The sequence below is a fragment of the Notothenia rossii genome, assembly GCF_949606895.1.
Source record: "Notothenia rossii genome assembly, chromosome: 11".
NCBI lineage: Eukaryota > Metazoa > Chordata > Actinopteri > Perciformes > Nototheniidae > Notothenia > Notothenia rossii.
Window position 1 is genome coordinate 48200969 of NC_136910.1, and position 144179 is coordinate 48345147.

Genomic DNA, 144179 nt, shown 5'->3' on the forward strand with positions numbered 1-144179 from the left:
ACACCACTGGAGTGTGGCAAGAGGATGGGAAGGCAAACTGCTGCTGTTGGCAGAAATGGCGATTGAGTGACTTTTTCAACTTAATTTTTTACTTCAAAACCGAATGGGTCTGCAATATTATGGTAGGGGTTCATCCGCAGCCCTTGGGTAGAATAAACCTCCACACAGAGATATGCACACATGTGTACCTCATTGCTGTGCATGCCTTGGGTGTCAATTTGTGCTGTTAATTGTAATTTCCACTGGGGATAGGGGGACATTTACAAATTCACAATCCTGTTTTTGTCCCCCAATCCAGAGTGTTACGGTTTCGGATTTGCTCTCCTAAATCTGTCTAATTATATCTTCTCACTGTTCAGCTGCTGAAATTCAGATGAGAGAAAAGAAGGTGATACGAATCAAAGAGTCTCCTTAGATCATTATGGCTCGCAGCAATACATTTAGTGATGTAAGGACTTCATTTGCCCCGGGTTTTACCTTCAAGACTAATTAGAGGTTCAGCCTGCAGCTTGAGAAGGCTCTAGACCGAGCAGAGAAATCCTGCAGACTTCTATGCATGTTTTATTTAGATCATTTGAGGTCTCTACCAGCACAAACTAAATATGATTCTAAGTAACATGTATTAGTAACACAGCATTTCTAACTTTATGTGGTCTTAATAACAATGTTTTGAATGCAAATTTGCATTTTTATGCTGATGATACAGTTATTTATTGTTCTGCGTCCACCCCGAAGCAGGCTCTTTGTCAGCTCCAGAATGCTTTTAACATTGTACAATCCAACATGTGTGATTTGAAACTTGTTTTAAATGCTGCCAAGACAAACCTAATGATGTTCTCGAAAGCAAAAGCCAAGGTCTTGAACCTTCCTCCTATCACCACCTTGCAGGGGACGGAGGTTGAATCTGTGTTGCAGTATAAGTATCTTGGAATTATAATTGACAATTCGCTCTCTTTTAAACCACACATTGTGGAACTCTTGAAAAAATTAAGAATAAAATTAGGTTTTTTCTTTAGAAACAAGTCTTGTTTTTCCTATGAGGCCAAAAAGAGACTAGTGTCTGCAACCTTTCTGTCTGTGCTGGATTATGGAGATGTGGTTTATATGAATGCATCTTCTCAGTGCCTTCACTCGCTGGACACCGTCTACCACGGTGCACTGAGATTCATCACAAACCTCAGATCCTTGACGCACCACTGCAATCTATACACTCGTGTTGGATGGTCTTCCCTGACCACGCGTAGACTGAAACATTGGCACATCCTTATATATAAGGCTATTCTTGGTGCTCTTCCCCCTTATCTAAGTATGTACATAAATAAAAAATGCACTGGATCCTATCGGCTTCGCTCAGATAACTTTTTCCTTTTAACTGTACCAAAGGTCCGTACTGAACTTGGGAAAAGGGCGTTCAGTTACACTGCCCCTCAAGCTTGGAACCTGCTTCAAACTGAGCTGAAACTCAGAGAGCTGGTCTCATTAGAAACACTCAAAGCAACTTTAACTGACCTCGAAGCAGGCCGCTGTGTCTGTAAATGCTTTGGCTAAACTTGGTGTATGACTGTGTTGTGATTGTGTTTTTTTTATTTTTTTTATTGTTTGTAACTGTAAAACTGTCTGAAACTGTGCTGTTTCTTGGGCCAGGACTCTCTTGAAAAATAGATTTTTAATCTCAATGAGACCTATCCTGGTTAAATAAAGGTTAAATAAAATAAAAAATAAATGGTTAATTGGTCAATCATAATTTTTGCCATTAAAATGTTTCCTGTGACTTCGTGATGCAAGTTTTTTTATTTTATGTATTTGTTATTTTATGTATTTGTTATTTTATGTATTTGTATTATTACTGTTTTTTCTGGGACCATGATCTAATGGGGTATTTGTCCTTCCTTTAACAGACAAATTGTCCTGTACTTTATATAATGTGCTGAAAGTGCCATGTCTGCAAAAAAAGTTAATAAAAAGATTTAAAAAAAAAATTTCATTAATTTTTCTCGATTCATCAATTTATAAAACTCACTCACTCAAAAAGTAGGGCTTTTTACGTAAAAACGACAGTGCTCCACTCGACAGGCCTGGCATCCTGTCAACGTTGATTTGTGAATAAGTAGTATCTGAGCTCCTGAATATTTTTGGATTAGGTGACATTACATGGTTACAATGTATAATCCTCTGCCAGCAGCAGACTCAGAGTGAGGGTGTGATTGACACGATGCGGTTTTCATTGCTGATGAGCAGCAGTGACCATTACAAGAGAAAACACGCTTAAGAACATCAGAGTTGAGAGCGGCTCCCAGTTGGTGTCGGCAAGCTGTCGTTGTTACCTTCATCTGTCTCCAAGGCCGAATCCTTTCAATGGCACTCAGGCCACTCTCAAACCCACACAGCAGCAACACTGTGCTAACAAAAATAAGATAATGCATCCCGATACGAATTTATGTCACAATTGAAAGTCATTCAGATTTTATTTTATACAAAAATATTTTACATTAGAAAACACAGCTTAAAATATACACAGTCCACTTGGTTATGCATCAACTGCAGAACCTTTCAACTCAAATATATCCGTCTCTAGGTAATATATATCTTTACAGCAAGAATAAAACACGTTTTTATTCTTCAGAAGGAGCTAGGGGTGATAAAGTAATGTCCATCAGTCCAACAAAACCTCTATAAACTCTACGACCTGATCGACGCAATGTCAAATAAACAGGAATATTATTCATCTAAATTTAATATAAAAGATACAACCAAACTAAGAGCGAGGAATGCTTCAGAATCTGAGTTGGAAATGATGAATACGTACATGAGCAGAAGTTCCTCTGTCCATCCATCTTTACCGCTGTCGCAGTATTGGTGTTCACACTGAATGTTAGGCGGTTGAAAAGTGTTAGTGGTGCACACGGCAAAGTAAACAAAAATTACTTTTATAATTGCAAATATCCCTGCGACCATCCTTGTAAGGACTTACTATGTGTTTATCTTTTTCAGTGTTTTAAACAACCCATACAAATTCCTATGACCTCCACCTTATTCGGGTAGAGGCAGAATCTTGAACCATCTACTGGTTAATTTGAACTAATTGTAATCAAATGTTGCGACTTGTACGTACTTTACGTAATAAAGCCTGCCTACAGCTCAGGATGAACCCGTCTGTACGTGAGGCCTTGCAGAGGTTAACCTGCTGGACATGAACACAAATGATTACTCTTGGAATACGATTCTATAACCTTTCCCTTGAAGAGATGAGGCATTTCAGTCAATGAATGGGTTGATGTCCATGAGGTTGAATACTTGCATCATGTAAAATAAATAACAGCAAAATAAGCTAAAGGATACCGAATGAAACTGGGAAAGGAAATATTCCAGTTTTTGCTTGCACTGAGTGTCCATTCATCCTCCAACTATCAGCTCAGGAACCTCGTCCCATGTTTTGGCATCATAGCAGTTCAGAGCGGAGGGCCAGCGAGAGCGTCCAGAGGGGGGGCAGCAGCCACAGGGGGGAGGGGGAGGGGCGGGCGCCTAAAGGGGAGGCGGAGTCCGAGGTGCAGGAACACACCTCGAACCCGTTCTCCGCGTGGTCCGGCTGATGCTGCACGTTGAGTCTCGTCTCCGTGTCCGGAGAGTCTGCCTGCATCTCGGTGCACAGCAGCCAGTCTTTGGCGATGGAGCGGGGGTATCCTGCCTCCGCCTCCATGTCGCTGCTCGGCACTCGCCAGTACTCCTTCCCCTTGAAGAAATAGGACGAGCCTTCGGAGAGAAAGGCAGAGTGTTGGCCTTTAGAAGTACAGCGAATTACAACAAAGAAAGACAGAATGAAGTACAGTTATTTTTACCTTTGCCCTTGAGACTGAAAGAAAGGCAACAATGAGGCCATTTGAGTATTAGAAGGAAAAAAACAAATATATTAACAAGATAATTGAGAAAAACAAATGTATAAAAAATACAATGGATGTTCTCTAGCTGCTTCCTATATCCTATTTGTGCAAGTGTTGGCATTAGAGCAGCTTGCTTTAATATCCACATAAGGAACAGGATTGTTTTTGCAATATACACAACAAGCAAAGAACACAGAATAAAGGGCCTTAATTTCATGAATCACTGACCCTGAGTGTTTATGCATACCACTTTCACATACCGCATGGTACACCTGTTTTAGAGGGAGTGTGAATCATTTCCACCAGGCTGGGATTACAAAAGATACATTTGTGTGTATGGCTCGACATCCATCATGGATAACCGTTTCCATCAACAAGACATCAGTGCAATCCCAGTAGAGGGTTTACCCACAAATAACATTGACACATCAGCTCCAAACTAGCATGAATGATTTCCAGAGCAAATGAAGTGTGAATGTGCCATCTTTATCAAATCAAGTTGAAATCAAGCTGTCAGATGAATCATGCATATACTCGGCTGTTGTAAGCAAGAAATGGCTGCAACCATGCATCAGTGTGTCCCTTTCACACAAACACAACACGATTAATTCATTCCTGTTGAGTGCAATGATGCCTCCCACAAGAGTCCATGAGAGATGGTTCATGTGTAATAAAGGGGGTGTGGCCTAAGTACTGGGGGCAGGACTGATCTACAGTGAAATAGGAGCCTTTTGTTGATAGGCACCAGTCACTTCAACACCACCTTAAAACTAGTAGCTAATATAACTGCAGAGTGAGCCCCCACATTCAAAGAGACTAGATAACATTCCCTGAATTAGGAAAGGTGTATTTTGTTTTACAGTTTAGAGCAGGGGTGTCCATATGTAATGAGAAGTTTCAGAACTGACTCGGCCTTAACTGGTAATATTTGTGTTGCTTTTACATTACTATTTTATTTAGTTTGATTCATATTGTGCCACCATAGAACAGAGCAGCCCATTGCACTGTGCCAGCTGATCATTACTGACACCACCAACCGTGCCTGTCCCTTCACTTCAGGGTGCTTAAGTTAATTAGAGTTTCCTAATTACCAAATGGACAATGGTAACCGCTGTGCGCTTCGTATGAAAATGCCACTTTGTAAGAACAAAATCACCCAAATGTCATTTGCCATTATGAAAACGGGTTCATAAAACTATTTGCGATACTTATTTTGTATTTGGTTTCCTAAACCATCACAAAGGTGTTTGTTAACTGGGTGATGTAGGCTGTATCCTGAGACAGACAAGAGGGGAGAACTAAACCGTATTTTGGCTCATTTTTCTCAACAGGTGATTGAAATGGATAAGTGGCGCAACATTAACAAGTGAAGGAGCCGAGTTGAGAATGATCCCTCTGTGTTAATGGCCTTGGAGCTCACCATTAACTGTGATAAATATTTATGTGTATGAATGCTTGTCTCAATTAACGTAATAATATTCAGTGGTATTGGATGAAGTAAGTCAAAGACGTAGGAGAACGTAGGAGTAAAGGGCAGAGGATGATTAAAGCAATTAGTCATCATCATCATCTGGTGCTGTCAAGTCCTGCACTCCAGTGGAATATTTTTCAAATAATATTTGGGAGCATTGAGTTCTTGCCTGCATTACACTTTGAACTCCATATTGTGAACATTTGCGCTACATTCGTCTATCCACAGTTTGGCCTTGATAATAAATGCCAAACAAATGGCAGACTCATCTGTGATCTTTCAAAAAGCTACTTAACGTTTTTATTGTACTCACTGTTGGGGAAATATTTTCCAAGGCCCATAACTTTGACCCAGTTTATCAGTTCAAACGGTCCTGACTGAGCACATGCACCTCTAACCTTGGCTGCTGTGCTCTCAGTGTTCTGTCTCCCTGTTCCTGCCTGTTGGCGTCAGCTGATAGAGGTGTTATGATTCTATCTTGTTATGCAGCATGTTGATTATTCTCTCTGAACTAGCTAAACACACGGGTCTGGGGTAGAGTTCTTCAGAATTGACGTGGCAACTCTACCGTGAGGTCAGAACCTCTGGCTCTTGTGACTTGTGAATTCTCTGGCCGAAGCTCCAAAATAAACCATCAGTGTTTAACATCAAAGCTCGCCCCGTGTCTCCTTCCTGGGTCGGTGACTCCCACTGCATTGCTACACAGAAGTTTCTCCCACACTCACTTTTGAAGGAACAATGGCCTTTATTTATCAGAACCCGTTTAATAAGGATAAGTATGTTTCAAATAAAAACACAAATTCTGTTAAATTAATGATGTCCTTTGTGATGTTGACAATGGGTAAGAGCTATAGTTCAAATAGATATAATGTGAAAGGTACGGTAGAAAAGGATTTGTGCTGGTCTTGGCATTTCACTGTAAAGAGCCTCTACACATTTTAAAGGGTGAAGGACTGTAGTAGTTCATTATCAGTGCATAATTGTGAGAACATATATCCAAGCCGGGCTGCAGCTGGCTTTAATAAATATCAAGTCTGCTCTTCAGTTTACTGCACGTATCTTATCTATAAACTTCTGAGGGGATCTTTCTCTCAGTATTACCCTAACCAAGTCCTGAAATGTCCTGACCGAAGCCCTTTTCAATGTTGATGTATTATCCCTACTTGTTCTCCATGTCCAGAGCTGAACTTTGTCCTCACAAAGATGGCAGTACAAGAGAACACACATCCACAAAGCCACTCTCCTTATCCATCTACTGCTTTTATTGGAGGCCCAAGCGCACAAGGCTCAATGCCACTTTGCTAAAATGCTTCTTTCTATTCCTCAAAGACTGAAAGTCATAGAGCTGTCCAAAGTGGTGAATACATTTCATATCTCAGTCGGTACTTGCTAATAAGCCGTGACTCAGAGTGAAGATACAGTTTTTATTCAGATTCTAAAGAGGAATCAGTGGCTGAATTAATTAAGCTGATGATGAAACTTATCTTCCTTTTAATACAGGCCTCATCATTGTCCAAGAAAATCTATTTATTGTGTAATACGTTTTCGAGACTTGGATAATGGTGATTAGATTTTTTCTTTATGCTTGGTCGAGACAGACTGATCTATAAACTCATTACTGAATTCACCTGAATTGAATTTCTTGTTTTCTGTTTATCTTTTGTTGTGTGCCATATTGTTAAAGAACTTTAGGCCGCACTCTTTGTATGGAGTTTGTTTACAAATAAAGCTTAACTATAACTGAAATATTAAGAAGAAGGCTCAGACTGGTGTCACTGTTTTATTTTTTCAACAAATCAAATGAATATTTCATCGCAGCAAACTCATCCTGACATTCATACTTAAGATGTAACTATTTCAAAATGGGTCACAAAAATATTGTCAGCTCTATAAAGACTCAATGTTTCTTAAAACTGCTGGGTGCCATTTGTTTAACTGTTGTTACTCAACGGGAGTCCATTATGTATTTATTAGGGACTCTCTGCCGAACATGCAACTTAGTATTTTCTGTAACAAAACAGCATTTGATCAATTTGATATAACTTGTCAGTATCACTATGATTTAATCTAATACTAGTCTATTACAATCCACATTTTCTGTCTGTTTACCATCTTTGTTTACAGTATACTATTTTATTACTGTGTCCCATTGTTCCTCTTTCTTATTTGCAGTATTTCCTGGGGCTCCAAATATTTGCCTATTATCTTAAACCCTTCATTTCACAATCACTGCAGGATACACTTCCTGACTTTATGGCATAGGTTGTAACTTTGCCTCTGCTAATGTGACACCATTTCAGTAATGGATGTTGACTGGTTTATGTGAACTCCCTCTTAAAAGACAATTTCCATGCCTGATACATTTGCTGTTTCTTTATATTTTTCTTAAAAGTCAAAACTATTCCTGGGTGCCATACTAATTCCAGCCGTTATGATTATTATCATCGTAACAGCTTCATTCATGCTACGTTTTTACCCGCAAAGCAACAATTCGATCTTGTTTTACTGCTTTTCTGTCTCTTTTTATCTTTACTCTGAGTCATTCATCTTACTAATGTCCCGTATTTTTCTTTTCTTTTCTTTATTAACTCTCTTCAACCTCAGGCGTCACCATATCTCCTGTCTGGATTGTCTTTTTCTCGTCTGTCCATCGAGATCTTTCCGTTCTATTCTCATAAATACGTGTCATCCTCTTCTCTTCTTGCTGTCATCTCACTTTCTTCTCACCCCCTGTCTGTCTCTATCCCTTTTTTCTCTCTCCATTCATCCTGAGCTGGTGAAACAGACAGAGAACACACTTTGATGTGGCTCCAGTTCCCATGCCCCATGGTCTGGCTATGTGCGTTTGTGCTTGAAGGTTTCCAAGTTTTCCCTTCCAGGCTCTGTGGTGATACTGGTCAGGGGTGAAGGGGAGTTGGGATTGGCCTCCTGTCTCATTCACACAGACACACGCCCAAATGTACACACGTCAAAGAGCTTAGGGCAAGACGGGAGACAAAACGCAGACCACTAAACAACTGATAAGTAAAGAGCTTCCTCCTATTTGCATGCTGCATGGGGGATTAGAAACATCCAGGCATCACATTTCAGGACTCTGTGGCAGTTCTAGGGTATTTTTAAAGATCTAAAAATGACCAAGCATCACTCAGACCTTACACACACAGGGAAAAAAGTTGCTCAAAGTTTCTCAGACGTATAGTGTTACTCTGTTTTACACCTCTCATTAACATGCACATGTGATCAGATGACATTGAAGCTTTGATGGTAGCAGGCGTTGTGTGACCTTGACACTCAGCTGCTACAGTGGAGCGGCTCACTGTGTGCTCACTGGGCCAGCTCCAAGGTTTCAACGTGGTTGACTTTGTGAATGTAAATCAGACTGTTGCCAAAAGAGACCACGAGTTTACTATGTCAAAATAACACATACAATATTTTGACATGCAAAACCAACAATGAGATGCAAATTTGCCCCTAATCTGTATACTGCAGCTTTGCCAACAGGAAATGTGCATGGATACAACCAGGAAGAGTGCCAACATTTTTAAAAACAAAATGTCATGACAGAGTGCACTGTTTGAATGATAAAACATCCTCAACTTGATAGGAATGTTTTCCAGGTGAAATGTTGTTTTCTATAAACTACAGAAGAGTAATACACGGATTAAAACGAACCACATGTAAGACGTTGTTGTGCGATTATTCTGTATTCAAATGAGAACTAACTGTTAAAAGCTGTATTCCACTCACCCATCAATCTGTACTTTATGTTAATAAAGGACAATCAAACTACTAATCAACCAAGATTTGTAGAGTGCTTGAGCTTCATGCTTATGTCAGCATGCTCAAGATCATAATGCTAGCATGCTAATGTTTAGCAGATCTTATGTTAGCGTGTTAGCATAATCATTTTTGATAGTAGGCTATAGGAAAAATGCTTGTGGGGGGGCATGCATGTATGTATCATGACAAGCAATATATCAGTCTTAGGACATTCAACTTAAAGTTATAAAGTAACGTAAAATACTGCAAAGTTGTAAAGAGCTTGTCTTGCTAACTAGCTAAATTGACGAGCTAGCGTTCAAGGAAAGGGAGGAAGGAGCGTGCCACAATAACGACAGTCCCTTCCGGTCACAGAGTCCGTTGGGACTTCACAATACAAGTTTGAACTTTATGACATTTCAAGACAAATCTAAAGAGTTAGATTAATTGTGGGGACCATGAATGTCTGTACAACATTTTATGGTAATCCGTCAAATAGTTATTCAGAATTTAAGTCTGGATGAAAGTGATGGACTGACTCAGCAAACAACATCCTTGGAGTCACGCTGTCGGCTAACATGAAATATAACAGACTAATTCAAGCTAGGCACAGTGTTTTACTGCTGGCAGGTAGTTGGCTCAGGATTTTAACCTGATAGTAAAACTTCCTCCAAGACTCCAAGCTACAGGTTTTCTAACTTGCATAACTGATCCTTTTTTATTTCTCTTATAATTCATTCCATTTCCCCTGAGAAGGATATTGCACAGTCTTGCCTTTGGCACCAGCAGACACCAGAGCCACCAGTGGTCTGATTCTCTGGTGAAGTGTTACAACTCCATTTTTCTCAGATATATAATAAGTCATTGCTGGAAGATAGAGACATAGGGGGATTCCTTCTTTCATACCTTGTATAAATATGTAATCCATCACTATGTCTTTATATTCAATTTTTAATGAATACAGAAGAGGTCAAAATATGTCACTGCCCTCATTCTAAACATCCTTTTCACTCTGGGTGATGGATTGGGTGAAAGTTAAGGGTATGAATTCCATTCATTATTTAATGGAATAGTAAATAAAATCAGGTACAGGCTTTCTGGCTATCACCAAACAGTTTTTTGGCTGTCAGCGTCTTGGATTTTTGGAACCAGAAGTGAAAGCGAAAGTGGAGTTATTTATAATTGGATGAGGAACAAAACCCTTTTAGTCAAGCAACATGCTACAATTAATTTGAATAAACTGAAAACACTAACTGCAAGGGTTAATGGTATAAGACACAGACAACAACCTAAATCACGTTGTATTTAAGGAGATTAGAAACTACTGATTGGACCATTAACACATTCAGTAAATGTTTAGTGAGGTAATAATATCAAGAACGTCGCAGGGGGATTTTCTCATAGACCTCTATACAACCCAACTTCCTTTTGCAACCAGTACTGGACATTTGAAAGAATACATGTTAGTCAATTGCACATTGCTTTCACTTTCAAGACCCGGAGGTCGCTGCTTGGTGTCAATATGCAGCTATAAAAAATAATGTTCTTTTGGCTACTCACCATCAGACCATCTTATGGCATCGTCCAGTTGTGGCGGCAGCCCCTTCCAGAGCGAGCTGTCTTTAGGGTATCCCAGGTCCATTCGTCTCAGGTGGTCATCGTAGCGCCAGTACAGGTTGTCCTTGAAGAAGTAGGTTTTCTCGTTGTGTAGCCAAACAAAGGCTGCATCTATTACTTCCAAGGGTAGGCCAAAGTCACTGATTGGACGAGGGTAGCCCTCCTCTACGTTATTATCCTTAAATACCCAGTACTTTAGACCTGAAGAGGGTGGACACAGAAAATATACCTCATCGATTTATAGTTTTATAAATCACACGCAACCGGCAGTGTATGCACTTGCTTTGATATATATGAATAGATTAGAGAACATAAATGTACATATAGGACACTTGTGAAATATTGAAAAGATGAATAACTATGGCAGCCAGTGGAAAAATCTGCCAGGAACGCTCTTAAATAAATGTATATCAAATGTGGTTCTGCAACCATGTGTTTTAAAACAAAAGTTATAGCTCTTTATAGCACAATTTCCTTCAAAGAGCCCTTAAAGTCCTTATCTTGCGTAATTTACTGTAGCTGAAAGATCATAGAACTGTTTCAAAATGCATTAACTTGTTGGGTCTTATTCCAGTAACACGTGATATAGATCGAATATCGTTTCCTATTTGCTGTAAATCACTTGTTAATATCGGGAAAATGGGTCAAATTCAGAGGTATCCAGAAAAGTCTGGATTCAAACTTGCCGCTGCTTGGTGCTGTGTCGTGACGTCACGTGTGGTTCCGCGAATCCTGGTGAGTTCAGCCCGTCCCAGCATCACACAGTGTAGCATTGCTGGTATAGCCGCATGTCAACTTTGTGTATCAGTGTTTATCTCCGAGTTTGTCTTGTTTTTTCCGGATCATGGTGAAGAGGTGTGTCGTTGGCGGGTGTAGCAACACCAATCGGGATGGTTTTACCGTTCATTTGTTCCCGAAAGAGAAGGTTTTACGGGAGAAATGGGAGCGATTTGTGCGATCCGGACGGCAGCAGGGAGCCAGACAGCGGCAGCCGGGAACCACACGTGACGTCACGAAATGGCCTGCTTCCAGAAGCAAAGTTTTTTTATTGGACCTAATATTTTTCCTTTTTTTACATATTATTCAGTATGAAATAAAGAAACATACATTGACTATCTGTTGCATACACCCCCCAGAAATCAACTGCCAAAAAAAGTTTTTAATGTAAGATAAGGACTTTAAGAAAGGTGTGGACGGTCTTATTTCATCTAGCCTCTTTAAAGCGTGGATGAAACACATTTTAAAGCGTCTGCAAGTCACCAGAAGTTTAAAAAAAAAAAAATTCTTTAACTCTTTTATCTAACTTGTGACAGAAAAGCAGGAGGAATAAAAAGAAAAGCCTTGTTGCAGATGATAACTTATTGAACCGGCCTAAATTCCGGTACATTTTAAGACTCATTCCGAAATCTGAAACACGTTGGAATGTAGTGTTGTTTTTAAGTACTATACCTTTAAAAAATACAATTTTATGATCCCCAGGCCTCTCATACACAGCATCCACACCGTCCAGATTGGAGGGGAGGCCCCTCCAGAAACGATGGATCTGAGCGGGGCGCAGGGACACCAGGTGCTTCTCTCTTGTTAGTCGCCAGAAGTACTTCCCTGTAAAGGAGCAGAACAGAACAGACGTGAGGATCAGCACATTTCAGGATGCTGGTACCAAATAACAAGGCTCTCACAGCCATTATATATATATTTTTTTATAAACTTCCCACGGGTTAACTTGCAACAATGCAAATGTAAATGGATGTAATAAAGATTAGCATGGTTCATGTTGTCATTGGCATGTTTTTGTAGAAGTACTATGCACTGTGGAAGTACATTTTCAAGGTTGACTATTTTACTGAATGAAGGGGTTAATTTAAATTAATACATTAATTACTGTTAACTGCAGATGTTATTAATTAATTATCAATCTTAATTAAACAAAGGGCATTAGTTGATTCCTTTCCTCTGCAGCTTGTCCACGTCATCATCCCCTTTATGAGATTGTTTGCAAAACTTGTGACCTTTTAGAACAGCTCACCAAAAAGAAAGCCTTATATTCCATCAAAATCCTCAGACAATAAGCTAAATAAAACAGCTGCGTTATGTCTCTCAAGGATTTGTCCAAGCGAAACAGATGTGGCAGGCCGATACAATCCCAATGTGAAAGGCTGTCAAGAAGTACCGAAAAAAAATCTACATCTTGATTAAATGAAGTGTAACAAAAAAAGTTTAAATCCTCTCTTAACTTGTAATCTAATCTCTAGTGACACAAGATGTAAAAGGGGTTCAAAGGATGTCAGCTAAAGTTCAGCATACTTTGCTAACACTTCTGCCGCTGAAGGTATGCAAGTCTGTTTCGTGTTCCTGTTGTCAGTAGGAGTCTTGGGGTCATTCCTCCAGAGGGCAAGCATGAAAGCCTGATGTAACTTTTGGACTGCGTTCTCTCAGCAGGGCTCAAGCGGCTCAGTCGGGTGTCTGCATCTCCCCCGCTCTCCTCTTCATCCTCTCTACATTTTAAATATGCTTTTAATTCCACTCATTTAGCGAATATCTTCTCTGTTATCTGTTTCCCAGGCAGCTCTGCATTGTGTCTGTCTTTCTCCCTTTGTGACTCCGTACCTTTGAAAAAGAAGGCCTCTCCTCGTATCTGGGCCACTGCATCAAAGTGGCTGGTGCATCTGTCTGGGGCATCACGAGCCAGCCTGAGAGAGATGGGGAAAGTAGGAGGAGAGAAGATTGTGAAAAGAGGAAAACCAGGAAAACTACTTTCTAAAAAAACTGGACACTTCCTATTTTCGAACAGTGAATACAATATTGTTTATGTGCTTTGAGACCTTATTGCCAATCATCTAAAATAATTGATTAAGAACATATAAAAGTGTATTTGCCAAAAACTATATTAACTTTTTCTTTGAATTCAATATGTATTGAACATTTTCAAGACCTTTTAATGCATATAATTTGGTTCAGGCTTTTATTTTGGGTGCATGAATCAAACCTGGCTGAATGACAGTCCCTCTGTGCATTTGCCCCCGGGGTTTAAGTGATTTAAAAGCATTGACGTGGCCAGCCTGCCAATGATGGAGCCATTAGCACCGCAGGGCTGAGAGTGGGAGCCCGCCCAGGCCTTATATTACCAACAAAGCTCTCCATTCAAAGCTCTATTAACACTACACCACTGCCTAGTGGTCAGCCTTGGTGCCCTTGTCAGGCCCAATCCAGCTTTTTCACGCATCATGACCTGATGGATTCAGGAGGAAATGATTAATGACGGCAGTTAAAAATCTAGTTTGATGTCCCCACCACTGCCTTTTTAGCTTAGCCCTCTTTCTCAGCTGTCTTATTATTACTGTAGTGGGTGTGCATGCATGTCTGTTATCTGAGAATAATTAGTATTTCATCCTCCTTCATTATTAAGACATTTTGTCTTTGGTCGAACGTCTTGGGGGCTGTTTTAAGGTGAGTGCTTGGTGGTTTGTGCATATGTGAGCGCGTGTTTGTACATTCAAAATACATGAATGGACAAAATGAAGCCTAATTATCCTTGATAATCTGAAAAACTACGGGCTGATAGCTGCCCGACTAGCTTTGGGGAATTACTTAATTAGACGGGCAGGCTCCCAAGCTCACTCTCAGCCTCTCTGCTAATTTGATTTGTTGGCACCTCATGACTTCATATGAAGCACCAGAAAAACTCTTTCCACTATAAATGTTCAGGATTCCTACATGCATTTGTTACATTGAATTTCTGAGGAAGTGAGAACAAAAGGAAGAAAATTAAAAAACAAATCACAATATAATTATGCTGATGTACAGGGAACCATCGGAGAAATGGAAATCTCTTTATAATGAGGTCCAAAACGCTGCAAAACAAAGTGAGTTCCACTATAAATATAGTGTTCTTATGGAAGTAGCTCAACTTAAATAAAGCCACTTTTTTATGGCTGTGTTCAAATGCATAGTTGAAGGATTGCTTGTAAGGAAAATAGTGAAAAATGTGATTTTTGTAGACGCTGATAAGAAGCCATAAGACAAATAAGCAGCACATGTCTCAAAGAAGCTGGTAACTTAAGTGTTGTTTTTGAAGCAAAAATGGTATTGTGCCATCCTAATGTTATTGATACTCCTATCTGCTGCACCTCTCAGGCCTAACAGCACAGTTGCCATGTTAAATGGGATTTACAGAATGAGTAAAGGTCAGAAAAATCAGCTTTCACACAAAACTGCCATTTTGGTGCAAGAGTAGGATCCTAGCTATATATTGAAGGGTATATAAAAGTAGTCAGTTTAGGTTTTTAAGTGTCTTAGTAACACTTAAGTGCTGTCTTAAGGGTTCTTAAGCTGGAAACATGTTTGAGAGTTAATTGAGTGTTCTTAAGACAGCACTTAGTTTTTGTTGCATGTAAAAGATTCCAAGTATCTTTACATGTTCTACTTACAGTAGAGTAGATCTGTTTTCAGGAAGGTCCAGCAGTACCGGGGGTTCAGCCGTCTGGGAGGGGTTGCCTGGTCGGTTTGTGTGGGACACCGAGTCTCTGACACCTAGTAAGACGTCAAATGTCATTAAATATGAACACCTCATCTTCATGTCTTTCATCCTCTTTCCCAAATTGATATTTTGTGTTTCTTTTCTGTAGGGAATGGTGTGATAAGGTCTTATGCCCACAGTGAGGTCCAATTAACTCCATACATGTTTCCAATAAATCAATAACCTTCCTCTACAGAGCTCATAAGTTGCTGCTTCCTGTGTGGGGAGGCGTTTGTATCTGCAGTGTGCTGAAAAATACCTAATTACAGAAAAGGCTCTTGAGTTATGGTTAAAGAAAGAGAATAAGATTCTGTGTGTATGTCTTTGCAACTTTTTTGTTTCACAGCACTATGAGACCCTCAGGAGAGGCTGACATATCTTCAAGATTCAAAGGTTTATTGTCATAGCATATACACAACTACGGTGTGAAATTCTCTTATGAATCAATTACCGGTAAGCCAAAATGTTAAGTGGCATAAATGACATGCTCAAAAGCTAAAAAAGACATGTACTGTACAGCCAATGATGACATTTCTTACTTTTTAGGTACTTTAGAAATACTTGGAAAGTGTGACCGTAGAATAAATTGAACAATGACTCACCACAGAAGTGATACATGCTGTTACTTCCAATTATAAAATGGTTTTCATAGTTACATGACCACTTTTTCTACAAACATCTTCTCCAGTAGCAACCAATTACTGATTGTTGATGTGTGTGTACTTCTTTTTAAACACATTCCTTCGTACCGTAGAGCTGCCAGACGCGGACCTTGTCTTCATACGGAAGGTCGTATTTCAGAGGGTCTCCTACAGGACCCTGGTAGTACGGTCTCATGATGGACTCTATGGCTGAGGTGTGGACCAGGCCGATGGCATGACCAAACTCATGGACTGCAACCGCAAACAGATCCATCCCATGAGTGTCTGACGGAGAGGGAGAGAAACATGAGTTTACATCATGTGGTTAAATATGATTAGGATACAGAAATCTATATAAAAAGGTGAAAGAACGACAATTAAAAAAGTTATACTAAAAAAGTTTTGTTTAGAAAACACATGGAACTGTGGCAACTTCCCAATTTCTGTCATAGTAAAATTACAGAATACTCGTTGGTAAATGCTCAATATAGACTTTTTCTTTTTACAATCGAGCTTAGTGTTGACGCTGTTGCAGTTGTGACAGTAGTTACTATGGTGACAACTGCGGTCCTCCCATAAAATAACTGATGTGATGTGATAATCATAATCTTATGCCCTACAGTTTTGTGCATAGTTACTAGTTGTAGAGTAATTTAATCTGGTATATTTTCTTTATATGAGACTTATGATATTTTTCAAATAGCCAGATGTGTTGAATGCATTGCTTGGTATGTGTGTGTATGAGCAGGACATGAAACATTTTTAGTACATTGTTTAGGAAAGACTCAATGGTCACATTCACCAATGTAACCAATATGCGTCCTAAATTGACCCCAGTCAAACACGTTTTCAGGTATTTCATCCTCTTTCAGTTCATCTGCTCATGGTGCAAATAAGAGGCATGACAGACAGCTCAGGAGGCTTTGAGTGCTGCAAGGCATGTGGTGTAGTGAGATAACTACGATGAAGCTGCCACGTCACCTCGGCTGGCAATCAAAACCTGAGTGTGGAGAGACACCTGAACACCATAAAAGCATCCGTTCCTCTGTGTTCAGCAAGAAAAGGAATAGAGAAAGCTTCCCAAACTCTTTGTCTGACTCTGCCAAGCAAGACAAAACCTGGGGCTCAGAGATTTAGATTTGCAGAAATATGGAGAGCTAGCGTGTCGGGCCGAGCCAGCTTAGGGTTCCTTGGTGGCTCGGCTGAAGTCTGCATTCGGTTAACCTAAGGTTGGCCTCGACGTGGGACGCGCACTCATGCTTATGGTACCCAGCTGGGGTTTCCAGGAGGCAAATGCCAACTCTAATCTACATGAGCACATGGGGCAGAGTGGAAAGGTGGACAAAAGGAAGGAGAGAGAGAGAACAGGAGCTCAGAACAGAGTTTGTACCATGTAATCATATTCACGGTCCATGGGAGGCTGACAGAATGATCGTAAGGCCTGTGGACAAAGTAGGAGCGCAGATAATTGGGAGGATGAACTAGATTCATTTAGGAAGGCAGAGAGATAGAGATACAGGAAGGACTTTTGTGTATCTCCACACAATATTACATCTTACCAATGAGCCATTAAGCATTTTATCCAGCCAAACGATTACATTGCATGAGGATTAAGATACTTCATTTACTAGATCTCAAAAATGTTCATGCGTTCCATTCCTCCCATCCTCAAAAACCAGGATCACAGGATAGGAGGGTTTTGATCTTAGGTACCTTTGAGAAGAATAATGCCTGGCTAATTCAAAAACATCACAGAACTCTTAGTGGATGCCCTGGAGTTTGCCTACAGGGCAGGCCTGTTTGCTGAAGATTCAGTCAACATGAGTCTGGACCATCTTTAACAGCCTGGGAAGCCATATAGGGAAAATGTTTGAAGACCTACAATCTTTAGAACAGACCTCCTGGTCTCTCGGATTGCATCAGCTATTTTATTTAAATTGTTATTATAAATTCTTACACATTTATTTAATCATGTTGCACCATTTAACTTATAAAATGCTGCCACTGGGAGCAAACAACGGAAAGATATGAAATATTCCCCTGCAAACATCGGGCTTTTATTGTGAAAGGTAAGAATGGAAATAGCGAATGTGGTATGCGCTTCAAAATCCATCACAAGAGAAAACAATATATACAAGTGACAAAGCTTTGTAAATCAAAGTAATTCTGTACTTTATTTATATATCTCAAACAATGTCAAGTTTTATAGTGGTATTCAATAGGATTTAGATTGAGTGCAAGCTTGAACTATGGTAACCGATCTATGTCACCTATCAGCAAGCTAACATCAGTAGCAAAAGACAGCTAGCAATAACAAGGTGTTAGAAATAGTCTCTACATAAAAACCTTACCTAGTGATAAGACACATAATTCTAAGGGCTCCAAGTTCATAGAAAGTACAACTTGTTTTTAAGGGTCACTATAACTCAATCACCAAGAATACTCATCAGATTAATGCAACAGGTCAGGGCGTACAGCTGGTCCATTACACTGGTGTTGCCCATAGCCAACAGCCAGTCGACCATTTCGAAAAAAGTATTGCTCTCATGGGTTGAGATCAAACAACACAAATAATTGAGTAACCAGAGATCATTGCCAACAACTTCCTCATTCTCCAAAATATCTGCCACTCCAGGCCAAAGAAGCTTGGATCCAGCATCATTAATGACCCCCTCCACGCACATCATCCTCCACGCACATCATCCAAACTCTTCCTCGCAGGGAGCAACTTGGAGCCAAAACAGCCAGGCACACAAAACAGTTTCTACTGCTCCTCATCAATACATCTGCTCTCCTCCGAAACTGGTAAACACGATGGACAACAGCACTGCAAAATGTCTAAATATTTTGCTACTAATGGAAGGGTCAGTAACTACCTCCTACTTTAAGACAGGATGGGCAACAAACGGACCTGAACCGTTATACTAATACTCCCACATGTTGGAAGACATTCACTGCAACAAGAAACATAATGGACCAAATCAGAAACAAAAGGGGTAGACTTTGCATTTTGCAGTCAAATAAATGTTTGAAGAACACTAAAGCAATAGAACTGTAGTTCACTTTGACTCAGGGGTTTTTAATACAGCCAGTCTTCCTCTCCCACTTCCCCAGAGGAGAAGATAAGGGCAGGATGTGTTTGGAAACTCGAGGGAACTTTAAAGACACCGGCTTTGTGAAAAAAAAATGTGGATTGGAATAATATTTTGTTCTGCAACCTCGCGCATAATGATGCCGAGACCATCCAGGTTCCAAATACAGGAGAGTTAAAGGTGAAACTATTATGATTCATTTCAGAAATTTGTGTTTGTTTTTTTTAAAGTTACATTTCTAGTTTGAATGTACTTCGCCACATAGTTCTATCTCCTTCCCTATTCATAAAGCAAAGGCACTTTTCATAAACCACTATACAAGAAAGTTGATGAGAAATGATAACGCAAACAGATAAATGGGCCCAGAAAAACCTTGGGGCACATACTATAGATCAGGGGTGGGGAACCTTTTTTCCTCTCAAGGGCCATTTCAATGTTTACAACATCCTTCGAGGGCCGTACAAATGATTGAACTCAACGTCTGCTTAAAAAACTCAAATCACAGCCCATTCATTTCGCCTTTCTTTCATGCTGTGCAAAGAAAAAGCAACCTCTTAATCCAGATATTTGACCATGACCCGCGCATTCATGCACCGTGGCATGACCACCAAAACAGAAAGATATGGACACAAGATGTGTGCAAATGTATTTAGTTTCATATCCATGTGGACATGATTTAAGTGTGGGGGGGGGGGGGGGGGCGGATCTAACCTCATCTCGGGGGGTTTGGGGGCATGCACCACCAGGAAGATTTTTTTTAAATGTTGAAGTTAAAAGCATCAATCTGGTGCACTTTGAGAGCAACATGAAGAGATCTATGGATACATCTCTCAACACCCATATGAAACAGAACTGTAAGCAGATTTTTTTCTTTATGGATATTTTACAAATCACTCCCCTTTTAAACTGTATTCTTGTTTATTAATAACAACTTTTTTTTTACTGTCATATTAGTATTGTAGCTATACCCGTTTACTTTATTCTCTTATTTTTCTATAACTATAATGATCATATAAAGATTTGCCTTTACCTCACTGGTTGGAGAAAAAGCTTCTTATATTCGTTAGCATAGCCAGCTAACCAGATGCTAATAACAACAAAGTTATTGACTGTATGATCAGTATGACAGATGAACAGATCGCCACTGGGCTTTCAACTAAAGACACAGCCACGCAAAAACTGCGGCATGTGTACAGCTCCTTATGGGTATTGCAATTTGTGAAGTCCCGGCCCGGAGCCGCGTTCTGGTGCTCTCCGTTAGAACTACACTCCTGTCAGACGAGACATATACCACGTGATGACACGTTAGGCTCGTGTTGTGTTCAAGGACCCTGACCTTGGCCAGGAAAAACAAGCTTGTTTAATTATTTTGCGGTCTAGATTTCTTGAATTTTTTTTTTTTTGCGTGTGTTTATAAATTACCTCGAGGGCCGTACCAAATGGTCTCGCGGGCCATAGACGGCCCGGAGGCCGGAGGTTCCCCACCCCTGCTATAGATCATTAGTTTATGTTGTTGATGACTCACTCTTCTTTAGCTCTTTAAAATAACATTGACAATGAGCTAAGTATGAATCACCTTGGTTTATAAAGACCCTCCGATGCACCAGGTACAGATGATTTGTCGTTATGAAATGAATGCAGCGCAGAAAAGCTCTCCATTTATTTCTGATGCGGTATGCAACTACAGTGGCCTCCAGTACTTGGTTAAACTTTGTAAAGGAAAATAAGTATTTAGCTCAAAGGTTAGCCTCTACATTTGAGTAGTGCAAATACTGCAATGCTAGGGCCTATTATTATAGCAGGTTGCTAGTGTTTATTTATCTTAAAATGGTGGCCTATTATGCAAAATCCACTTTTTCATGTATTTTCTACATAAACATGTGTCCCCTCTGTGTAAAGGGATTCTGAAAGTTTCAGGAACAAAGATTCTCTCACTTTTTGTCCTGATCCATTTCTATAAAAACCTGTCTGAAAATGAGCTTATCAGATTTTGCCCACTTTATGATGTCAGAACGATTTTTTTGGCTTGTGTAACCATTAGCCAATCACCAAGGTAACCCCCTCCCCACACACACACCTTATTACCTGAATCTCCTCCTAGAGCACCATTGTGTTATTTTGAACCAAATACCTCTCAGCGGGGCGTGGGGAGGGGCTCCTTATTTTCATCTAAAGTAACAGGTAACAGACAGAGAATCAGCACTTTGGAAACAGGGCTGAAACAGAGGGGATTAAGGGGTGCTACAATGATCTGTTTGGTATTTGGAGCAAAACACTTAATTGACCTGTTTTGTATATATCTGAGACCTATAATACTGTATATTGATGAAAAACAGTATAATAGGGGACCTTTAATTGTAAAAAGGCATATTGGTTTTTCAAATGAGTGTCATTCAAAAAACATTTTGTTTCACAGTTGATTTTAATTCCAGGTTCAGGAACACAAAAAGTACAAGAAGTGTTCAAGTGTTAATAATAACATCAGTGCATTATAAACTCAGACAATTTATCAGTTCCTCACGTAAAAGTAGTAGCAAGTGTCAGCAAGTGTTTCAGCAAACATTTTCTATGCTTAGTACAGGCCCAAGAGTATAATCCCTTTCTGACATCTCCGTCCTGTGTTCACATGTTTATCCGCTAGAGTTTCATGTACACAGCCTAGTTTTATATTAACTAGCCTTGGAGATACTATAAATCCGTCCCCTGGCAATGTTCTTAAAGTTTGAATGATAGACCACAAGCGACCTAATGGTTGTGTTGTAAATGATCTATGATCGGAAGTTATTCTGAAACCCAAATACTCTGGAAAATGGCCCATAGACAAAAGCCTTTTTGGCTATTTGGCCAATGGTCTTTTGTTCCAAAAAGCAAACAACCAATGTTCTGAAAGCATGTTGATCCAAAATAAACAATCTCCCCCACAACATACAGAATCACATGGCTTATTATGCAGAATAACTTCATTTTACCTTAGAGTAAGCCAACCAGAGATAGAGTAGTGCGGGTCATGCCTTCGTCATGGTAGAACAAATAAATAGGAAGGTTGTTTCTGCATTATAATTAGCTATCAGCCCATGTTGGTTGCAGTCTATTTTTCAAAGCATTGGGTATAACAGAATGAAAGATATGGGCTTGGTTCAATTGGACACATATTGAACTATTGGGCTTTGGAATAATGGGCTGGCGGAACAATGGCATGGCACCGGCCTTGTTGCCTCATATTTCCTATAAAGTCAGTAGACCATAAGACAGACATTTTAACCATGATATATATGTACCCTTTATGCAGTAGATGACATAACTAGATTCCTCATTTTTCTGTGTTAGTTTCTTAACTTTGGAGGAAAGGCAAACCAAAAAAGACTAAGTCTTGGTTTGCGTATTGTCTCCGGAGTCCTATCTGATTGGTATCTCTGTTTCTTCTTTGCAGCATTGTTTGCTGTTTTTTTTTTCTGTTTTTTCTATTCTGTATAGTCCTTGAATAATTTGTTATTGTCTGCTCGCATCAGTCTGGAAATGTGGTGGTGTTTGGTCCGGGGCAATTGCAAGATATTACGTAATATAAAGACCGTGTTTGAAGACAAAACTGAAAAACTTTAAAATTACACTTTCAGGGTTCTATAAGTAACATGAAACAACATGATGTAGCCTAGACAGTCTAAACTCTATCAGTGACCTTTCAATATCCAGAGTTTTTTCTAGGATGAATTTGCACTTTGTGATTTATCTATTAAGATTTTTTTATGAGAGATAAAATAGCACAATAAGACCTTCCAATCTGCATACTAGTGCTTCTTTTCATTAGTTCTTATTACATCTTGATGGGCAACCCATCCTCACAGAGACATAAACAGAAACACAGGGCGCATGCACACCACAGAAGCACATAAACAGAAACATTTGTAATCTTCTGAGAAATTCACCTGCTTAATGAAGCTTTTGTTTTAGTCAGGGTAATCAGTTTGCAGAGGCAGATTGTTGGCAGAGTGCTAATTAATAGAAGCATCTTCTGCCTGTCAAAGCATAAACAGCACTTCCTCTATTTATTTGATCTCATGGAGGCTCCGCCCTCTCACGACTCCCAATGGACACACGAACCATCAATCACACAGCGGGAGTGAACTGGTCTGCTTAATGTGGTGCTTAATATTCCTCTATTCAGCATGATAATCGTACACATTAAGAGATGGCCTTGGCGGACCCAGACTTAGGGTCCTGCTGAGAACACTGTACCAGGAGTTGGGGGAAGGGAATTAGCAAAGGCAATTACTCAGCTACGGATTTGTCTGATAAGGTTCATTTTCTAAATATGATTACCTAGCACCCCAATCTGCTGAAGCACCAACATTCACTTCTTACCCTCTGGGCTGACCTAACACGTTTACATCTCCTCGAGGGATTAGATAGCTTTTGAAAAAAGTTGCTAAGAACAACAATTTGTGAATCCGATAGCTTTGTGGGAACAGAGCGGAGCCGTGCAGGATTTAACGTCTGCTGCACTTAGAGGCAGAACGACACGTATAAGCAGCGATTCTGACATCAGCTATGCCTAAGGGACAACTGGATGATGCTGAGGGAGGATGTTTGTGAGATAGCAGCAAGGTGAGGCTGGCAGAGTGTGACTTGAAGAAATTAAGAGTTGTTTAATTAACTTTTTCACTACGCCTCAGTGCACCAGTCTGGCAGCTTCAGAGAGGAGGAGAAGGCAAACTGAGCGACTTAAGAAAGCTTTATAATCCAGAGGTGAGCAAAAACACAGAAGAGATAATTATTTTTGGTCTGCGTCTATTTTCTGGGAGCTAATTAAAGCCATTTAAGTTTTCTAGTCCTTCATAACATTTTACAGTTCAAAATAGCTGTCAGTGCTTGCGTCACGGATGAAAAAGTCTGATGCGCTGGATGCGAATTTCACCCTTGAAGGGATTCATCACAGAGGAAGAAAGGAAATAAGAACGTCTAACCAGGTATGATGATTCACAAAAATCAACCAATATTTTCCGAGAACACTTTATATACAAACCCAATGGGGACCATCATCCGTAAGTCTCACTGAATTATTTATGAAACAAAAAACATCATTTACATAAGCACTCAAATCTCAAACAAGTAAAAAGGGCAATAGCTCGGTTGTCTACCATTTTCAAGTTAAAACTATTTTACTTGTTTTTCCTCCAGTACGAATGCATTTATTTTACAGCTTTTTCCATACGTTTGAGGTTTTTATAACCTGTGAACAACTCAGTTTTGGTTAGGACTATGATGAATGCAGACTGTTATTGCACAGTGAGAAATGCCAGTCATATGGACAAGGTTTTGACAGCTTCCTCCATCACCGTCTTGCTCCCATTAACCCTTTGTACATCCGAGCAGCTGCACCCCTCACTCAGGCTACACTAGAGCATCCTTTGCTCGTCCTGCCACTGCTGCGGCCCGGCGGGACGTCTAATTGGAGCAGATTGAGCTGCTGTCCTGTAACATATGGCTCACAGCCCTGACAGCGCAAAACAAAGGAGGGAGACCCACGCAGGTCATGGCCCCATCACAGACTCACCAGCTGGGTTAAACAGCCACACAGGGACGCAGACACACACAGCTTCTAAACTCCATCCTTTAGCTGGAGGTTTAATGTAAAACATGAGGTCACCATGGGGCTCTGAACCTTTCTGCGGACTGGACAAGAGTTAAACAAAAGGGAACCACGTTAACCTGTCATTTATGAAACACAATGAACCAGTTTCAGACTCAAGATTTGTTTTATTTGAGATCTAATTTTCACAAAAATATGTTGTTTTCTGCTGATTGCTAACACTTTCACTAATGTAAGAAATTCAAAGGTAAGACATGAACATCTGGTGGCTTGGTCGATATGACCCAAATTAAATCAAAAAAAAAAATTCAGTTGGAAATTGAGAGATGAGATATCAAACCAAGACAAACAAAACAACACTTCTTAGTAAGAATCCAATTCTAAATCAAATCCAGATATGTGAAACCAGACAGGGAACTTTTGGTCTTTCAAAATACCAAAAGTTGCAAGATAGTTAAATGGTGGTTATGCTTACTGTCTATGACAAGCTAAAAGTCTGTGCACTAAAACTCAAGACGTGAAATAAATAACAACTTCGGATATTATGAGAACGATGTGGGCAAAATGCAACTGACCATGCGATGAATCCCGTTGGTGGTGAGAGTCTTTTTGGTGTGTAAATGTTTAAAAAGTAACTTAAAACTAGCTAACAAATATTCCTGCTTGAATGCTTTGTGTTCCACAAATGTCAACTTTTTTTTAGTATGATGCATTATCAAATAAATCCCTGGGGGCGTGAACTGTAGCTGAGCTCTGTTTCTCACAGTGGAAAAACACTGAATATCACACAGTGTCTACTCTCATTGCATCTGTGTGGTGAAATCACTCATAATGTAAATGCAGTTGCTTCATAAAAAACTGCTAACTTATAGATTTCTCTCTATTTTGCTTCCAGCTTGGGAGGAGGTGTTCGTGTCAGGTTTTTGTCATAAATTCATCTTTCATCCAGAGATTTGTCTACCTGGGAGTGTGAGGTGAGAAAAAAGTGTAGTTAGAAATAGGTATAAGCTGTCAAGTCCCGCGATTCAGTTTCTTCTGAAGGGAAAACGGCTTGAAAATAGAGCAGGAGGAATGGCGAACTCCACTTATCACAAACCTTTGGCAGGCCCCTCATGTCTTGGCTGCAGGAACTTTTCAGCAGATGTCGGCTGCCTATATTCAGCATGGCTTTAACAATGACTCTGCCCCTGCTTTGGTGCAATTTGCAATTAAATCAAGAGAAAATACAGTCATCCGTTACCCAACACAGCAAGTATAATTACAAAAATCAATGCTCATTCATTGAGTTGACCCCAAATGTAGTGGCCCGATTCCCTTGATTAAATTTCAAAACAGACGCAGTGAGAACATTTCCTTTGGCTTTCCATGTTTAGAAAAATGTGTGACTTTTTGAAGCAGACAATAACGAGGATGCACTTCACAGTGACTGGTCTTGGTTGTGAGAGTAAAACGTTTTTTTTACAAAAGTTCTCTTTTACATTTGTTCACACTGAATCAGACTGAAATGGACCTCTTCCAAGTATTAGGTGACACTAAAACACATTTGAATGGTTTTCTAAAAATACAACCACAACATAATATTCTAACAAGCCTTTTGCTCATCCGTTTTTATTATCAGCCTGTTATATTAACTGACTCAGGATGACAGGACATTTGTCACGCAAACTTTAGCTTTATGACCCAGCCTATAACTCGGCTTGGTATCAGATTGCTCCACAATGCTGCATTTATGGGTTGTGATAGTGTTGAGATCACAAACCGCTGACCTTCCTATTGTAAAGCGTTCATCTAAGTCCCGCACCACCATCTTCATTACTGTTTCGCGGTGTGCCTTAAAAGCCTATGTTTTAATGTACTTAAAAATAAAATAGTCAATACGTCAAACTTGTTAGACCTTGAATAATTATAAGGGTAAGAGGACCGTGAGTTGAGATTGTTTTGTTCCTGCTTCACTTGAGATGTTTTCGCCGAATGTTTCCCCATGTCTGACGGCCATCTACCTTTCAAAAAGCAGGGGTGAATGGAGGTACTGAGCAGAGGAAAGAGGAAGGGCATTTTATGTTCACTCATCCAGATGAAAGGAAGACTAAAGAAAGCAAGTCAAAAGGAGAGTTAATGATTTATGCTGTCATTCGTGTGACCGCACCGAGACAGCCTTTGCCTGACGATGCATTCTGTGCGACTTGATCACTCCATCCGCTCATTTCGCCCGGATGAGCGGACTTATAATGCTTCCTTGCCCTTTGCTGTTTGCCACCTACCTCCCTACTCCAAAGGAGAGATGGGAGTGTGACGCTGAGTGACAATACCGCCAAGGTTTAGAGAACGCAATGAGTCGGGCACATTTTTGAATAATGGTCCCGCTGTGCCACCGATAACTTCATTTGCTCCAGAGTGAACGCAGACGCAGAAAAAAAAGCATTGGAATTCACAATGATTCATAATATAACAAGGACACAGCAACGAGGAGTGAGGAGGAGGCGAGTGAATAATGATGTCAGCAGAGAGGACAGTTATTGTGAGGGAACGTACCAGAGTGAATGTGTGAAGGTTACCCTCTAAAGCCAAAACAACAGATCCCCTTGTTGTGTTTCTCAGGGCTGTCAAAGAATAACAAATATTTCTAATATAACCTCGTCTATTTTTGATTGGCAGAGCTGATTGAATTCCATTTAGAGCCGCTGTCATCCTGTCCTCATTTTAAACTTGCAGATCTCCCTCAGCGGGTAATCAAGCTCTTTCAAAACTGTTTGATGAAAGTAATTTGGCCAGATCATTCAGGATAACGCTGCATAAAGCAATCTATTAGCTCTCATAGCTCCAAGCAAGAAACAAACTGAACGATGTTCCCACTGGAAAGGGCAAAACACAGCCTGATAAAAGTACCACAGATTGCAATTCAAGTTCATAAGCCATTCTGGTATAGACTATAGCAACATTTCATTCAAATCTAAATATTAAAAAGCCCTACAGACAATTTGGATGATTATGACCCAAAGTTCTGCATTGAAACCAATACAAAACATATATATAACATCTCAGCAATCGGGCTAAAACGTACTAATTCATGAATCTGCCATCCATATTTGTCGATGTTTCTTTTTAGAGCAAATTATAAAAACTTTGTAAAAAAGAAATGTCAGGCCAAAAGTCCAAAACCAAAAGATATTTACAAATCATTTTATTAATTTATATACTTTAACAGCAAGACGACTGCAGCACATCCTCACATTTGAAAAGCAGGAACCAGGCAATGTTGGGCATTTTAAATCCAAGCACGAAAGTGATTTATAAATTATCATGCTGAGGATTAATTTTGTACCATATCAGCATTCCTCAAACTTTTGAAAAACAATGTCTCAGTCACTCAGGGTAGTGCGCATATCTTGCTGCCAACACACTTTGTTATTCCGTAGACATTTTGGGATGTCAGCATGTACCGCAATTAGTTGAATCACGAAGGTGTAGCAAGCAATTAAGGGCTGCACTTCACTCACACCTAGAGCAGTGGATCCTAAGCTGTAGTGGCCAAGGGGCATGTGTGAAAAGCTCAAGAAATGTACTCCTTCCTCAACTCAAAATGTTGTGGTTGGGAAGGAAAATAAACAGAAATAAAGATGTTGGGATGCTGCCAGTTGTAACACTTCAACATTGAGAAGATATATTAAAGGGGTCCTTTTCTGCAGATTTTCAGATTCATTTTTGTATTTTCTGCCTCTACTGGGAAATGTTTCCATGCGTTATACATTTGTACAAACATAGACACTGCCTGCAAAGTTCCTCACCTGGAGATCTGAAGGTCCAGGCCTCGTCATCGTCAAAGTGTGTATCCCCAGCTGTGAACCTCTCCCCGGGGAAGAACGCGTGTGCCACGGTGCCCCCTGGCCCGTCAAAGGGGTATCCATCGTTGTGGTCGGCCTTAGTGAAGTCTATCTGAATGTCCGCATCGCTGCCGGCCACCTCGTGGAAGTTTAGCGGCGCGATATCACTCCAGACCTTCAGGGCGTAATACATCAGGGCTCGAACCGTGTCCCTGCCCAGCAAGGCAGAGTCCTTAGGGAAGGTCCTGACTCTGAGAGGAGAAGGGGACACAGGGAATATGTCACATAAGAGAAGAAGAAGCAAGAAGGGGTGAGGAGGAGGACAGGAAGGACATGGGGGGTATTGGTGGCTGAGGAAGGAAGAGGATGGGAGACTTAACAGAAGAGCAAAGTAAAAGTGGAGACAAGAGAGCAAAGTGAGGGTAATAAAAAATGTTGATTGGCAGGAAACATGAGGAGAAGGAAATGAAAATGAAAGGAGGAAAGGGTAAGAGAGGTAATACCTGTGGGAGAAGACTAGAGAAGTGCCAAATGTAAGGGTGACACATCAGAGATGAACATGAAGATGTGGAAGGGACACGAAAGTGTGGGAGGGAGAGGGAGATGAGCACAGGAAACAGAAACGAGGAAAAAGGAAGCAGCTAAAGGAGAGAGGCGCGATGGAGATAGCTCCGAATTGTAGAAAAGCACAAAAGCATAAAGGTCAACTACGCAATGTTTGCCACTGGGAGAGACCTCAAAGAAAGTAAAAAAATCAGTTAGCATATCTTATGTGGTTCCATTGGTTTTTGTATTTCATGGTTAGGTGCTCCGCTGCTCACACATACTGATAATAAAGTTGAGAATACAACATTGGAATAGAGTATGGCATCAGATGTTCCTTTCCCTTCCTTATTTAATTGTCTTGCTTCCTTTCATCACACTCAACATCTCTTTTAGCTGTGTCTTTCCATCAGCGACAGAATTAACAGAAAACCACTCAGAAACCTTCTAAGTTTGCCCTACACTCCTCCATTCCCTTTCTCTTCTCTCCATCCTTTGCCTCTTCTTTCTCCTCTGCTTCTACACGGCGCATTCACCTTCGCTCTCCCCACAAAAGCACTTTGTCTAAATACAAGAGGTGATTTGGCCGTTGCAGGCTGCTCTAGGACATTTAATCAAGGCTCCTGGCATTGAGAGTGCCGCCACTTCTTCACGTCTACAACCCTGCTGGAAATTGGCTCAAAATGAACAAAGTGGTGTATGGAGCTTTAGGTTTAATTTAAGCAGCGTCAACATGTAAACATTTTCATTCCTGATTGCTGCAATACATAAAAAAGGTACAGGAAATCGCCCAGTTACAAATGACTTCCTTGAACTGAATTCCTGTTTAGTGTTCTTACATACTGAAGGTGTTCAAGGTTATTCTGGCAGAACATCATGCTCTGGGTTTTATTCACCTCCTTGACCTGTTTTTAAATAAGGCGCATCTTGCATCAAATGAGGCAAGACACCAAAAACGAGCACAAACACAAATATCGATTCTCATATTGATTGTCATGGACAGACCTGAAGAATAGTTTAATACTACAAGTTGATATGTCCGACACATATTGACTGAATTCCATAAGCATAAACAGAAGTTATTTGTCTCAGAGTCTGAAAGGACAACATACTGGAGGACTGAAATAAAATGGCATCAAATTGGTGCTAGAGAGCCCCACAGGAACACCAATTCTTGCATGTAGCTCCACCAACACCTAAATGGCCATCTGTCAACACAGATGTGGTTTTTCCATTTTTGCATTCCATTTGCATGGAAGAGGCAATCACATTGCAAATTCAGGTGAAATGGTAAATGGAGAGATGTTCAGAAAGCAACAAGGACTAGGAACTCTGCCGGGAGATTTGAAGGGGAGTGCACTCCAGCTGAGCTGTGACTTCTCCAGTGTCTGTGGATAAACCGGCTTATGAATTAATTGTCTGTTACTCGTGGGATACTGCACTGGTTTTCTGTTTGGTTAGTGGTTTAATCCATTCTTACAAAAAAAGAAGATCCAGCACACATTTGTCAGCTTGATTTAAAAAAAGGTAGAAACCATTTTAATAACCTTTAGTCTGATATCAGAATATTAACACCCTTTATGATTTCATATCTAAACTCTCGACAGAACGGTCTCACTTGGTCCAAATGCGGTTTCCAAATAGAGGAGGCAGATAGCCAGTGCTGAAATAAAATGTGGCTAAAGTTAAATGAATCTGGTTCATTGAGAACAATGACAAAAAGGAGTGCTCTGATGCATGCAAGGCTATTAAGATTCATTGAATATAAATCTGCTGGATCCATGATGGAAAAAGGTTTGGGAGAATGAGTCTTAAAGTTATAATCCTTAAGATTTTCATTAAGTTGAGGGATTCGCAGGCAATATGTCTTAAATATAAATGAACAAGGAAGAGAAGCCAAAGAACAGGCTGCAATCCACAAGCACCTGAGCAAGGCAACCAGCACCCTTCACTGGGCATTGCTGTATGCAGCATTAAATGAGGTCAGAGGTAGATTATGACCCCCCCCCCCCCGGCCTGAAACTGCTCGACTGGAGTCCTTCGTTTACTTCCGTAACATACGGACATCAGTATGTTACACTTGCGCTTCTATTGGCTAGGGGTCCAACACATTTTACATGACTGGTTAGCTTAGAGATGTCCAACCCATTAGCCTATCACAACAGAACCAACCAGCTCACCAATCAGAGCAGACTGGTTTTAAACAGAGGGTGAAAGGAGATGTTGCAGGTCAGGGACAAATAATGACCTTTTTGGACATTAAAGCATGTAAAGATGTTACAGTAGAGACACAAAATACAAATATGAACCTTAACATTTGCACAATAGGGCCCCTTTAAACTCACAAGTATTATAGTCCTATATTAAAGAATCCTAGCTTACAGTACCTCTCTCTTTTGCAGTCTATATGCACACATCCTGTTACGTTTCATTAGTTGAGACAGGCAGCACCAGCAATTGTCAAACACTACTCCAATCTCGATAAACATTTGGGTCACAAATAGTTTCAGAGACCGAAGTTCTTTCACTGCAAACAATGTTGTTTCATAAAAAGCTCTGTCATTCCCGTTCCTTCCTTTAGCTGGCAACTTGAAAGCTGAGCTCCTGTCAAACAAACCATTGGTTTGACACTTGTTTCAATTCCGACACAAACCCTTCATGATTAGGGCCTTTTTCTCCTGAGGACTGGTGACTCAATTGTCTGATGGGAGCTTCTCTCCCACATCATTTGCTGCTTCTTTACCAGCCGAGGATCTCTGCTCATGTTGCAGGTACACCCGCAATTCATAATGATGCTTTCGGATGTTCATTTATCTTCCTTGGTTCTTTATCTTTCATGATTAATGCGGTCCTTTCTTTCTCTCTGGTTTTAAGACCATTTACACCGTTAGAAAAAAAATCGAAAAAGATTTATAAAATGTAACCGTCATTTTAAAAAGGGATACTTTGCTTCTATTCGTTAGCATTATGTCTGCAAGGCATTTCAAGAGATTCCCCAGTGTGATCAAGACTTCGTTTGTTAATGACCAAACCTAAACCACTACAGGGGTTTAAAAGAAAAAAGCTTTCCACAGTTCACTAATAAGCTGTATTCTAAGAAAGACTGAGTGGCAATGTGTGTCAGTTGTAGCTACATTTGCGTGTTGTTTTATGTTTGTGTTTGTAACATTGCAAGTCTCCCTTTTAATGATTTCACCAGGTGACACACGGTTATGTTTCCAAAGAACACACTGTCCAAACTGCAGAGAAACAAAAGGACATGAGGAACAGGATGATGTAGGTGGGAAGAAGATAATGAGGAAGCAAAAGGAGGGAGAGGGAGAAAAGGAGGGAGTGAAAAAAAGAAAATCTCCTACGGCAGAAATATTCCTGACAACTCCCCATGGTTTCCTCTTCTACAGTTCTAACTTTAGTGAGAATCTGAATTTGTTCTCCGTGAGAATGACACGTTTTTTTTTAAGATTCAGCGTTTCTCCAGACTTCTACACTCAGAGGGATCAGTGATCACACAGACACATTTCCATCTCTGACAGAGTATGTGATGTCTCCCTTTTCCTTACCAGCGAAAATGTGCCTCATTACAAAAAGCTCTTTATAAATGGCTGGTGTTACAGACTTGTGAGGCAGGAAAGGGGGGTGAGGATGAGACAGAGTGGGTGAAGGCGATGACACCTGGGCGTAAATGCGGGAGGGCATTCAAATTCTGAGTAACACAAAAATAGAGATGGTAATTGTATCAACATTCAATATTAAATACACATCATTATATTTGGGTCACCATGCACTCCTTGGTAAATGGTTGAAATGATTAATTAGTAATGCTGTATTAATGTACTGTATTATCACCCACTATACCAACATGTACATTGCTTAAATACACCTGACAAGAACAGATCATGTATTTTCGTTGTTAACAAAATAAATCTTGTATCAGAATCCTTTAATGCCTTGGCTTTGATGTCTGTAACACCGGTCCAATTTGAGTGTTTTTTTTATCAGAGCATTACAATACACATTGTAAAGCAGTAAGCAAACAATAAATTAAATACATTTCCAAAACATTATGGAGGAGGACACGGTATTTGCTTTCTAGCTCTGAGTGCTAAGTAAGCCTGTATAAAGAGGCAACCCTAGGGCATCAAACAACTGGAAAACAATCGATGCTTCTTTCAAATGACTTATAATGGCTAGAGCAGTGGTTCTCAACTGGTCAGTCCTCGGGACCCACTTTTTCCTTTGCTGAAATTTTGAACCACTCAAATCTATTCAACAAAAATCTGTGCTGTAATATATTCGCTTTTCAGCATACAATATGAATTAAAGTTAAGTATAGTGCATATCCCTTATATCCCTTCACAGAACTAAAAGCACAGCATGCTTTTAAAAAAGGTTTAATGAGATGATGGAATCAAAGCTGAACTGTATAATATAAAAAGGCACACTGAAAACCTAACCCCAGAAGGGGGTCTGGGGGGATTCTCCCTGAGGAGATTTTTTAGAAATACTAACGTATAAACTACACATTATTCTGGAAATAAATAAATCTATTGCTACCCGACATATTAATAATATTTTATGCCATTGTTTGTTTTTCACTTTGTTCTGACAGCTGAACTTGCTGCTCCACACGGAGAGAAGAGTAAAGAGGAGAGAGTCTGTGTGAATTACTTTAAATTGTGGGTAAGGGTAGATAGCCCCCATTGTTCTGTGACCTGTCAATCATCAAACCGGGGGTCGTATTTCATTAGGTGTGTTAATTTGTATCTGAAGTTGTACCCATGGATGTATAAAGAATAGTTCTACCGCAAAGTTATTCTCCGTGGGGACTTCCGGCAACAATCTTGATTCTGATTGGCCAGAAGACTTGAAAAAACATCAGCAAAGATGTTTTATTGAGAAGATGATCACTACGTCACAGAAGTTTTCAAAGCCGTTTATGGTCTCCGGTACTTCCAGTCCAACGCCTACTGCATGCACAGCGTTAGAAAATCGGGCCTTCAAAATAAAAGTTTGAATAATTTTTTTTTTACATTTTCTTTTCTTCACTCACACATCTGCGACCCACTCTAAACGGGTCCGCGACCCACCAGTTGAGAACCACTGGGCTAGACCATAAGTGGACACTTGTTATAACTGTAAATCTATAAAAGATGAAGGAGGTCAAAACTGGGATGAGGTTATGTAAAAACAAATTGTGGTTAAGGCATTGGTAGGGTTTGCAAAGATCTTGGTCAAGATGTTAAGCAAAGAACAATCATCAACTGCCAATGTTCATATAATAATATAAGCACCATCCAATCCTACAAGCCCTTTCTTCCTTCCTCATTTAATATAAGCCACATTAGTTTTTCCTGTTGAGTCTTATGGTCAACTGTGTGAAATGGTCCAATATGGATGTCAATGTAAGGATGAAGGGCTGTAAAATTACATTGCATTAATACCTCAAACTTACAATGATCAAGGCTCGCGACGCCTTGCTTACTCTATAGTTGAACATGTTCATCACCTTGTTGGTATTTAACATGTGTTTTCAATGTGTCACAATTCCAAGGTATCTGCCATATTCACTCTAGTCCAACGTTTTTTTTTTAAAGATGGCAACAAAAGGTGCTGATTAAATGCAATTTAACTCAAAGTCATGTTTAGGTCACGGTTTCACTCGCATGACAGAACACATTTTCAGAGCATGGTATGTTGGGAGGAGCAAAAAACAGGCCTGCAACCAATCCTACCTCCTCTGCCACAGATTAGAGAAAAAGAGATTTAAAAAAGACTTTGAAATGAGTTGGACGGACATAAGGCTGATTAAGGTGAACTCATTCCTTCAACCTGTTTAATTCCATGGCACGCTTTTTCTACCGTCATTTGACAAATGAGTAAGGCTTCAAGTAGGTAAATGCTGCTTGACACACACACACACACACACACACACACACACACACACACACACACACACACACACACACACACACACACACACACACACACACACACACACACACACACACACACACACACACACACACACACACACACACACACACACACACACACACACACACACACACACACACACACACACACACACACACACACACACACACACACACACACACACACACACACCTGTTTGACTTGCAATTTCCAAGTACTTCTTATAGGGCTTCAGCACGCAGAGGGATGATTCAGACGAAGAGAGGCAGAGGGGAAAGAAGAGCGGGATTGATGGAGGGAGAGAAACAAGATGAAAAAAGCTCTAAGAGTCTTTTGCAGTCCCCCGCCTGCAGCCTCTCAGCAGGCTATTACTTCCCGTGGCTCTGTAGCTCCACGGAGACATGAGCTGACATCAAAAGTGAAGCTAAAACTCTCACACACACACACTAGCTCAGAAATAGTATTCACCTCCTTTGCTCCGTTACCCTCCGTAGACATAAGCTGATTACCCTGAAAATTGAAAGCTCATATACAGACGGTGATTCATATGTGGCTCATATGCGTTAGGAGATGCACACATGAAGCGCCAGGAACACTCAAAAAATGTTTGCTGACAACTAACGATGTGTATTACCGAAAACTTCTCCAACACAAACACACACTTTATGTATTCCAAGCTGTAGATGAAAGACATTAAATTAAAATGATCTGCACGAGTCTGCCCTCTCTCCACAAATCTTTCTCTGCCCTATCTTAGTCTATCCTGACGATCAAAGTCACCAACTCTGAGACGCCCGATGTGAATTGTGGAGCAAAACATAATGGGCCCCTAATAAGATAACACTCAATAACAGTTATGGGTTATTCTTAAGGTTCTACGAAGCAATTTCACAGGTTGGTGGACTCCAATGGCAGCAGAGAGATTTAATGCAGAGGACTTCAATACCTTAGAATTAAAGTGGACCTATCATGCTATATTTGAATAATAGTGTAGGACCATACCTATATCAGGCATATTTATACTTTTTATTTTTCAAAATACCAAACAGATCATGCATTTTAGCCATTCCTCATTTCGCTCAATTTAACACTGTCTTTGCATGGGCTGATTCTGTGAGAACAGCACCATCTACAGGCCTGGCATATGTACTACAGCGTCTCCAGCGCTTTCCAACGGCAATGTCCGTGGCTGTCTCCTCCTGATTGGTGGAGTTGGCCCAATAGCCGTAGCGCCACTTCTGTGACGTCACAGAAGTGTTCAAATCTGGATCAGTCTGTATCAGATCCGTTGCAGCCCCTTTTTAAGAGATTTGGGTATGGAGGAAAATAGAGAGGGTTGTGTTTTCTGACACTTCGTGAGTTCCCTGGAACACCGGGGGGACATATTCACCTATAAAAGACGTACAAAAATGAATTTGCATGATAGGTCACCTTTAAGTAGTGCCATGTCAATTAACTATTTTGGTGGCAGGACGGCTTTGTGATACAATGAGATTTGTGATTGGCCAATCATAGAGGCACCTGTCAAAAATGAGGGAAACTTTACTCAAGAGAATCTTTTACTAAAGATAGCTATTTCCAGCAGTTATGCGATAGCCTCTGTTTGTTCAAACTTCAACATAACATTGTTGTGTAAAAAATAACATCATTTTATTTCCTGTGTGATTCCTGCACAAATTTATGTCTTTCATTATTGAGATCCCACTGTTATGCTATCTATCCGTCACAGATTTCTGAACCAAAATCTGCATAAATGCATCTGTGTGAGAAAAGTGGATTGACAAGAAGTCGTCAATATGATGACTTTAGTCTGAGATGATTCCAAGTGTACAGAAAATAAGCACAGTATGCGGTAGGGTTATTATCATCATCATCATCATCATCGAAAAATCCACTGAATAGCCAAAATACCACATTGTTTAATTCCATTAATTCAGCATGACATGTATATTAATACACAGTAGTCACACATCACAATTTCAATATAATATCGAAAGATATTGCCGAGCACTATGTTGAAAATAGTAAACATTAGCATGTATTGAGAACATGGCACACTGACGTTAGCGTTTAGCCCAAAGCAGCACTGTGCCACTGAGACTCTTGCAGTCAGTCCAGTAACTCAAGCACATAAAGTTTCTTGTTCCATCTTAGGCAAATAGTCCCAGTGGGTCCTTAGCTAGATATGATAAATGTAATTGATTTTGTAACTTCCCATATGGAAAAGATTTGCCTTCATTTTCGTCCTGTAAAAGTTCTCAAGATCTCCCCATGCGGACCACAATGCCAGATTATATGGAAATGCAATTATTCAACGGTATGATAAAAGTTAGAGTTATAATGAATGCATTGGTCACAGTACACTCAGCAGGAGCTTTTAAGTATTTCACAGGTGGCGAAGGAGCAATACAATGGAAAATAATTTGATACTGAGTGGTATGCCCGCCGCTCGGCTATTAGTGCTTTATATTATGACTTACTATAGTCCCAGAGCTATAGGACTATATACTAGTGCCTCTCTATAGAACTGTGGCGTTTCTTACCACTCACTAACAACTATGAGCTATGGTTTTAATTAGCATTTTTGATGGATCCCTGCTTCTGCTACACTTAACATTCTCATTACTGATCGCCTTTTGACTTTGAATATGGCTGTGTTGTTTTTTAAATAACCCTTACTGAGGGTTCGCTGCTTGGCACCACGCAGGTCTCACAAACAATGTATTTTAGCTCCAGGGTATGTTAATACACCCAACAAACTGTATAAAGCATGATGCTGCATTCTATGATGGATTTTCATGGTAATTAACTGTGTGTTCAAGTTCCTACTTCGCTTGTACTTGTACACACCTCGTTGACTTCATTATAAATATAGCAAGTTTAAACAGACAGATGAGAGGTAGTGATTTTTCAATTCAGCATTTAGTCAGTGAGACCCACCCACTGTGTCAGACTAAACAGATGCAGAAAGAAAAGATGCTATCTTCCTCTTCATGTTTGTATCTCGTGTTTCTTTCGCCCTTGTTATCCCCATCCCCATCTTTGTCTCTCCTCCACTCTGCTCGCTACACCTATCCGTTTGAGTTATCAGTTGGGCTGCTAATGACTGCCAGGCTGTCTGCTGTGATAATGGGCTAACAATATGAGATAATGAGCTAACAGTGGGCTGTTACACAACTGGGCCGTAACATACTTGGCTGAGTGCAGCGTGCTGTATTGCCTTTTGTGTAAGGGAAAGGGAAAAAAAGGTAAGCAGGAGTTAAATTGGGGATGAAGAGCTCAGAGCTACTGTAGCACATTGACATCATCACAAAAATAATTTACTTATATTTCTTTAGCGGAAGAAAAAACATTACTTGGATCAGAGTCCTTCAAATAAATGGCTGCTAAGCCAATTGTTTTTTTCCACAGGTATAAAATAACTGACACTCAAGCTGAGGTGAGAATGAAAGATCAAGTTTTTCCTTTGATGTAACTTTGTTTAATATTCAAATAAATCAATCTATACTTAATGATGTAAACCATTGCTTAAATCAGGGACTCCCATAACTGTCACACTTAGTTTCACCATCTAAAAGTCTCTGTTCCTGTGAATACCAAATTCAAATCCATAGCACACTTGAATAAAACTATGGAGCAGTGAAGGACTGCACGCTGACTGCTGCACACGTTGGCACTCTGCGTCTTCTTGCAGAGTTGTATTTTCATTCCCGCTGCACACACCTCTCTTTTAACAAACAGCATTTCATTAAGATACGTGTGGCTTGCTGTGCGCAGACTGAAAACAAACATGCATTACTATGGGAGAAGAGAAAGCTGACTGAACTACACTCATTTTAAATGTTAACTTATTTAACAATCAATGTGACAAACGATTAGGATGTAATCATGACTCTTATTATTGTCATTTTCAAATACATTCAATAATCATACTCTCACTTATGAACAAACTCTTTTAAACCTCCTATATCAAACCAAACTCATTTAGAATTGGGGAGGTGTAGCGCTGCACGAAGAGTGCTGTCAAAACCAAAATAGATATAGAGTAATATTTTGTATTTTGTGCCAACTTCCAGCCTTTGTGAAAAAGAAACATTGAGACATTGGGGACTACAGCAATTGTGTTTTGAGTTTGATTTATACGTTTTTGTTATGTGTCTTATAATGATGTTGTTATCTGAATATTGTGTTATCCGTCTCAGTAGCAGGAAAGATTAAATACTTTTATTTTAAATGAACAGCCTACATTTGAATAATGCAGCGTCCATAAACCATTTAATTTATTGCTGGGCAGTGAATTGATAAAAATGTAAATACTGATGCAATGTGTACTCTTTGTTGCAGGCAGTGGTATAAATACTTGTACTTTTCTTTAATCCAACTGATGAGGTGGATCAGGACTGTTATATTTAAATGGCTGTCAAATTGCATCTGACTCATTAGCTGTAACACACATTATCTCTATTCTCTCAGCCCTGTTTCCGTATAATCTAATAAAGCAAAGATACCATGAAGTATTAGATGATGAAAATAAGGTTTCAAACCAAGCAGTGGGAGAGTTGTTGTGCACAAGTGCTCGAACATTCAGCTGAAGAATTACAGAAGCAGATAGCACGACCAGAGAGAGGCGGTCGATATATGCAGAATATCAATGCCTTGTTGTGGCGCTTTACAGGAAATCTCTCTGGATCTGAAGCCAGCACAGAATCCACAGCTGTTCTACAAATCTGACTGCTGTGAATACAAAAGGTACTCCGCTGGACTGCAGACAGACCGGTCTTATTTCAGAGTGCGGTGAGCTGACGGGAGCACGGTGGATGATTGGCAGCAGTACAAGGAAGAGAAAACAAGTTTTAGCCCACCAGGAGGCGAACAATGTATGCAGGCCTGTGTGTATGTGCATATATATTGTATGCATGTGTGCGTTGGCTCTCCTGATTTTCAAAATGATGTGCATATTTATATTTTGCAAACACACACACACACACACTAACTTGTGGCAGCTCATTTTGAATCTGTGTGATGGCTGGTGTGAATCAGCACAAACCAGCCATGTTTCACTACCTCACTCTCTGCGGTCTATCACTTCGCAATGATTCTGCAGGTTGCCAAAAATCCTTATAACTCCATCGCAGAAATTACAAAACATCCCTCTCTCTTTCTCCTCTGTTTGCTATGCATATGACTATTTATTTCATTACCTGTGGAAGTTGAGCTAAACAGACATGGCCTTTTCAAACTGAGTTTTCTCATCTGTAGGAATCTCAAAGCATACACTGCAGCGTTATCCACTTCTCTGCTGTTGACTGTCATTTTCAGCTTGTGAGAATGCCCGAGCGGCCATGGAGGCAAAATAGGAGAAGCAGGCAGGTTAGTGTTATTTATTTTTCCATCCACTGTGACAACATGGTGGCCCTCCACCACCCACACAGTATACCACACAGTTCTGACCAACAGAAAACAGCACCTAAATACACCCAGGACTAATCAAACACACAAGACACAGGTGAGGGGGGAGGAGCAAACACAGGGCACCAGGTGAACACAATCGGGTAATCAGCAGGAGGGAACACAGAGACCGGAAGCAACAGACAAGACGGGGGTGAACACTTATACAATTAATGCAATTTAATCATTTAATAAATACTACATCGATAAATATTATAAACTATGTACACATGTGCAATGCCAAACTGTACTGTGCAATCACGCTAATAAAGTGCAAACTGTTCACTACTAAAGTGCTGAGTGACATTATCTCCGTGCACAGGGAAGTTGTTGTCAATATACCCTACAGTACAATGATTATATAAACATGTTAACGAGAGCTCTAGTAACGGCGTCTCGTCGTTACTAGAGCTCATTTCAAATATTCTTCTCTTTGGCATTTGTTGGATAAATGCAACACTTCTTGCAGAGCTTTTTGGCAGGTGATGACGTGAAAAGTAGAAGACAATTTAGCTGCAATTTACAAAGGGTGGAAGGTTCTGCACATCAACAGAACAACAGAGAAATGGGATTACATTACAGGAGTGCATTTTTGTAATGACTCTGGAAACATATAGATACACATATATATATATATATATATATATATATATATATATATATATATATATATATATATATATATATATATATATATATATATATATATATACATACATACACGTAGAATGTATCTAATAAAAGTATATAGAAATCTGAACAATCTGTATCTTGTTGCAATAATGAGGCAATTTTCAAAAACTTGAAACAACATTGTATTTTTCTAGTTTAATTAGGCATCTGAGTCTTTGTTCAGCATCTGAGAGGACGGACGTGTGTGTCGTTTATTAAAAAGGACCCTCTAATCAGCTTTCCACTTTTACAAAATGCCTTTCCTTTGAGCCAGAATTGATCTGGAGAGCACAAGATTTCCAGTTTGAGGAAGAGTCCTCTAATCTAATCTATCAAAGGATGCACAGATCGGGGCGGGGAGTGATGGAATTTATTGCTGACTACACTGATGTGGAGTACTACACTGGATCTGGATAGAACTGCATTAGGCTCAGGTAAACAGATCTGATGCAAAAAAATACATTTTGGTTAACAGACAAAGCGCAAAAATAATACATTTTGATTCCCCAAATAATATGACCATGATCCTTTTTCAGTGGCGTATGTTAACCTAGATAGTACTGATAAATAGTGTAACCTACTGAAACATTTTTCAGCTAGTTTTTTTATCCATCTGCAAAGTACAGCGATATGATGTTTATTAGACGACGGTTTTCTAAATGTCAAATGTGCTAGCTATCAATGATACAATTGTGCAGTTTCATAAAAAAGTTCATATCTACAGATTGAGACCATTTGCAATAAAAGCATACAACATTTTCCCCATTATTCCCTTCCCTGTTAGCTTTGGATAAGTAAATCTGATGACACGTCAAACTGTCAAAATGTAATAGAATAAAATGACGTCTTTAAATATGTTGTATTTACATGACTCAAATTGAAATGTGCTTTTTATTCACGCAAATTTTGGATGGAAAGTTTTATAAAACATATTTTACAATTGGCATCTAAGAGTACAAATGGAGGTTATCATATCGTCCACACGGTTCTGTCGCGTGCTTCAACGGAGACGCTTCCCATTTACTTTGAATGGGGTGACGTCACGATTTGCCTCCGTTGCTCGCGCTGAAAGTTGAGAATAACTTTTTAACCGTCGACGGAAGCGCCAGCCAATCAAATCATACGCCAGTACAAGCACTAGCCAATCAAACCGCGTGCTTGTGTGTCCGGGGCGGGAGATTAATGTGATTGGTTGTTGGTCATGCGCCAGACATGCCCACCGGCAAGCTTCAAAGCGACGGAACCGCGTGGACGATACGTTAGAGTAATGGTTGTTACGATTTAAAGTCTCAACGTTCACCCCTGTATTGGCCTTTACTGTACATTTCATTGATCCTACCTCCAGGATAGATGCCTCTTATCCCATTTTTTCTGAGTTGCCAGGCTTCGTTTCCTGCGGCCCACTGTCAACTCGGTGTCAGAAACATCTGGCAGCGAACATCTGGGTGTTGTCATTAGGCCCATCGTGGCTTGGTCTAAAGAGGAGAGGAAGTTATGGTTGGTAGTTTTCTGATTGGGTTACAGTCTTTCATTCACTCATCTATGAACATTTTCTTCGTCCAACCATATTAGCATGTGATTGCCCCATAAAAACACGTCCACATACCTAAGACTCCGGTCTCCTTCAGCCCTCCGTACTTCTGCATGGCTTTGATGGCATTGGTTAGGGCCTCCTTGGTCTGAAGCTGACCGGTCACTGGGTCAGGGGGCGGGAGGTAGCCAAACTTACTCAGCCAGTCCTGGAAGGGGAAGAGCAGACACAGAGTTCAAGAGTAATCCCAGGCATGTCAAGGACTCCAAGTATCCCAAGCTGCTGAGAAGGTCTGACACCTGTTCATTTTTACTGTCTGCGGATACTGTTCATTTTTTACTGTCTGCGGATACTGTTCATTTTTACTGTCTGCGGATGTGTCCTATGTACATCAAAGTTGTGTGTGAGCTCGAACAAAGAAGCAATTGTACATTCGGATGATAGAAATTATTATCATTTGTAAGCCAATGTCATTCTGTATCTATAAAGATAATGACAGTACCTTAGGTTTTTGTGTGCGAGTGTGTACAGAAAGACAGGAAAGAGAGCAACAGGAACATTCATGTACTACTTTGTGATTAAATGTTATGCATTTTAGACCACCAAGCAACAAGGAGGTCCCTACCTCTATTTGTTTCTTTTTATACCTAGTGCTTGTTCTCAAAATGCTTAAGAGCTGCACATGGTGAGGGGACATTTGAGTCTCTAATTGCAAAGCGCAGAGTGTTGCTGATGGAGCGTAACAGTTTCACCAACAACACAGACAATCAAGATCAAGACACAGACATCTAGTTACAATTAATTTGATCTGAATTTCATTAAGGGGAAGAAAAGTTTGTTCTGTTACGATCCATTAGCCTCAACCATCTCTCAAACTGTCATTGAGTATACTACACCTGAGAGTCGACTTATATCCGGTACTTTTCCCTGGCGTTATAATGATTTTGCTATTTGGAATACTCAGAGATAAACTTTTGCACAAATTGCATTTAAGTTTTATGCTGACAAATCAAAAATGCTGCTATAAGTTCTGTGAGAAAAAGTTAAAAAAATGGCATTATGGTGTGAGCTCATGTTATCTCCCTTTATGGTATTAGAATATTTGCTTGAGGTTAAGCATAATGGTTTTTTTAAATGCTAGGTTATATAGGTTATTAGGTGAAGTTCATCAATACATATGCTTTATTAACAGCTTGGTTGTTTAAGATAGGAAAAAAAGACAGCATTGAAATGGAAAAAGTGGTATCAAGACTTCTGTAAATGTTGTACAAATTCACAAGAAATATGGTCAAACAAAATGAAAAGCCCTTTATAAAAAGGTTTATATGCAATTTATTTTCCATTTGAGACCACAAAGGTTGCTGCCAGTCAAAGAGTCCAGCTGACATTGACTGGTTTTGCTTCATGCAAGTTGTGACTGATGGTTGAAGTGATGCTCTTTTCTCTGTTGCCTTTCCCCCCACTAAGATCTTTCCTTCGTCTGGTTTCTCTCTTCCTCTCATCTGTCTCGAACAGCTAAAGCCTCCTCTTCACTCCCCAAGATCTGGCAGCCAATAAGGTGGTGACACAGAGCGATAGCAAGGCGTCCCTTCTGTATTGACAACGGTGGAAAAATCCCATTAAGTGAATGCTTTAGGTCCAGTGAAGGCTGATATTTGCCTCCTCATCCTTTAATTTGCCATCCCTGCACAGGGAATTTAATTTGACCCAGCGTATCATCGGGCAGGATGAGAAAATGGGAGATGTCAAAGACTTGTAAAGAAAGCCAGGAAGTCAAATTGACTATGAATCTGAAAGAACATTAATAATGTGGTTTACAAAAGTAAGTCAAGATTTCAGAATACATTCTATTATGTATTCCACCTTTCAAGCATGATCTTAGCTAATTTTAGTTTAGTAATCAAGTTATGTTGACTGATTTAGGTTAGCGTAGCAAGCATGTGGGGTAAAGAATGCTTACCTTTTAACAAAAGACAATTCTGGAAATGTCAGTATGCATTCCTTGGTCATTGAAATTGTTAATTAAATAATAACTAAATGACTTTAAATGAATTGATACGGTTAAGGCAAGTTCAATTGCCAAGATGTGTTGCATTAGCTCCTGTCCAAACTGCAAACAGGAAGTGGGACCTTCCAATGGGCCTTTTAGTAGAGGGAATTTGGACTATACCATGTGCAATCAATTAAGGGGGTTTCATTGTCTCAAGGTCTTTTTGAAGTTTGCAATTAACTTGGATTGTTAATATTCTTATGTGAGGACAATTATAATAATGGTGATAAATTGTTTTTTAATGTTTACACAGAATTGTTGGATTATGCAGTAGTAGCAGTAGCAGTAGCACTTTCTGAGAAGAAGTTCCAAAAGAGTAGTTCATAGTTGGTGGTACATTTTTTTTAAAGTATGATGATCTGTATGTAGTACAAAGCTAATTTAGTAACTTCAAACTACCAAACGTACTAATTACCATCACTTTGAGTTCTGTCAGGCATTGCACATTAACTTAAGCCATGAACAAAACCTTCTTTGGGGAGGAGGTTGTAGTAACCAACATTAAAAACAAATGAGACACATTTAATAATAATAATAATTAATAATAATAATAATAATATACATTAAACGTTCTATCAACAAAACTAATTTAACAAAACGCATGTGTACTGGTGCGAATGTACATGCATCCAAAGAGACAAGAGGTTCATTTGTTTCTTTTATGTCAAACTTTTTTGTGGAGCCAGCAACTAATTTAAACCCTGACATTGTAGCTCAAAAGCTGTAAAAGCTGCCAACAAATTCAGCGACATGCTGAACACTGCTAAATAATATACAGGGGTGTCACTGTGTTCAGGTGTTCTTTAAAAATACTAAACACAAGTCATCGGAGTTCAAACAGAAACAAAAGAATATCAAAGCTTCCTGGATAAGGAGAGCAATAAACCTACGCACACTTGCAGTAAAAAGTAACAATAAACCCTGACAGATAATAGAAAGGGACAGTTCAAAGATACAACCACAATTGGAAGAATGCAAATGGTTTACATTCATCTCAAATGTATTAAATCACAAACTATTGCTGCTGTTTCTCTTGGGGTCTTCACACTTAATATAAAAGAGAAAGTACATTCGGAGAGAAACACAGAATCTACAACAAATGTATCTCTCCAAGGTTCGCATTAACATTAAGGGGTCCGACAGACAACTGACACTTTGATCGCTAATTTAGATGCACACACACTCAGTCTGAATGCACAAAAACATGATGTGTGACACTGAACTGCATCCAAAATGAGGGGTCTTTTTCCAAGCCTCTGATGCTTCCATATTAACTTGTTTGACTCAACAATTGCAGCAGTGTTTTTGATAGCTGTTTTGTGTTCTGAGGGTGGACTCCTTACTATTTTGTTCCAGAGTTGCGAAGCAGAACTAACAGAACATCTTAAATGTAAGGTTTCGTTACTGCTTCAAGCGACAACACCCCCCCCCCCCCTTCTACCGCTATGTTCTTCTTAAATGTGTCTCTCTTTATGATAAATTATTCAGGATCTGTGAGTATGTGAAAGAGAGATAGATGGAAGCAGACTTATAAAAGTTTCCCGTCAAAAAAAATAATCATTTGACTTTATAAGTTCATTTGAAGAAAACTACCGGAAAGAACATTTCTCTTTGAGTTTGACGCCTTTATTGTGTTGAGTCACACTTTAAATGTAGCTCGTCTGATATGTCTCACTGGTTGGAAGGTTTCACTGGTTTTAGAAAAATACATAACAATTGCGAAGACACTGAGTCGGGGCAAAAAACCTTAGGCTAATGCATATTAAATTGAACGTGTTTTTTTCAGTTTACACTTGAAATTAGTAACTTATTTAGTGATGGAATATCTAAGGACATGATGAGCAACAATATATCTTCCTTATATACACTTTGCTATGCAAGTCTAGGGGCTCCTTTCAGTACTGGGATTTCCCTAAAAACAGCAATGCAATCACAAACCTGGCCTTAAATGTAGAAACCTTAAAGAACAACATCTTCTCCCCTCTCTTTTGGGGTTTTCTTTCTGCAGTAAAAAGTCGGAGCACTGGCCCAGCTGCAGTCCAGCAGCCCTGGAGGTATTCATTGACTTCAGCACTGCAAAGTCTTGCTGACGTGGGGTCTTGACCCCTTGTCCCAACTCAGGCCCAGGGGATCCCAACCACTTAGCCTACAATCTGATCAAATGACCTGCGCAGTCCTGGAGTATTAACATTCAGTTTTGATTGATGTGGTCAAGCAAGACAAAAATACAAAAACAATGAAGAATATTTTTGAGTGAAAGCCGTGAACTATCTTTTCAAAGCATGACTGTGTCCAAAGGTTACGCAGATGGCCTCACTCTTTAACATTTTAAGTTTGATCCGTACAAAACAGAAGAGGAAATGTTGACATTTTGCTGATGGGTACACACTGGACTATTTATTGGTCCACACCAGTACATTTCTTAACCCCCAATGTTTTATGGGCAACTTGTCCGGCCATTTTCTTCCTTTGAGATATACTGTTGATAAAGTTAGGGATAACAGCATTTTCAACAGTAGCACAATTCACATATTTGCCACTTAAAGGAATACCTACAAATGATCTTTTTGGAACCTGAATAACATTTTGTTTTCCTCTTACATCTCAACATTAAACAAAGGATCCAAAAACGGAATTCACTTTGAATAAAAGGCGAAAAAAACGATTTATTTTAAAACTCAAGGTTATACAGGGTAACGTGAGCATACCATTTTATGCCAAAATGTTTTCAACTGTACTTATCAATAGTATCTGATCAAAACAACTCTAATGATAAGGCAGATTAGCATGGTGTTTGAGTGTTTAAATATTAATACAAAAGTTTGTTGTTAAGTGTCATTAATAATAAAATCACTTCGATATACTTGAACTACGAAGTCTCCCACAAAGCCAAGCCGTCAGAAGCTCTTCAGATGAATCCCTCATTGACTCCTTTGCAGTGATGTTTGTGAGAAATGTCATTAGTGGTGCAGAGTCCCCCCAGTGCTCTGCAAAAGCCACATAGCCGTGTTTTCGTTCCTCTTTTGGCAGTGTAATTTGAATACTGGCAGCTGTGCAGCATTTAATCAATCGGAGCCACACTTTTCATCACTGTCAATAAGCTGACATTTATCATTCGCTGTATACTTGCTTGGAGACAGGGCTGCGCTGATGCACTTCACCGTGGTAAAATTAGACAGCCTCCTAAATCAAACTCGCCTGTTGATGTACCACTGCGCACAACAACAGTCAATTCTCCTCAGCATGTTAGCCCGGCAGATTCTGCTTTCTGTCTCTTGGCAGTCTTTCCTTTCACATCTGTTGATCAATGCGCTCTTGTACATGGCATATTGCTTTAATTTGTGTAGATAAGTGGAAAGTATGAAATCAGATGATGAAATTGATGAATAATTTACATATTTAATGTGACAATGCATTTCATTTCCATGTCTTAATACTTTATTTTAAAATGTAGTAGTGAACCATTTGATATTAAAAGTTACTTTACACCTAATTCCATATTATTCCATAGGATATGTTTATAAAATCCATCCCATAAGTCAGGATTCATTCATCACAATAAAAACATGCATACAAAGTTGTTTTAGATTTTAGATCTTTTATATTGCGCACAGCAACTCTTTACCAATGGTTTGAGACCCAATTATCCGGACATATTTTATGGGGATAAATTCTGTACTTCAGGACAGATCTACGAAATCACATAACCAGTGTTGCATATGTAGATGTGAAGCATGGAGATGGATGATCACATACTGTATATTTACTCCCTCAGTACACAGAGGGCTTCCTTCTTCTACGGATATGCACACACACTCTCTCTCTCTCTCATGTCCTAACGCATGAGCCCATGCTAACACATCACACAAACATACATTAAAATGCCTTATTTATATCCTCATAAATCAATAATTCAAGAAAGACATAGCACATGCTTAACACATTTGGCCCTCCACTTTCCACAAATGCGTACTTAATTGAGGTGTTGACGAATATTATAGGGTTTGACTTACTCCCAGTCTGTTCTGCAGAGCATCTACAAGTGAAAAACTATTTATCTCTGTAATCCTGAACCCTGGTTCCTGTAATCATTTAATAAAGTAAGGAAAGAGTAGGAGGAAGCAATGCATTCATAACAATATTGAAAGTTAAAGAATACAGCTCCAATAGACCTGAAAGAGCATTAAAAGTATTGGAATTCATAGTGCATTTTGGTAAAGTATACATAAAGTATGTCTGTATAGCCCTCATTAGCAGCGCTGTCCGACATAGAAATTACTCCAGACTTTCCCCAATTAAATATTTTAAATGACTTTTTTCTCCATAGCAGGTTGAAGCTAAAACAAAGTGAGTCAGCTGCTCATTGCCATTCTGAAACAAAGCCGATGCTGCGAGCCAAGAATGAAAAATATTTGAGTTAGAGAAGCCACGCTTCATGTGTGTGAGACATTGATTAATGTGGGCGCAGATTTGAAGTGTTGCTGAATTGCAGATGCATCAGTGTAGCGTTTGAGACGGGAGAGTTGTAGGTGAGGAAGGATGAGACAGTGTGTGGTGATTTAATACATTTTGCTTGAAGGTGTTTGGATAATGCAAATGCATTTTAAGTCAGTTGTAAAGAATAGAGGACTGAAGGTTCTGAAAACACTTTCTACAGCATACACTGTAGGAAGTGAGAATTACATTCTTTTGAAAGTCCAACTGAAATCAGATTTATTCATCCCTTTTTGCAGTCAAGTGTCAAGAACGTTTGCTTTTCAAGCTTTTATTTAAAGTTATTTGAATTAAAAAGGGATAATTTAAGTTATTAAAGGAAAAGGACCAAAGATTAGCTTTGGTATAAAACTATGGCAGTAGAAAAAGAGAAAAGTAAACAAAGGTGCGCTCCTTGTCAACACGTATTAGCCAGACAATGTGATGCTAGCAGTTGTATTGAGAAGTATGGGCCACAAGTATTACTTTTAAATATGTTTTAATACTGTTTAATGAAGTTGAGCAGCTTTAAATACTGCTGAATGAAGTTGAGAAGCTAATTAGCCATTTAGCCTGCACACAGACGTTAGCAGTGGATTTTTCCCCAGTAAGTAGATGTACATTGATTCATTCAGTAAGCTATGGTGGCATGAAATTGTTCCATTATTTTAGAACCCCAACAGTCTGAAGAATGTTCCTTTGGACCAAAAGCTAATTTGTCCAACAGCCCCTTACCGAAAAACAAACGCCAAAGCTTTCTCTTACGAGACGTGTGCAGGATGTTGTTTAAACCATGTGGCTTGCATAGAGCAGCAGGCAGCTAAATAACACTCTTAGCTAGACAAAGTGCCTACGTAGTTCCCACAGATCTTGAAAATAAAGTAGGGGATGCCATCATGAAAACAAAATATACATTTTTCCTTTTTAGAATCTGATTTTTTCTTACGGAGAACACAGTCCTTGATTTATATAACGGATACGCATGCTAGCGAAGAAACAACAAAATCCATTTAGTTTTCGTTTCACTTATAATAGCCAAGTAACCAAGCCTCCTCTTCAAACCATAGCCGTTTCTGTATTGCTTGTGTTTTATTGAGCAGAGATTGTTTATGAAAAAGAAGTTGTAAATAGCACTGATGCTAGTAAAACACAAGCAGTATTTTAAAAAATGAGCTTGATTTATTTTGAGGTAGATAAACACTCAAGTTAATAGTTTGTCCTCCGTTTTATTTTTACCCACTTTATTGGACCACCTCTATAGGCATTTCACACTTGCACCATATCCTGCATATTTTCCCTCATCTCAGCCAACTGTTGAGTTGAAGAATGTGCTTCCTGTTTCAGTTCAAGCCCCTGTTAGCAGCCGCAGACTTGCAGGTCATAGGTCACTGTTGTTAAAATCTGACCGGCAAATTGAAAAAAAACTGCATGTTGTTTATAAAAATGTATTTATCATAATTTGAACACTTCGGTGTACTATACCATTGCACAGTTTGTACAACATCACACTACCAAACTAACTTCTCATACTTCGCTCTTTATTCAATTATGTCAGACCTGTGACCTCACATCTTTTTCTGGTCATTAAATGTAATTCTGTCATCTGGCACGGATACAAAAATGTATTCCTGTCACCATGGTGTCACCAAAGCAATTTCTTTCATAAGCAGAATCCCTTTTTCTCCAGCATGTGACCTCCTGTCCCACAATACCTCCCTGTTTAGCCCTAAGGAACAGCTGCTAAACCCCTTCATCTTCAGCCTCTGACAGGAAATGACTGACTGGGAGACATTTAACCTCATGACCTCACTGACCCTCAAAAGGTCATAAAGTAGCACAGTCCATTATAGTGTTTACATTGTTCCTTACTAAGTTTGAGCATGAGGTCAGAACTGTGCCCGACCTCCTGGACTTTTCAAAGGTTACGAAGCTGGATTAGAGTCGAAGGAGAAAGTTTAAGTGGTGGATTAATTGGAAAAGGGAGTGCTGTGTGGCATAAAACGTTTTGAGATACCACAATATGAATCCATTAATTAATGCTAGTTAAAGATGAAGCTCTCCTTTGCCTCTCGGGTGCCCTATCCCGACAACAGAATGTGAAGACTTTTGTTATTGCTACTGGAAGAAAGAGCTGGGTGTTCAGGGCAGAACATTTACATGTCATGCACATAATGCAAAATATATAGACTTACCAATACAGGCATAAGCTTAACAGTTGCGATTTTGACAATTAAATACATACATTACTGTTCAAAAGTCTGGAGTTACCCATTATATTGATTTTTTTTCTACTTTCCTCAATAACATCTAATTGACCTTAAAAAACAGTAAAGTTCCGACACTAAATGTATTGTTTACAACCGAAAAAGCTTTGGCCCCGAAACAAGAAGCATTAAATGATTCAATCTGGGGGTCAATGGCCCAACAGTGTTGCATAACCTGATAATACTGTTGGAGCCTTTTCCCCCGAAATACCCTTTGATTTTGGATTTGTTTTACACTCCATTAAAGTGAAATCAGTATTGAAACACAACAAAGTCCTCGATATTTTAGTTCTCCTATGGAGGATATTCCCTGATGCAATTCTAGTGGTGCTTACCTATAGCCTGACCTTCTCTTTTCCTTTCCACTTCTTAAAAAAGGCATTATTTTTGCACTCTGCACTTAAACAGCAACCTATTCCAATTGACTCTGCACACATTTGTTTGCCAAGTTTCCAAATCATTTTACCAAGCACTGTGATTTCTTATATTTTTATTTAACCGTTTTTCCAAAAAGGTATTTTTTCTGCCCTTTCCATTTTTTGTTTGGTTGAACTTCTGCAGAGTTTTTGCTAACTTTTAATACAAAATAAAATCTCTTTGTAAAGAGGACATTCTGGGACCTTAAGTATGAAAGACCATTGAAATAAGTACTCCTCTAAGCTTTCTGACCATCAGGCCTTTGTGGATGGTGATTTTCTTTTGAACAGCAGTAGGGATGTCCCGATCACCTTTTTTTGCTCCCGATCCGATTCCGATCATTTGATTTTCACAATTTGCCGATACCGATTTTTCCCGATCCGATCTTTATGCAATGCATTAAGAGAAAAAAAAGCATTCAAGTTGTCCCTTAAGGTTATTTTTTTATTTAAATTGGATATTCTATCCAACATGGATATAGCTTCTTTCTTTCAGAGCAGCATTGGATCAGTTCAGTTGTGCAGCATTGGATCAAAACAAAATAAAGCTTTCAGTACTCGTTAGCTTACTGCTACAATTAGACACTGCGCCCTGCCCACTCTGTTGCCAGATTTGAGAGAAATAAGCAACCAGGTCTATGAAAACAAGCCCCAAAGAAGAAACACATACATGATGTTCTGTAATTTGAAACCAAAACTAAGGCCTCAGGATGACTTTAAGACTTGAACACGGTCATTTTTGTTTTGTAACATTGAATACAACATTTTTAAAAAAGGATTTAAAAAAAAAAAAAAAAATCCCGATCCCCGATTTTATTTCTCCCGATTCCGATCTTTTGAAAATCACGTGATCGGCTCCGATCCCCGATCACGTGATCGGATCGGGACATCTCTAAACAGCAGTGTATATTTTATATTTCAGTTGAAATCCTTAAAGTGGTGACTGCATATGACAACCATCATATTTGGGATTTGTGCAGGATCCGCAGTACCTGTCCAAGCATGGCAAAATGAGCATTTTAAATTAAGAGTTTTTCATTATGTGTGTTTTTTACACCCTAATGTTGCTAGGCTTGCATGTTGACTTCAATTCGGTTTATTGTGAGTGTTTTTTTTTTTAGAGTTAGTCAGCCACAAAAGTGTTACCACAATATATTTAGCTGCCACAGAGGAAATACATTTCTGAGTGCAAAACTGTCAAAAGCATATCCTGATATCTTTACTGCAGAAATGGACTTGGAACCAAACCATCAGTCAAGCAGTAGGGAACGTTTGTAGTCGTGAAATATAATAATGAGGACTGTAAAAACAGTTGGACAAGTTCTATCAGCAAGTGTGGTTTACAGGTTTCTGTTCTTGTACATGTGAAGCAACTGGAATCACATATGATTTGCCAAATTTCTTTCAATGTTCAGAAATTGAGATACAAAGATTGAAGTTTTAGAAGAACAAAAAACTATGTTGGGTTACTCAAATTGAATTGATCAAATTCTGATCCATGTCCATGAATCGTATCCATTCATGTCAAATAGCGATATCCAGGCTACCAAGACAGGAAATGCAATCGAACCTGAATTCGATTTTGGCCACTTTATGATGTCATAAGGATTTTTTGGCTTATGTAACCATTAGCCAATAACCAACCACCGTATCACCTGAATCTCCTCCTAGAGCACCATCGTGTTCTTTTTAACCAAATCTCTCTCAGAGGAGCGTGCGGAGGGGCTCCTTATTTTCATCTAAAGTAAAAGACAGAGAATCAGCACTTTTGAAACAGGGCTGAAACAGAGGGGATTGTGGGATGCTACAATGCATGATCTGTTTGGTATTTGGAGCCAAACACTTCAGAGACATGGTTTGTATTTATCTGAGAACTATAACATATTGATGAAAAACAGTATAATAGGGGACCTTTATATTCAGTGGTGTTCAAATTCAAATTTTAAGTTAGCATTGGCTGTTCAAATGTAAATACGCGTCTCTTATTTGCTTCCCTACTGGCAGTTGGATGTTTCTTTAGGTGCAGAGAAGTACCAAAAAAAATAGGCTTTGACAAGACAGAGAGTATCTTCTGAATGACATAAGCAAATAAACACATATCACACAAATGTACATTTCTCACAATCAAGAAATCTTCTGCTTCTTATGTTGCTCTCCGCCAAAGACATTTCTCTCTGTAAACCGTATTCTCGCAACATCCTTGGGCGCAAAGATGCTAACATTATTCAAAGCGGTTGTAGCAGCTTCCCATTTCATATCAGCAGCTTATTCAGAGAGAGATGGTTTACTTAAAGTATTACACTGGGATGATGCGGGATGCAAGGAATGAAACCTTAGCTTAAGTATGTTTGACTGAGAAGCTCCTGGAACCAAATGGCACATCCTGAGCGTAAACACGATTCACTGAAGAAACGGAGGACGTGGTCTCATTTGTGCAAACAGATAAGATCAAAGAGGGAGAGTATAGGGGGATGAAAAGAGAGGGAAATTGAGGATGACATGCTGCCTGAATTACACTTTTAATCGAACAGAAAATTGAGGCTGGATTGTGAGTCGGTGGAAGAGGGAGAATTAATCCATGCCTGGAAATCATTCCTCTACTCTGATGCATTCCCCACGGTACACCTTACCCAAAACTGCTTCAAATTGAACATGACCTCTCTCTCCTTCTTTAAACATTTTCATGCTAATTGTGTACTCGGGGTTTAATCTTGCAATCTTTATCCATCTGTCTGAAACCCTCCAAGTGGGTGATAAATAAAGCTGTGCCACAATGTAAAAACATTTGACTTGACAAATGATTTAGGGACATCCTATGTTGAATTCAGATAGGTATCACAACGAGTGTTAATGAGTTTAAATAATTTAATTCAGTCAGTGTAAGTAAATGCCAAAGCTGGATTGTTTTATTTAGAGGGAGAAAACAGAATCAGGACAGGACTGAACTACAGTTATATAAATGTTTTGTTTTGCTTTTCAAGAGAACCTCAAGTTCCAAAGCTGCACTCAGGCAGCACCTCTGAAAATGAATCTGAGGAGGTTGTGAGTAAAAAAATCAGACCAATTGTGTGCTGATTGTTGAGATGACCATGACGGACAACTTGAAAAAAGGGCAAACAAACACGCTGTCCTGTAGATGTTAAAGGTTATTTGTTGCTGACTCAAAATAAATGAAACATCCACAGAGAAGTGGGACCTCGCATTATATTTCAACTATTGAATCCATCATTGCACCACACAGTCCCTAAAGTGGGAGGCCCCATAAATTATGCCATTTACATGCACAGATTAGAAGAAATACAATCCCACAAATAATAAAAAAAGAGTGCTCACTTCCCATTAACACATTCCCCCAAAAGTTCCATCACGAGACAGCGTATGCTCGATAATCCTCTGTCATTGTGCATTAGCTGTTGTAATTTCAATGATCAGAAATTGTAGTTTGAGTTATCTGATTTGTTTTCCACGGATACACCTTTTCCATTTTTTTTTTTTAAGAAGACCAATGTTGACACGTTTTTAAAATAGCAGGCCGAATAGAATGCCGAAAAATGTGTTACGTAACAGATGTTTGAAATGTTCCTGCCTGTTTCTTTAAAAGTCGATCACAGTCTACTGCCACAGCCTGTAAACCAGTGGTAATCAACGAGATATTTCGACTTGTATTTGTGCTTCTATTGTTGATTTTGCAAACATTTTTTTTTTTTTTACCGAAAGGATATTTTGATCAGTCCTCTTAGCAAGTGCACGTATTTAACTGTAGGGAACAGTGAACATTGATCATCAGTGAAACATTTGGAGTTTCAGCAGGAAGCACAACTTGATGTATGGGAGAGTACAAATCTGAATCCGGTTTAAACCACTCACTGCATTTAACAATGTGGGCATTATTCAGTGAAAATAAAAAACAAGGAAACAATGAGCCTCATTTTACTGAACAGACATCCACGCCATCGCTTTCTCTTTATCCCTCAAATGATCCGGCCCAGTTGATATTTTTAGCAGCGTTTGTGCATACGTTATATAATGTTTCCGGTGGATCCACAATGGACTTGGCACATTGTCGGCCTCTGCCTAACAGATATGTGACAAAGCTTCCGTGACAAATAGGCATCAGGAAGAATAAAGTATACACGTATATAAGCCCTTATATTGTTTACCAGTGGACATCAAAGAACAAATAAATATGCATCGCAGCAGGAAAAGAAATGATGCTTTCCCGTGACCAGATTGTTTAGTGAGGTTTAAGGAGTAAAGAAAAGTAGTGATGTCAGTCAGAGTTTTGAGCCTTTTTCTTAAATATCAACAATGAATCTCAATATATTCACACATGACATTTGTTTTATCATCTTAAAAATATAACTTTTACCTTCCCACCTCAAATTCAATGCGGGTTCGGTCGTTCAGGAAAAAAAAAAACCTGGGGACATTGTTGGGTTTGGTTTTGTTGTTTAGCACACTTGAGTTCCAGGTAATGAGTTGTAATTCGACTGCTTTCCTCAGATTGTTTTCAGTAAACATAGAAGACAGACAGTTGAGAAAAGGCACCACAAACGATTAAAGTAATCCATTACATGCTAGCCCACTATGTTGCAAGCAGATGGCAGGCACACACTCCGTGCACCCCGCCGAAAAACGCTCAATCATTTCAGGAAGAATTTCTTCTCTGCCGCAGACACAATGAGTTTATAACGGGACACAAGTCTGACTTGTTGAAAGGATACAGTACATTGTGATGGACTCCGTTCCCATCTAGCTAGGAGGTGTGAATGTCATTTCCAAAACACCTGGGAGGAAAATGTGTCGTCATTTGCATGTTTGTGTGTGTGCGAGTGTGACAGCAGGGATTACGATGCGACTGTAAGTGAATCATCTAATCCCAGGTTTAGAAACAGTTGGTTGTGCGGCGTGCTGAGACTCAACTACTGTCTGTCCCTGGAGGCAGCAAGGAGGAAGACGGGGAGAAGGAAATGCTAGGAAAGAGGTAGAGAGGCAAAGAAAAGATGAGAATACAAAGATAATTTGATTCAAAGAGAAAGACAAAAGAAGAGAGGGAGAGCGAAATAAGGAAAAACAATAAAAGGTAATTGTGGAAACTCATAAAGGTGGAAAGACAAAAAAGAAGTTAAGGAGGATGCAGAAAGAGAAGAGGGAAGAGAAATCAAGTTATTGGGAGAAATCAGGTGGAAGCAGGACATTGCACAACGCATTGACATGCAGCGCAATAAGCCAGGGCCGCGTTAATCAAGCATTTGTAAGCAGTTTTATGAGTAAACTGTGCGTGCTCACATTGCCACACCAAAACTCATTTATCAGTTTCTTCTTATGTCTGACAGAGAGAGTGTGTGTGTGTGTGTGTGTGTGTGTGTGTGTGTGTGTGTGTGTGTGTGTGTGTGTGTGTGTGTGTGTGTGTGTGTGTGTGTGTGTGTGTGTGTGTGTGTGTGTGTGTGTGTGTGTGTGTGTGTGTGTGTGTTTAGAGGCACTCCTGACAACAGAAAGCTCTGCCTGAAGAAAACACCTCAGAAATACACGCACCAAACACACATTAATCTTACACAGAATTAGCATACTTGTTAGATTGATTGCCAAGTACTAAAAGAGCCCACCCATATATTGTTTGCAATGATGCAGACAATGACGGGCCCTTCTGTTTCTGATGATAGGACAGAAGGGATCTTTATCCAAGGACTTCTTCTTTTTTTTCGGGGACTGCAGGAACCTCTGCTGTGACTGTTAATCACTGCCTTGTTTGCCATTGGCGACATTTGCTTTGTCTGTGCCAGCAGCAACTAACCTCCATTTTTGAGAGGCCAGCAAGATACACCAGTGGCATCCCTTTGACCGTTCCAGTCCTATAAACTCTGGATGTTTAATTAGTGTGGCAAATCTAGCTAGATTGCACAGAAGGCACAAATACAATCCAGCAAACACTGTAATCATCGCACATGTATCCATTGCATACAACAAATCCTGATTTGATTATCAAACTTTGTATGTCAAGTCATAAATCATCATAAAACAGAAGTATGGATGGATAGATGGGGGGGTATTTCTGGTTCTAAGTGAAGGAAAGACTTTGAAAAAATGTCACCAGAGATTCAAAGATAAACAAACTTATGGAGCCAATTAGGACATCCCCCTGTAACTGGAGCTTAATTCAAGAGGCACACGTTTTAGTGTCTCCAGTGAGGGGAAAAAAGCCCCAAACCTTCTTTGAAGTTCTTCTCTCTATGGGCGGGTCATGTGGCATGGCAGCCAGCCAAAGCCCACAGACACAAGGAATGAATAACGCTCGCCCTGTGCCCCCTGACAGAGGGAGAAGACTGTCAAGGGAATAAATACTTAAACCTACAGACACAACTGACAAATTATGACTCTCCTAAAGTCAAACTTCTATTTGTTCTTTAACTTGAACTCTGCACATCTCAGAGCTCCACAGTTCTAAAATTGGAAAACAAATTTGATGTGAACAAACGTGTGTATCATTGTTTTAGAAGGAGTAATATTGCTACGGTCACATTTTAGGCAGGGTATGAAGAGGCTTCTTATTTAGCAGTTGGACTAAGTTGAGTTTTGAATGCATCACCTCTGGGTAATCTTAAACTACATCACAGCGAAAAGGTCACTCACCAGTATATAATAGATTTTCTGTCAAAAGTTCAGTTAATCAATATCACATGAAGACGTTTTTAATCTCTGTGACTTAAATGGATATAGGAAAAACATCAATCAAAAAAAACAATTGACGTCATAAGAAAAATGGTACTATATTATTCCACTAATGAGTATACAGACTAACTGATACAAATACTAATCCGTAGCTTTGAAACAACACTTATGAGGTTTTTACAATGCTATGCGTCTTTGTAATTGCATTCAAGTTCAACGTCTTAGGAGGGAATTTATGAGCGTGTATTTTTGGATTGTCCTTAGGTTCAGTTCATAAGGCCCACACGAATGCCACGAAATAGCTGCCATGCGTTACTACAACGCCCCTTATAAAGAAGATATGTCTCTCTAGTGTTGGGCGAGGAATGCCGGCAACTGGCATGTCAACAGTAAGTATGCACATGCAGAAATACACACACATACATGTCATGTGTGTCTCCATATGTGTTCAACTCTGTATATTTCAAAACCAAAAAGAGCCTGGCACTACTCAGAAAATATAACCCTGGTCTGCAATTTCCACAAAGAACTTGAAACTCAGCAGACTGTTAGTGGCTAATGATAGGAAGTTAAGTATCAACACTGGACTAACACACAGTGGGCTTAATTTCCAGTTATAGTTGGATGGAGATGTATCTTATCTCTCTCTCCCCTCCAGTCTAATTCTCTTCATTTCACTTGGACTTTCTGAGAAATGGGATTATGACAGTCTTGACTCTAAATATAAGCGATAGCCCCCTTCCCTTTATTAGCCCCTTCCCTTTATTCCCCCCCCCCCCCCCATCTGCTCGGCCATGACTTGTTCAGATATGACAAATGAGACCAACTATGAGATCACCAATGTGGCGGCGGCACTCACGCAAGCAGGCATACATACATTTATAAAAAGGGACACATGAGAAGAAAGTGATATGCACACACGCAAACAAAACCACACTTATTATTCTGCCAATTCCTGCAAGCAATTTCAGAGTAGCTTTGTTGTTGATTTCAGGTTTCCTTGATGTACTATTAAAGAAGCCCATTGGCAGGGATATAGATTATTTTGGGCTTTAGCATGGAAGCCAGCGCAACACCAGAAACCACTGTAATTACAAGATCCGCTCGGCACTTTGAATAGCAATGGCAACCGAAACCTTGATCTGGTCGAAGACAAGAAGGAGAGGCGGGGTGACCCGGGTTAAAATAGAACTGTCCACATGGAGTTGATTTGAGGTTTTCTATATGGGGAGCCCGGGAGTGGGTCTGCTCAAGTAATGAAGTCAGTTCAAACCATTGGAAAAAGACTATCGCGTGCAGCTCTGTTGTGGGAGAGAGCACCCACTTGCCCACATAAAAAGTCTATCACTACCGTAAAGAACTGTCAGACATTTGAGATATATATAATATATATAATAATCTGGTATGATTCAACTTTGAGTTTGTGAGTCATTTAAATCATTCTGCTTTTAAACAAACAAGCCAACAGAGAGATGAATACCTTGTTTCTTTGTAAATCACGTACAATACCCTTGCAGTGCTTGAACAAATGTCTCCAAAATGAATCTAAAAACATGAAGCTAAAGTGTTGCATCCACCTCACATCGGTCCCTCACTGCCATGGCCTCTGAGGACATCATAAACTCTTGACATCTCCTCAGAAACGTGCAACTCCCTGGAGAACTGTAACACTTAGCAAAGCTGTGATGACAGATTGGATTGGAGTGGATTGAAGGACTGGTTTGCTTCCCAGTACTCCCTGTTCCTGAGAAGCTGTGAATGTGCTACATATTACACGCTGAACTGTCTCCTGTGTCAATCATTGCGGCATGACATATTCCATCTCCCACTTGACGATCCATGGGAAAAAAGGGTCATTGCCCTGGATATAATCATGATATGGCGCTACAGGAAGAAAGGTCACACAGCTTGGTGGAAGTGGGACATCGGTGCTAAAAGTGTCCTAATGATCTGGGATGACACGGCAAGGAAGACAAATACAAGGGAAGTAGCATACTGTGTGACTTATTAAGAGTTTTTCCCTTTTACTTGTTCCATTATTTGCTCGTACTCATCCTCATGCGTTAGTTATCGACAGCAGCTACCTACTTACAAAGTGAACTCTCCTTACATATTCAAGAAAAAGTGACCCCAATGATGATATATATTATCTTCCTTTTTATAATTTAATGGGTTTCCTTTTGAGACCCTGCCTCGTTCATAACTTATTTAAGCAAGGAAATTCCTCCATTGCACTCTCCCTTGACTGGCACAGCGTCCCATTTTCTTTTTGACCCCCCCCTCCACCTCTGGGCCTCTGGGTGTAATCAGAAGAACCCATGATGTTCCAATAGGAAAAAGCCTTCTATCTGGATTGGAAGAAGAAAAGCTGAAGGAAGGAGACTGAAGGGACAGAATATGATACTGGTGAAATGCACACAGAGAGAGCTAATGAGGGGCGGTGGTACTGGTGCCGGGCAGGCTCGTTGCATGAGAACTCAGTGTTATGAGGTCTAGCGGGTAGGGAGACCAAGTGGGACTGTTGGTGGGAGGAGGCGGAGGAGGGTGGCGTCTACCAGGCTTTTTTTTCCTTCTCTCTCTCTCTCTCTCTCTTCTATTCCCTGGACGCAAGAGCAGATGGTATTCCCATTGAAGGAATCATAAAGCAGAATGGGATTCAGAGGCAGACTGGCAGGGTGTGGTGGTCCCATCAGGCACACAACTCATTTTCTGTTTATTTCCTACAATTCATTTGGTGTACACCTATCCAGCAATGTATTGATTCAATGATCAACGAGCCAATATAATCGATTCGAGGTGAAAACATTGATACAAATCGCCTGTTTGTCGAGTTTTTGATCAATGGTCAGAGGGATTATAGATGGAACTAGCAGTGACATTACAGCTGTGTGTAACAGTGAGGCGTGCCCACAGTTGAGTTTATTTTTTGATGAATAAATGCTATAACTCGACTAAGATAGATATGTCTGGTCTGCTGCTGATTAAAGTGAAATGTGTTTGCATAGAAAAACAGTCGGTTTATTTAAAAGAGTGGTTCATTTAAATGTCCGGAAAAGCCCAGTTATAAATTGTCTTAGACGGGCATATGAGATCATCTAATATTGATGGTAAAATAATCAATATGTTCATTGTGATATGGTGTTGTGGTGAAACTTGTGATTTACAACCCTACAATACTGTTCCTTACTGAAAAAGATTAAATCCTGGCCAGACAGACATGCTTATGTGACATGTGCCACCGCTCACGAAGTTGCTGCCGGAGCCATAAGAAACTCCACCGGCGGTCATACGATGGCTCAAGATGCCCTCACGAATGTCCCGATGTTGTTACGATCAGAGCTGAATTTGAACTTTTCCTTTATCGTGTGTCCATCGGGTTGTTTTATTGCACAACAAAATCATGTAAACATATTATGTAAATAACCCAATTTGTGTTCTGTGAAAGTGAAAAGAATATAATATATTATTTTGAAGGCGAGTTGACAGGAGGTTGTTGTTGCTATGGAAACAACATTACGGAGAAAACGTAATATCTTCTACAGTACATATAAAGACGGATAAAGTAAAGAACAAAGTCTGAAAATATCAGTACAGTATCATAGTACTTTAACATAATCGTTTTTGTTACTTTCGTTGCAGTTGTATGTCTTAAATGTAATGTAAATGTTGCCTTCGTGTGTGGTTCGGGGCCATCTTCGTGCGAAATTCACAATTCCATATTCGTGTGTCCACCGGGTGTCAATTTCGGGACAGTGTGACAGGGGCTTTAAGGTCGGTCTCTACAGGATTAATAGTATACAAAAAAGGCACTTTTATCAGCAGCTGATCTGGTCACCTCACTCTTATGACAGCTGCTAAAGTAAGGAAAGCAATGCTTCCGTATATCCCCATAAGGAGCTCTGTCGTGCTAGTTTACTGCAAAAATACAGCCATCAGGAGTAAATGGATATGATGAGCAAAACATGCAGATTTCATTATGGCTTTTATGTAGCAGTTTCCCAAAATGCTGAAATAGCAAATTAGTTGTCTGCAGTTATATATCGGGTTAGATAAGAGCAAATCTAGAAGCTGGATGCCTCAGAGCTGTGCTTAAGTTTGTGGTTCAGCTAATTACGGTCGCAGTGTATAGTATTTACAAGTAGAGAGGGATTCTTTTGGCACTCGAGCACGACTAAAAGCCAAGTGATGCTGCACAGTGGCTCTGAAGTGAAATGGGGCTGGGGAGCAGCAGAGCTGGAGATCAGGACACGGCTCTGTGGGTAGATGGTTGTTCTTGCGGGACCGGGTCCCAGATGTATAGCACTTATTAACACAACTGGGCCGAGATAGGAGAACCCACTTAAAACCTCAACAACCAATTATCCAACCGCTCCCAACAGCTGAGAGCAATCGCATCAATGCAGGGGAAGTCTTATTTAAATTTCATTCAGACGGTCGCAGGGGGGGACTGTGTCTTTGTACGAGTGCTCATCCGTACATCTGTCAGTCCAGCTCCCTAGGTAACCCTGATATCCCTCCACACCAAACCAACAACCTAAGAAAAAACTGTGTCTGCCTTTGTTAACAAGACCAGTTATTACACTCAGGTGTACAATGCCATTCACTGTCATTGTGGCTTTTGATGAAAACCCACGAGTCAAAGGAAGTAAAACCTAGCTAGGGTTTTGGGAAACTGTGAGTGGCACTTTCCTGTTATTTTCTTAGAATGAATGGACGGTAAACCCAATCAATCATGAAAATAATTCACAGATTAATAAGAAAAGGCAAGGAGCATTTGTCGCAACCCTACTTCTATTTTGAATGCTCAGACATTAAATGGTACTTAAAATCTAAAGTACAGAGGTGACAAATGCAGACCTATACTTGGATGAAGTAATTATGTAAAATATTTGTTTGTGCTGCCAATATTATTTAAAATATAGATTCCGCACCCTACTTAACATTTGTTTTGATTTGTAGGTTCTTTAAAAAAGATGTGGGCAGCTGCTCTTAGCACACAGCTCATACAAACAGTCATGCACCACAATTTGAAGAAGGGCATAATTAAACACAAAGCTTATCAGCAGAGCCAATACCTCAAGAACAATAAACACAGATAGACTTCTCAATAGTTGCTGATGAACCAAAAGAGGAACAACACTCCAGTGAGCTTTGCACACTGGATGTGTGGTGAGAAAAGGGACTCCATGATGATCATATTGCTCTGTTTCTTGCTGGATGTGTTAGAAGCCAAATGTTTGCTCAGTGCTCACACACTCAAACATAGCATGGATAATATAGCATCAAGGAAGCTTTAAGGATAGCCTGCCCAACATAACTACAAGGAATCATGTAATGATAAGGCCCTGTGTGGTTGTCCTCAACCATGTTGTTGATATAAGGGAAGATTCATGTCTGCAGCTAAGAGTATTTAAGAATAAGAACATGAAGTTGACTTCTTGTAGCACACATGCAAAAAGGTAGTTAGTGGATGTGGTACATCAATAGACAAACTTCATGCCTAAGTAAAGGGTTCATCCTCAAGCTTCTGTTAAAAAGAAAGAGCAAAGATGCAGTGCACCTGACACAAGACAGAAGTTGGCAGCAGCAGATATGAATAAAACGATGCAAATGAGAAATATAGATATTAGAGCCATTTAAACAAAGCATTAATTGCGCCGCTTTCAAAGATTTAATCATTTGCAGAAACTTGTTTCATCTACAGCTCAATACACTCCAACCACAAAGCTGAAGTTTATGTTGGGTCTAACCTATCGATCGAAATATGATATAATAGCTTTAATTTGCTCAGCTCATTGGAAGGCTTACAGTGGGTCTAATTAATAATCATAAAACATCCTTTCAAAAATAAATTAGAAGAGTATTCATAAAAGAGATGTATTGGTTTGTACCTTAGTTTCACAGCTATCATTAAATACAACTTTTTGATATGCAGCTCATAAGATGTTAACTGTCAATCAAGTGGCTGTTTTGTTGAATTGGTTTAGGAGGATCTTTTGCATCATCACATCTGATTTAAGTGTATATTTTAAACCCTGTAATTGTTTAAAATTGGCACAAGGTGACATATTGGATCAGTCTTTGAGAGGTGTCACTGGGAAGAGGAAATATCCAATAAGGTCTTATGGCTTGGTGTGTCACTCACTGTGTTGGAAGTGAGCCCCGTCTGCCATTCATCAGTGCAGGATACTATGTCAGCATGCAGTGGAGGAGGTCGATATTCCACCAAGACAAATTACATTTACATGTATTTATTGCAGGCCATTACAGGGATCTGTTTTGCAGAACAGGCTCCTATTTCATTTTCCATCACATCCAGCCTGCATCAAGCTTGCCCCCGTGCTGAGGACTGCTGCGAGGTGTTAACATTCAGATCAAGTATGGAGAGTGTTCTGTCTATAAAAGTAGGGTAAAACTGCCCATTCAAAGAGAGGACTTTGGTTAAAAAACACAACATTAAACGGCATGTTTCTAGTAGTGATATTAAGCAAAAAAACTTCCAGTCTCACCGTGTCCAAAAGTCGTAATAACTAGCAAAACTTCATAGAAAATGTAGAGAACTTACCACCCCGGTGTCCAGCTGCTCGTTAGTCAGAGAAGGAGCCGCTCCAGTAAGAGGTAAAAACCACAAAATAGGCACCAACAGAAGCATCTCCGGAGAAATATTCCTCATCCACTTGTGAAGCACCAGAGAAACCATGCTGCCCTATGAGTATGACAGGCTGCTCCTGCAGGGCTCAGACACCGACCCCGACAGCTGCATCCACCGGATAAATCTCACGCCAATACTCCTGTAAAAATGTGCTCGATTAAGGTCTACCTCACTGTTGAGCGCAAACACATGAAACACATTAAAACACCGCTGGCTGTAAGGCTAAGTTTTTTCTCCACAAAACGGCACTTGTAACTACCACCTACGTGTTCATTATCAGATCGAAAATGTGTATTCTTGTCTTATATCAAGTCCATCTGAGGTGATATCCCTGCAGCAAGTGGCGCGAGCTCCCTTTTCTGCTCGCGGAGGCTCCAGCTCTGGTAATGAAAGCAGCTGCGTGCGGTTTTGTCCCGAGCAGACGCACACGCACTGAGAGTGAATGAGTATTTGGCCCGGAGGATTCAGGGAGAAGGAGGGAGGGAGGGGAGTTCAGCGCCTTCTTAGCACACTTCAAACTGAATTCATGACGCGCCTCCTACGTAATTTGAGAGACTCAAGGGTCCAGACTAAAAGTCGTAAAACTAGGCTATTTGTCCGTGTTGCTCATCATCGTTGCATGACAAAATATGTCAGCGTTGAGTGGGTTTGACATAGCCCTACCTTGGAGGGAATCCAAGTGTTGGACGAGCAGCTTCATGTTTTATGTTATCTTATGCCAGCAATGCATAACAGGAATTACAGAAGCAGATACAGATAATAAACATTTTATTATCTTTTTTATGCTCATGGTCCACGTTATGTTATACATTGTGGTGACCACGTATTTAACCACTGGTTCATAATTCAAACTGCTATCTCGACTGTTTGCTCATCATCATCACATCTTCAAGTGTTATAGGCGCTTTCACACCAAGTAGCCTCCTTTGCCGTACTTAGTTCCCAGTACTTAGTTCATCAGAACTCTTTAGTTCCCGGAGCAGATCGCGTTCACACCGGAATAAATCCCTGAGGCCGGGAGGATTAGGCCAGAGCCCAAGGCTGCGGTCGAATAGTCCAAAAATCAGCTCCTAACGTCTATCCCTATCGTCCATCCCTTGACCTCTGTGTGAAACGCAACGGGGTTAAGGAATAGTGGATAGGATCATTCAAAAGGATTTAGGAGAGGAGACTGCGGTATTTTAGAGCAGTGATTCTCAACTGGTGGGTGGCGACCCAAAAGTCGTTCGCGGACCCGTTTCGAGTGGGTCACAGATGTGTGAGTGAAGAAAAACAAAAGTTGAAAAAACAAAATATATCTTTATTTTCTTTGGAAAAAAGTCAAATTTTTATTTTGAAAACCCGATTTTCTAACGCTGTGCATGCAGTAGGCGTTGGACTGGAAGTACCGGAGACCATAAACGGTTTTGAAGACTTCTGTCACGTAGTGATCATCTTCTCAATAAAAACTTTGCTGATGTTTTTTCGAGTCTTCTGGCCAATCAGAATCAAGATTGTTGCCGGAAGTCCCCACGGAGAATAACTTTGCGGTAGAACTATTCTTTATACATCCATGGGTACAACTTCAGATACAAATTAACACCTAATGAAATATGACCCCCGGTTTGATGATTGACAGGTCACAGAACAATGGGGGCTACCCTACCCACAATTTAAAGTAATTCACACAGACAAGTTCAGCTGACAGAACAAAGTGAAAAAGAAACAATGGCATAAAATATTATTAATATGTCGGGTAGTAATAGAGTTGCGTAGTTTATATGTTAGTATTTCTAAAAATCTCCTGGGGGAGAATCCCCAGACCCCCCTTCTGCGGTTGAGTTTTCAGCATTTGTGCCTTTTTATATTATACAGTTCAGCTTTGATTCCATCATCTCATTAAACCTTTTAAAAGCATACTTTAGTTCTGTGAAGGGATATAAGGGATATGCACTGTACTTCACTTTAATTAATATTGTATGCTGAAAAGCGTATTCAATCTTTATTTCAGACTCAAGGTCCATATCACATACAAAAAGACAAGACACACATCAATAAATAAGATAAAAAAGCTAAACACAAAACAGATAAAAACAAACAGATAAAAACGTAAAATCAGTCCAATCACAGCTAGCCACACATGCTCACTGTCTGTATAGGCTATTGCGCCAATGTCTCCAAATCATGGAAGAGAACCGAGTAGAACTCTTCACAGGGTTAATTAAAATCGAGATAACATGATTGTCCGAGTCTTCTCGGCGACACATGAGTTTGTACGTTAACTTTCTTAAAAGGGCTTGACAAGTAGGTACCCCCAAGTTAACAAACAGCTGGCTGGCACTGTGCCATCTTGGTACCCTCAGCAGCAACCGTAGCATCATTGTATGCACCTTTTAGTTTTTGTATGCTTCTAGCCTTGTAGTTACTCCACAGGTGAGCTTTAAAAAGTGATACTTTGACATCTACAGAGCACTTGTGAAATTTCTGCATTAATATGTTTGCCTGGGCATACAGTTGCAGCGTTGTCTATGGATGTCTTTGCCATCTGTGAGATTATCAGAAATATAATGACCAAGGTACTTAATCTCAATGCACACAAGAAGAATGTTGCTACTGAGAATAAAATTAGGAAATACAGCCTTTTTATCCTCTTCACTTCGCACAATCATGATGCTACTCTTCTTGGCGTTATACTTAATATTAAAATCAACGGGAACAAGTCCTCAGAAGCTGTTGTAAGCTGTATATCAGCACTATCTTTTGTTGAATAGATTTGAGTTGTTCAAATTTCGGGTCGCAATTTATTGACAAAGGAAAAATTGGGTCCCGAGGCCTGACCAGTTGAGAGCCACTGCTTTAGAGAATCCGAATGCACTTTCACTATCCAACATGTTTATGATGCGCCAGCGGACGTCATAAATGTGCGTCTGCTGCTGTGGGGAAACAGAAACTACAGTTTTCTATACAGCAGACAACAACATGTATAATAAGAACGAGGGACTACTGTAAACTCATCTAGAAACTCTGCACCGTGCTCTGATGCTGTTGTTTTATGCTTTATGAACGTGGACAACCGAGAAACATATTCTTCGTGACAAAAGTTGGAATTGAAATTAAAAAGGAAAGTGGAACTTATGCTCGCCACCCTCTCCCTCCGGTCCACATGAATACAAATGATCCCAATACTGTACGTATGATTGTATGAACTGAAAGATCTTAAAATCAATACAAATGTATTGATTATAAACGTTAATCCTTAACATCTATCACTGTGTATATCACCATTCAAAACTATTTAAAAAGTTGAACAAACCCCACACAGCTCAGTAAAGACTGTGAAAAGTTGACTTTATTTGATCATTTCAGTAAAAACTAACGTTCATATTTCTCTTTTTGATTATGATACTGATGAACGTTCAAAACAAAGCACTTTGGCAAGTTACCACATACGTTTTAAAAAGCTTAAATAAGCACCGTAACTTTCATGATATAATTTCTCGGTCATAATCGGTTGTTTCCGTGAACGACCGAATGTTGTGTGACGGCAAATGCTGCGGCTGCAAGGCATTGTGGGGCAACATTTTCTCCTCTTCTTTCGTAAAGGAAGGTCCAGTTGTTCCTAAGCCAAAGGAGGTTATAAAGGAAGTTTGAAACCTCCTTTCCTATCATCTAGAGAATTCGAACTGCACTTATCCTGGCTGCCACTGAGGTACTTCCGGGTCATTTCACTCCGTTAGGAAGGTTCCTAAACTAAATGGACTATTCGACTGTAACCCCGAATTAGGCAAATGAAGCCACTGATGCCACTTCTTCTTCTTCTTCTGCTTTGGGTTTACTGGCAGGCTGCAAACAACTTCACGGCGATTGCAACCCAAAGTCCCCGGCCGGACGTCCCCGGAGTTGGGGACTGGCTTCAGTAGAATTGCAATTCGCCCCGCCAATCAGAAATGGGAACCTTTTTCTCCCAGGAAAGTACCTTCTCTCTAGCAGGGACTGAAAAGGGGGGAACAAGTTCTAATTAACTAAGTTCTCTTTTTTATGTAAAATCCCAGGAACTATCGGAACTAAAGAGAGGGGTCTGCCTGCAGGCCTCCACTCTCAGGACAGTTCAGGTGTAGGCTCCACTGTCAGGAGGACACCTCCACTCTCAAGTGACGATTCTGACGAACACGTTTTTTCTCCCGCCCCCCGAAGGACTCGTCTGATGGAAGTTTCAATTCCGTGATGAGTCCGCTCACCATGCACTTTGGGTCGGCCTTGGTCAAGCACTTTTGACTCCCCCAGCCTGGTTCTCGTAAAAGTTGACTTAGCCATTTTTCGCCCAAATGACACCATGGAGGAATGTAACGGGAGTTGACAGGGGACTCTCGCCTCACGAGTGCCTATTTTCGAAAAAAAATGTCACTTGTCCCCTATTTTCCCCGGTTTTATACATTTGTCTTTTTTTGGCTATTTCACCCGGTTCCTTCTACCGGGGCGGGGACACTGCCCGGTCTTGGGTGTCCCCCCACGACCTGTGTCCAGCCGCCCCCCCCCCAACCCATCCATATATTAACGGATTTTGACCATTTTTTTTGCATTCTTCAACTCTCCTCTCACTGATCGAATGGCAAACACGACCCACCATCGGAGGGCCTCCACCGGCCCGGCCTAGTGCCGGTGCTCTGGCAGTCGGTTCCTCCGAACTGCGGGTTCGACTCTGATGGCCGGGAGGGTGTGCTGCATTGGGGTGGGGGACTTCCCCCACTCTGCGCGTCTCTTCCTTCCCGGGCCGGCCGATATGAAGCGTGACCAACACGCACCGTCTGGCTCAGAGGTCCCACCACGGGTCCCGTAGCAGGGTGGACGTTCCCGGCTGGAACCTCCCCACCTCCGCGGCGGTGTACCCGGCAAACACGGTTGTTTCTCGAACCCTCCACTGTTGTCTAGCGGGTGTAACTAAAATACAAGATGTTGTTATTTATATAGCCTACTATATATAGATATAATAAGTGACAGTGCGTTTTTATTTTGTATTATTTTGCATTTCCTGTTCGGAAAGTGGTGCTGTACTGAGAGTAAACAATACAAGTTGTCCCTATTTTTATATGTTGTGATGATTGACATTATTCACCCATGGATCTACGGATTGGGGTATTGTTCCGCATGGACATTTTAGTGAACCGGACTTCCTGTTTCTGCCGGTCTTCGCTTCCCGGGCATGAAGTTGTTTACATGTGTTAACTTTTCAGATGCTAAATAAAAGTTTAGCTTGTACCTTTGATACCCCGCCTCCGACTCCCGTCTCTCGGCACTACTGTATATAATAAGTGTCAGTACGATTTTATTTTGTATTAGCGTGCATTCCCTGTTTGGAAAGTGGTGCTGTACTGAGAGTAAACAATACAATGTGTCCCTATTTTTATATATATATATATATATACATACATACGTATGTATATAATAAGTGTCAGTACGATTTTATTTTAATTTGCATACATTTCCTGTTCGGAAAGTGGCGCTGTACTGATAGTGGCGATTTTATTTTGTAATTCTTAGCGTGCACTTCCTGTCCTGAGAGTGGAGGTGTCCTGAGACTGGCGCCTGCAAGCAGGCTCCCATGGAACTAAAAAGGAAAAATACTCTGGTTGTGTTGCCAGTAAAATGTGAGACAACAACACATTGCCAGTTAACAGGGTTGTAGAGTAAGTGCATTTACTCAAGTACTGTACTTAAGCACAATTTTGAGATACTTGTAGTTTACTTGAGTATTTCCATTTTATGTTACGTTTTACTACACTACAACAGAGTATTCCTACACTCTGGTAGGTAAAACAACTACTAATACTTTTTCTTTATTACAAGATCTGAGTACTTCTCACCTCTGCCGGTATTGCCATTATAATGCCATTAGTTTAGCAAATATTACATGTTTTATTATCACAAGGTTACACGGTGAGGTGAAGGAAGTTGTTGTTAAAGGACCTTGACCTTTCAACATATAAAATTACAAAAAAAACAGATACAAAGTAAAGTACAAAAGTTAATTTATTGTATTTTGAGTCCTGGAAATGTTGTCAGCTTTGGTTGCATTATTCAATTTCAGAAAGTATCCAAACTACAATTGAAATAACCTTCATATTGGTCCAAGCTCAGGTTTTTGAGAGGAAAGATAAAAAGGTTTGAAAGAATGAAATGGCAAGTAATAAAGCACGTCAGAGTAATGTTGAGTCTTGAAACTATAAAGCCAGTCAACCAGCTGTGTTTTGCTTGCTCCTCTCCTTCACTGCTTCGCTAGATAGAAATCTATTTGGGACATGACATAACGCCAATTAAATACATTTTTCCAGGAAGCAGCTATGGATAATGCTACCAGAACTACAGATGATAATTAAGAGAAAAACAATAAAGAATTTAATTAAAAATGTACACAGTGTGCGTTCAAAGAGTTAAATTAGACCCAATTAAATGTACATATCAGCAGAAGCTCACTGAAGTAGAGAAACTGCTTGTGTCTCTGAACTGCAAAGATGTTTTATTTTGTGGCCTCATTACACTTCTATTTTCACCATATTTGAGAAAACATCAGAGGAAAGCACAAAACAATTTGCTGAGCTGCAGAGATAATTATTACATGAAACAGTTTCTTTCTTCGTCCAAGAAAAGACTCATGCACTTAATTATTTATTTTGTGTAGCGCCATAGTCAAATCCGCCAGGTAATAAAGGAACATACTGTAATGACTAACAATCACTAAGAGCTATGCCCCAATAGCATAGCATTTAAAACTGGTCTTTGATGCACCAGTAAATTCAGGAGTGAAATATGAGCTTAGTTGGTTTTCTTAAATTCACTAGGTTCTTGTTTTTGGTAAAACAAAGCCACATGCACAAATACAAACACTTCAATTTTTCATTCAAATCCATTACAGCAGTCGTTCATCACTTGTCCAAGGAAGAAAGACATGACAAATATGTTTTCTGCTCAGCAGTATTAAGCTCTGCTGTCCAAGTTTACTGCCTCCAGTTACTTGTCGCAAAGCCACAGAATTATGATAATCGTCGCAGCTGGATATTGTATGGAACATAGTGTCTGAAAGCAAAAAGAAGCTACAGTCGTTCAGAGTTACATAAACAGAAGGTCAAAACATCCATTTACTCGTCCCAGACGGTTGTGCACATTTGACCTGAAGTGGCTCACCATCTCTTAAGAGTTTTTCCCAGAGGAATCTGGCTCATTTTCTTTGGACAAACCTATAATTATAGGAAAACCCATTGCCCAGTGTGGACGTGGACTGAATTTAGTTCTGAGAGATGCCATTATAATTCATGCTTTTTTAATATTTATTGGAGCATTTCGTGCCAAGTTGGCTGCAGACCTCATGCACTGTTGTGAGGTTAAAGCTCCAAAGATAGATGAATATTGTCAAAAAACTGTATTTACCATTTCTTACTGCCATGTAGTGCCACTGAGATGTGATGTGAATGCTTTATGCAACTTAGTGGTTGTTAAATATTAAATATGTTTAATTCTTCCTATGACAATCCATCATTTGACTCATGTTGTTTGTTCAAACTAAATCATGGGGACCTTCAAACCCTGTGGAAGAAGATTGTGCCCATGAATGGGGATGATTGAAAACATTGTCGTATTTAAGTGAAACTTGTACATAGATAAAGCTCCTTGTATAATTTGCTCCGAACTTTGATAATAGTTGCAAGATTAATTGGAGAGTTACTATTATCTAAAGACATCACTGTCATGTGCTTATTGAAACACACTCTCTTGGGCTGGTTTTTTCAAAGTCCATGATATATAAGTAATTAAAGTTTCACAAAGACAAAGATCTGCATTTGGAGCTAATGGCAAGTCAGTTAAGACACCAGCCAATACCTTGTGTTAAAAATTAAATATGTCGTGAAAGTTTTGTATTTCAAAATACAGTTTCTATTGATTTAATAAACTGTAAGTGACATGCAAAATACACTGTTCACATTACACCATTATTGGATGCTAGATGCCAACCTAGGTCCCTGCAACTCATAGCTTTTGTACAATAATTACCTCTATTTATGCAATACAATTAAAGGATAAACAAACGGCATGCCAAAAAGCAATATATATAGGCCTATATCATAAGCTACAATACATTACACGAAAAGAACCAACATAGCATGGCATCTTTCTACATAACTTTATTGTTGGGAATGACCAATAAGGTCATTTGGCCAAATAAATTAAAAAAACTAAACCACCCCCTATTGCTGAGCAGGTCCTGTCACTGTTTTATGTCCAGTCTGGTGTAGCAGTGACAAGTGAGAGACACTGTCCTTTCTCTGACTCCTAAACATTCTGTTTATAATGTTTGACAACGAGTTTGACTTCCCCTTGGGAAACACCGCCATGCATAAATAGTATACAAACTTTACTAAACCCAATTTAGCCTGCCAGTGTGCAAGCTCTGCACTGTAAACAATGTTCCCCAAAACCATGTTTCGGTTTGGAGGACTTGTCAATATCACTCTAGACAGTAAAATCAATGATAGTAATGGATGTGTTGTAATGAATCAATGTTACACGATGTATCTGCGTGTGTCACTGCCCCAAATTCATCTCCTGAAACCTCTACATCTCTCTCTCCTCCCTCCCTGTCCGGCCCAATATTTCTTTCACAGACTCGCAGGCTTTTGATGTACAGTTCTAGTCAGTCCACAGCACCTTGGGGCTCCTGCCATAAAATCTATAGTGGAAGCGCATTAAGACTTTTCAGGCCTTCATGCACACTTTCTGTAAGTTTGCTTTGCTTGAGGACATAATCCATTATTCATAGTGTGTCTTTTAAAGTGGGGTTGGCAGAAGAAGCCCAGAAGTGTCCAACAATAAATAAAGCACAAAGAGAATAAACAGAGCTGGCAAGATGGGTGGTGTTTAGGTCATTTTCCAGTATAGTTCTTTATCCTATGTGAGGACATTTTGAGCCACGCCATACGCTTTACTCCAGGGATCGAAATGTCGGGCGGTCAGAATATAAGTTCACAACTTTTGTTTAGAAAACGTTTTTAGAAATATCTAAACAATGACTAATGGGTTGCAATTAAATTGTTTGAAGACATGCGTGGTCCCACAAGGATGAAGCCTGCTGACTTTGGTGATCCCTTGACCTTTTTTTTTCTGGGGTTTCATTTATTTTGGGTCTCTGTGGACAGTTTATAGCAATAAGCTAGTTGTTTTCGACCAGAAAACAGTGGTTTTGGTTAATTGCCCTCACAAAAACAAAGAACGCCTGACATTGCAACTCTTCTCTTTAGTCTTTAGCAGTAAAATATTCAGATAGCATTTTTTCTGACTGAGCTCCTCCCAGTTCTTGCAGTGTTTACCTTGTTTTCCCTCCATATATATATATATATATTAGCAGGTGCTGACTGTGATGTGTTTTTCACTCAGGGGGGACGGATTGTGGTGACTGCACTTACAGTGACATCATGTGTATACCCTCTGCACTGATCCCTGCTCAAGAGCACTTGACTATAACTTACACCCGCAGCTGTGAAGGGCACTTCTTTTTTAAGGGGGAAGGTATAAATAGGCAACCTGTGGGACATTCTTGCCGCACTCCTCCATTAGCATGAACCACGAGCCACAATGCATGCTGATAGACACCCTGCTCACACAGCTGTTGTGTCTCACAATGTGTTGTCAAATAAGTACAATATTTTTTAAAGGACAGACCTGGGGACGAGGTAATAATCAGAGACAAAGATAAGAATGTATGAGATCATAGGGGGGAGTTTTCTTTCTGTCTTTGTGAATACTTGCATCTGAAACACCAGTGTTATTTCCGAAATAAATAACCACGTGAATAAGTTCGGTAAATTTGGCTTCAAATTATTGTTTTTTTTTTACCTCAGAACTAATCTTGTTTTATGCTGTGTTTCACAGAAAATGGATGCATATTGAGTTTTGTTGTTGTCAGTAGTGCTACAGTAGATCACAGAATGACACTTAACACAAATGCTAAGTCATACATAAAAGTAATAAGAATAATAAACATGTTATATCCTTCAAATCTACACTTTGTTTTTGCTAAACATGTTTGAATAAAAAAACGTGTCCACAAGCTTTGTTGAAATCTGTTGGGCAGGATTTGATGGATGATTATTTAATAAGGGGTAGCAGAGTTAAGGCAGGGGGAAAAAGCTTTCTGTCAGTTGGTGACCTCCCTCTGGTTATAACAAAGACAACAAGTGTCTGAAGGTATCAGTCATTAAACAAAGCACTCATCCGATTTAATTTCACTAAGATGTGCTCACTCTGTTGTATAAATCTTGTTGTCATTAGTCATATAAAAGCTCTTTTCAGACATTAAAAAGCAGAGAGGGTATAAACAAATACATGTTTCACGTAAAAAAAAAATGGAAGAAGCAGAGGGGTCATTCAGTAAAAAAACACAAATCATGTTCTTCATGTTTAGTTTTCTTTATTTAAAATTGAATAATTTTTTAAAGAAATATAGGCAACCTTTTGGTCAATCGTAGTTTGGTTAAGCACAGAATCAACCACAGAAACTGATTTGCTTTAAAAATAAATTTAAAAAAGACCCTTACATCAATTATGTTTTTTTACAAATAATTGTATTTGTATTATTTAATTATTTTCTCAAATAGTCAATGCTTTGTGTAACAGCACATGCACTTAGCTGACGTTTTATGATTTTTATTTAAGTTCTGGTAACATAAAAGCCTATATTTAAAGATGTTAAAGAAATGCTTTTTATCAATTCATCCATGTTTTATCTTTAAATCTATATATGTGGAGAGATTTATAGACATTCACACTTTTTTATTTAAACCTTAACTCATTATTAATATGCTTGTGTGTTTGACCCTGTGAGATCTCTACCTTGAATCTGAAATGTTCTGTGAACTAATCATAATATCCTAACATTGTGCGTACCCTCGCAAAGCAGAAGCTCACACTAGTATGCATGGTTTCCCCTCAATCAATCAACTTTCAATTATAGACCAAATGATTCAAATTAAGGCTTTAAAGTGGATTCTTATGAGAAAATAATTCATTACAGGTTACATTTGATGTAAGAACAGAGGAGGTTTCAGTTATCGTGATAGCCATGTATAATTGATGTCTCTCTCTGCTTGATTTCATACAAGATGCAACACGCTCCGCTGCTCAGAGTTTACTGCCGAGAGGTTCTGTGTGGAAGGCATATTGATCAAGAGATGTGTTTGTGATTAGTGATAATTGTATTATTAGACCCCTTGATTAAATCTTTACCAGCATGGTTGCAGCAGAGCATAATGAAATCTGATTTCCTGCCTGAGAGACGGCTGCATGCAGACAGGCACTGTTGTAAAAAAAGATGAATGTCCGGAGAATCTGCCGTCTCCTAGATGTTGGATAGTGAAATGAGAAAGGCCAAGAGGTTGTGCATGCAATGGATATGCACCTTTTTTTCAGTCCTTGCTAATCGGAGTGAAAAGAAAAAGCTGATGGTTCTTCCAGCCCGGAGGCTCGGGGAGACTTATGTCCTAGATTGGAAGTGGTTCTCTGAAACTGTGCCTGGGGCTCACACACCCAGAGGTAATCTTTCACCTCCCTGCTTCCATGTCCTTCCAGCTGCACAATGGAGATAAACACAGCATGAAAAAAAAACAACTAGTTGATACATTTCTACAAGTGGATATCTCTCTTTGTGTGTGGGTCGGAGCACGGCTTCGATGTGTATGTTTTAACTGTAAAAGTGCCACTCTGCACAACCTGTAGTCTCTCTCTCTGCCTCTACAGTGTGTGTGGGCGTATAGGGTGGGCTAATTGGCTTCATTTCTCCAATATTAAGTGTCAGCGGAGGAAGGGCTAGTTAATATCGCCTGCTCTCCCGCAGTTCAACGGTGCTGTGACCCTGACAGATAATAAAGAGCTGTACCATAGGGGATTCAGACGAGTAATGCATAATCGAAGCAATGTTCTAGTCATTCTGCTGTCCTCCTTTCTCCCATTGAATACGCTCTTCATCTCCTCCTAACACATCACCTGTCAGGCTGAGAATATGCATTTGTTATCACACATAAGTAGCCTTTGGATTGTGATGGCTGCTACTGACCACAAAGGCAATAAGGAAATAACCAAATCATGTAAAAAAAACTAAACATTTGTTTTTGTTTTTTTGACTTATTATTTATGTGAAGTGGTGTTGTCTTGTACTCATACTGTTGTGTCTTTTTCTTGAAATTAGCACAATTCAGATTTTTTTTGTTTTTGTTCAATTAGAACCATTTGGAGAGAACACATTTGAGCTGCTGATTATGCACCAGCCTCCCTTCAGTAATTAATAAAGACTGGTTGTGTTGCCAATGTTATTTTCCAAATGTGATTTTCAAATGGATTTTTGTATGGTTCATTCTTGTTTAATTTTGTTATTGATATGCAAAATACACACATTAGTAATTCCCACATTTGATAAATGAAGCCTGAACAATAATTAGCTTAGTTATACAATTTTCTATGAAAGGCAGTACTGTTAAACAGGCGAAGCGTTTTTGCATCTTTGCAGATTACAGCTTTGATTTTCTTTTAAGGCTTAAACTTCATTCACTCAATGCAGATACATGTTAAGAGCCTGTCTGCATTGTTAAATTGAATACACAACCACACTCTTGTATCAAAGACCTTTTAAACAGTAGGTACAAAGCATCTCTTGCATAAAGAAGAAGAAGAAGAAGCCCTCTATTTTAAATTAAATAGATGTTATAAAATAGCTGTTCCCAACCTGGGGGGCGCATATTTACATTTGTTTTGTACATATAATTGTAAGGCAATACATGATTGTCACTAAAAGCCTTGTCTTTACATTACAATAAAACATAACAAATAATTGATTAATTAATTTGAATACAAATTCAAGTTAGCTATTATAGGCATAAAAAGACAGAAATGTATAATTTTTTCTTTAATAGAAATGTTTCTTCTGCACGTTAAGTGTCCAAACCAGGCTTGTCTGGATAAGCGCATTTTAAAAACATAGTCATTGTCCATGCCGGTTTCAGTTGGATTATTTGTCACAGTTGCTCCGATCAGATCGGTCTCCTCCATTTTGTAGATTATTTACGACTTTTGAATCCACATAAACACATCGGCAAAATCCGGTTTACTTTAAGCATGTGTTTTAAACAGTTTAATCCCTTTGTGAATTGTTTCCACTTGCGCCGTCCTTTAATTTCTTCATACAGCGGGAATCCAAATGAATTAGTCCTGAGTCCAATAACCATCAAAGTCACTCCAATAGTGCTCCTTAGTTACGCTTTCATCCTCCTTTAACAAAATACTTCACATTCATCCAGTTTGTGACAGTAGTTGTAGCATGTTTGAGACTTTTAAACTTTATTTACGGCTGTTGCGCCCCCCGTGCCCCCCCTTGTGTGTTTGGGTGGGGGTGGAGGCGCAACTTCCAACAGGAGTCATTTGGGGGGGCTCTTGGGAAAAAAGGTTGGGAACCCCTGCTTTAAAACACATTCATCATTATAATTGCAGTTTAATAAATGGTTATCTTTGCCTAAGTGCATCTAATTTCTGACACTAGACACAAGGCCACGTTAAGAAGAACAATTTGAAATATTGATAAAGCCAAGCAAAAGGGATACAACTAAAATAAGCGTTTTGCTCATCCAAACTATCGCACCAAAGCTTCCTGTGAGCCTTTTGAAACCGTCAGACCCCTGGGTGTGCAGGCGGATTGAAAATGACCTGTGATTCTGCCAAGTAATGACATCATCTCATATTTAATCAGCATTGTTTCCTTCCCGGTGATTTCATCAGTCCCTTGACAAAAAGTCCAACAATATGTTAAAACTATGGAAACAAATACAGAATATCCTAACGTGTTAGCTTTGCTAAAGCCATGCTTTAACCTTTCCCTTAAAAATGTTAAGGTTTGAGGTCAGTATTAGAAGCGTATTCCTTTCCCATTATAAGAGAACAAAAACTGAGGGTATCAAAGAGGACTTTTTAACTAACAAGACACAGATCTGCTAAACTAACGTTTTCAGAAAGATAATTATAGACCCAACCGTTAATAATATGCAGCACCACGATGAGCATAAATTGTGTTAATATTAGCTGCTACTGGAGGGCATTAAAAGACGTGGAAGTTTGCCAAGTTTAAGAAACACCCCATTTTTTCTTCGTGGATGGAGGATTGTTCTTTTCAACTCAGTGTTTTACATTTGTGTGTGTGTGTGTGTGTGTGTGTGTGTGTGTGTGTGTGTGTGTGTGTGTGTGTGTGTGTGTGTGTGTTGTGCCTGTTTTCAGCTGACCTTCATATGAACAAGAACTACAGTAACATTGCAGTAAAAGAAAACTAAGCAAGATGCTCCTAATCTACATAACACCATGTTTCCATTCGGAGGATAAGTCTTGGCGACTTGGGATTTCATTCTTGCTTTACTTTTCTTTGAGTAATTACATGGAGACAAAGACGTCAGTCGTCAAAAACAAAAGGCAGCTATTTTTATTTTGGGTCTAGAACCAAACACAAGGGCCTTAGCGTTCCCTAAAACTTCTGCTGTCAGTAAGCTGCTCTACGACTATACAGAGCTCACTCACACGTTTTCCTTCAAACATTTCAGGTCCCTCTCCACAATAATAATGGCTGAGTAAGCATTATAAAAGAGCTTATGTGCACAGTTCGTCAATGGTATAAAACAACCAAAAGAAGGCACTAACACACATCATCTTGAGGTGCCCCAAAACTTAGACTTTATTGTGAAGCATTCATCTTCTGTGATTGAAACAGAGTAAGCCAAATATGTAATATAAGATTCATTCTGTGTCCCATGTTCCCAAATGTTCATTAACCATATTCCCAGCATAATTTGTAATGGAAATAATTAAATTGAACGATTAAATGTTGTAGATATTGGCACTCAGCTGGAATCGATTGGATGCCAGACAACTTGGCTATTTGCCGTTTCCATCTTAACGTTTTGGAACCAGAAGTGGCAGAAGTGGAAGGAGTGCTAAACAAGACACTGCTTTATGGCATATTTGACTCTGAATTGGACCATCATTCACTAAATGAACACCATGCTGTATTGAACAAGGAGTGGAACCAGTGATTGAGACCTTAAACTCATACTAAAATGTTAAAAAAAAGTTAATAAATCAAGTGAGTAGTAGGTTTATTTCCTAATAGTGCTTCTCCGCACTGATGGCCATTACAACTTTCAGACCTGGAGGTTGTCAGTTGGTCAAAACAAAGACATTCTCAGTTTGGCTAGTTTTGTTAACTCTTCATAAAGTTTGACATATTGTTATAATATTGAATTTAGTGCTAACTGTTTCTTGATGTGCAATACAAAAATATGTGAGTTTGTGTTCACCTTACTCACGTCTGTTGTGTCTTCTCCAGGGTGTTTGGTCTAGATATTCCCCAGGGTATCTGGTGCTAATTAATTTTAAGCGGCTTGGGTTTGGTTTGGGTTTGGTTTGGGTTTTTACAGATTCTATTGTATATTTATTCATGCTGTCAAAACTATCGCGTTAACGGCGGTAATTAATTTTTTGAATTAATTGCGTTAAAATATTTAACGCATGCGCAGAATGGCCCGCCCCATACATCCCAACAGTGGCAGCGCCAGGGTATAGCTGGGGTAGGCTACAGCCATACCAAGAAATGGCTTAGCCCCACCTTGAAAAATGATGTTAAAGTAAGCAAAATAAAGTCCGCCAATTCGCGCGGAGTACATTGCACAGACAGCAGTTAGTAAGATTGATTTCAGTAGCCACTTGTCTGGAAATACCAAAGACTAGAAACGGTTTTGAAAACTTTTGTCACGTAGTGATCGTCTTCTCAATAGAACATCTTTGATAATGTCTTGTGGCCAATCAGAATCAAGATAACGGCTTGGTGTTGTTGCAGGAAGTCCCGACCACAGGTCCCGACCGAAAATACTTTTGCTGTAGTACATCTCTATATACATCGATACAACATGAAATAAGACCCCACGGTTTGATTATTGATAGGTGTGTGGGCTGTCTTTCATTTTGACACACAGAACAATGTTATAATAAACATACATACATACATACTGTATGTTAAATGGATCTTTCCATTCCCACAACAATATACATAAAGAAATGGCCTATTTTGGACATTCACACCTGAATGGTGATTACTCATGATTAATACATTTTTAAACTGTGATTAATCTGATTAAAATTTGAAATCGTTTGACAGCCCTAATATTTATAAATGAGATCATGCAGATTATTGATATTAGTTTAGTAGAAATTGACTTAATTGTGTGTTGCTGTGTTTTGTGTAGTTTAAATGTTTAAAGGTAAGAGGCAGATATCCCTCTAATGTTCTAGTGGTCAAGTTCATAACCATTAGTGGGTTGGGAGCAGCTGTAGAATTGTGTTGGACACATGTGGGGTTAAAGTGTATTGAATTTGCAGAGAGGATAGCTGGAAGATCATTAAATATGAGACATTAAATGGACATTCCATCTGGTAAGGGGGAAGCTAAAACACTTTAAAAAGAAAAGAGAGAGAGAGAGAGAGCTCCTTGCAGATGTTGCTGCTTCTCAGGAAAGTGGTCATGAAGCTGCTGGATGTAGTGGAAGACAATTGCTTCGAGGAGGAGTGGGAAGACAAAAGACAAACAGCAAGAAAAGTACCTGCCCTGCTAGGGTAATCACTGTGAGGGTCAGCACAGTGTACGAGAGAATGAGGGAGGTAAAAGTGAATCAAATAAGAAGGATTTTTATATGCTGAAGCTGGTAAGAGAATGAAGAGAAAAAACAAAATGATGGCAGCGCCTGAAGAACTGGAGATTTGCAACAAGTGAGAACATTGGGTCTTGGTTATAGAATGACAATGTTGTGAAATTTAATTTGAAATTGAACAATGTCTGCAACTTCGTTGAGGATGGACAATAAGATCAGAGGATGTTATACCATAAGTCTACACATAATAATAATAATAATAATAATAATAATAATAATAATAATAATAATAATAATAATAATAATAATAATAATAATGGGTTTCATTTATAAAGCACTTCATATTTGACTTCAAATCCCGAAGTGCTACAAGCAGTGAGCATGAACAGTATAAAAACATTACACAACACGGTATAATTAATAAGTAGCAATAAAAACAAATAAAATACAATAATCAAGTTTTAAGATATAAAAACACTTGTTAGACTAAAAGTTTAGCCATGTAACTATAGCTTTAAAGCAGATAAATCTCTGAGGCGTAGGAGAAGCTGCGAACAAACAAGCGCAAGCGTCCTCTCCCTGATCCATAAATGCGTAAGTCTGCCAGATCATGGGTCATCTACAACGTTACAGTAAATGAACGTATCCACCTTTAAAGTTGGTTTGCGTCTTGAAATCTGATCTTTAGAGCCGTTTTATGACTGTGTGGACATTGAGTCCCTCTTGCTTTAGTCGGCCCAGAGTTCACACGGAGGACGGGACAAAGATGTTTTTTCCATATTATTTTAACAAATTCATTTCAAGCTATGTTGTCAGCTTTGGCATTTTGTTGGCCACGATTAAAGTGATCTGAGTGTGGAAAAAACTACATGCGATGTTCAAAATCAGTGGTTTTTCTGCAGCCTTCAATCTGTTGGCCACATCTGACTGCAGCGTGCCTTGTGTTGCGAGACTGCAAATATCAGACGCTCCTATGAGTCTCCCTCTCTCTGCACTGCGTCTGTGAACACCAGCATGTTCCCAAAGTCCCCGGAGGGTGAGGCAACTTCTCAGAGTTTCTTTCCCGGTAGGTTGGGCTCATTTTGATTGGTAATTGAATGGTTTCTATGTGGTGTTTTGGGACCATCATCATAAGGACTTCATTCGCCTGGGAGCAACTGAGACATAAAGAAAATGAGTATTTTAAGAATAGTGCAACCATCATCCATCTGGATCAGTTCCAACAGATTGTTCACACTGTATAATTGCCAGAAGCCAGTAAAGCATCAGTTTTATTTCCTCAGTATATTCTGTACCAAGACATATACCGTGATAAGCACCCTCCTCCTGAATTTCAGGCTCTAAAGAGATCACATCTTACTGTAGAAGTTTTTAAATGTCAATGCAGAAAACAGATGACATTTTGGCTTAATGATGGCTTAAGAGAAAAGGTTGAAGTGTCAACACAACAATTAGGGTTCAATAAGGGCCAATCTGAACAGTGTAGGAAGGACTGACAGGGCCACGAACTGGAATTGCCCTCATTAAAGACTTTTCAAACTAGTGGGTTAAATAGATTTAATCATGAAACCCTCAATATGGAGAAAAAAAAAAAAAAACATAGAACAATGAAATTCTGTATGATGTATGTAACCCAGATACAAAATTTCATATATAAACTAGGATACTATGGTTTAGAGCCGTAAGCATGACCCTGAGCCAACATGAAAAACAATGACTACAAATGAGAGGCAGCAAGTGACTCATTCTATGGTAATTACATGATGACAGTTTCTGCCGGCTCATGCCTTATTGCAGATAAGAAGGTTTTAACGATGATGAAGAAAGGCCCGGAAGATTGTAAGAAAAAAGTCATGCCTACACATTGAGAGTCAACATCATACTGCCTGCGTTGGGGTGAGACAGAATTGGGTGTAAACGTCCGAAGTGGAATAGAAGTGGATGAAATTAAGTTATTATCGCAGGTGAAGCTTCTAAGATTATTCTAATAACATATTCTAACAGAGTATGTATTTGCATTTCATTGGAGACTTAAAGTGCTCACAAAGACTGGAAAAGCACCTTCTAAATTCAGTCTATTTAGAACCACTTTAAAGCTGCAGTTGGTAACTTTACCCAAAAACGTTTTGCAATATTTTTCTGAAACTTTCACTGAATCTAGACAGTAGTACACGAGACAAAAAAAATCAGGTTTCTCTGTTTGCCCATAATAGCATTTGCAAGATTGCAGTGCACCTGAAAGAAAACAACCAATCAGAGCAAAAGACTCTCTGACGCGCTCTCAATCGTGTGAACTGCAGTCAAACTATCAAACAAGACTCGCTCATCAATTATGAATCAAGATGTTGTTATTTTATGGCTATTTTATGTACTTTGTTTTGCGATGCTTGGTAATGGCTTGACTGATTTCAAGGTCTCAAATTTTGTCATTTTGCATCAGAGAAGTACACTAAAATATGCTTCTGAAAACATTTGAAGTGAGAAATAGGCAACACAAAAACAGAATCTTGATTGCCTTGCCTCTGATTGGTTGTTTTCATTCGGGCGCAGTGGAAACTTAAAAGGTTATCAGAAGCACTGGTGGGAAACAGAGACAAATATTTTCCAGATCTGGCATTACTTTTAGGACAGTTGACAGCAAATAATAATACAAAAAATAATATTTGAAAGAGTTGCCAACTGCAGATTTAAAGCTTACTATCCTATGTTGTGCACTACCACACTATTTAATTAAAGTCAACGCTTCAGTTTTTTCAGTGCATAGTTTTCAATATGTTGCAGTTTCACCCTGTCAAAAGTCTTTCAACACACTACAGACTCTATTTTATTCACAAATGTATTGTGAAATGGTTTTATGCCTATGTACTGCTGTGAAAATAAAGATTCAATGCATCAATTAGAAGGAATAGGATCAGCCTACACTGGACATATCTCACTAGATTTCTCCAAATGAAAAAGAAAATGTGCCATGCAAGATTGACAGTAACACCCTAAAGAGAGAATATCTCATCTTGCTTAATCATATACTGTATACAATGTGCAAGAGCTACAGCGACAGCTTTCTAACAATAGGTTTGATTTGCTTAAATGTTCTCGCTTCTGCACAATAAAGCAAGTGGAATAGAAGATGCATCCCATGACGTTATTAGTAGCCCTTCACTTGATTACTCATTCATAGGAACATAGTTCAGATGAATGCACTCTGGTTACTGCTTTCCAAATATCCCATTCCCCCGTGGATTTGTCTGTTAAATTAACATGAATGGAATCATCAGAGTGCAAGTAAACAAACTTCAAGAAATACAACCTCTTTACTTCAGTCATCCTCTTTCCTTTTATGAATAATGTCTTAGACAGCATGTTTGTTTTGTGAGATTTACATGATTTAAAGAAAACTTCTACAAAACCACTAGGGCACCAATTATTTCAGAATTGTTCTTGATATTTATAAAATGTTCATTATTTTCAGCTTTTATCTGGATCTGACCAGATCTGATTTTTTTTCCATTTGTGAAAATATTGCCTGTAATATAGGTATAGATATATGTTGGATTGCACACTGCACCAAAATGTCGCACCTGTGCTACAGTACATAAAACATGGTTGTTTGTGCACACACTTAACATGCACTAGAAGGGTTAACACTTCTAAGAGTGTCTTGCAATAGAAGCAACACATTTGGATGCATTTAGTCCTCTTGGAGTATCTGTGCTTCAACATTTTGAGGGTTTTATCATTATATTTCATGACATATAATCCAAATTAATGTGACTCCATAAATAAGCATTGTATGGGTTCTGTCATTCTAATTTCAAAGTACTAAAAATAGACAACTTTAACCTCAAAATGGCAAGAACAACTGTCACTTTGTATTGTATTTGCCCTATGATGCTCACAATATGTGTTGTAGCAGCTGACTGCCCTCTTCTCATTGTGTGAGCTTAACTCAAAACATCTCTGAACTCCGGGCTCAGATTTCAATAATATGGCAAATGAAAGGGGATTCTTTATTTTTGCACTCAAGTACAGCAGGCCAAGCAAGCACTTCTCAAAATAATGTGGTCTGAGAGATACCATCCTACCGATTGATCCCAGAGCCAACAGAGGAAAAATATGGCCCTACTGTCTGTGGCACCAGCAGAATACTGTTTGATCAGGCTTGTGGCTAGACCTTGTCCATGTTGTCTGCCTTCCTTTTGATGTATAACTTGAAATTAGATTATGCATGCTTCACTCATCTATTTGTCCTACAACCATGACGTAAGCCAGTGTGTTGATGTTTGGGCGCAAGTTTCCTTTAGACAATGCGTCTGAATCTACGTCTTTGGCGTTCTCTCTCCAACTCTAAGATTTTTCAGTTTTTGATAAGTAGAAATGTTGCATTATTCATTGGCCCCGCACATTATCAAACCAACACACATATTTCGAATTTGTCTTTTCACCTTCTGCCTTTTACAGTCCCAATTGTTAATTTGAATTGTAGCCATAACTCAGTTTTGCACAGCATTCACTGTCACTAATTAGAGCTGCTTCAATAAACTAAACATCCGGTGCCCAGTGTTGTGCCTGCATAATGTGCTGGGTCTTAAAAAAACTATATTTAAATAATGCCACTGAACTATGCGTGGATCAATCTGTTGTAATCATCAACTTTAAAATCTGTATGTCAAAACACCGTTTAGCCAGACTGTGTCTCTTTATACTGAAAGTTAAACAAGTTTTCTATGCAGGTGTTGTGTCAGGGTGTCACACCTGCAGGATTTGAAACAACAATGCATGAAAATGCACCAATTACATTTCCCAAAAATGTACTTAGCAAAGGAAATTAGTGCTGTATATTTTTGCACTATTTACTCTAGGGTTTGAGCTTGCAAACAAGTGGGCTGCATACATTTAAAATGGCATTTTTCTGCATCCTCAACTGCAGGACATATTTAATATTCAAGGGTATGAAGGTTTGGAAACTTCCCCAGGAAGCCGTGAATTAAATTCAGGGAAGGCTATGCTTGCCCAACCAAACTAAAGGTATAGAGTGGTGGAGATTGGGACAATGTGCAGGAGACTTTCACTTTAAGGATAGATACCCAGAAGGTCGGGTGTTTGGGTCATTTCCTCTGGTTTCCTCAGGTCTGCACAGCAAACAGTGTTAACTTATTGATCCTGGTGGACCTTTCCAATATTTTGCACTCAGATGCTCTGCTGGAGGGTGATGTCTAGGGGACAAAGAGAAATATTATAAATTAGGCCTTAAGGGCTCTCTCAGCAGGTTTGGCACATCAGTATGTTCTGCACAGCTTCATCTGTTTGACTTTAAGAGTGCTCAGACCTCTAAATAAAAAATCGTCATGTGTTTGTAAAAAGGCTATATATTTGTGTTTTATCTACAAAAAAATCATTATAATTTGATTTAGTTGCACACATATAGCTCCTTTCAATATATAAGACATATGAACGTGAGTGCAATTTCAGCCTTATCCTTATATTAAGCCACCATAACAGTTACTATGCATCAGAGGCTCCATACAATACAGTGTGACATGAATTTGAAAACATTTTCTCTTCATTACTTCATCTATCGCCTGGCAGAAGTGTACAAATGGGCTCATGATAGCTTTCTTTTGACTTTGTGATTGATATATTATTGTATTACAGTAAAAAAAAAAACACTTACAGTTGGAGAGCTACTTAGAGGGAAGATAGATTAGAAATTTGGTTTTGGTAGACACATAAAATGTGAGCGAGAATAATGTGCTTCTAGGCATCACAGTTAATATTGTGCATGGGCGTGTGATGGTGTGTGATCGTAGTCAATTCGGTCTGTGCATGGGAGTGTCCAACGATTGTGCCAGTGCATTTGTGTATTTACTCATAACCGACATGAAATACATTTATAATACAAATAAATTATACTTATTTGTGTAAGTCATTCTCCAAAGGAATACCCAGAACTATTAAATAATAGCTTGGGGCTATTCTTGTTTTTTTCACATTGTTATTGTATTATGTGTCATTGAGTATGGAAAAAGTATATTATTCCTCTCAACACAAGGCAATACATTTATGACTGAGGTCCCATATGGCCATTGGTTTCCAAGGAAAGTGATAATCCTTTGGCGATGCCTTGTTTGCAAGTATTTAAGAGACGGCTGTTTTCCTTTTCATTTCTACACTCACTTAGGCAGCACTTCATGACTTTGAAATATGTCCCCTACTCCAGAGGGTCTTGTTGTGTTGCCATCAACATTTTGAGAGATCAATTGTAAGTTTGACTTCTTTTTGATTGCTTTGATGAACATTGAAGATTCAAAGAAGTACAGCAAAAATAAATAAGTTAGCAAGTATCTTAGTAGATTGTTTACTCCTTTAATATTGATTTCCCTTTGAGATTAGGCTTGAGTATTAGTTAAGGAATGAGAAAACATCATAAAGATGTTGAGCGGACTGAGGATGTTTGTGTTCGACTGATGTTTCAGTGACGCCGGCTGACATTCTCTCCTATTGAGCCAATAACAAATTGGTGTGGAGTTTTTGGGAAAAGAGGGAGTTTGTTGCCGTTTGCTGATGTGGTTGAAATGCTGATTGAGAGGCATGATTTATGTAATGCCAGCCAAGGAGGATCTTTGCTAGGATGCTGCTGAACACTAAACACAAATCACAGAATGCTGTCAATTAAACAGAGTGCCTTTATTTAGCGAGAGTGTGTTTGTGCTGCACTTTTTAGAATAGCACCGTGCATGGTCATTTGTAAATGTACTCTCATTCAAACACACATACAAAGCCTCTGCAAAATAATCTTTTTCTAACTGGAACATTTCAGGCAAAGGGGGCCTATTGTGCACACAACTCAACGACAAGCAGACATATCAGAATGGAAGTCATATATTGTATTTCTCTGTGTTGTTTGTTGGCTTGTTAGCTTGTTAGCTTGTTCCTTTTAGTGACTACAGGCGAAACCTAACCGAGTATTACTGGTTGTTAAACGTACATAAGGTGTAATAGGAAATGTTTTTGTAGATAGTGGAATGCAGCCCGGTGGTTTGGTTACTTCCAAACACAGCAAACTCTGTCATGTCAAAACTTTCCCTATATGCTAATGCTAACTCTCGCTATTGAAAAGCTCTGTGCTACAGATTTCAGGCTTCTCTGGCATTATGTTGAAGACAATTTCCCTATAGATATGTCTCAGCATTTAAGGAGACATAAAACCGAAGAAAAACAAAAATGTTTGGTGGGGGGGGGGGGGGGGGGGGGGGATCTTTAACTTTGAAAGAAAACCCACACAAAGCTACTAAAACAAATGGACAAGACCCTAGTTATGTAACTACTTAACCGCACAGCTACTCTGGCATCTTTTCAGTGCTATTTGTTAGCAGATACAAATCTTCAGCTTTGAAGTCAGTGGGAGGAGGGGAGAAACGTTGGTGAAGGGACACGATCAGAGCTCAGTGATCAGAGCAAACGGAAGCAGGGTGACTCAGAGTAATGCTAGTAGAACCAAAGCCAGAGAGGCGGATACAGGCTGATGAATTCTCCAGAGCCTTTGGGCAATAAAGCGTACAGTAACATAAGAACACTTCATTCTTGGAGAAGATTACGGATCTCAAGAGGGTCAGTATGTCATTACGCCCTTGAAAATGGAAGCATGTGTGATACATGTCAGTTAACGTATACATAGTGCATCTAAAGTATGATCGGATTAGATGTCCCTGTGTGCATTTGAGCGTACACACACTGTACATGCATGTATGCAACTGTATGTGGCAGCATCTCTTAATATATTCTACAGATTGCAGTAAATGCTGCCTGGCTTCCAGGAATGTAGTGTACAGTCTGAGAGTGTTCATTTTGTCCTCCAGTGGATCATTATATCTGCATGCGAGCATGAGGCAGCCATCAACCAGCCACCTACTCATGCTGGATGGAGATAAAAACCAGACACACTCCTTTGCACCGAGGCCAGCAGTGAAGCAAAGCAGCCACCTGATGCTGAATATCTGGGCAGAAAGACGAGACAGAGGTATTGATAGATGTCGGACAGTGTTTGATACATGCTCCATCAAATAAGAATCTCAATAAATGTATGAAATTGGGAGTAGCTTTTTGCGCAACATTTTTCGAACCTTTGTTATGAAATGTTCCTTTGTGGCAATTTTAAAAGCGTGTGCTGAACACAACAGTGTATTATCTTTCTGTAGGTACTAGGTATAGGTCACGCAGTAACCTGCATACTTTCAAATAGCCAGCAAAGGGGGACTCCACTGGTTTTAAAGAGAAGTCACATTTTGTAGAAAACTATGGGAAAATGACCTTATTCGTCACTTGATTTTTTTTGTTTATGGCCTTAATCACAACTTTCGTCAAAACAGCAGTACGTTCATTGTGAAAATGGTGAAACTAAGAGTAAAATAGACTACAAAGAAGAGTTTGCTGGAGTGCATGGCTACGGTACGTCCACACGCATTGTGTGCGTCAACGGTCACGCTTCCCATTCACTTTGAATGGGGCGACGTCAGTCACGCTATGCCAAACTGCATTGTGGTTCCGTCGCGTCGCTTTGCCTCCGTTGTTTGCTTCGAAAGTTGAGAAAAGTTCAACTTTTCAAGCGTCGACGGAAGCACCAGCCAATCAAATCATATGCCAGTACAAGCTCTAGACAATCAAACCGCGTGCTCATGTGTCCGGGGCGGGAGATTAATGTGATTGGTTGTTGGTCTGCACGCCAGATACGCCCACCGGTAAGCTTCAACGCAACGCTGCCGTGTGGACGTTACGTTACAGTAATTGACAGGAAGCTTCCACATTGTTGACTGCATTTAAATAAATAAAAAAAACTTTAACAGTGTGTTTTTTCCACTCATAAAATGTAATTAAAACACTCTGGACTTAAATGTCTGGTTACTTTCTGGATACAAAAAACTAAGATAACGACAAAAACAAGATTGCAATGGCCAAAATGCCAAAACTGTCCATAAACCAATGGGTGCCATTCACTTCTTTAAATAGTTTATTGCGGAGATCGTATCCAGCGATAGATGAGTCTCCAATGCTTCAGATTCCTGAGGAAATGAAAATCAAAACTCAAACGTCATGTCAAAAAACATCCAAGACTAAAGATGAATGACATGACTGTGACTATGAAGCATCAATTTATAAAAGGTGATTATTTTTTACCCTCACCAGCAGATTCAATCTGAGTGACGACAAAGGCTACGAGATGAGTGGTGGATGAGCACCGGCCCGTCACATATATTATTCAGAAAAGCCTATGTGAGCGGCTGTTTCCAGGCTCATTACACAGAGATCACACAGAGAATGATGATACAATGATTTATGTAATCTCACCCTTACATGCCATCTTTGAGGAACAAGGCTATCGAATACATAACAGTGAGATAGAAGGATTGAACATGTGGACAGGTATATGATGGAGCCAGTTGCATTTCATAATACATAGCCCCATTTCATGCTTCATAAAGAAGAAGTCTGGAAAATCACTCTTTGGCTTCATTTGATATTGATGTTTTAAACTTAGCGTAAAACGTAAATGTTCTGCCAACAACAACAAAAATCACAGGGCAGTTCACTACAAAAGGACAGATGAAGAGAATACACACACAGGGGAGAGTTCTTATGGAAGCTATCTCGAATCCTAGAGGGAGAAACATGCTCTATTCCCCTTTGAGTCTTCCCCTGATGCAAGTGTTGGCAGATAAGTAATAGAGGGGAAAGCGTCTTCCCCACCCCAACTAGTCAATCCCATAATGCCCCGCCCCTGCCACTCGCTCGGATCTAGTTGCTAATTAGGGGAGTGCTATGGCAGGGTTACCCGGTGCATGCACAGGACACGTAAATCAAATTTCAGTGTTAGCTTTAGAATCATCACAGCAACTGTAAAACGATCAAGAAAATGCTTTTAGATCAGCAAACGGCTGCCTGTATACTGGTGTGGGCCTTAAAGTGTGTTTTATGGGCATTATGCTAAGTTGTGCTTTATTGTGTCCTACGTTTGTACATGCATGGACATGAGCATCTCGCTTCAGTGGGTTTCCGTTAGTGGGCTTTGTTCTGCTCGGTTGCACAAGGGCTCGGCCCATTAAATAGATTAATTTAGGAGAATGGATGGAGATGAAAGGATGGTTGATAGTGGAAGCGGCAGTGGAGGAGAAGAAGTAAATGATAAAAAGAGAGAGAGTGGATAGAAGGGAGGAATATTAAGGGGAAAAGTAGACAATCATGGGATTTGTGTGTTAAGGAGCTATTACGTTCATAGCTCACTTAAGGTCATGGAAAAGTTCTGTGGGAAAATGTGTATCAGGGTCTGTGCAGCTTAAGCCATTTCATGGAGAAGAAGAAGATGATGGTAATCCAATTACATTTGAAAAGTGGGAATTTGTTATGCAAGGCAAGTTTATTTATATAGCACCTTTCAACACAAGGCAATTCAAGGTGCTTTACAAAAATGAAAGACATTCAGACAAAGGCATGTAAAAAAAAAAGTACATGAATAAAAAGTTACAGAAAAAAAAAAAAAGGTTACACGCATCCTCGTTCAGAGTCTTTTAAATCCTGTGTTACAGTCATGCAGCCAGATAGTTTATAATGATTAGCACTTAGTGGGGATAATAACCTTCTCAATGCTGCTACTGTATGTTGAAATACCCTCTTTTGCTGAGATGATGTTGACTGAATATGTTTTGGAAGTGCCTTTGTGAGGCTCAGTTATTAATATATCAATGAATTAGTCCAGCCCCTCTTGGTTTTAATGGAACATTTGAATCGAGAGTCATATGAAGAGGACAGAAGGTGTACTAGGTTCATGTTTGTCTCTAATTCCTCTACATGATTGTGTGGGCTAAAGTTGACCATCCTACACAGACAAATTATCATTGCTGTAGAGTAATGAATCCCTCTGATTGATATTCTAGGGTAGTTGCATAAAACATATAAAAAAGGCACAACTGTAAATGTTCCTGTCCACCCACCTGTCACAATAAAATCATGTTTTTCTTTTTCTCCAGGTTCAGTTCAGGGTTAATGAAAATGGAAGTATTTTATTGCTGCTCAAGGCACTGAATCTGTATCCGATCGTTATGCTGTAGAGGTAGTAATGGTTGGTTTGTTTCAATTGAGCTTATAGCAGCAGTGTGTGTGTGTGTGTGTGTGTGTGTGTGTGTGTGTGTGTGTGTGTGTGTGTGTGTGTGTGTGTGTGTGTGTGTGTGTGTGTGTGTGTGTGTGTGTGTGTGTGTGTGTGTGTGTGTGTGTGTGTGTGTGTGTTTGTAAGCAAGGGTGTAATAAATCATTACACACGCAAATGTTTTTACACAGCCCTGTTCTCAAAAATCATTATGATTTAGAAGTGTGTCTGATTAGTAGTGACAGGTTTATATCACTCAGGAGTTGAGAGCATGCAAAGAGATGTTTCCCTCCCACCTCCCTCGCTGAAAAACATCACCAGAAGGAAAAGTACTAAATCGGATAAATGATGAGTGTGCATGAGTCTGTCTCAGTATATTGATGCACAGCAGGTATTTCATTTTGAGGGAAATACAGGATAAAGTAATCAACATTGTCAAAAAGTCATAATTGGCACTAGCATTAAGAACATTTGATCAAAATGTAACTTATGGAGCAGGGCAAATAAGTCCAGATTTAACTGTATTTATGCAATGCAACTGTCATAAAAACGAAATAAGAAGTGATCTCTTACTAGGAAACACAGTGGGGCCAGTGTCACTGCTCTGTTATTTCTTTGCTTTCTGTTGCAGCTTGCATCTTATTTGGGTCAGAATTTTTGTTGCTTTGTCAAAGCCAGATTAAATGCAGACTTCCCCTGCCGAAAGGAACCCGGCAGGGCCATCACGCCTGCCAATCAGAATGAAGCTCAGACAGGTTGCGACCTCGCTCTTTGTTCAATGTGGGGAGGCTGGGGAGTAATATCAAAGAAAGCAGGAGGCCATGTCTGCTCTGCTGTGGCTGGCAGGGAAAGAAAAGAAATCATGGAGAGGAGGAAATTATTTAATAAGGAGATTGATTCTAAGAAACATGATGGATGTCTTACACTCGCACCATTTGCCAGCAAAGAAAAAGGCAATGTAATTACACTATGAGATGCAGGTCACGGGAACTCAAAAAGAGTACAAATTACAGCAATTAAGAAGCATTTTTCTCCCGCCACTCAACCAAACATGGAAGAATTGGACGGAGATAAACTACTTGAGTCCTTCATTGATCCTGTTTTTCTTTCATACCATTTGCGCTCGTCGACTTGGCAATTTAAATTCGTGAAACAATTCTATTTTCTGAGATTCGACTGCAATTAATATCATCAGGGGTTTTCAATTAGTTTCAATGTGGGATCATTGTTGTTTTTCTATACCTATACCTGCAATACCCCAATGGGGATAGTAAACTGGCTCATCTAATGTTATCCGATCCATCGTATCATGGTGAGGTTGTACCTAGTTAAGAGAAGAAATTCCACTGCAGTAAAAGTGACAGAAATGTAGCGTTGAATGAATCCCATCGAAATCCTTCAGAGAGAAATACAATACAAACTCCCCGGCTTCAGGCTTGGTGGTTCATCGTCAGGCATTCAGCCTCACTCATTAGAGGTATTTTCCAATTACGGTGGGGCAGTCTGCATTTCTAATGGAACCGTTATTCAGGGACCATTGTTTAGAGAGCTCTGCCCACGTTCCAGAGTTTGCAGCCCGGGAGGATGAATGTGAACGAGTTGCTTTATTATACATATGTTCCAAACAGAAAGAGAGAGCTGTTTGTCTGTGAAAGACAAGCAAGGACTGCAGCAGACATCAGGAGAGAAACAGGATAGGAGGAGGGGGGGGGGGGGGGGGGCTGATGCTGTCCTGCTCCAGTGTTACCCCCTGTGTTCGCTCACAGTCCGATTTGCCAAATGGCATTCCTGCATGCAGCATTGAACATCCAGCTGAGACCTTGAGGGAAAATGCTCCAAACAAACAGTCCAGCCATCCAGAGCACACACAGCACGACAGCCACTGAAATGATGTGTCTCTCTCTATGTATGACTAAGTCCCTAAGACCCAGTTTACTATCTTTCCCTATTATTTATCTTCTCCTATTATTCTGCTTTTCCCCATTTTTTAAGAGAAACACTCGTTGGCAAACAACCAAAATGGGTGGTAAATAAATTGCAACAGAACATTTTGAAGTAGAAATGGATAGAAAGACAAAGAGAGGGGTGGGAGGCAAAGACTTACGACAAGTTAATGTGAATGTGATCAAGACAAATGTTCAATATGAGAGCTCTGACAACATCACATGAATACAATAGACTGAAATGAATGGCCCACAAATGTACTTTGTGTGTTCAGAGTTGGTACTGTAAGTGGTTTTAAAAGCACCAGGGAGGACGTGTCCCCACCATGCAGCTCCACTTAGAGGAGTGGAAGACTTGAGGCATGCACTTGAACATACGCAGTACTTTTCAACAGCAGAACACTTTATAAAATGACCATAAGGACAAATAAAATGGTATAAAACATGTTTAAACATGTTTTTTTGTATCTGCTGGTTCCATAGCCTTACACTGAAAGACAGGAACAGCCCTGAACAATATTGTTAAAACCTGCTCTAAAGTCATCGGAGTGAAACTTAAACTCCTTCTGTAACCAGCAGATTCTGCGGAAAGCAGAGAGCATTCTGAACTCTCCGGGTCATGTTCTTGCACATGAATTTCGTCTGTCACCCCATCAAGGCGTAGATATGCTCTAAAGACTAATCGCTTTGCAAAATCATTCATCCCTTCTGCATTCAAACTTTTAAATTCTTGAAAGGCTTTTAACTTGATTATTTATTTATTTATTATTGGGATGCTATGAACCATTTATTGTGTAAATTGGAATGATCCACATCTGTGTGTTTTCTTCCTGTATGCTCCTGCCTGTGTTCATGACATAAGCTGCTGCTCATAACCAATTGCCCCTTGCGGGATTAATGCAGTTGTTGATTGATTGATAAAGGTAACAAGTGAGTGTACCCTTACATGTGTGCATATTCCCATCAGTTTGTAACAATGATTCATTTACGCCTATTACAGTACAGCACTTCTTTTTGCCTATGAGCTAAAGCAGCCCTGGAAAGTACAATAATATTACATTGAATCAAGTCCGGCAATTCAGCAGTACTTGTACTTTCCATCTGTTTACTTTTAGGGTTTGCTCTTAAGGCATCTGAAAGTACAGAGCAACTTGCAAAAGATGTCAAAAAGTCAACATCTTATCTCTTCTTTTTGTTAAGTTTGTCTGCTGGCTGATGGTGAATTATTAAACACTTTTTGGGAACTAAGGAACTCCAGGAGTCAAACAAGAATGTCAAGGTGTAAATCACAGTCATCACGGTCAAATGGGCAACTTTTTATGACTTCTTACTTTTAATTCAGTTCCTTTGTAATGTTCTAGTACTAGTCATAAATGTGTCACGTTGGGGTAGAAAAACGGAATTGAAATGGTGTGCAGCAACTACAAGTAATCATGGCAGGGTGACATTGCATTCAGTTGGATAAAGAAGGCAGGAAGCGGAGCGTCTTCAGGAGGAAATCCCATTCTTGTGGCAGAGGAGTTCAATTCACAGACGGTTAGGGTAAGTGTGGTCCCTTGAGATTAACTAAGGTCGCCCAGTAAGACCGGCCGCCAGGTGTGAACAGGAGGAAATATATAGTCTGGCATTCTATAGCACAGCTCACACACCACATTGATACATGTTCACACAGGCAGCATAGTGTTTACAGTTCAACTACAGCAGCTTATTTATTTAGTGAACGCACAGTAGAGCCAGACATTTGCTTCCTGGTCTGCTGTATGGAGGCTGATTAAACCTCCTTGTACTCTTTGGATAGGGAAGCCATCACTGATGTGTCCCATTGTTGGCTACTCGCACACAGTGGGCTTGGGTTGCTGCCCTATAAAGGACTTTGCCAAATAGAATAACCCTAACCCATCATTTGTGTCTCTTATATGGGGGAGATAACCACAAAAAACACACACATCTGTTGCCTAGTAACCCTACAGTGATGACAAGATTACAAATTAAACAAATGAGATATGGCTCATAAATGCTCATTTGTCAATATTTTAGGTACCATTGATAACAACCCATAATCCCCAGTTCCCAGACCTTTTGCACAATTAAGCTAACTGCTTCTTGGCTCCTGCTTAATTCGTACAGATATCAATATATTCAAGTGATATGGATCATTGCCTCAACCTCTGCAAGTAAGCTTATGAATTGCTTCCCAGACTTAACTTTACAATCAGTGATAAACCTTGTGAGGACCTCTTTAGACCCAACAGAAACCCCATTATGTCCTTGTGTTAGCAAGATCATGTCCCCACAGCGTCAATCAAATAAACACACCCAGACACTCGTTACGTCTATTCAATTTATCCAGCAAATGTAAAAAATCATTCAAAAACACAATTGTTTATATGATTAAATTTAAACACAGAAAAGAGAACTCAAACCCTAATTGGATGAATCATGTACAGCGCTTGTCAAAATAAAAAAAAGAAATCTCTTCAGTTTGACTTATATACCTCATTCACACCAACGTGTGTTTCAGGGCCGGTTCGGAGCTGGAGCTTGAAAAGCACCGGGTTTTCCTCTTCACACCGCAGCGGAGCAGCCTCTTAGCTCCGGAATCCGGTTCATTTCAAGCACCGGGATCAACTCCTGAACAACAACAAAAAGCCGGCGTTTTATCCAGTTTGTACACAACGATGGAGAAACTTAACAAGCAGCAGTGGTCCACTGAAGAGACCAGCTACCTACTGGGAATCTGGTCTTCTGAAGAGGTACAGAGGAAGCTGGAGCGCAATCGGCCATTGTTGTTGTTGTCAGTGTCAGCTGTGAGGGGTTTCCGCGAGGTTTGGCTTTATGAAGGAGGCAAGCAAACGGTTACGTCATGACGCAAACGATGACGCACCAGTCGGACTCTGGGCAGTGTGAAAAGAGCCGGAGCTAAACCGAAGAACCGGTTCTGAACCTGAAAAAAGCTCTAGCACGGAGCTTGAACCGGAGTTACGTTGGTGTGAATGAGGTAATAATAATGTCGGTTAAAATCATCCTATCATTTATTTATTATTCATGTCAAGTGTATTCATTATCCTGAAAATTAGAACCTCACTAACCTTCGTAGGGACCTTAGAAATAGGGACAGAAATGCCTCCTGATATTAATTAAACCTGCACTAGTAGGACGCAGGGTTCCCCTCATATGCAGTACTCCCATGACAGTTTGGCTGTATGGCCATGGACAGCCCGTTCTGTCATCAGACCTTATTAAAACCAGGCAAAAGGCTGTGGAAAGGAAGCTGGTGTTGAAACGATGGGTAGTGAAGGGCTGTAAAAATAAATCTGGACTTGACAGCTTTATTCTGGATTTTTACTTTTTACCAATTCAAGGTGGCATTTAAACTTAGCCACCTGGTGTATACATCCAGAAGTGCTCAGCTCAACTGTGACCTTTCCCTCTTTCTTCTTTTCACATCTGGAATAGTGGACGCAAGAGCTGAAAGTCGAACAATCCTTACACGCTTTGCAGGAATATGACAGAATCTTCTTCAGTGAAAAGGATATGAGCTCATTGTAAGACACTCCACTCTATTGGACTCAAAGTTATCTATTCCTCACTCAGTGGCAGGGAACAATTACACATTGAGAAAGCCTCCTTTTGCTGCTCTATCAAAGGCAGGAGGGCTGGAGGCAGAAACAAATATATAATTGAATAAAAGTCTTTTGACACACTTACACGGGATTGGCCAGGAGAATGGCCGAATGTTTGTCCCATGTTGTATAAAGACAAGACAGACGGTTGAAAGAAAGAAGTGCCAAAAAAGGCTTTCTGTAATCTCATACAACAGGATTCAAATCCCAAAACAACCAGATAAACACTCTGTATCAAGCCAGCTTTGATGTTATCTGGGTTGAATGATGTTGAAAAAGGCCCTCTCTAAACTATCTGACAGTGACTTTACACAGAGAGAGAATATGAAGGTATTGGTACATGCAGAAATAATGCTTAGGTAACTCCCAAGGCGTTTAGCAGAGGAACAGGCAGGGTCAATGTTTACCTCTCGTAAAATAGATAGATTTTGGTATGATGGAGGTATTGGGTGTCTCCCTGGGATAGCTGTATAAGATAAAGATCTTTCAAGCAATGTGCTGCATGTAAATGTGCCTAGACTACAGAAAAAACATATTGGTGACCTATCATGCAAAATGCACTTTTGTACGTCTTTTATACGTGAAGATGTGTCCCCGGTGTTCCAGGGAACTCACCAAGTGTCAGAAAACACAACCCTCTCTATTTTACTCCATACCCAAATAAAAAGTATAAATATGCCTTATATAGGTATGGTCCTACACTATGTTATTCAAATATAGCATGATAGGTCCACTTTAAGTTTACAACACAGTCACAGAAGTTTTCGTCTTATTAACCTAATTGTACATTACATTACATGTTACTTGTTAGACGCTTTTATCCAAAGCGACTTATATACTCAATACTGTGGGCAATCACCACAGGAGCAGTTTGGGGTGAAGTGTCTTGCCCAGGGACACAACGACATGCTGATTGCAGTGGGGTTTGAACCTGCGCCACATGCCTCCGTTTTGCCTATCTCTGACTATTTGGCTTCCAACCATATCCACAGCCTTTTATTAAGTTGCATTAAAATCAGGCCAGTAGTTTTTCTGTTATTCTACTGAAAAACTAACTTGAAAAACAACCCCTGAAATGTCTCATTGCAAAGAGAAAGACCAGCTTCGACTGGCACTATGAAATTCATTTCATTTTTGGTTTAAACGGAATGTTTATTCTTATTTAAAACTTTATTAAAAACAAAACGCAGCAAGAGCAACAGTGTTGTTTAGCCTCTCCTTGCAATTTTTTTTTAGCTGATTTGACTTGCTAACTTGAATTATTTCATAGACAAAGAATATCTGTGGAACACAAACATTAATTTCCTTTCTGTCTTTCCCTACAAGTTATTGAGGAAAGTCAGACGGTGTCTAAATTATATTTCAAGCTGAACACAATGAGCAACACTTAAGTTGAGAGCAGCAACAAATACCAATTTCCTTCCGATCATTATCTCTCTACTTCAATATTAGCAAGAGCCTGCAAGCAATAAATCACTCATGGATTTAATTAGATGAACTTGATTGAACTGATCCCTCACCTTTCAAATGCAACCCACACAAATCAGCTACTTCTGCCATATCCTTTTTTAAATGTTATAGACATTTCTACACAAAAAGTGGCTCCACAATGTAGGATACAAACCAGTAACATAAAGTAAAGGCTGTAAAACAACAGCTGAGAACCACAGGGGGAGTGCAGAGATAAGTAACAAAAGGACACACACCTTAACAGAGGGATACAACATAGCCCTCTGGCATCTTCACAATTAAGCCATGCTGCTAAAAATGTCATTATCACTTGGGAGAAAAAAACAGGATAGAAAATTCTGTAACGCATAAATTATTTACCCTACTTAGAATTCTCTGCACCAAAGCATATGTCAACGTTGCAGCTGATGTTTTTTTCTTAGTCAGGTAAAAGCAGATATTTCTCCTTAAAGGTTAGCTTCTTTATTAGACAATGCACTGCAACCAAAAACATGATGTACTCATTACAGAGCTGCTGGAGTTTCAGATTAAATGAATATAAAATGAACAGATGAGAGGAGACATCCAAGCAAAGTGAATGAATGAGAGGCAGGGGATGAACACAAAGGCTGGGTTATTGTGTTTAGCCATTTTCTTACATGTTTACCTTTTGCCACATCTAATTATTAGTAATAACTGCAACGTTTTAACACATTAACTAGCATCCTTTCACATGCCTTAGCTGCTGGTTATATTCCAGCAACACTCTTGTTTTATACTGTACTTGCACTGTATATTCATGACTTATCAATTATGAAATATGGTGCTGATAGTGACAGCTGCACAGGTGTTTTTATAGACCTTTTTGCTGTAGGAGGAAGAATGCATCTTTCAGAGGGGTTTAGTTTGCAAGACAATAAGATAAATAAAGGAATAACAGTATAAATGTACCTGCAGGTCATGGCGGCAGTTTGGCTAGGCTGCTAGAAGTTCATAAATGGGCGTTCATTTCCATTTAATGTACCCTCAAAATTACATTTTTAGTTCTTACTTTCTGTAGTCTGGAAAAGTTTCACTTGTTTCATTGTTGTTCATCATAGATGAGATATCCAACACTTAAAAGAGACTCATCCATTATTTTTGTTTTCATATACATAATTTAAAATGGTGGTTTTAGAAAGACTCAACTAGCTGTTATCATGCAGCAATGGAAATATGAGACAAATACACAGCGACAGGAAGAGCTGTAGAATATGTTGCTCAATTAAAGTAACGTTTCTGGAGTAATAATGTATTTCATAAAAAGTAAGTCTGTTAAAAGTATCTTTGATTATATACTAGTGAGACTGATACACACTATAGGAAGTATATGGTAATAATGCATTATGTAAACTATAGGGTTAAATAATTAAAAGGACCCCATAATCATTAAATGTCATTCTGCAACACAGTGATTCCCAACAGAATGTAGCCGTAGCCTTTTCAACAGGAAAAACAGCACAAAACCTAACAAAAAACAGTAGTGCATTCCTGTGATGTATCTTTTTCAATTGACCAATGTTCCCGGCATCTTAACATGTGCAAATGTGACATGATTGAAACATTGATCCATCAACAATGACAAACTGCCTTGCTCAGTGTATTGTACTAGTATAAGTACTGGAGCAAAGTTCAAAAGTTAGACAGTTGCAGATAAATAACCTCAAATGAATTAAAGAGATGGACACTTTGACTGGTGCACCACGCAATGCTTGACTGCATAAATTAAGTAGCCTGACACTTTTACAACTCAATAAAGCACCATGGCAGACAACTAAGGAGAGGCAGAGATAATATACACTGTACAGCAGCCCACAAACACTCATTAAAGCAACAAGAGGGCCACACACACACACACACACACACACACACACACACACACACACACACACACACACACACACACACACACACACACACACACACACACACACACACACACACACACACACACACACACACACACACACACACACACACACACACACACACACACACACACACACACACACACACACACACACACACACACCCCCCCCCCCCCCCCCCCCCCCTTCTTGGCCAAGTCAGCATTTAAAATGAGATTTTATCTCAATGCTTTTGTATCTGGTTAAATAAAGGTTAGATAAAAAAATTCAAATAATGTGGTCATGTTGGATAGATGAGTCAACAAAATAATTGGCTTAAACAAAGGAAACCCATTCTTTGTTTTAAACTGACTAACAATGTTGGAATTCTTTAAGCTTGACAACAAGAAACCTTTTAAGAGGTTTGAAAAATAAAACTTTGTCAAAAGACAGAAAAGGTGACCTCACCAACTCCAATATTCTCTGAGCCCTTTCCTGATGCCAACTATTCTTCCAGCAGAATATGATGGTCGATGGTGCCAAACTAAAACATTAAATAACATATATCCCCATCCTAAAATAATTGAAAATTATAAAAAAGAAAGACAATAAAGTAAGTAGTATAATTGGTTGGATAGATAGCTTATTAATCTTAAATCCTGCACAAATCATTACCATTATTATGTCCTCATCTTCGTTTTTCTTTGACTCAAACCACTCAGTTGATGACCAAACAGAGCATAAAATGTTCTCCATGTTAAACAGTCTGTGTGGCCTCTTAAGTGACACACAAACAAACACAGAACAAGCTTCACTAACCATGAAAGGACTGCATGGGTGGGTGCAGAGAAGAGAGTCTATTGGAGGTCCTTGATATGAAACATCAGAATATAAAGCAATCCATGCGAAAAATATAATGCCACCTTCATCTAAAGTACACAATTATATCAGAAGTGTACTTACTATAAAGCATTTGAACCCTCTTTGTGAGGGATACAAGTGAAAATAATTGTGTAACCTTTTAGCTATGCTCAGATTGAACCCATTAACTTGGCATGTAATGGTGTAAAGACCTTTTGGCTAATTAGTATATTCAGAATATTGTGTATTGGATACTGTAAAATGCGAAATGAGGGAGTATGGCGAAACAAAGAGGACATAAAGCAGGAAAATCAGTAATCTGTCTTTAAGGATAAGCGGTCAAAAACATTCAGATAAGTCTTATTCAAATTATTACAACTACAGGAACACAGATGACACAGGTACAAAGCAGGGTTGCAAGGATAAAAGGGTGATTGGTGAAATACTGCAGGACTACAGGAAATGGAAAGCAACCCTTTATGTGGACGCTGGTGATTTCATCAGAGCTGAGCGAAAGGCTAGGGAGCAGCTGCGAGTTAAACGAGTGAGAAAGGTACAGACAAACACACACAGATACACAAGTGCCTGTTTGCGTGTGCACACTCACACACATACAGCATATTCACTCATGCTGTGGCACATTGCCAAAAGGGAATAAGCTCCAAATTCCATCTGGTACAGTGAAAGCTGATCCTGTTTTCAGTGAGTGGCTGGTGCTGGCTGCAGGCCTGCTGGGGCCGAATGCAGACCCTCTATTCACACTCTGTTGACCTCCATCAGCTGGAGCGCAAATGCTTTTTAGACTCTGAACTACGCCACAAGCCTTTTGTATTCAATACTGCTTTAGCTCCTTAGGCCAGTTGTATTTCTACTCTGCTAGATGTATTATTCTTCCAAATAATTCTACCCGTGCCACTGCAGTGAATGTACAGTAAGGACTTGCGTGTAGCATGTATAGGTTTACCCCCTGGTCGTAAATAATTCAATCACTTGTTTTCTTTAGCAATAAAGTGTAAAAAGAATATGCTTAGTCAGCCACTGGAGGGGCGTGTCACTGTCTGGGTTTGATTGACAGAAGCTGGCAGGCTGAGCACCAGCAGGGGAATAAGAGACAAGTAAACAACAACAACAACTGCCAGCTAACAAGCAATGGGCAGACCGTGTGTGTGTTGTAGTGCAAGGGCTACACCGGCCTCTAAACTGATTTCAGTGGCTTTACAAGTAATGAATTGGGTGCGAGTATCTGTTGGAGTCTGCTGTTTAAAGTTATTTTAATTGGTAGGATTTCTGGGTTCATCCATAAGGAGAGGGTCAGACTGTCTACCATAGCCTGCTTCCATTGTGACATAGACAATTGAAAAAACAAATGAATGGATGGATGATATAATAACTAATCAACTTTTAAAATAACCATTATATTGTTGCACCAATCAGCAAACCTGAAGGGACAATATGGAGGTTTTCCATGTCAATTAACTCCAACAACAAAGCAAACTAGCCTCATTAATTATTTGCACAGCAAGACCTTTCTGTCACAGTCTCATCAAACTGGACATTATAAGAACCCGTAATAAGCTCAGGGCTGATGTATACATTCATTAAAACAATGTCATTTGCTCGACACACTTTCTATTTCCTGCTGTTTGCTCAGCCAGTGCACAAATGTTGTGGATATGGTCATGGTTGGTTTATATCAATTGCCCATCATGACCAGAGTTCAGCTATATTATCCCAAATTCCACAAACAAATTGGTCAACACATGTATGTTTGCCTGCTTTGCTCCAGCTTAACATTCCCACCTTGCTCAAAGACACACAAAACAGTACAGTAAGCCGCATGGCATCCACCAACTGGAAGCTTCAGAAATCAATTCTCAAACTTGACAAGCAGAAAAGTATACTCCACATAACTATCAAACATGACATGCAACAGAAGGAAGGTTTTTATTACCCAAATCTAAATCAAATATGGGACAGAAAACAGTCATATGGTCCCATGGTCTTTCTTTACTTCTTTACTGATCCATATCATTCAGGAAAATTCTTAGGTACATTTCAAAAGGTTGCTTAAAAACTCAGTATTATAAAGTCAAATTGAACTGTGCCTGTGGGTATGTATGTATTATTTATTTGTATTTTTTTGTTTGGACTTATGATGACTAAAATTGGATGACGATTTTAGTTTTCATTTCATATAGCGCTGTAAATTGCATGAAATTATGAGCTGTTTTGTTTTATGTATGTTTATGTGTATTTTGTGTGCGTGAGGACCCCAGGAAGAATAGCCAATGCTCATGCTAGTGCTAGTGGGGATCCTAATAAAGAATAAGAATAAGAACATGCCAGAAGAGGTCAAATGTATCCGTTTTACAATAATACAACAAATTCCAATAAAACATGTCATCCATTGTGGCACAAGAATTTCCCAATTGAATCCAGAGAAAAACACAGATCAGTTTGTGGGACATTTGTCTGCTGCAGTGGAAACACCAGTCTCCTTTAAATCGATTTCAATTCACTGACAACATGCTAAAACATAACAAGGACTTGAACGCTCACAGGAAGAAATACATTTTTTCTCAAATGTTATTATAGTTTCTGTCAAAGGTCCAGACTTCAGAGTCAGCCCCGGGAAACAAACAAACCATTTTGATGCTAATTTTGATAATCCTAGCAGTATGTGATATGTTCCCAACCAAACAAAAGCTTACAAAGAAACATGAATATGTATCCAATGACCAGTATCATGAGAAAACATGCAACTTTGAAATAATGTTAGTGTTCACTGCCAGACCTTCTTCGGGAAAATATTTACTGGAACACGTTCAATATTTTTCTGGTTCACATTTAAGACTTGTTCCAGGTTTTGAAGCCGTTTTTCAACATCAGTGTTTATAAAAGTATGTTTGCATTTGATGGATTTTGACTTTCCAGGGCAGGGTCAAGATGTTGGCGTGCAGTAAAGCCGCAGTAAAAGTATTGAGTTTAATAAATGCTTCAAGATGTACTTTTTATCTGCTTCACGGCACCATATAATCATAACGCAATACGATTCTGCTTTGATTTTCTTTGTTGCCAAAACCAGACAGATAAAAACAAATCGCACATGACAAATCTCTTGAGAGAGGGATTTCATCTGTAGTTTAGACAGTTCAAGTCAACGTCATTGCTAGCTATGTAAACTCTTCGGGTGACTTCTTTAAAAAAAATATGAAGAGTGGTATCAATTCAGTGTTCAGCAATAAATTGACATGATAAAATTGCCATATTTATTCTACTAATATTTTACCATGGGTTAAGGTGTTTTAATGGTGTTGTCACCACATTTTTAACTGCTTAGATCTGCTATTGTTTGCTACTTGCTTTCATATTTACAGAACCATTGTCTGTCCGTTGACCATCCTAATTTATGCTCACGACATTATGCTAAAATGATTCCGCCAGGTGACTAAATTCCAAACCTTTGAAGCTCTTTAATGACCCCGGCCATGGTTGAAACTTGAATTGGTCTGAGAGTGAAGCGATAACCCTTTTACGATGCCTGATCATCCTGCTTCTATCCCCATTATATGGAAACAAACAAGATATATCACAGTAAGGCTTTATAATCAAATCTCCAATTGACAAAATGTATAAGTTGAATAGTGCTTAGCTTCTGAAAACAGTAAAGACAACAAGAGATGGATTTGCCTTCATAATGGCAGAGAGCAGTGACAACAAATGTATTTACTTACCATATCATTTACTTTATTGTATTTATGTCATTACTTATACGTTTCCACAGCTTCGGAATGGTTTCAATGAAAGACCAAAAATGAGAAGGGGTGGTCTTGTTATTCTGGATTTGTATTCACTTAGCCTACTACAATGGTAGACATACATTGTCATGAGCATAATATATAAAGCACTTATTTGGGCCAGTTAGGGCAAAAGATTGTTGCAGTAATACATTTGTCGTGACTCCCTGAGGTATCACCCTCATCTAATAGAAATAACCCCTTTATTCTCCATGCATGTGACATAGCTACAGATCTCTTTATATTCTGGCTAATCCCTGCCTTCATGGCCAATTTGGACTAAACCACTATTTCCAGCTGGAGGGAAAAAAAAATGTAATAGGGTTTGGCAGCAGTGAAATCATTACTAAAATTGTGTCAATTGCTTTCTAGTGACATTATGACATAATTCAATGACCTGAAAATGCTGTTTCATTTAAAGGAGGATAACTTCTTTAAGTATACCCAGTCAACAATTATGAAACATTGTATTAAATGCTGACATTGCTTAGAGCATTCCACTTAGTTATTAATCTAATGAAAAGGTATAATCATGAATAAACCAAATCAAAAACTAAATGTGTGTTAGATCTGTGTTGCCATGGCTGTGGTGGACCAGATATATTTATACGACACGCCCAGCAGTAAGCTGAGGTATTTGTTATGTGTTGTATAAATACCTTATTGTGCCCCATTGACCTGCAAAGTAAGTGCTCATCACAGCTAATGCAACGGCCAATTGATCTAGCGTGTCTCTTAGTGATCATAATTAGAAAATGAGAACATTATCATTTCAACCTGGGGATTTGGCTTGAAGAGCATTTCGATTTAACATCAAACACCTCTTAAGGAGTCTCACACCCACTACCATTTCTTCGTAGTTTGTGAAGCTCTTTTTCTTTTTTTTTCGGCACGCATTTCTGCCATCTACAATATATACTTTGTGTTGTCAACCCTGTCTCTTATTAAGTTACTTCCCCATAAAACTGAATCAACATCAATCACCAAATCAAAACGGAAACACAACCAAACTACAGTACTTTTAGAAAAAGATCATGGTTTCGCTCTAAATAGGCATGGTTGTTATGTTATGTAAAATATGGACATACATTTAAAGTCAGTATAGTCTTCCTTTCATTACACACAAGACACAGACACCTTTCTCCCAGGTGTGCAATCCACCCTGACCTTCCCTTTCTTCAGAACTTGATTTAGAAAGGCATCTGAGATATTGCAAAACAAACAAAATCCCTCGAAATGTATAAATATATATACATTTTTTTTTTTTTCATAACTTCATGATTTGTTGGCTTTTGTATATGAGCCTACAGAGGATTAGTTTTGAAGTGCCAGGCAAGTGACTTTATGCCTGCTCCATTTGCAGCAGGACTGGGCTTATATTGTATTACTATTTTATCTTTAATAAAAGCACACATTAAATACAATAAACAAGTGTCCCAACGGAAGAAAAAAAAGATCACATAAAATCTCAATCACTATACATTTAGAATAATTGTATAATAATAAATGCAACCACAATTGAAACCAGTGTTTGCTAATATATTTTATTTGTCGTATTATTTATCAAAGTAGAATATGTAGGGAGAAGTATTACCTGTCTTTCTCCCTGACTCTTGTTTTCAAGAAAGTTCGGCTTATGTTTCAAATCTTCCACTTCTCAACATTTTGAAACGGAAGGAAGGTAGGAAAATGATGTGGTGAAAATAACCCGTATGTGTTCTCATAATGATGTTGACATGTCACACAAAGCACAGGTGAAAATGATAAAGTTAATGGAATATGCTGCTTCACTTTCAGGGTCCTGGCAATTTGCATTCCAGTTCTCTGTAGAACTATCATGGCTTACAGACACATTTGAATAGAGTTAGAGACTTTGTTCATGTTATTAGTAACACCTGTGCTTTTCCTTCTGTGACTAAGAAGAGTCTGCTGTTAAAAAACGTCCATCATTGTTATTCATTGGACTGTTTGTGACATGAATTGGTGTTGCTCAGGTATTGTCTAGATTGTTTGGTGGAAGAACGTCAGCCGGTGAAAAGTTTGAGTAAGGTGATGAATTATCAAGTTTTCTACCACAGAAGTACAGAGTTACTCGCACTTTCTGAGAGTTTCAGCAGCTGAGGAACCCACAGAGGGACGCTGGAGCTAATGAATAATTAGTTATGGCTGCTGGAGTGAGCAGGAAGACAGTGGCATTTGGGAAGACATCTGGTAAGCAGGTAGTGAGACAAAGAAACATGTTTTTAAAGAAAATATAAGGAGCAAAAAAGTGTACTCAATTGGAACTGTATATAACACCTGTAGCCTACATGCATTTATTGTTGGGAAATGTCGAATAAACTTAACATAGGCAAAGATGGAAACTATGTAATTAACAACAGTAAAGATAATTGAAAGGAGGAAAAAGACATCCTTCTTGTTCCATATATTATAATAAATGCTTCTTCACATACTGTACTGTACTGCAAGTGTTTCAAAACCATGCAGTTAAATGATGCCATCTGTAAGATTTACTCAAAGGGTCATCAGCATTGCAGCATAAGTAGGTACAATTATGGCCAACTGAAAATGACAAATGCACTTGAATCTCCAAGAGGAAATGAATGTGAGGGGACATTGGGGTTATAGCATGTGAAATAACCCACAGATGGCATTCAAATTCAAATGACGCTTTTAAAGTGCTTCCATTTGAGCACATTCACATTTTAAACCTGAGTCATAGGCTCTTAGGAACTCACAGAACATCTGAACAGTTTCTTTTGGCTTAAGCATGTTAAACAATGTGGGTTTCTCATTATTGTAAAATGTCAATGCTATTAAAGCTCAACAAAATACATCTTTGAATACTCCACTAATTTATGAAGATTGTCTTTCTATTACTCATTCTTCTTTCTTTGGAAAACCTTGGCGCCTATATCCGTAATGCAACTCGAAATACAGTCAATAGGAGCTTCACAATTCTAAAATGTTAAAACAGATTATGAAAGAAATACCTTTTAAAAGGTCTCTAAATGCATTCAGCTTTGTTGTTGCCTTAGCAGCCTGAATTCGTCATTTTGAGGTTCAGTGAAGTCTATTAAGTACGAAATGTCATCTTTGTGTTGACCAGGAATATATCTGTTAATGTCTTTTTGCAGAATGGAATTTACAGTAACAGCTGCGAAAAACAACCAAGCACTTGTGATGTGATTTAGGGATTAAGATTACATTTACATTTTTCTCTCCCCTGTTTCCTGTCATCTCTCCGCTGGCACTTTATAACACGGGAATAAAATATCCCCCGCACACATTTTAAAAGGCCACGAAGCGTACACAATGTTGCCTGGAAATATATTCTACCCCATCTTGATTTGTCGGCCCTACAGCAGTCTGTAACAATTTATGTTTCGAGCACCCTAAAGAAGAAATACATTTGGCTACAGATTTAAAACTCCTACTTGAAATTCCTAACTCAAAATGATGAAGTAATGTCTTTAAGGCAGTACCGCGGTAATACTTAGTTATTTTAATCACGTAGTCTTCTCTTCATTTGGTATTACTGCTCCATGTTAAACCGAGACAATTAGGTCTGACAAAAGATCCCTGAGGATAAATGATCTGCTAAAAGAACATTATATGCCCCATTATATGTCTCTGAGCTAATAACTATATGAGCCACAAACCGAGGCTCCAATTCTTTGTCCTATTAAGGCTCCTCATGCCATCCTCTCCTTGTGAGAAAATCTTCTCTTGGCAACCTAGTAGAGCACATTAAAACAAAAGTGAGCCACTTCAGTCTGACCTACTGGTATTAACTACTCTAACTAATACTGCTGTATTAAATATCCCAAAGCCTTTTCTCAAACTTCCTTCTGCAGTATGTTCTCTTCGCAAAATCAAACTCTTGGCATCAGAACTAAAATGTATTGATGCCTAACGGACTCTAAAAACTGTCTTTGCCCCTCAAAAGATATCCTTATATGTCAAACCATTTAATTCTGTTTGACACTCATAACCTTAGGAAGTATTTTGGATTTTATCAACCACACTAGGGCAGCAGTGTTTAATTGTACGAATAATTCGCCTATAGAGAATTGAGACTGCAGGAGTGGGTGAGGTTGTAACTATTAAACAGATAATGCATTTTCTTTCTTTTTCAGACTCTTTATAGAAAGGAATAATTTTTTTTTTTTTTAAAAAGGATAAAAGACATAAGGTGCTTGAACTTGCAAACGTTGTTCATATTTTGTATTCCATTGCTCAATACAATGAATAGAGATCACGGATGATAATGGATTTCTTCAATAAATACGTAGAAAGTAACAGTACAATTTTCAGTTTTTGGACAAGACATGCATCTTACAGGAAATGTTTCTTTTCATTTATTTTTTAAACATTTCAATCCGTTATGGTATATATGTGGCCATAATGAACAATTTAGCATTTATTGCATTGTCAAAGTTAGGTAGGAAGGAATTAGTTGGCCCTTGAGGTAGACAGACAGTGTGAAGATAAACATCATCAAGTGTTTATACAGAATCATTAAATATCGACATCCTTGGAGTTGTCGAAAGCAATTCTGAGTGAATAACAACATTTTTGTTCTCACAGTTTTTGATCCACAGCACCTGTCAATAAGACTTTCTGGGCTGAGTCAGGCTGAGTATGCTCAACTAGAGAGAGAATCGCTGGCAAGGGGGCTACAACTACAACAAGATGAACATATTTTACGGTGATTTAATTTTAATACACATTTCAAAATGATGCCGAAGTAACAACATACTGATACCGGTTAGTAAAAACCATGACTTAATGCTTTGACAAGTCTGCAGACAGACGGCAGGCGAAAAACCTTTTAAAATGCGTGTTTTCTGAATGGAGATCGGCTAAGCTAACGTAGTATATGCTCCGAACGTCCACACTCACAACAACGGCCTATACAGATATAAATAAAGCAGCGACTGTATTCGACATGACACAGGCAGTCTGTGGTTTGTACTTGTTTAACTTTTGTCTAGTTTCTGAACAGATATGAGGAACTGTCAGCTTGAGTGCTAACAGCTAGCGGCTGATGTTGTCTTTCTGGGTTCTCGTTGAAGATGACGTCACGGCTCCGCCTACACTGCGTTACTATAGGTACTACCCCAGTTCCTAAACTGTAATGGAAATGCGCCATAAAGTGAGCCAGTCCTAACAAGGCCTAACGAGGCCTAGCCATACCGAGCGAGGCCGTGTATTGGAAATGCGCCATTAGACCGCTTAGCAGTTGTAACATAGTGATGTCATTATGTTGTACACAAAGGAGTCGATTCAAGGTCATAAAAGGGCCTCTTTAAAAAAAAAATAAGTGAAAGGGGTCCACACATTTCTAATAATAATAATAATTGGTATTGATTATGTCTTGTATTAATTTGACTTTATCTTTACTGAAAACTGTATACTTAAACTTCTCTTTTAAGTAAGATGTAAACTTGTACAGCTTATGTAAAATATGCACCTCTGACGATTATACCTATTTTATTTTAAAGAAAAATGCCTTAGGAATGTATGTTAATTTTATTGCAGAGAAAAAAAATACTCAGCTTTTGCAAATGTAAAAATAAGTTGTGTAGGTTATCCAACACAAGGCAGCCTCCAGGCTTTATGCTTAGTTTGAACTGTGTCCTCATAAGTGGCTTTAATTGCCCTCGTGTAACACTGTCAGCTCAAATTAGATCAGTGCACTGCTGTATATGCATAGGAATGAAGAACTAACTCTGTATAGCCCATGATTGAGTCTGATCATGCCATCATGGTTAATATTGGATGCTAATGGTAAGATAATTAAGATCAAATCACTTTAGAAATGCAGGCAATTTTCAAGGGTTATAAACTACTGTGTACAGCAGATGAATAGTCAGTAATCTGCAAACTTCATTTTCAAATCAACTGTGAAATGAAACAATTTAACTTTACTTTTAGAGACACATGGTTTCACAATCATTTTATGAGAGAACTGTAGGTTCTCATGAAGGTTGCTGAAAATGACCTTTAAATAGGGGGACCTATTACAGGGAAGACGGAGGCAGTTTTCAATTGGCACGCTTTGAATGAATAAATTCCAGTTAATCAAAGGAGTCGGAGCAAAGCAGGTCAGCGAGACATGCAACAATTATAATTTTTTGGTTGGAAATCACATGCAAGCTTAAAAGTGAAAGAACCAGCATCCCTTCTCACATCATCATAGTTGGAGACAAGGTCAATGACAGCACTACTGTCGCTGAGCAGGCAAACACAAATTGGGGATTGACGAATACCGATCATGTTCTTCAAAACTGTGGACTGCTATCGGGACATAGGCAGCATTTTTGAAGAATATTGAAAAACTGGACTTTTCTTAACTCATGATTAATTCAGGGATGAGAACACAGCTGAATAGATAGCTAGATAACAGTGCCTACATGCAGCATCACAGTAGCCTAATATACTAGCATATCGGTTTATAGATATCAAATAATGTTAAATCTGTAGACAACAGGACACAATCTGTATCCTTGTTTTTGGTTTGTGATCCAAGTCATATTAACCAATCACGTTTGAGCAGGTTTTGATTGAATGCAGGTCGATGCAGCGTCTGTATGGAGAGCAATAAAGCTAGCTCACATTTGCCAAATTCAGTTTTAAACCCATCTTCTGACAGCACTCTAGATTTTTAGTAGTGTAACATAAGCTTGTTAACTTGTGGAAGAATTGTTGAAGAGTCTTAAACTGGGACAGACTAATAAAGAAATAAAAAAGGAAAGGAAGGAAGCAGAATACACGTAAAAAGTAAGGAAATAAGAACGAAGCACCACTGCAGATAAAGAGTCTAAGAAACAGTAGAGATAATGGAACAATGCTAACTTGTTGGTACTGTTGGACTGATGAAGAGATAACAAAACAATTGGGAGGAAGAGTCAGGGTTGAATTTCTTAGAATGCTGTCCCAACATCAGAGAGAGAAGTATCATTGTTCTGAAACAAGATAGAGAAAGTAAGAAGTTTAAGAGATGGTAAAAAGACAGGACAAGTGCCCTTGAGGACCACAGATGGAAATTGGCTATTAGCTATAATCTGGCATATTGCATCTCTTCTCTTTGCTGAGATTAATGTTTTTGTATGCATGGTTTTTAAAAAAAACAAAAAAAAAACAAGTGTCATAATCTATAAAAGCACAGCACAGTTATTATGGAAAAGTGGAGTTTGGAGGAGATAGGAATACAAGACAAGAGGCTTCGGATAGAGACATAGCACCATTCATATGAGAATAAATGAATTACAAAGCAATAGAGAGGTTAGATCAGCCAGCCAGGGAGTCGGGCAATGATATGAGGGGTTGAGTGTGACAAGGACGCATGGGAGAGAAGAGTTAGTAATGATTGATAGAAAAAAGAAAAAAAAGAGACAAAAAGGCAGAACTGCCAGAATCCACAGCTCATTGTCATTGCAAATAATCTGCTCGGGGTCACCTTATTCAGCATGGCCATGTCAGTGGAAAACCCTGGCTGCTGTGTCCTGTAGTGGCTAATTCTGCTCTCCTCTGCTCCACACAAAACAGAGAGAATTATTATAATACGTCTAAGAGTATTAAAGCACTAAAACCCAGGCCTTGGTAAGGAGCATCTGAAATGTTTGGCCAGATACCGTAACGTCATTAGAACATGCTCTTGATATACTCACAAGTCAACACTTTATATCAGTATTATCAGGTTTAAGACAAAACCAATGTCAGAGCTGCTTAAATCGGTCTTAAATCAGTTTACTTTAAAACCTGTATTTACAATTCCATTACACAATCACCCTTATCATCTTAGGCTCAGGTTGGCATAACTCGTTTCGGAGTTTTGGCAGATGTGGTCAAAAAGGATTTCATTTTTTACTTTCAGAAAGTAAGAAATACTGTTCCTGAAGCAATATCAAAAGTGCGACTTTTCCGCATCCATGCTTATTTCAAGGAGACCTGGCGAGCATAAATGAAAAACAAGCTATTACTTACAAGCCATTGGCAGACAGCATTTTGTAAGCAGTGTTTTTTTCAAACCAAGGACGCCAGCATCAGGGTTTGAAGTGATTTTAATTATAGTTTCAGGTAAAAAAAATGTTGTTTATAATGCGTTTAGCAATGCACTGTCCCCAGAGGACGTTAGTTTTGTAGTGCATTCAACAGGGCGCAATGTGGATTCATTATTGTTTGTTATATTAAAATGAATAACAGGAACATTAATACCTGTTGCTTTTGAGTCGTGAAGCCATCTGCCTATGACAGTCCCCTGCTTCACACAAAAATAATGTGAAATCATAAAATATCTCAATGTAATATATATTATATAGTGATGAACATAAACATAGCAATTCAAATCTGTCTTTGAATAATTATATGCTTTATTTCCCTTGCGCACAAATTCAATTCCTGCTTTAAAGCAGAAAAACTAGACCGGACCAGAATTGCTGATGTCCTGCCAAGCATTGTCATCTCCATTTTCACATGGCTTAATTAGTCGAGTTTGACATGCTCCATTAATATGTAGCTGCTAAATGACTTACCAGGATTATCCATTGACCCTTTAAGCAATCAACACAGCTTAATCGTAGCCAACCCTGAATCCTTTTTATTATGAGCAGAATGAGCTGAAGCAATATTAATTTATGTGTTGGATTTTACCACATGTGGCGAGGCATTCTGTGAGAGTGACATTCATGTGGAAGCTTTCAGAATTCTAATGGCCTTCCATTAATGTCAATCACAATAGTCCTAAAACACAATACTTTCTCTGTCACTTCTTTACAATATCTGTCAAATACAGGGCAAAAATCAAATCATTAATCAGTAATGTTTTAATTTAAGTTTAAACAGCATAAAGTTGGTGCCTTTCATTGAGTTTGGCCAATTTCAGTTCATTAAAGCTTGATTGGACAAAATGACAATAACTTGCAATGTATTCCCATCTGCGGCGGGATTTGACGCTCATGGAAGCACGGCATTCGTTTGTGTCGGCTGGCAGCCGACACAAACGAATGCCGACGGCTGCCCTTAAAGGCCATGTGAGCGTCCATTCCCATTGGATAACGGAGAATTATACACCCGGAAGTAAGTATTCCCCTTACTGTGGATTGATTTGACAGTGATATCTGCACTACTCATCGACTAAAAAACACCAGATTATCCTTGTTAATTACACAACATTGATTGGTTTAAATTGTGTGCAATGCTTTTGTATTTTCCCCCTTCGATTCGGAGAAACAAATATTTTTTCGGAGTAAAGGATGGCAGAAGACACTACACTACCCAGAATCCCCAGCTATCGTTTAGGACTACACCATGTGCTCTGTTTGACAAACCCCGTGATTAGTTCTCAAGCTCTGTGATTGGTTGACCAACTGCATTCCATATGAAAAAAAACTTTTCGTAAAAGATAAAATCATACTTTATTCAGCAGTGCTTGCTTTACTCTTTGAAAGTCATCACATGAATGCATTTTAATAAATGGTTCGGCTGCATTAAATATATTACACATCTGTCGTAGTTCTTTATTTTTATGTATCTACAGAGATTGGGCTCAGAATAGACCGGAAACTATTCTTTTGCAGTTCAGTTGGAATTTCACAATAAAGTTAGTAGTAATATTTTGTTTTGATATTATTGTTTTTTATTAACTACTAGACCACTGGGTCATGTTAAGACCATCTTTTCTGTGTTGCTGTGGGTTTTTTCCATCGCTTTTGTGTTACAAATATCAAAACAATAACTACAAATATCCGTCGTAAACTAAACCAGAAACAGCAGTATATTTTATTTTGTTAATACTGTGAACTTGACAGCTTTTTAACCCAAACCACCTACTGGTTAAAGCACGTTATTACACGTCTAGAGTAATGCAATGCAGGTAGATTGTGTTGCTTTTTAATGACTGTTTAAAATGCCTTTTTCTTAATGTCTTTTATTATTATTAACTACTTGTTACTAGGGACGCTGCTATCGATATTGTGTTTCGCAACATGTTCTCTATCTATGGCACGTCTCTGCTGGGAGTTGTAGTTTTAAAAGACGTTTTCGTATTTCCCATAATAAGAAGTTGCCAGTATACTGTGTACATCCCTGGAGGTTTAGGGGATAGGAAACACTCAAATTTAAAACATATAATTAATAAATGGGTGAAAATTGCTTGTGCCCATAATGGGCAGCATTAATATATATACCCACATGCCAGCTAAGGTCAGAATAACTTTATTTAACAGCTGGTCTTATGTTTGTGACCCCTCCTGTTGTTAATTGATAACATTACATTACGTTACATTACATTAATTGATAAGCCTAAAACATGCACTTGTCAAGGTTCAGAGGCAAACTTTGCAAATATGGCAGTAGTCATCGATCATCTTAAGATAAGATATACTTTATTGATCCCAAGTTGGAAACATTTGCGTTACATCAGCATGTGTAACAGTTGTTAATATGCAGTGGTGATTATTTGTAAATCATTTAGTATAATCACACAAATTCTGTGTTTTATATTTAATAATTCTGTGTTCTTTATTTATTGATTGTTCAATACCTGACAAGGCCAGAGATGAAATATCTATATACATCTTATAAGAGTATAATACATATGTATAATATCAGTTAAAATAAGTGCTTCAACATAGTTAAAGCACTTATATTGGAGGTATGCACAAATATTGATAGATGTCTTGTAATGCACTATTGAGGAACCTGCGACCCAAGTTTTTCATTCATTGCATAACTACACCGTTTGTGAATATGATATGTCAATAAACTTTAGAAAATTTAGAAATCTTGAAAGGGAGGTACAAAATAGTCATTATATACAGTCTTTAATGAACTATTAGTAGAGAATAACGAGTAATGAATATACTTTAGGGATCCTATTAATATCTAATAATAAAAATAATGAAATTCAATAACATGCTTTAACCACCAGGTGTCCCTTTCTATCAGCTGTGCACCTTTATGGTGTAAATATACAGCCTATCTACCAATTGGATCAAATATAAAAGTCAGCCGAATTAGTGTTGATCCTGCAAAGAGACTTATTGTGTGAAAAGAAATGTAAGATGTTGTATAATTGCTGATATATTTATGATCCACGTCACGTTTTCAGTGTTGGCGGCAGTTCCTCATGTTTGTCTAGAAGTCTTCTCATCAGGGCTCTATAAATAGAGAACTACGGCAGATATGTAATATTTAATGCTGCCGAACCGTTACAATGCCGTTATGTGATGACTTTCAAAGAGAAAAGCAAGCACACTTGGAATAAAGTATTATTAAAAATGTTTTTAAATGTCTTCGGTGTATTTGTCAATGACGATGTGATGTGAGATGTGAGACTGGAATTGCACAGGGGAAAATAACGTATCTTTAGATGCGGATTTTGTTAAACTAATACGTTTGTGCTGTGGACCAACACTATACATTGACGGGGAAGGGGGTAGCAATAAAGATAACACCATTAAACAGTTACACAACATAACAGAAATAATATCGATAGCAGCGTCCCTAGCAACCACCTTGGTAACAATGAAAACGTTATATGGACGCAATTACCTGAAGTAATCTTCGTAATAACTAGCAAACTAAAGATCATGTACATCCACTGCACACATAATCTGAAATAACAACTCATATTTATCGCATCAAATGACATCAAAACGCATTTTAATGTCCAAACTAACTATAAAATAGGCATTTTCCACCGAGAATAAAACGAAGTTCGGCCATGTTTTTTTTCTGCAGGGAGAAATTTGAAGATCACGTGACATAGACGCCAGCCATTTGAATGAATGGTGAAAAAAAACGGGGTTTGTCAAACAGAGCACAAGGTGTAGTCCTAAACGATAGCTGGGGATTCTGGGTAGTGTAATGTGGTTCTGCCATCCTTTTCTCCGAAAAAATATTTGTTTCTCCGAATCGGAGGGGAAAAATACAAAAGCATTGGACACAATTTACACCAATCAATGTTGTGTAATTAACAAGGATAATCTGGTGTTTTTTAGTCGATGAGTAGTGCAGATATCACTGTAAAATCAATCCACAGTAAGGGGAATACTTACTTCCGGGTGTAGCATTCTCCGTTATCCAATGGGAATGGACGCTCACATTGCCTTTAAGGGCAGCCGACGCAAACGAATGCCGTGCTTCCATGAGCGTCAAATCCCGCCGCAGATGGGAATACATTTCAATCAGTTGAAAGCTATTTGCGTCCCTTTATGAAGCTGAAGGAGTCTAGGAGCGTCACAACTGCACGCCACGGGACCCTGACCAAACGTCGCTCCTGGACGATTATGGAGTGAGAGTGTGTTGTGCAGAGAGGTAGATTAGAAATTAAGAAAATATGCCTAAATAGTGATATTCCTAATTTGAAATATATCTTTATACATTTCAGATTTCTGTTTGTAAATACCATATTTGCAATCTTTGAAGAAATGTACAAAAGAATGGACTGAATGTGTAGAAGTAGAAATGTTGTATGGTTTTAGCTGAGACAGTTTGCTCCGTATCCATTTGGCTATATTAATCCATCATAGTTTATCATATTTTTCTCAAACAACTACTAGGGAAGAGATTTAGACGGGTGTAAAGAAGCCTCAGTAGCATGAGGACAGGGCAGTGTTTAGTATTTGCTTGGTATTAATGTTGACATTCTGCCATTAAAGTAATATCTCAGAGTAAGTGGAAAGAAATAAGCGGCATGCCTCTCTCTCTCAGTCAATGATCAATCATTAAATTGAGAAGGCTGTCAAAGTTATATAGCAAAATAAAATCCTGATATTTAACTCTCTGCAGTTTATATTAGTATGACTCTGGTGACAACTTGAACAGAGCCTTTGACAAAGTGGCTTAATTAACGTCAGTGCGATGATGACTGGCCATTTAGACTTTGCAGCAGACCTGCCATGATTTGGCGAGGAAGTGTCACCGGGAAGTAATTGAATGAATGTTTATCTCCTTGTGTACATAATAATTTAATGCATATATCAGTGCAAATGCTTTGGTCACATAGGGCTCAACAGCTCCTGGGCTCCACATGCAGTACAAGGCTGATTGGGGTCGCCAGGTGAGAGAGATTTATGGCTGTGCCCGCCTGAGTGATAAAACTTGACCATCCGTGCATATAGTTGACTAATAGCTAAAGTGACCTTGCTGGAACCCTTATAGGGAATAAAACTGGAGGAAATAAGAGGAGACCGCAAGAGAAGAACACGTTAAACGCAGAACTTAAATCGTTTTTTTAGTGGAGAAGAAAAATACTCTAATTGTGTTTGTCTGCTTGAGGAAGCCAGAAGCAAAATTCATATTACGTACATTTGAGTTATCAAACAATAAACATTGCCCCAGCACTTTCATGCTTTATTGAGTTCATACAAACTTGTAACTCAAGAAGGAAGTAAGGGACAAACTATTTTTGTTTTAAAGAATGACACAACAAATAGGAGGCCTCTTGGAACTGTGGAGGATCGGACTTTACGAACTGACCAAGTTGAAGCAGTTTTGGTTTGATACATTTTTTTGGTATCAGTACTTTACTCCACCACTTATTTCTGACGACTTTTTACTTTTACTTCTTACATTTTTAACACAAATACCTGTACTTTCTAATTCTTACATTTTAAAAACAGGCTTGTTACTTTAGTTTTAATCTGTGTTTGGTGGCATGATCATTATTATTTAGAGTCATTGCATCATTTCCTGGTCTTCTCTAAAGAAGAGGGACTAATGAGAACATTGTCATTTTGCCGTTGTTCAGCTTTGAAACATTCATTAGCTAACAATGAGATTATTATTCTATTAATATAAAGGGAGGTCAGTTACTCTTTAAAACAGTTGGTAGTTATGGGTACTTTTTATCTAAGTACATTTCGAAGCCCATACTTCTTTACTTTTACTTGAGTAAAGAAGTTTAGTCAGTACTTCTACCAGAGTATTTTTAAACACGAGTATCTGTACTTCTACTTGAGTAAAGGATGTGTTTACTTTTGCCATCTCTGTTGACAACCATACTAACTAACAGATCTGAGTCTGTTTTAACCAAACCAAACAGTTTTGGTCTGAAAGCACCATCAGAAAGCTTCTTGAGCATACTGAAATGGTGAAAGATTCAAAGAAGAGAGAAAGTTTTCTTCTGTGCATGTGTGTGTGTGGTTGTCCATGAGTTTGTTTGTCCTTGCCCATGGGTCTCTAATGATGTTCATTAGCTGGAGGAGCTGTGTCAAGATGTTAAAGCAGGCTGCCAAAGCTTGAGCCCTTAGTGTAATGCTGCCTGCACAGTGATGACATTCCTCCCAAAGGAAGGGGCCTCACTGTCTGTAACACAGCAAGGCAGACACAGAGCCCAGTCAATTAAACAGAAACACTGCTCACATCACAGCTGAGCCACAGGAAATACTTGGACACAAGGAGCCACAATAGGCCACACACATCTCACACACCTAGAGGCAAACACATGCACAGAAAAGACTTGCAAACATGGATTCTTTTAATTACACTATTACAAAAAGACTCGGGATTATAATACCGCCTCTGGCTTGGATGATTGGTTTGACAACCCCATGAGTCCTTCTTTTGTTCCAAATCTTCTCAATACGCATCCATGTAGTGAACTTGAAAAGGTTGATAACTGCACTGGAGCTGGAGGGAAGGACACTACTTCCCTGAGTTCAGTGAAATCAGGCTGCACTTTATCTCCTCCATCCATTTCGTTCAGCAACACTGATCTTGTTGATGTCCCTTTTCGGTTCCTCTGCAGCAATATCAGATTCGGCTGAAGTGTTTGGTATAGTTGACCAACCAGCATTTATCTTCTCTGTCTTCCCTGGCATTAAAAAGGACATGTTGTTGTTCCAGTGAGACAAGAAGAGCGGCCTGAGACTAAGACGCATGTCAAAGTGTTAACTCCCAGTGATGCAATCTATATAAGCATGAACATAGCTATATATATATAAGTTCAATATATAAAAAAATATGTCAAATGAAGGTGCTTACTTTTAGGATTTCACTCTTTATACAGATCCAGTAATATTCCACCACATTGCTGTTCATCTCAAAGAATTTCAGTCCATCTAGGCTAGTGAAATTATGTAGCAAAAGAATGTAAAAAAATACAAGCACATCCAATTTGAGGCAATCTCCTCTTGATGTCTCATAAAAAATGCAATCTCAAAGCTAATTTTTCAAAAAGTCTTGAGGAATGCTCAAAGTGTGTTTCTTGTCTACTTTTGCCATCCACTACCCCTCAACTCCCCTATTATGATGAGCATTTCTATTCGTCAAAGGCTGTAGCATAAATACTGAATGTACCTGGTGGGTAATTGCAACAATCTTCGGGTAACAAGTTATGTAAGAAATTGAGTGACATACATAACTAAATTGGCAATCGAGCAGTAATCAGTTTTCATTTGATCGATAATGAAATAACTAAAACGGCAATCTATCGACAATGACATATTGAAATCTGCAATAAATCTGCCATTGTTTTGCTTAGTCAATTGTTAATCAATCGCTAATCCAATTGGGCCAATCAAATGAGTTGATACATTGTGTCAATCAAATCAAATTAATCCATTAAGTCAAACAAATCAAGTGATTAATTGGGCCAATTAAATCACTCAAACCAATCAGCAAATGAAATGACTTGATCCATTAGGCTATAGTCAAATGACTTTATTCAAAAGGCCAATTAAATGAATAAATCTAACTCATAGGGAAAATCTAATGTAATACGCAATTCCAACTATCCAAACCGATGGAATAATTGATCTGCCAACTGTTTCTAAATCTGACAAATTCAGAGTGGCTTCTGTCAAAAAACTGACAATCAGCTACATGTGCAGCAATAAAAAGCTACAGTCGCTAAAAGCTATGATGCCATGCCAGGTCATTATATAAATGGGGATTATGGTTTTGACCATAAAGAGGACTCAAGTCTTCATTTGAAAAAGAAAAGTAATTAATTGGATTATTGAAATTCTTTTGTATGAGCATCCGCGAAAAATAGTGTCACTCAGAGGACTTGTAAACTGTACAGTATGAACCTCCAGCTTTGGACTGAACCATTGTGTGAGAAAATGTCCAGTCTTATATCAGAAGACACTCCTATATATTCATCTTTTTTTCTTTTTTTTTTAATTCTAGTTATGCATTTGTTCGATTGCATTTTGAATGATTTATGTAAAAAAAAATACAATACCGTCTTACAAAGATTTTCCTGTAAACATACAACACAATATTGCAAAACAAGAAATGTTTTTGGAGAGGTAACCGCATCTGAAAAGGATAGACAGATATGTCCAATTACAAAAAAACACACAAGGCAACAACCATATTACATCAGCCCAATCAAATCAACCCATCCACTGGCTCTGCATACAAAGAGCATATAAACAAATTAAACAAACACCTAAGCCCATATAAAACCTGTTCCTTTTCAAATTGCTCCTCATCCTCATCCATTTATTGTCACAGGAAACCTTAATGTATTTGCATTTGATTTGCATTTAAATTGCATATCCATCTCTTTGGTGACTAGAGACCAAGAAACTTTGTTTTCACCAGTTTATGTACTCAAAAGACGTATGACACACGACATTTCATTACGGTTTACTTCCAACACAACATGAGTTTCTGTACTGAGAAATACATAAACACTACCTGTACTCTAATCCTTGTTCTGTATAGGTGCCATGGCAACAGTGTTTCAGTCCATCTCATCTGCTGGTATGCTGCTTGTTGCATCATGAACAAAAATAAACACCTGTGGAGGCGGAGATACATTTTGATAAAATCCGGCACAGTACAGTGACAATAATAAAGACCCCGAGTTGTTTTATTCAGACACTGACAATTATTGCCGCAATGAAAAACCATGTGATAATGGCCAATCAATAACAGGTCTTTTGGGTTATTCAGAACAAATTAAAGTTCAAAAATCTAGAATGGCTCATTTCCCTCCGGCATTTTATATCTTGGCCTCCACAATGTCCTGTGGGAGGAATGATTTTCATCCAATCACACGCTGAGTGTTGTGCCGAGAACTAATCCCAGTCCAATTTATTCCATTTAGGTCAGAGAAGCAAGTAAAGAGAGCACTCTTAAATCTTCTGTCTGCATTTAGAAATGAATAAACTAATTAAAGGGCTGCGGCCAGGAATTAGTGTCCCAAACAGCCTCACATAACCTTCGGTTCTTGTAGGCCTGTCGATTCCTTATGTCATTTATGAGTATTGTTCCATTTTATCACCGTAAAAAAGGCCAAAACAAGAGAAAGAATTGGGAAAGTAAAAAGAAAGTCATAAAACAGTGATTTAGAACAGGCACGTGGTGCTTTTTTCTGTGTTTTCAACTCTCTGGCTGCCTTTTATTAGTTTGTTGATGCATTCATAAAAAACTAATTCTTAAAGTGGTGGTATAGTAAAAGCAAAGTGAAGCATGTAAATACAGAAAACATATGAGGAAGGAAATAACTGTGATTCATTACACATACAGCATATTGCTGGTTTACGAGGACTTCTATTTTTCCTTTTTCATCAAAGCCATTTTTGGGTGGATTGCAGATTTTATTTCACATGATGGTTTTGAGTTTTCCCACTTGGCTAGAGATGTTTGCTGGGCTGTAAGTACGGCGAGCATAAAAGAAACCACAGGGGCTATGTGTAGCTTTTGTAAGAGGTTCTGCTTTTTACCTTTAATCTGCAAGTGTGTGCACTGTAACAGCCTTCTCAGCCCGTTTCAAATCTTGGAGTGGAATTGGGGCTTTGCCCTTGATTGTGCAATTCTTTATGGAGGAGAGTGTATGTGTGCATGGGTGTGAGAAAATGAGTGCTGCTTTTCTCATTGGATAAATGGAGGAGACTGGGCAGGTAATGGAGATAGAAGAAGCAATACAGGGACTGAAAGCAAAAAGTGTTTGATAAATTGTTTAAGTTGGTTGTTACAGTTAAACTAGGTCACAAAGGAAGGGAGGGAATGAATGTTAAACAGCAAGAGGACAGCTGCTTCTTAGGTCATCGACACACTCAGAGCTTTAGAAGAAAGAACGCAAGGGAGAGACACATTTGTTTCCTCTGCAATCCAAAGCAATCTCAAGTGTCAGTCAAAGACAGCAGATATTACACAAGATGGATCTCTAGTGAATAGTCCTGACTTCATTCTGCTTCTCATTGCCAGATATGAATATGGTCAATGGGGAAGGTTTCAATGATAATAAGGCATCGATCACAGATTCAACAAAGCAACATTGACAGGAAACAAACATCCTTCTCAAATGTAAGACATTTTGTTTAAACATCTATCCGCGATAACCTCCTTATTATGTGGAGTTATGTGAAGACAGTCACCTTTTTTTCAAATACCTACAAGACAGATGTGTTATTCTATCCTCATGCTTTCTCGGAAGACAATTTTCCCTACTCTGGCCTCCTATAAAGAGACTGCATCTTTTAATTGAGTATTTTCTAAACTCAGGTGATCCATCTGTTGTTCAAATATTCATCCCAATCTACGCTTCTCTAAATATTTACTTGAATTCAGTCAAAACAAAAACATACAGAGAAAATGAAAAAGCCAAGAAAATACTGTATGTGTAAAGTTCAATAGGAAGTACTGTGAAGGAAGAATTATTAACTAGAACAGCTTAAGACTTCTTATTTCAAGTACTGTACATTGCTGATTTTCCTATGCTTAAGGCACGCCATAGTGAGTAATTGTCTTGCCAGCATTCCATTTAGAGCTTTGATGTACTGGGGGACAAAGGAGTAAGTGGTGGAGTCCGCACATGGGTGACTGAAATGACCTCATTTAAAATACAGCCTGGAGTGTGCAATGTTGCCTGACTCCCTTGATTTCTATGACTCGTTGTGTCTGCAGGGTAATCTGGGCTTTCAGCTGTATACTGAGGTTGCCAAACAAGGATGGAATTGCAAAACGCAGGATGCTTTCACTGGGGAAGCAGAAGGAAAACCACACAGTCTGATCGACACTGACAAATTTCATACCAACTTCCTCTACTTCAATATTCTTGGGAATCTATTTCTCTTGCTGCCTGCACTACCCTAAACACTGCTCATTTAAATCAATTGCCTTTTTATGCCAGAGCCCCAAGGGTACCTTTTAATTACAATCATTATCCTAAATAGAGATTATATGACTCCATTTATTTTTCTCACTTTTTCCTGCACATTGGTGAGAGTGTGTCTTTGGTCCTCTTTTCTTTTCTCTTGAAGATGGAAACTAAGTGTGCTGTTGTCAAATCAACTTCAGAATGAGAGATTATACGTATGCCTAAACTGTAAACTGACTTTATTGCTCCCTATGGCAAACTACAAGACCAGCATGAACAACACTGGAAGTCAATTTTACAGCAAATAATCAAGACCTGCTGTGCTTATTCTGCATGCCATGTTTAATTCACAGCAGTTACTGCTTACTCGCAAACACCTACATGAAGGCTAAATTGGGGAAGAGTTCCAGTACTAAAACAGATTATTTCCCATTAGTCTCGTAAAAGGATCACCATTCTCATTTACCATCATAACTCACTAACACTCCACAAGCAGTTCATCCAACCCTGTGTAGGATCCAGCTGAATAATTTCCAAGAATAACAAATGGAAAATGAAGGAGTACATAAAAGCACGTTTTCGGTTACTCAAGAGCTCCCTGAGTACACTCCAACAAACAATGTCTTCATCAGTACACCAAGAATACAAACCCTATGAAGTCCAGGCTGAGCACATACACCATCCGTAATATGGACTACAGTTGCTAGTAAGCTTCTAACAATAATCCTCAGAGCCACTATAGCAATTGTTGACAATATACCAGAAAGTGCAAAGTAGAGATTGCCATTATATTAATTATATTATCAACCTCAGTGGAAATGTGTCCACCCACAAAGTTGCTTTAGACAATTAATCAAATAAGATAATTATTATTCTCATACAGCAACTTTCATGCTAACTGCTAGCACAAACTGTATTAGTATGTCATGTAAGGATTGTTCTGAAATGATTTGCAGTAAATAAACCATTTCTAACATTGAAGAAAGGGAAACTTACCTACAGGGAATAAACTGTGGATGGATGATAAGGGGAAAGAACAAAAAACACTTTTTGGGTTGGTCTGGAGGTGCATGGCAAATAAAAGACAAGTGTCAAAAATATGGCCTGCCCTTCACTTCCTGCTTTTGAGTGTTGATTGTCTGCCCCGCCCTGATTAGTGTCACCTGTTCCTGATTGGCTCTGCAGTCACCAGACTTCCTGCTCACCAAAAGAGTGAGTACTGATTGACAACATTTGAGTTGTAATCCAACACTAAAGGAACACCAGGGAGAATTGCTGATACCAATGCTTCTAATAAATTAGAAAGGTTTAGGAAAGAGCTGATGTCTTTCTCTGCCATTACTAATTATAATGAGGCAGAAGCACAGAAGCTGATATGAAGTTGCATTTGTTTTTGAAGCCTCTGTATGCTGCCTGCATGGACCCTTTCTGCCTCTGAAGGGCATCCATCAGTATAATTTGTTTTTTTACAGGGGTTTCTGGGTTGTTGTTTTTTTGCTCCTCTGTGTCATGATTTACAATGTGGCTGCATGTTTGTTGTGCCGAAGCTGGAAGCCTTGCTGCAAATATCACAGTTGAGGACATTTTCATTAGCAGGTGAGGAAAAATTCCAAATTATGACTCAGCAACTCTAAGGCGCTGATGACAGGGACATCTACCAAGATGTTTAGCTGATGTCTTCTTGACAGTGGGCACAGATAATGCTGTGGCTCATTAGCGTTTTAGCTGTAAATTAAGGGAAGGGTGAATCCTTATTTTTGTAAATGACAAGTAAATTAACGCTGTTTGAATTAGGCTTGAACTAAGTCTGTTTAGTGTATAATTGAAACAGGCCTTCTTCATTGACCCTTCTGTAAAAACTATAAATATTGGTCATGTATTTATTTTTGAAGTGAGTAACTCCTTTTGTGTTGGAGTCTGTACTATGCTTCCATGCAGGAATCTGGTTCTCATTACAGACCAAAGTATAATTATTTGTTTTTGTAAAGAGATTTAATCATGAACACATTCTAAACGGTGACTGAAGACTTGTTTTCTATGGAAAAGGTCAGTTAAAACATAGATGTAATCAATAGCACATTAGTGACTGAGAGCTCATTCCCGATTACAAAGATAAATAAAATGATGAAGCAGTTAAAATGTCAGACAGCCGAGACATTTATGGCTAGTGACTCAGACAAATCGGTAACCGTATAAGAAACAGTCTTAACATTTGATTACATTTGCACATAAAAGAAACGTGTCTCGGTCTTCTTTGGTGTACAATGATAAATACAGAGCAGAAGTTGATATCTGAAAAAAATTGAGCAATTTAAAGTAGAGGAAAAAAAGAATGATCTTAACAGACACATTTAAAATATTTAAAATAGTTGCAATTGTAACCTTGTTGTTTTGCTTGAGGCGTTTTGCAGCATATTTGTTGCAGTCCGTAGAAACCAAACCATTTGATACAAATACAGAACATTTGCAACCTGATGCAAGCTGTTTTACTTACTACTCCAGATTCATTTGAAACTCCTCGCCATCAAACAGCCATTTTTGTTAGTAGAAGTAGAAATACGTTTTTTTTGCATTATATTTAAGATGGATATGCATAAACATTTCATATTGAATAAAATGGGACAAGGCAAATGACAAGCAATCAATTCAGGTGTCGTTTGTCACAAAAGTGGAAATGCCTGGGCTCGTTTCCAGGAAAGTGGGTTGTCGGGAATATGCGGTACCTAAAGATAACCATCTCTTTTATATATTCAATACATCTCCTTTTACCCTTACAATAATTATGTTATCAGGCTGGCGACACTGCGTAATTGTGTCTGTTGCAATTTACTGAAAAGATCTAGGATGTTGGGTAATGACAGTGTTTGTGGACACCTGTTTCATGTATTTCCAGCAAGTTATTTTTGAAATCAAACAGGTGCATTTCTCACTTGGAAGGTGAGGGGACATGAATGTTTCATTAAACGTATGTATGCTGTGTTTTTTCTATGATATATGAATGTAGAGGAGATCTAGTGAGTGGGTTCATACTGTATTTTTCTGCATATACTTTGTATAAGAGGTTGAAGTTGTAACTGTTACATCAGCTTTGGTTTGTAGACTACAGTTGAAGTTGAAGCTTTAAGTTTGTCATTATGGCCGTGGCACAGTTATGTTTGGCGTGATGTCATTTAGACGTTTATTTTCAGCACAAGTTGGGTATTAACTGACGTGTACTGGCATATATAAGATGAGGAACAAAATGCTAAAATCTCTTTAGGCTTGTGGTAACCACCAACCTTATTTCATGCAACCATCACATTTCCTTTAGGATGAGTATGTGCTAAAACTTGGGGGTTTTAGGACTCATCCATGCAGCAACTGGACAGTGACGCCCATTAAGATGGCACTGTCCAGAGCCGGTTGTTTCCTGTCTTTATGACATACCTTCTTGTTCTAGTAATGGAGCTTTCATAAGGGTTGACCTTTTTAGAGATGGTAGAGAAGCATATAGTCTCGGTCTTCACACTGACAGCAGATGGTTAAGGTGGTTCGGACTCTCTGATCAGGAGGCCCTCTATGCCTCATACTGCAGGCTTTGAGGGCACGTCTTACTGGAGGGATGCTAGAGGGATTTCATATCCCATCTAACTGGATAGTGCCTCAGAATCTTCAAGGAGGTGGAGGGAGCAGTAGAAAAAAAGGAAAAGGGCAATTTGCTTAGCCGGCTGTGAGCCAGGCCTGCAGCTGCAGCAAATGGGTGAATGAAAGAAATCACATGATGGTGAATAATTTCTAATCTGCGGTGGCAAATACTATCATTTGGTTCAACCCATTGTCTAAATGTATTTTGGGGGAATATATTTTTGCCTGAACTATGTTTTTGGATAATAAAGAGGACACAAAGCCGGATTAACTGCCAACAGTTTGAGATGGATGCAAAAGCAATGCGATACATTTATGACGAATAAATAATTAATGCTCTGTGTTTGACATTCCCTTTCACCGCAATAAATAAACGATTACATAGTGTGTATGTGCATCACACTGCAGAATATACTGCGCCCTGAATTTGCTTATGTGGTCACTCACTCATAACTGGCATGGAGCATTGACTATGAAATGTGCCTCATTTCTTCAACAGTTTCATTATACTTATCACAGGCAGAGCACTGCAGACTATTTGCTTGGTCACCTGGCTGGCAAACTGCATTCCAAGCAAATGGTAAGCAGAGTCTCTATCACAACACATCACTGAAGTACCTTTGCATAGCCCATATCAGTGGCTCGCTTTCCACTGAAAACATGTCTGCAAAAACCAGATAACTAGAGAGGCTCTGCAGGAATACCTGTAGCCCAATTCCCCCTGGCTCCCAACACAAACATACTTTGCACAGCGGCTGAGAATGGAAAGGTATGATACGGGCATCGGAATTAAACAAGCCTTTGGACGTATGGTAGATTTATGTATCTGAGTATTAATAATTATAAGTAATTCAAAGTCTACGTGCAATAGGTGATTTTTTTGTGATTGACGCAATTATGACTATGCAGTTGCTGGTACTGCTTAGACCAGACCAATTAAGTAATTGAAGGAGATTACAGACAAATCTGTACATATTCAAATGAAAAAAGAAAAATGCTAATTGGGTTGGGTCTGATAAAACAATTCTGCACGTCAGCCTCCAAGAAATATTGGTATCGAAGCATTCAGCCATTTTATTTTTCCAAATCATTTGAATAAACACAAACTAGTTGTTTTTTAGGATTGTGAACTTAAGTTATAAATTGATTATGGACGTGAACTTTATTTAATCTGAGCTCTTTTGAAAATGTTATCTTCTTTCATCAAAACTACAGAACGGGGAAATAATGTCTCTTTTAAAAGTGGTTGCCACTAAAATAAGAACATACCATTTCCTGACGAGGGCCTGGTCAGTTAAAATGTTTTCATGAAAAACTCACTTGCAGCATTGCAATATCCTGCAACTACGCCACCAAGGTTTTTGTTTGTGTTGCTTAGCTGGTTCTCTCATTTTCTTCATATTTGTTTCAAGGATCACCATTTTAGTATTTTTTGTTCTTCACATCAGGAGTGCAAAGTTGCTCTTGAATGTGTAGTGAGAAATATTAATTTATGTTAAAAGGAATGTTAGATTAGTGTACAAACTCCTACTTGCTTGGCACTGATTAACCAACAGAAATAACACCCTCTAAAATCCCAAGCAGACCAAACATACGCTGTGGACGGGCTTAGTTAAAATGATAAGATATGAAAATATGGTGAAAATTAGAAATGATTGAGAAGCAGGTGTTATATTAATATAGGGTGTACAATTAAAGCCACCCTAAGGACTCTTAGTAATGCAATCTATCCAGAGCCCTGTTATACTGCTTTGAAAGCTATTTCAGATTACTTTCAAAGCTTCTATTTGGTATTCAATATAACTCACCTCTGTATCTTTGTTTTGCCGAATGTTCCTCGAGCAGTGTACATGATGTTTTTTTCCCTATGATCAAGGCTCACTGTGGGGGGAACTCCAGCACTACATAGAGATTAGTGATAGCTGTCCAGCGAGGAGATGAGTCAGCTCTGTAGTGTGCACTGTGAGACCAACTGCTGTTTGTTTGAGTGTGTGTGTGGTGAAGTGCCACCCCAATATCACAGCTTCAAAGAGAGCCTGAACACAGCACGTCAGGCCACCCTGAGAGAGACTTGCACTCTATCAGAGCAGCGGGCAAAGGTAAATATCTGGAAAGAAATGTTACAGAGAGGCTATTGCAGAGCAGCCTGGTCTAAAGATGACGTTTCTATACAATGAAACTGCTGTGAAATACATTTGAAGGGAAATGTTATTTTCATGGATTTGGTTTGCGACGTATTATTAATATCTTTGAAATGAGGTCTTGACTTTGGAGGCTAGGATTGCTGGATGTGTCAAACAAGTTTTCACATATAGGAGAAAAGTGTTTCTGTTCCATGTGAATCTTATGTATTTATATAACTTTAAAAATATACTTATTTAAACTACGATCCTTTAGCAAACCAAAAGGTTTTGTTCTGTAAACATGTGTTGCTTTTAAATTAAGGCCAGAAAATAATGCACAATTAACCAACGCTTCACCTCTTTGCACACTTTTGGATAACCCAAAGTTTCACTTTTCGGAAACCCTCAGCTTAACTAATCACAGATGTTGAGGGCAGAGCTCTCAAGTCTCACGCACACGCATTTCACTCCATTCACACGCTCACACACCACACCTTGTATTTCTCACGCAGAGATTTCTTTCCAGGGTACCGCCCACCAAGTTGCGCCGCAATTTTGTAAACAAACTAGTACAGAATCACTGTAGCCACGCATCAACCAATCAAAAGAATGCAAGCTGTCGAACAGCCAATTAGAAAATAACATGGCTGTATCCGGGTAGGATTTAGACATTCCGCTACAACATTACATTCTGATTTCATTCCAATGATTAAGACGCTCGCTGAAGAGTAACCAAAGAGGACGGCTGTCACATAGTCACTCACTGACATTTTGCGTGGCTACAGACTGCTCGACGTGGGAGAAGACCATATTTTCAGTACAGTAAGTCATCTCATCATTGATTTCCGTTGTTATGGAATATATGTCCAGGCAGCTTTTAGCTAACAGTTTGACTGACTAGACTAGAGTATGCATGAACTAGCCTAGCTAGCCGGTTGAATCCCTGCTAGCTAATTTCAGCAGCTATTCTGATGCTTGTTTTCTTCGGAGTTTTGCGCCTACACTAACTTATTATAATGATTATTATTGTTATTTATTATTATCATTGTTGTTATTGTTATTGTAGTAAGCACCAAGGCTATTTGCTCCCTTGTTGGACTGTCCGTGTCTCCTATTTTCCCGGTGTGTGTGCGCGCGCCAGGGCTGGAAATTAATTTTCCAAAACATTTGAATATTTACACAACACATGAACATTTACCAGCCACTGGGGAAAATCTACCAGCCATTCAGTAGTAAACCAATGGTACATTTGTATTATGTATTTAAAATCTACCAGCCACTGTTATGTTTTACCAGCATTTGGCTGATGGTTGGTGTTCATTTCCATCCCTGGCGTGAGTGTGTGTATATTTTATCAGAAAACAAAGCATATTAATAATTATTGCATTTGTCTTTCAAAGATGTCAGGAAAGAGGCAACTAAGCATTCTTTCATGCTTTCAAAACAATCAGCTCCCTAAAAAGGTGGCCAGGTCAGAGGACACTGTAGAGGAGGCAGTAGAGGAGACTGTGGAGGAGGTAGAGGAGACTGTGGAGGAGGTAGAGGAGGCAGTGGAGGAGACTGGGGAGAACCCATTGGAAACAGAGAAAAGGAGAGGATTATGTGGAGCAGCCACATATAGGTGTTCCTTTTAAGAAGGAGCAGTATTGCACAGTTCTACGTGCCAGAAACTTCTGTTGGAGGCATGAGTGTACAAGAGGCCAAGGTACATACAGTACAGTGTAGCACAGGAAAACTAAAAAGCTGGCGGCAATGTTTGATGAATTACATTTCTCTTCAAATTGATGGTCATATTACCTTGAAAACATATTTAAGGTTATGAGGTATGTAATCAGTTGTTTCTGTTGCAGACCAGGAGGGCTGAGGTGAAGGTTGCTGTTGCAATGGTGCAGCACAATGTTCCCTTTGCCGTTGCTGACCGTTTTCAGCCCCTTGTACAAAGAATGTTTTAGAGACTCCCCTACAGCTCAGGGCTTTAAGAGCGCAAGCACAAAAACAACGTGCCTCATAAATGAAGCAGTGGCACCTCATTTTAAGAAGGAACTGGTGATGAAGATGAGAGAGAATCCCTTCACACTTGTCACAGATGGCTCGAATGATACTGGTATGTGCTTAACAACTTCTATCACTAATTAGTACTTATTTTTTATCCATTTCTACATGCACTCATACAATTTGAACAAGATATTGTTTTAGTTATGGTCCTTATTGTTACAGGTCTAGAGAAGATGAATCCTCTCACTGTCAGAATTTTTGACACCAACAAAGTTGTGCACAGATTCCTTGATATGTGCACCACCAGTGGGCGGAGCTGTGGCACCGCTGAAGTGATCTACACAAAAATCAATGACACCTTGCAGGAAAATGACATCCCTTGGAGAAATTGTGTAGGTCTCTCTATTGACAATGCCCCTGTAAATACAGGTGCCAGAAATTCAATCTCAGCCAGAATGTTGAAGGAAAATGGCAATATGTACATCCATGGATGCCCCTGTCATATCATCCACAACACTGCCAAACATGCGGGGCAGAAGTTTATGGAAGTAAGTTCAAACATGTACACTCTATATTACCAATCCGTTAAGCCCAATGCCATGTAAAACAGTTTGCTGATAGTGTTGCAATAGATACTTGAATTCATGCATTGCAGATATCCGGATTTGATCGAGAGGATCTGACCGTGGATGTTGGGTACTGGTTTAAAGGAAGCACCAACCGTAAAGGTTACCTGGCAGGTTTCTGATTCAACCAGCTCTACTGTTATACAACAAAATGCAGACATTTTTAATTGGTTTACTGTTGATGTTATACTTGATATTTTCCAGAATTTTGTGAATTCCATGAGAGCGAGTACATGGAAATGCTGCTGCACATTTCAGTGCGATGGTTAAGCCTGGAGAGGTGCATCACATGAATTCTGTGACAGTATGAATTCTGGCCACTTACCAGCTATTTTAAGTCTTTAAGTATGTTGTTTGTTTCATTGACAGTAATACAGGTGCATTACACCAGACTAAATGTGTACTTTTAAGCACTGACTGTGTTTATTTACAGATGAGAAACAACCAAGATTTAGAAGGCTGGTGGATGCATTTTCCAACCCCCTGACTGAAGTCTACCTCCTCTTCTATCAAGCGACGCTGCCAGTGTTCACCCTACTGAACCTCCTCCTCCAGAGAGAAAGGTCTTCCATCTTTCAGCTCCACGGAGAGGTAAAATGCAAGGGTTAGGCCATCCTGCTGCAAAATACAGTATGTCTGCTTGAATTGGCTGATATATCCTTTTTCAAGTAATACATGGAAATGTTTTATGAACAACAAATTTGCAGATGAAAAAGTTCATCAAGAAACTGTGTGCGAGGTTCATGAAGCCGTCAGCACTACAGGGTCGACAAGTGCATGACATCCTCTACAAGGACCCAATAAACCAACTGCCAGGTAAAAGTTTCATATAAGGAGATACACCTGTATTCTCATTGACCTCAAATATACTTTTTGGGAAGATTGTTGTTATTGGGCGAGTTGGGTGATATCTCTGTTATGGCTGTTAAAAAGCATAAATGTGTGTAGGCATACCATGCTTGTGTAGTTTATGGGTAAAATGGTATGCTTACATAGAGGAATACCTTCAACCACTTGCACTTATTGTGCACATAGTGCTCAAAACTAGACAGACTGAATCTATACACTGACTGTTTGTCTAGTTTTGAGTTAAATTGCCAAGTGAAATCCCTGTCTCTACCTGATGCATATTGTTGAAACTACCTGGACTTAATTTGCTTCTCTATTTCTTTCTGTTCTCTGTCTAGTAGGAGAAAAACTAAATGTTGGCTTCACCACCAGAGCTACCCTCAATAGGCTCCTTGAGGCTGGAGACATCACACCTCAGGAGGTGCAGCTATTCCAACAGGCAGCACTGGCATTTCTGGTCAGGGCTGTGGAGTCTGGCATCAATAAACTCCCTCTGAAGGAGGCTCTTCTGAGGCATACAAGATTTGTGGATGTGCAGCAGAGAACTGAGTGTGGGGTGGAAGATGCCCTATACTTTATAGACAGGTAAGGGTTTCCACATTTTCCAGGATTTCAACACATTCAATACTTTGATTGAATACATTAATCAGTTCTTTACACATGGTACTCTTTTTAGATTTCAGGAACTACTACCTTTCCATGGGCCGGAGGAACAGGACAAGGTGTGTGAGGAGTTCCTGGAATATCAGCTGATGGATATCCCCATGCCCCAAGATCCCACCACCTTTAATGTTGAGGAGTTTTTGGGGAGTATGTCCTCAATCAAGTGCAAGGTAAGACATATTTGGCACCACATGACATACACATAATCAATTGAAATCAAAAGCAAAGCATTTGAGCAATAGAGTCTCTTGGTTCCTTTTTTTTAAGGTGACCGGTTTGAGCCAGTTTGGGAGGCTCACTAAAATAGCTCAACTTGTTCTAGTGCTCCCTCACTCTAATGCCGACGCGGAGAGGGTTTTCTCGATGGTTGGACTGAACAAGACAAAAACTAGGAACAGCTTGGCCCTAGATGGCACACTGTCCTCCATCATGACAGTGAAGATGGCAGGCCTGGAACCAAACAGTTTCAGATGGGAGCCACCAACCCCAGTGCTGAAGGCCTCAAAAACTGCCACCAACACCTACAACAAAAAACACTGACACACACACACACACACACACACACACACACACACACACACACACACACACACACACACACACACACACACACACACACACACACACACACACACACACACACACACACACACACACACACACACACACACCAAGAATGAAATAAATATGTTTTTATTTGTATGAATTTGTGTCATTTATCAGATAAGACCACCGTCCCCACCCAAAGCCCTGCCGCTGCCAAAATCTCACTCTGAACTCTGTTCAAAACTTGAGAGCCCTGTGAGTGCTAAGCTAACAGTGCTCTAACAATGTGAGGAGTTAGCCAAACTAACTAGCATAGTCAATGCTAAATTAGCATGTTTAACGTCAGAGTAACGTTTTTGACAAACAAGCATTTAAGCATTTGATATTTAATTGCAATGCTTTAAATGTTTTGTTCTGCTAAAAGAAACAATATAAACAATATGTTTTTTTACGTGATTCATATAGAATTCTTGCACTATGTTTTATATGTGTTTTATTATATATGTTGCATCTTTGGAGGAGCTCGGGTCATAAGATTTTCCTCACCATTTCTACACTGCAGCTTATGTGCATATATTAATAAAACCTTTGAATTAAATTAAATTTGAATAAGGCAGAGATGGTAACAAACTACATTTGATGAAATATTTTTGGGTTAATTGTTTTTAGCTGAAGTTTGACACTGATATTCCAGAGGAAATGCGAGGTGAGAACATGCAACAGTCTGAAAGCGAGCAGTGACAGCTCGAATGATGAAAGGAGATCCACAGAGACAGATCAGCAGCTGAGAGCAAACAGACCATTTATTCACATGCAGAAAGAGTTCAGCAGGTGAACAGTAATAAACTGAGCACCCATTTGTCAGAACACCACGCTTGTCAGTGTTAGTGCTCAATTGATTTTTGGTTTATCATGGAAAAGCATCATAATCTCACGGAAACAGATCCATGATTGTAAAACCTTCACTGTCTAACATGCCCTGTTACTGTAGACTCTGTCATTCCTTCTAAACACTTTTAAATTATTCCTGCTTCTCCCAAATAACCTGATCCTCACCTGCCAGCAAACGTGCTCCATATTCTTCTTAATGAGCCACAAACTGTAGTCCCCTGCCAGATCATTAATATTATGCAACATTGGCAGTAGTGTGTTGCATTCACTCTGTTTGCACGCCTACTCTTGGTTATTGCCTCCCTGCATTTCTGCAGATATAACAAAACATAAGAATGTCACAATTATTACAAGATGTGAAGAGCTAAACTTTTGTTTTCTCATGGGTATTCCTAGATTTGTGTCAAAATAATTGCATGGTCCTCTATTTATTTCTAAAGGCCTTAGAAAGAACATGTTTTTCAGCAATGCAGAAGTCTGGTGGCGCAGTGAAGTCAAGGCCTAACTTCAATTATAAGAGTCTAATTAAAGGTAAAGACCATTATGCATTTAAAAAATACATTATATAAACACATTGACTGATGTTGGCAAGTTATATTGAAGAAAACCAAGATTCAATAATGAGAAGAACATCCGTTTTGATAGTTGATCTTGTTTGCATTTTACACAATGGTTTCCAGAAGCCTGTTGGTAAAAATGTTGTCATTAAGAGCTGTTTGGCTGCAGAGCTTTAATTCCAGCATGCAGATACTTGTGTTGCATTGATTTTTGTGACATCCTGCACCTCGGCCACTGGGGTTTTGTTTTTTGTGAGATGGTTGGCTCATTATCTCTGTCCAAATAAATTGCTAAATAAAAAATGTTTTTGGGATGGTTCAAGAGCCACCCTGTTTTGTAACGATCACATCCAATTGCAAGGTTCTTATATTCATATTTGAATGTACATCAAATTATTCAACAAATATTGAAGAGTTTAACTATGTGCAAAAACTCAAAGACTCGCCATGATTGCAGTGTCAGTACAGCACCTCCAGACTTTAATGCTCCTTATACAAAATCATTTGAAAATAGTTTTAGCTTGGCAAGAAAATATTTAACTACTCCTAAACATTGCTTGAAATCTATCAGATCAAGAGAATGACTTGTGAATAAATTGAGTACCCAGTCATGATTGTCACAGTTTTAGTTCTGTCTGTCTAGTCATGGTTTTATTTTGCAATTCTGTTCTTCCTGTGTCTTATCTTCCTTCCTGTGTTTTCCCTCCTGTGTCTGATTGTCTGATTGTGTTCACCTGTTGCCCTTGTGTTTCTGCCTCCCCTGCCCAGCTTTGTCTTGTCCTGTGATTACCCTTCTGTGTATTTAGTCTTGTCTTCCCCAGTGCTCCATGTTGGTTCATTGGTCGGTTAAATGGAATCCTTGCGTCCCTCACTTGCGTTGTTTCCCTGCATCTAGCCCCTCCCACCAGGGAAGCATGATGAGATGCAAGGTAACCACGAGAAGCAGGGAAATGAGTTTTAAGATCAATGGGACGTCCTCTCCTCCGGAGCGTCACGTGAAGCGACGTCCGTTTGTGATGACGCCGCACAGCTGATGTCTGACAGCAGCTCTGTCCCCGTTGTTTTCACAAACACCCCCGCCTCACATTTACTGACATAAACATTTGTATCATCTGTTGTAGACCCCAATACATTACATACAATAAGAACTCATTCTCAAAAAAGATAAATGCCATTCTTTAAATGTATAAACAAAAAAAGCGATCATGAAAATGTTTCCAATAAATGAATAAAATGTTTTTTGACCACTTTGTTGTTCAGATATATCACATATTTGTAACTAAATGATACATTAATTGAAAAAAAACACGGTATAAACTGAGGAGTGACTCTCGTGAGTTTCATGTGTTTTCTTCACTCCGCTGGGAAACTGCTCTCATGTCAAGAAGCATCAGATCATACGCTGCATCGTCCAATCAGTGAGCGATACACAGTAAGGGGGCGGGGCGAGTATCTGAGGATTTCACCAGAGGATGGTCTGGTAATTCCTCGATTATCGCTCCTCCATTATCGCTCCTCGATCTTCGGTCCCCTGGCAGAAATAAGCGCCATGGGACGCTACTCAAGATGGCAGAGACAAATCAACTTCCGGTGACACAGAGGAGCGAGGAAATGAAAATAACCGACCTGAGACGCAGCCATTGCCATTCCTTTCACGTCACGCTCCATGTTTGTCCCTGAAGTTTTTGGTCCTGGATTCCTTACTCGCGCTCCCCTGATTTGGTCATGTTAAGTTTGCTCCTTGTTTTCTTTTGTCATCCGCTTTTTGTGAAATAAAGCTCGCTTTTTGCTACCCTTTGAAACCCGCTTCTCCCTTTTATAAACTGCATTTGGGTCCTATACCTTTTCCCAAATCCTGACAATGATGCTACAGCACTCTTCCCCGGTGGCCTAATTATCTATGGGTAAAACTGATCTGAGTAAACACTCAAACTAAATCTGCCAGCTGCTGTTTTCGGGAACTAACTCAACGCATGTCATCTCCAAACATGATTCAATACAAGCAAGATTTATTAATAGGACCATTGAAAGAAGAACTATTTGTATCCGATTAGACTTGAACACAAATCACCAACAGATGGCAGCTGGCTCTAGGAGGAGCTGCAAAGCCTCTGAGCTTCTTCAGCCTGAGAGGAACTATAATTGGCCACGCTCCTCCACTGTGCTAAGGTAATGGATTTGATTTGTCAGATAACAAATTACTCCCTGCACAAGCTTTTAATCTAAACTGAATCTGTTCTTTTATCATTAATTTGAAAGTTTTTTTTGCGGGGGGGGCAGGTAACTGTTTTGACGAAAACAAACTCTGCTCACCATGTAAAGTTTTCTTGTTTACTTTACAATAAACCTAAATCACTTGACTTAAAGGAAGCCATGCGTTCTTGCTGGCTCAGTTTCAGCTCAAATTACCTGGAATATCTTCTGACTGAGGGAGGAAACTTGTGCAAAAATTTGAAAACATGTAGATCCAAACCTCGGACATTGTTGCTTTAATGCAAAAATAAATGGTAACCACCACGAGTTTCGAGTCAATATGGGAAAAACCAAATCAAATCAAAAATCAAAAAGCTTTTATTGTCATTGTACAGAATACAACGAGATTTACAAGTACAGGAAGAAGAAATAAGATGGGTCAAGATACCTGAATGTGTTGTTGATTAAGACTTTTGGAGACAAAAAGCGTTGGTTATCCATGTTTTAACTTGCAATCAGCGTGCTTTTGATGCTTTTCAGACTGCCAAGCAATTCCAAGGACTTCAACGATAACTAAGCTGGACAGCCATAGTTTTGGGGAAAAGGGACTTGTCTTTTCAAATAGGCTTTAGCTAAGATAGAAGACTTAATCAGAAAACAGTGAGGATCACCTGTCATATAAAAGCAGTGATAGGATTTTAAAAGTGGAACAAAATTACATAAGGAACGAAAATTGAAAGCTGACACCCACAATGCGTTGTGACGTTTATATAGCTCGGGTTGGGTTGTGGACTGTCAGATTTGAACACACAGCGAGGCTTCCTTGCTGTGACTTTGTAATGAAAGTCCTCACAGTTTGACATGCCACAGGGTGCTACAGCTTGTTATCTGTGTTTGTGGAAGACAGAGTTTCCACTAAGCCTGCATGTGAACCCAGGTGTACAGTTAGTTAATAAGCCTGTGTTTACTTTGTTAACAAATGAACACTTAGGTGGATGATTAAATAGCACTCCCATTGAGTTGATACATTGTGTGAGGCAGATTCAATATATAATTCTTGTGGACAATATTTATTTCCAATTATTTTAACCAATCAGATACCTGTGGCAAATTGACCACAATAACCATTCACATTCCCTGGATGTAATATCCGCGCGGTAACATGCTGAGAAATGGCCTGCTTTAAATTAGGTGAACCATTATGTGTTGCATACAAAGATATAATGTCTACTTGGATGAGGTTGTGAAGCATACCACATTATGATTTAACTACAGGAATGTAATTGCTGCTGAGGAGTGCGCAGACGGGATTTGAAACATTTACATCGATTGGTATATTATGCATCTAATTATGAGTTTTGTTTGTTTGCATATACCTTTGAGACAACTAGCAGAAGCTCTACCGCAGTGTGAAATTAAACTCAAAGTCTCCGACACAAAGGATTCCTTTCAGCGAGGTCTCTACATCTACTTCTATCCCCGCTGTGCCAGTACAAAGGGGAGCTGCACTGACTGCTTGTTTAGAACACAATTTATTCTTATAAGCGTAATTACATTTAAGATGAAAGGGATGAAGAATGAACAGCAACAAACAATGAACTGCTATTCATATTGTCTGTAATTGTACAGTTTTCTTTACAATGCCTCTTCAGCCCAGCTTCAAGACCTTGACCCAAATGGTTACTGATAGAAAATACAGGACAGATTCTCGCTGCCCTTGAAGAGTTTAATCAAGCAGAGTTTTGACACAGCTGCTAATTAGGTTCACCTCATTGAGGTCCCTAAAACACCAAGCAAACGGTTATGATTTAAAATGTAGACAGATCAAGGGAGTAGAGACACCAGGTAAAAAGCCCCGATGCGCCTGTAAATACACAATCCCAAAATACACACACATGTTGTCCCTTTTTGAGCAACTTACTAGCTACAGCAGCTTGAAAATGCATTATTCATTATCATATACCATGATTTTACGTGTTTGAATTACTGATGGTGGTAAAGAGTGCTTTTATTGTGCAGTTACCAATAAGCTTATCCTGTATGAATACCGTTTTTTAATTTACAATTACTTTTACTTCAATTACTTTTTGACAATTAAAGCAAGTATGTTAATTTGGTAGAATAAAAGAATACTAAATAACAATTATTTTCAATTATTTGGTTGTCAGAAAATTATAGACCTGTCCAAACAGCTTTATTTGTTATGTTTACTCATATTTATTCAAATGATTGTGTCTCTAACAATCTGTAGTGTGTTCAAATGTATTCTGTCTATAGCAGGGATGGGCAAATGGCTGCCCCCACCTCCTCTTTTTGCGGCCCTCAGATTAATTTATAAACAACGTAATTATTATTATTTTTTAAATTATTTTAAATTGTTTTACTTGTAGTACTGATACCGTCCACTAGACTCCTAATTACGTCGCGAGCTGCGTACATGATTTCAATTACCGCAAAATAATCTGTGGCGCATTTGTGTGTGTATTGTTTTAGTTTCCCGGGGAAACCCTCACGAAACACCGGCTGTTGTTAGGCCTGTTGTGACTTTAAGTTACCGCTTGTAATTATGCCTTTACAAGCTTGAAAGTTGTATTTATATCATCTGAATTTGGCGAAACAAGTTTAATATTCTAAAAACCAAGACTTTGTTTATTTGAAATCAGATGAAAACAAACTGTCAAGGACCCTGCCGTGTTATCTATGATTACTATACGCTTTTCATTCATAATTTCAGCGGGAGGGAGGGGGAGCGGCGCTGAGGAACAGCAGAGTGCGAGTTGACAGGTGTCTGTGTTGACACTCCCCTTATTGTGCGTCAGCAGAGACAGGCTACAAGTGTCTTGTCAAGTTAGACAACTAATGTCTGGGTTAGTGTTCATGACTTCATGTTTATGTCATCTTAATGGTTAATCTCAATGCACAGACATTGTCCGTGCTTTCCAATAGTTTAAAAATAGTTTTATTCCACTGTTTAATAACCTGTTCAATACAAACATGCCACTTGTACAAATTAAATAACATTTATGTGAACTGATATTTGTTTAGTGAGCTTATTAGAGGATGTTCCCTTAAAGATTGTAAAATGTCAATGAAGATGTCAGACTTAGTATATTTGTTAATAATTACATACAACCAGCGATGGGGCCGTTACAAAAAAAAAGTAATATATCACATATTACATATTACTTTAAAAAAGTAATATATTACACTACTTCGTTACTCTCTACATAAAGTAACTTGTTACTTTACTCGTTACTTTACTCGCAGGGCCGGCCCGCCCCTCCCTTCAGGCAGATCACGCAGACTGCGGCGCACCTACAGTGTAAGCGCACCACAGTTTTGCCTCTGCGAGACTCCACTTGCACCCCCAATTACTATAGAGCTCCTGCGGTCACGTGACTTTTGGTTATCAGCCACCATTTTGGCAGTAAACATGACGACCGGCGCCAGCGTTTTCCTACCGTGCGAGTATACATCTCATTTTAATTCAAGTGAAATTCGGCTTTATAGTACAAAATTAGAAAGATTAAATATAAGCGACCCATATAATGTACCCGGTGTGCTTTTCAAGAGCATAACCTCCTGCTCTGAAGACGATGTACCCGACTTGCGCTACGCGGACATCCACAGCTATCTTGTAAGCTTTCCATCAGTGTACTCAGGAGACTCCCTCAGAGCTTACAAAAGCTTGGAGGCTTACAAATGGTGTCAGTCCGGCTTCGTAAACAACATTCAACTGTGGAGTCTTACATCCAAAAACTTCGGCATCATCACTGCAAGGGTAAGTATTAAATTATTCCAGTTTGATAGGCAGTGTCACGTTAGCATTGTTTGTTTATTAGCTTGTCTAGCTACGGCAGTGTCACGTTAGCATGTTTGTTTATTAGCTTGGATAGCTACTGCAGTGCGTCTGAAACTAGTTTGTATTTTTGCTTTTTGAAAACTTTTTGTAGCATTGTACTGTATTCCTTCACCCACCTGATATGAAGTGATCACTGCATAAGCGAAAGCAAACGGCCGGGGGGTCCCATCTTTCAGTCTTGTTCAGACGGCTCCTGGCTCTTTTAATCGCTGCGATCCACTTTTCCCTCCTCTCCGCGTCTTTTGGAATGCGATAATAAGATACACCTTTCTTCTTCCCACGCCTATTTGTGCAACCTGGTGCACAGCAGTTATCCACCATCCTCGACAGTCTGCCAGTGCCTGCCAATGAATTTACTGACGCGATTACTGCCAAAATGGCTGCCCCCTTCGTTTCTCGTCACGTGACCAGCATATGTGACATCATCCGCAGGAGCTCTATTGCATTAAGGAAGACATAACACAAGTCTTTCTTTTTATTTGCTCTTTAATAAAATAGGCTACCATCCGAACACAACAAGCTAACAGTCTGTGAAACGTAAAGACACTAATTAATGAAACCAGTTCAAGACGCATTATTCTTATTCTTATCATTCTTTATGAGCGCAGTAACGGTAAGGTATCTAATTACTTATTTATTCAGTTTTCCATAACTTAGTAGCAGAGATGGTCAAGCTAAAGTGAAAGAGACATGGCAGAATTCCTACAATGAAGCGGGACATTGAACTGTTCACCCGTGAGAGGGCGATCAACAAAAGAGA

The 144179-nt window shown here is 39.2% G+C and overlaps 2 protein-coding genes and 1 long non-coding RNA gene across 4 annotated transcripts; 2 read left to right on the forward strand and 1 right to left on the reverse strand.

Moving 5' to 3' along the window:
* Positions 1-2446: 2446 nt before the first annotated feature.
* On the reverse strand, positions 2447-65491 carry LOC307024788 (matrix metalloproteinase-17-like). 2 transcript variants are annotated; one of them, XM_079659186.1, is made up of 11 exons: positions 65301-65491; positions 64948-65173; positions 42586-42718; positions 42319-42454; positions 28347-28633; positions 15991-16167; positions 15153-15255; positions 13333-13415; positions 12175-12327; positions 10669-10926; positions 2447-3750 (listed from the first exon to the last, which is right to left on the reverse strand). In XM_079659186.1, the coding sequence occupies exons 2-11, from the start codon at positions 65080-65082 to the stop codon at positions 3440-3442; spliced, it is 1776 nt and encodes a 591-aa protein (XP_079515312.1). In that variant the 5' UTR covers positions 65083-65173; positions 65301-65491; the 3' UTR covers positions 2447-3439. The 2 variants fall into 2 exon arrangements, with proteins under 2 accessions (XP_079515312.1, XP_079515313.1); XM_079659187.1 differs by lacking the exon at positions 65301-65491 and adding an exon at positions 64528-64797 and having other exon boundaries at positions 64948-65086.
* Positions 65492-132068: 66577 nt separating this feature from the next.
* Positions 132069-134054, forward strand: LOC307023440. The gene is made up of 3 exons (XR_013803711.1): positions 132069-133341; positions 133455-133780; positions 133888-134054. It is a non-coding gene; the product is annotated as an uncharacterized lncRNA (long non-coding RNA).
* A 125-nt stretch (positions 134055-134179) lies between these two features.
* Positions 134180-136373, forward strand: LOC307023439 (uncharacterized protein). The gene is made up of 6 exons (XM_079656716.1): positions 134180-134203; positions 134292-134449; positions 134566-134674; positions 135049-135292; positions 135384-135540; positions 135638-136373. Exons 3-6 carry the CDS (start codon positions 134566-134568, stop codon positions 135908-135910), a joined length of 783 nt encoding a protein of 260 aa, XP_079512842.1. The 5' UTR covers positions 134180-134203; positions 134292-134449; the 3' UTR covers positions 135911-136373.
* Positions 136374-144179: the final 7806 nt, after the last annotated feature.

Excerpts from the sequence above, each read along its gene's own strand:
- LOC307024788 (XM_079659186.1), bottom strand. The coding sequence starts at position 65,082 with ATGGTTTCTCTGGTGCTTCACAAGTGGATGAGGAATATTTCTCCGGAG. Across the intron at positions 42,455-42,585 it reads GAAGGAGACCGGAGTCTTAG|ACCAAGCCACGATGGGCCTA; the intron begins GTATGTGGACGT and ends TCTCCTCTTTAG. Across the intron at positions 16,168-28,346 it reads CTGGACCTTCAGATCTCCAG|ACACTCATGGGATGGATCTG; the intron begins GTGAGGAACTTT and ends CCTCTCCGTCAG.
- LOC307023439 (XM_079656716.1), top strand. The coding sequence starts at position 134,566 with ATGAAAAAGTTCATCAAGAAACTGTGTGCGAGGTTCATGAAGCCGTCA. Across the intron at positions 134,675-135,048 it reads CCCAATAAACCAACTGCCAG|GAGAAAAACTAAATGTTGGC; the intron begins GTAAAAGTTTCA and ends TCTGTCTAGTAG. Across the intron at positions 135,541-135,637 it reads TGTCCTCAATCAAGTGCAAG|GTGACCGGTTTGAGCCAGTT; the intron begins GTAAGACATATT and ends CTTTTTTTTAAG.